Source organism: Malania oleifera, chromosome 8, assembly GCF_029873635.1.
Source record: "Malania oleifera isolate guangnan ecotype guangnan chromosome 8, ASM2987363v1, whole genome shotgun sequence".
Taxonomy (NCBI): Eukaryota; Viridiplantae; Streptophyta; class Magnoliopsida; order Santalales; family Ximeniaceae; genus Malania; species Malania oleifera.
This window is the reverse complement of record NC_080424.1, coordinates 3,880,416-4,024,594: the sequence shown is the minus strand read 5'-3', so window position 1 is coordinate 4,024,594 and position 144,179 is coordinate 3,880,416. Positions and strand designations below refer to the sequence as shown.

The following is a 144,179-nucleotide window of genomic DNA, read 5'->3' as shown; positions in this document are numbered from 1 at the left end:
ATTAAGCACTCATTTTAATATTTTATTGATGGTATTAAAAATATTTGAATGATTATCAGTTTGGAATATGAATTGTTAAGAAAATGAACATAACGAGTTGAGTACATTGAATATTTTGTTGTGGATATTATGTTTATTGGAAATTGAGCATCTTATTGTTGCAATTAAGTTTAAATGTATATTCTTTTGTAAAAATTGATCATATTGAACATCTTGCTGTGTCTTGAGAAAATTAAAAATATTTTTGGATGGATTTAATTTTGATACCTCTTCCCTTCAAATGAGTTCTTCATGCTCTATTTCTAAGAATGATGCTCAGCTCCTCTATATAAGTTTTTATGCATGCATTTTCAATTTAGGATGAAGATCAATTCTCCCCTTTAATGTATGCACTTTATGACCATTTTATCATATTTTCTTTTTGGAAAAATCAACTAAAATTTCGGTAACATGCCGTCTGAAAATAAAGAATTTTTTCATAACAAAACATACATACAAGCCTGAAACAATTCAATATACTCAATATTTTAGTAATAATCCATTCAATACAAACAGTTTAGTATACTAATTATTTGGCAATGTTTCATTCAACACAAGCAGTTCAGTATGATTAGTCCAAACATTTCACACAAACAATCAAGTTAAGTAGGTCCTTGCAAGCATAAGTTAAGCATAACTGTTTTTCATTACAAAGTTAAAATAAATAAAAAGTACAAGATGATTTTCATCAATACACCAAAATAGATGCAAATAGTCAGTAACATCCTTAAGAGAAGCAATGAAAAAACTTTCTTGACTTCCAAAAACATTATCAGTTCAAGAACAAAAAATGAACACCATCCTCATTACCATTCACTTCTTCCCCTTTGCCATAATAAAAAACAGGGGGTTGTCACTGCTAATGATCTAAGAATTGTGCTTAACTCCTCTATATATGTTCTTATGCATGTGTTTTCAATTTAGGATGAAGATCAATCTTCATTTAACAATCACTCATCATTTCAATAACAAGTTAAGCATATAGAAACCTGAACCCAGAAAATAAGAAAATAAATAAAGAAAAGGAAAAATGGAAAATATTCAAGGCAAGCACTAGTTCATCGATCAATCCCCTAGTTTCGTCGACGAATTCTCTTCAGTGGTTCGTTGATGAAGTTTAGGCATCATCGACGAGGAATACCAAGAGGAATTTCAGGCTTAGGGTTCGTTGATGAACTCTTTTTTTCGTCGACGAACATCCTTCTGTAATTCGTTGACGAAGGCTCCATTTCGTCAACAAATGTGACCGGGTCAACGACCTATAAATAAATTTTTTTCATTACTTCTTCATTAAGAAATCTAAAAACCTCTCTCTCTCTCTCTAAACCACACCCCATCCTTTCTCTCTCTATGATATCTCGCCGTTCGTCTCCCAAATCGACAATTGGAAGTTACCACGACGATCTAGGGGAGTTTCTCTACAAGTCTAACGGAGTGAATTTTTGAACGAGGTCTTTCCAGACATCACCCAAATGTTAAGGTAAGGGTAGAAATGAGCTATTTGGCTTGCATTTAACTATTTAAATGTGGATATATGGGCTTGGGGGTGTTTAATGATTATTATTATGGGGTGTAGTGGGTTGAACTGGATAAATGTGTTTTCAGGGTTTTGGGCTCCATATTGCTGTGGGGTGGGTTTTAGGAGCATCGTAAGAACTCTCTTAGTAAACAAGTAAGGGGATTAAGTTAAGTCAGGATTTTATTAAATAAGAACTAATTAAACTGCTATATATTTATTTATTTATGTGTTCAAAGATTATTTTGAAAACCAACCGTTCAACATGGATTTTACAAACTGAGAATATATGGTTTGAATAATATGAACGGTGGAAAATATGATTTATCTTACGAACTAAAAATACAGTATTTTCTTGGTTGTCTCTTGGATCGTGTTTGAATATTGAAATTGTGTGACAGGTGAATAAATTTATATGGTTTATCGTATAACTGAATTTGGGAATGATTGTGAAATATACTGCAACTGTTGGTGAAACATACTGGAATTGCATGTGAATAATACAAGGATTTGATATGACGACTGTGAGTTGGGTTTTATATGATGGTCGGGGGCTAGGTTTTATTTTCCGGCTGTGAGCTGGGTTTATTTAACGATCGGGGGCCGGGTTTTTATTTAATGGCAGTTTGAAACGAAATGATTTAAACTATAGTTTTTCATTACTTAAATTGCATGATATGTTTTAGGAACCCTATGGACCAGTTGTTTTGTGAGTAAGGTACCATTGCAAGTGATTGATTATTAGACCATGTGCGCCCACACTGTTCTGAATAGAAGTGTAGGGTGGTCTCAACCAATAGCTGGCGTGAGGATGAACTAAGGGCATCGGGCTTGCAGCTTGGCTATGGATGCTTGTAGACAGACTTACAGAGGGATATTTTGACTTTGTTTTGGGCTAATCACCCATGTTTAATCTAGCATTCGGGCTGCACAACCCATACCATTAGGGAAGTAAATGGTATTAGTCACAAGGAGTGTCTTTTATGCATATCTGTTGATTTATGTAAATGATATTACTTATTTACTAAACTATTTATATTACGGAAACAAGACAAATATTTTCAAATGTGTAAAGTGAGTACAGTGTAAGATAGCTATTTTCAATTAAATGGGAAACTGATTATTTTATGTGTACACTAAAATTCATGCTAGCCACACACCGATTTTAACTTAGTCTTCCTTATTGAGAAGTGTCTCACCCCAATATACAAATTATCTTTTTAGAAAGCACCAGGAATCATGTTTAGCAGGGCTAGAGGGGTCGAGCTAGTCGTAAAGTCTATGTATGTAGTGTGTATGGACTGAGTTTTCTTTTTGTACAATATTATGGGTTGTAATATGCATATTTGGAGACATTTATGTATAATAGTAATTAGAACTCTGGTAATGTATTTGGAGAATGTATCACTTATTTTCACTGCATTTATATTGAATATGGTATCAGAAACACAAATATCACTTAAGTAGCACCCCGGGCCCCATGTGGCGGGTCAGGGTGTTATAGGTGGTATCAAAGCCTAGGTTTGTTAGGTTCTATAGATTTTGATGGTTGATAATTATCAGAGTATTGGTTGAGATAGGATAAGGATGAGAGTGGGTAGATTAGGTTGGGTTTTGGTCTGGAAGCTTAAGGGCAGAGTTCCTTTGACGATTTTCTGTGTTTTTCTTAGAATGACAATTTCAGGAAAACCATGGTAAATCCATCAATGGTTTCATTTTTGAGTTGAGAGATTGGAGCTCAGAAATTTAGGTTGGGACGTTAGGGCGGTCGAGTACGTGTGTGGAGTCAATGTTATGTTGGAGACTGATATCTTGTCGGTTTTGTGACGGAACTAGGGGAATGAATCTTTAAATTGAGAATTCATACGTATTTGTAGTTTCTTCATTTCATACTTGCTTCAATTATGATAACTGAAGAGTTTCTAAGTTTGTTTCTATCCTATCTTCAGGATGGATCCCAGGGGAAAGGATGTCATGGCTAGAGGGGATAATCATATGGATATCTCCAATGAGGAGGATGCTGATGCCTCGACAGTGCTGTGAAGTATAGCATGGCAAGTTAGGAAGGAAACCTGGAGGGATTCCTGGGAGTAGATCGGCTATCGGTTGATAGGGGTTGCACGTTCCAGTAGTTTACCTGGGTGAGTCCACCGGAATTTTCAAGAGGAAGGAACCTAATTGCACCTAAAGATTAGGTTTAAGAGATAAAGAAGCTATTGGGTGTGCTGGAATGCACAGAGGAACAGAAGGTGCAATTTTCCACCTTTAAACTGGTGGGGGAAGCAAAGAGGTGGTGATAATAAGAAAAACTGGTGGAGGAACAGTGCCTAAGGCATGCATCTGTTATCTAGAGCCATTTTAGGGAGGTTTTCTTCGACATATACTTCATTGTATCCACTTGAGAGGCTAAGGCAGAGGAGTTCCTGCATCCGACCCAGGGGCCCATGACTGTACAACAGTATGCAGTTAGGTTTGTGAAGCTATCCCGTTTCGCTCTGCACATAATCTCGGATGAGCCAAAGAAGAGTTAGATGTTTGAGAAAGGTTTGAGGCAGGGAATATGCACTCAGGTGGTGGCATTGTTGACTCAGAGTTTCTTTGAGCTGGTGGATAAGGCCATGACAGTTAAGGCTAGTATTCAGGAGGGGGAGAGAGCAGCAAACCAAAAGAAGAGGCCTTTGCCTCAGGGGTTTCAAACCAGCACTAAATAGGGCTCATGGAAGCGGCCTGGTAATTTCTCGAGCCAGCGACTGGAGATGGGGTACCGAGGCCATTATAGGGATTTGCAGCGTCCTATTTGTTCCGGATGCCATCAAAGGCTTTGGGGTGAGTATTGGGGAGGACTAGCTGTCTACTACCGGTGCGGTGGGGCAGAACATCTGGCATGGGACTGCCGCGCGACGTTGAACTACACACCTCCACAACCTTAGTATTGGGGAGGAAACCAGGCATTGCGAAGTGGTTACCAGAGAGGCGCTGCCCAGGTGCGGGTGTATTCTATGACTCCGGGTGATGCCAAGAACGTAGAAAATGTGGTTACAGGTAACATTATGTGCTTTCAAATAAAGTTTTTGTACTCTTTGATTCAGGTGTGACACACTCTTTTGTGTCTCAAAGATTTATTAAACTATATGGGGTCGAAACACAACCGTTAGATGCTGAGTTAGCTATGACCACACGGATAGGGTCAGTGGTGGTGTGTAACAAGGTGATCAGGGAGCACCCAGTGGAGATTCAAGGGAGAAGGTTGCCTGTTAGTCTAATCGTAATTGATATGCATGGATTCGACATTATTCTGGAGATGGATTGACTAGCATCCAACTATGTGAGCATAGATTGCCATAGGAAGGAAGTGGTGTTCAGACCTCCAGGGGGGGAAAGAATTTAAATTCGTCTGGTCGTGTGTGCGCTTTGCACCATAGATCCTTTTAACGATGTAGGTGAGGAGACTAGTTCTGGAGGTTTGCTGGGGATACCTTGCATTTGTAAAAGAAGCACCAAAGGAAGGACTGAAGCTAGAGGATATCCCAGCGCTAAGGGAGTTCTCAGATGTGTTTCCTAAGGACTTACCAAGATTGCCTCCGGATCGTGAGGTGGAATTTGCCGTTGAGTTAACTCTAGGGACAGCGCCAATTTCGAAGGCTCCATACCGAATGACTTCGGTTGAACTAAAAGAGCTAAAAGAGTAGCAACAAGAACTTATGGACGTGGGTTTTATAGGACCGAGCATATCACCCTGAGAGTGCCTGTGTTGTTCGTGAAGAAGTCGATGAGGATGTGTATCGACTACTAGGAAATTAATAAGGTGATAGTGAAAAATAAGTACTCGTTACTAATTCACTCCTGGGTCCCATTACTGGGTTCGGGACGTGACAGAACCACTAAAAAACATTTGCATGTCTCTTTTTGCGATCTTTTTAAATTGCTTTAAGGTCCGTTTTGATCAAAGATTTTAGTGGGAAAAGTAAAGGGAATGGAAATAAGAAAGAAACACCTTTTTATTGTATTTTTTTGTTTATATCAAATGCTACTAAATATAAAAGTTTGTCGTAATATAATTAAAAATTAAAGAAAATTAAACGTAAATGATAGATAAAACCAAAATTTTGTTTATTGATTCAATATATTTTTGTTTTCTTTTTTAATTTTCTTGATAATCAAGAGAAATTAAATTTTTATATACATTTTTTTCCTTATCTTTTCTAAGTTTCAAACAGAGCCTTAATGTTGTATAATTCATTTGATTTGTTTAATTTATTTTATATTAAATATTTAATTTTCATTAAACCAAATTTACTCTCATTGTTGGATTCCTCCTTAGGCTAACAAATATATATATATATATATATATATATATATGTGCGCACGCGCGTGTAGGTGGGAGAGAGAGAGAGAGAGAGAGAGAGAGTGCGTGGGTGCGGGTGGGTCGGGGGGGGGGAGAGAGAGAGAGAGAGAGAGTGCGTGGGTGCGGGGGGTCGGGGGTGGGGGGCGAGGGGTGGGGGAGAGATGATTGGGGTCATCTAAAATTAGTTCAAGTGACGGTTGGAATACTGGTGGGCAGTGACATGATATTACGTGGAGCTGTGTCCTAGCCAGTTAAAAGACACGCTTTTATGTCACCCCCTACGTGTCTTCCAAGTTCAGATTTGCTATACCACTTTCACTTGAAGATAGAAAATAGAAAGTAAAAAAATTGACAGCGCGGTCAATTTTCAAATGATGAGGTAAATAAATATTTTTTTTTATTACTTATTTTTAAAAAATTCTTAATTTATTACCCACCAACAAAAATTATACTTTTTATACATATACAATCAATTTAATAAAAAAATAAACTTAAAATATTTTAAAAAAACTAATTATTTTTATAAACATTATTATCATTTACATAATTTTTTTTTAAAAATATATCATAAAAAACACATGAATCAATTATTATGTCTAACAAATACTTCAAGTGAACGATCGACTGATATGTAAGAGAAAAAATTAAAATTTGAAACAAAGCTAAATTTATTCGAGAAAATGAATCACATAAAAAATGAATGAAGTAATTCTGAAGTCATAATATGAAACATGTTTAATTCCTTTCAGATTTTTTAATAAATAGTTTTAAAAATATAAATTCAGGTCAAATTATAAGATTATAAAGATCATGGTATGTGTGTGTATATATTAATGTATAAATTTTATTAACTATAATTTTCCGAATGTACTTTCAAAAATATTATGGCCCAACTTATTTTTTAATTTTCCAAAATTAAATAAAAAGTTTAAATCTTGAATGAACTTAAATTTATTTTTATTATTTTTTAAAATTTCACATATAAATTTTAAAGTTAAAAAATAAAATAATATTTTTAAAATTTTTAAAATTGTCAATAAAGCCGAAAATTATTTTGAGCAATTAAATAAATTTTTAATGCATTACAAAGTGATGGATCCATTTATGGTCAAACCATTCTCTCATTTTTTTTTAAAAAAAAAAAACTGCAAATGTTGACATATTTTTAATTATTTCTATTATATAATTGCATTGAGCACACATTAATTCTCGCGATATAAACCAAAACCCAAACTCCAAAATTATATAAAAAAAAAAAATCAGAAAAAAAAGAGAGCTAGGGATTGGATTGGCTACATGTATTACACGCATGCTAGTAGGGTTGAACCCCAGCCGTACACGTGTGTCCATATAGATCAATTGATGCCGAGCTAGACATAATCTGGGCCGTTGGATGAGTACTGCTTCTGGGGATCTTGGCGGGCCCCATTTGCATAGCCCATCTCCACAGATGACACGTCAGCAGAACCCGATTTCTTCTGGGGCCCGGCTGCACCCGCTTCGCGTTTCACGTCGCGGTAGATCGCGTACAGGATCAGCTGCACTGCCCCGAGCCCGCACCCGAACCCGTTTGGCACCTGCGTTTATTAATATTGATAAAATTATTATTGTTCTCATTATTCAATTTGAAAAGCTCTAATCACTAGCAGAAAATACTCTTGCATTATTTGCTATAGAAGTGAAAATAGACTTACAGCGATAAAAGGGTCGCGGCCAAGGAGGCCAAAGACGAACCAGGAAGTGCCGCACAAGAACACAAACAGCGACAGGAAAAATGGCATGAACTCTACACTCTTTGTCTTAATCACTGTCCTCTGCACGGTTTGAATAATAATCATAAATTGCAAACTATAATAACCATTCCACACACTTATGGGGAGGACTCGTGGTGATTTGTAAAGGACAGAGTAAAGAAAGAAAGAGAGCAGAGAATTGAGGCAAATGGGGGAGAGCTTACAATGATTGAAAGGGGCGAAGCGTACATGATGATGGAGCAGATGGTGGCAGCGAGACCGCAGAAGAGCTTCCTGCCGCTGCCATGGAGGGCAAACAGGGAAACCAGGACGACCGCCGCGAAGACGGCCACAATGAACGTGAGGAGTCCCGCAATCTTAACCTTCTCCTTCTTCGGTGCATATATCAGGAAAATCAACACATATGTGGACTCAATCACTGCCCCTGTCCCGTTAACCGTCGACACGAGCAGGTTGTGAGGCGACACGAATGGAAGCCCATACCTGCGTTTCCATCAATTTGTGCGATTAGTTAATTTTTTTGACACGAACGGATTCAGCGAAAATGAAGATAAACCCATCAATGGAGGAATTGAAGAGCTTACCAGGCCGAAAGGAGGTTATTGAGCAAAGTCATAACGTATGGAATGCCTGAGAATTGCTCTGTTGATTTCCCTTTTATTATCCTCTTGAATGTTATTCTACAATTTTTTGCAGAACACAGATATGCATAATATAGATATGGGAAAACTCTGTCTGGATCAAGCAGAGGGTCCAAATATGTTTCAGAAGCTAAAAGATGAAAAAATTTTGTAACCCAGAGAGAGAGAGTTATATTGATTTTAATTCATGAATTTCTTTCTTATATTAGTGAACAGTAACCATTTTGAATGTAAAAGAAAATCAGACAGAGTACTTACATTGGTGCCAAGAAGAGGAACAGAGCAGTGGCATTTCCTGTTTCAAGACAAAGAGCACAGAAGAATTACCATCACATATTGGGAAAAAGAAAAAAAAAACCTAATAATATAAATGTGCCCAGAAAATTAAAACAGAAGAATTGTTCATCTGTGAACAAGAAGAGCAAGAAAATTAATGGAAAGAGGAAGAAACCCATGTCCATGGACGTGAAAACTCACCAAAAATTCCAAACAAGAAATGCAAAATATCCATCTCTGCAATCTTCTATCAACAAAATCAGAAGAAAAAGGGGAAAACCAGATGAGATCAGACAAGGTGAGGGAGGGTGAATAACGATCTCCAAGAAGATCACCGACTAACACCGAGGACAAAACAAGTTGTTTTGTTTTTCCGAATGGAAGTGAGAAGTGAGAGTGCGAATGGAACGAAGGACGAGTGGGGCTTTTATAGACAAATTTTTTTTCCTTTTTATGAATCGAAACTAATTGCAGGAGGTAGAGTACATATCCCAGTCAGAAAAAAGATAAAAAATAAAAAAACTGCTGGCTGTAAATACTGATAATTTTGTCCTTATCCGTCCTTTCCTTGGCTTCTCTGTTTTCTCTGACTCTGTTCGCTGCGGTATCTTGTATCTTCCCTTTCCCAAGAAATGAAATAATTGCGAAATGGATCACAATGAAAAATGAAATGGTTTGATTTTGATGGGAAATAGGCAGCATGAGGTTGAAATGGGATTGTCAGTGTCTTCGGTGGGGAGCTGATGATATTGGTAATCATACTTTCTTCATGCGTTTTTTGCAGGTAAAAATAAGGTCAAGAACGATTAAATTGTTTCCTCTGTTTCTGTTCTTCTTGAATCTATTTCCACATTGGACCCTCCTTTTTGGATTTAACCCCTAAATTGTCCCGCAGATTAGGTGACATCGACAGTTCAGTTTCACATGATCCCTCTGTTACCCTCATTCAGAAGAATCTCCTCTGTTTAGGACCTAGGGACCCCTGCCCTGTTCTTGGGAAGGACCATGTGGCTGGCTTCAGCATGAACAAATTTGGGGAAACCAATTTAAATGGTTTGATCCACCACTTGAAATTAATTCATGAAGTGGGTAGGAGGGGGATGAGATCAGAAATCTCTTTTGGCGACCTGAAATTAATTCAATCAGAGGGGACGAAAAGTAATTAAGTTGCAGGATCCAAAATGCTCTGTTTGGTGGGGAAGAAAATTAGGATGAAATAGAAAAAAAGTTTCAGAGATTGAAAGTAAAATAAAGTTTACTTGAATGAAGATAAATAAGAGGAAAGAAAATAAAGGATTAATTTTAAATGAGAGTGTTATTTTCGTCCAAAAAAAAAAAAAAATTTACTCGTATTTTTAATTTCTAATTATGACTCTTTCAACCCTTTTCGCGGAACAAATGGAGCTCAATGTATTTTAAAAAAAATTATATATAAAAAATATAATGTAGGCATGCATATGACCATCCATTTCACAACTCTATTTTACTTAATTAAATTGTATTTCTCAAGAGTTGGTTGATGATTTGGTGTTTGGATTAATAGTTTAATTAGGGTAACGAAAATATAATTCTACCACCTTCATTTTGGTTCCTATGTAAGTAAAAAGATTATTGCACAAAATAGCCTCCCGGTTGCTAGTTGGATATGTAAAAAGCATGCACTCAATAACATTTTCTTCAATTTCCCTTTCACCTTGTATAATAGATCCAAGATATCTAAATCTATCAGTATTATTAGTCTCTTGATTATCCAGTGTAATCTTCTCTCTATTGCTACTCCGTACGTTACTGAAATTACATTTCATATATTTAATTTTATTCCTACTTATCCTAAACCTTTTAGAATCTAATGTGACTCTAAAGTTCTAGCTTAAATTTCACTTCGCTCCTACTATCATCAGTCAACACGATATCATTTGCAAACAACATACATCAAGGGATCTCATTTCAGATATTCTTAGTAATTTCATTAATTACTAAAGTAAAAAGATAAGAACTCAAAGTAGAACCTTGATGAACACATATTGAGATTGGAAACTCTTTAGACTTTCATCTTAGGGTCCTGGTGCTAGTCACTACTTCATCATGTATATCCTTAATGACCTTCATATATCTATTGCAAACTCCTTTCTTTTCTAATACCCACCAAAACACTTTCCTAGATTCTCTATCATATGCTTTCCCTAGATTAATAAAAACCATATGCAAGCCCTTATTCTCTTTCCTAAACTTTTTCATTAAACTTCTTAAAAGATAAATAAATTCTATTGTTGATCTCTCAAGTATAAAACCAAATTGATTTTCTGAAATCTTCATTTCTAATCTTATACTCATAATCTTAATTCCGTGATAGTTATTGCAGTTTTAAATTTCGCATTTATTTTTATACAGAGGTACCAACGTACTTTTCCTTCATTCTTCTAACATTTTCTTTGTTTTTATAGTATTATTGAATAAATTAATTAACCAAATAATTCATTTATCCCCTAAATATTTTCAAACTTCAATTGGTATTTTATCTAGTCATATAGATTTTCTACTTTTCATCTTTTTTAATGTCATTTTAACTTCAAGGACTCTAATTTTACAAATAAATCTCTTATTTTTAATCTTTTCTTCATTTGTCACTTTCAAGTTCAATCTTTCATTGATTTTCAATGAACAACTTATCAAAATATCTCCGCTACCTTACTTTTATGCTTTCTTCTCTAATTAAAAAATTATCATTTTCACCCTTTGTACATTTTACAGAACCTAAATCTTTACATTTTCTTTCTCTAACCCTAGCAAGTCTATAAATATTTTTTTCTCCTTTTTTTGTATCTAATTTAGTATATAAAGTATCATAAGTTCTATATTTAGCTTCATTGATAATCTTTTTTGTATTTTTTTTTCTCACTTTTTATATTTTCAAGATTTTCCATATTTCTACAATTTTGTCATATCTTATATCAATTTCTTTTTGTCTTAACGGTTTTTTGGACTTTTTGATCCCACCACCTACTTTCTTTACTACCCAAATATCTTCCTCTGGACTTACCCAAAACCTCTTTTGTTATCCTTACAATAGAATCCACCATTTTATTCCAAATAATATTTTCATCAACCTTGTCACCTATTGTCCAATCACACTCTTTATTCATTTTATCCTTGAATTTTACTATATTATCTCCCTTCAAGTTTCACCATCTAGTCCTCTTGTGTTTATTTATGCTACTTTTTCTCTTCCATTCTTTAATATGTATATATAATAACACTCTATGTTGTGTAGCCAAACTTTTGCTTGGGATAACTTTACAATCCTTATAAGATAGACGGTCCTTGTTCTTAGTTAAAAAGATCTCTATTTGGCTTTTATTATATTCACACTTGAAAGTTATTAAGTGTTTTTCTCTTTTTATAAATCAAGTATTCAATATAACCAAACTGTAAGACATGCCAAAATCTAAGATTGTATCACCAGACTCATTTTTATCTCCATATCCATGTTCTCCATATATCCTCTTATATCCTATATTATCATTCCCAATGTGACTATTCAAATTAGCTCTTATGAATATCTTTTTAGACGTTGGAATCCCTTTTAAAATACTATCCATATCTTCCCAAAAGTATCTTTTTAGATTTTCTACTAAGCCTATTTGGGGAGTATATGCACTAATGGCGTTCACTATCTCTAGGCCTAAAACTAACTTGATTGTAATGATCATATCTCCTATTCTTTTAACATTTACTACATTATCTTTTATGTTTCTATCTACAATAATACTCACTTGTTTTAATGTTTCTCTTTGTTAATGTACCAAAATTTAAATCCTGATTTTTTAATTTTCCCGACTTTCTCTCCTATCTATTTCATTTAATTGATTGATAATTATATTTGCAGTTGTCATTGAAAACCATCTTACAAATTTTCTTATTGTATAGATCTTTAAGTTATCATTATCCAAATTAATAGCAATAAACATATAATAGTTAAGAAATAATACTATATGTGGCATGCATCATCTATTGCAGGAGAGTTTACAAAGAACATTACATATATTTAGTTGCAAGGTATGTAAATCTTATTCTTTGGTTGGAATAAATGTCATAGAAGCTTAAAGTAGATTCTTCGTTATTTAAAGTTTATTCAAGCATATATAGAATAGATGTAACATAAAGTCGGCAAACTTATTGAGAGAAAGAGAATGAATTTTTGATGTCAAAAAAGTAGAAATCTTATGTGTATTTTAGAAAAGAAATAATTTGTGTTCATTTCAAAAGTTGTCTTGTGGATCATGTGAGATATTATTTGCTTTAACTCATGGGCATCATGATTGTCCTTAAAAATTCTGACACTAGTTAATTATCCTTTCTTTTCTCGTCGATCCCTAGTTACGTGTTTTCAGACACCAAACTTTTGTCCTTTTCACAATTATTGATATATAGTGTGTGTTGATGCCCTCCTAACTAATAGGGGTTCTTATCCCATAACTATGGTTAGGTTATTTCAATCTTATAGTTGTCTGAGGTATGAGTCCATCCTCCTCCAAGTGATCTCTCTCATTATTGGGAAGGTTCGATGATCCCTAAAACAAAATTTTTCTCTTGATTACAAATTCTTCATTTGGGTGAGATGAATCCTTCTAATATTGTATGGATTAATCAATATGGATTAAAATTCTCGATCAATATCACTTTTTCAGTATGTAAAACAGTAGGCACATAAACATCAAAATATTAGATACACCAGATATAATATGATTTTTCCATATGTACAAAAAATTACCCACTTTAGTAGAAATACACCACATCGAAATCATATTAGATCCGATGCATACACTCGACATATTTAATAATTTTTTCCATGCTGGATCATCAACATGATAATATTCATACTTAACACTATTGAAATTGTTTCAAGAAATTAAATCCTATGCATAATTAAGAGAAATGGGAAAAGTTAAGAACCAAAATAATGAAAAAAATGCAAATTAATCTATAGAAAAAAAAAATATTCAAAGACACCTAAATTAACTCTTGGGTTAATCAAGAGAGGTAGACTGCCCACCAAATACACACACACACATATAAAAATGTTAGTTATGAAAAGCTAGAAATATATATATTAATGGTAAGGCTAGGGAGATCTTTACATGAAATGGGAAAAGGCAAAGAGTTCGCATTCTACAAGAATGAATGATTAACATGCATATATGCATAAGCAGCCCAAAGCTAAGCACTAGGCTGGATAGCTGGCCTAGCCATTACTTGTGACAATAATATATATATTCATGTGAGTTGGTAATGCGCGTGTTCCCTCCTTCAATTCCCTCTGCCAGCTTAGTTCCCCTACGTACCACGCTGCATGCATGTGGAGAAAGGGCAAGCAGGACACTAGGACTCTCCTCCAATGTCCATGCATGCACCTCAGCCATCCAAACTCCTTTCCCCTGGAAACTACTATTCCAATCTCTTTCCACGTTTCTGTTGAGTGTTTGGAGGAATATCCACATGATCAGGAATTGATTTTCCTGCTCATCCAAACATTCCTATTCTCAGACAATGCTTTCTCCTTTCCATTGTTTGGAAATGTCTTTCCAATCATTTATATATATATAATGTGCCATATTGCTTTTTGCTAAAGTATTTGTATATGTGGTCAGTGTATAGTGTGTAGTTTGTACACATGTTCGTGTCCTAAGCCAAAAGCCACCCCAAGCTAGCTTTTGCTATGGTACTTTGCCCCTTTCCATTTTTTTTTTTCTTTCTATAGTACATATTCTCTAGCTCTAATTAGTTAGCTTGGCAGCCAAATGACACTTGGTGTGTTGTTGCTTTATGTTTTGATTCCGTCTTTAATTATTCAATGGATAGTCTCATGTGGGTCATATTTTGATCAGCCTAGCTAGATAGTTAGGTGCTAATCGATTGAGGAATATACGGAGTCGGGTTGATCACATGTGTATTTTGACAGTACATAACAAAGTTATTGAGTCGGCAATGTTTATGGTAGTTTCATTAACGTTCATTTAGAACTTGAAAAATATTGAATAAAGGAAAGAAAAGTAGGAAGGATTTCACTTATTTATGTTTAGTTATGAAGGAAAGTGAGAAAGAAAATAAAAAAATATACCAAATCAATGAACAAAATTTTGATTTTATGTACATGTCCTTAACAATTGGGTTTTCTTAATTTTTAATCATGTTAGAATACTTTTTTATTTTTTAAGGTATTTGATATAGAAAAAATATAGTGAAAAATGAATTTTCTTCTTTTTTTCCCCTTCCTTTCTTTCCTGCAACAAAATCCTTGATCCAAATTAGCTATAAGAGTCTGTTTGGATTCAGAATCTTGCTTGCAAAAAGAAAAAAAAAAAAATGAAAACTCATTTTTCACTATATTATCTCTCTTTTAATAATATTAAAAATGAAAATTTACTATAATATGATTAATTTTTTTTAAAAATAAATGTTAATGATGTTTAAAGTCAACTTTTCACACAAAGGATGAGTGGTCAATATAAGTTTGACCCCTAATCGATTGATGTTTACTCTTTCATTTATGAAAATGTATAAGCTCATATAAAAAGAGGAAAACGAAAAAATTGAGGGTTGAATGTAGAAAATGTGGAGAGTAGCATTTGCCAAAGGAATCTCTAAAACAAGAATCTTATTTAAAATATGTTATCAATAACTCTCTTATTTGATTAAAGAATTAACAAACATGAAAAGGCTTTGCAAAAGAAGTGTGGTTCCCTTATTTTTGAACCACTAGTAGGTTTATTTCATTTAAAGTCTATTCTATGCACATAAAAGCCTTCTTAGTTGGTAGATGGCTTCGACTTTAATTTCTGTCCATGCCACCATCTCAATTAATTGAGTTTGAATGATCCAAAGCCTTGTGTTTAAGTTAACACTTTTGCTAACTTTTAAATAATGAGGGGTTGGTGAGAAGTAAGGTGTACTCCTAGGAGAGAAAGGGGAGGGGGGGGGGGGGTGAATTGAGTTTTTAAAATTTCTTTGGAAACTTTAATCTAGTATAACCCTTTTCAAAATAAATTAATTACAATCACACTCTCCAATTAACAACACAATTAAACTTATCAGCAACTTCACAAGTACAGTTGATTTGCAATGACCAAAACTCAATCCAATCAATAAGGTAAGCTTGATTTCTCAATATGAAATAGAATAGAAATTTTAGCAAGCTTCCAAAATTCAAATTTTGATATCAAACAAGTTACTTGAGTTTTATTAATGAACTTTTATATTTATCAACTTACTTCCTTTAATTAAGATTTTCGCAATCAACGTACTTCCTTTAATCAAGGTTCCAGCAATTCTCAATAACTATTTAATTTCCAGCAATTAAGTAAACATCCACGCAATTTATATGTGCAGAAAATTAAAGAGAGTAGGGAAGAGAGAGAGACACTGAGATTTTACGAGGTTCGGCTATACCCGCCTACGTCCTCGCCTTAGGCAAACCATCCAACGATTTTACTATACCGCTTACACACTCCTTCAAGTAGAATGGAGCCCTCCTCTCCAAGCGATACCCCACGCTTGGTAGTCCAACAATTCAACAATCCTGAACCGTCAAAAACAACAAGAGAAACAAGAGCCTTGTTGTACAAGTAATACTCTCAACAAGAGAAGATTAGTGCAAGTTAATATCACAATATACTTCAATCAAAATCAATATAGAAAGATTAAGCTCAAGAATTTATCACCGGAGTTCTTTCATAGATTAAGAAACTCAGTAGAAATGAAAAGAACCGTAGGTTTTAATCAACAAATTCTCAGTAGGCACTTCAGCAAGTACATTAGCAAGAAAGCTTTTGAAGAGTAGAAAATATTAAGCTTGAATGCTGATTGTATGTATTGGTTGGTGTCTTTAATTCTTTGATTTAACATGTATTTTGTTGGAATTGGTGTAATCCCAAGAGGGGGGTGAATTGGGTATTAAAAAATTTCTCCTAAGTTGAAATCAATTCGCAATCAGTATTTTACAACCTAGGGTCTATCTAAGCATTCCCAATTAATCAAGTATACAAATATTTAAGTCAAATAATATATTCTCAATAAATTAAATATTTGCATACAATAATCACATCATATCCCATTTAATCTTCAAAGTGTGTATGTGAAAATGATTAAGCCATGAAAGTAAACATACATGTAAGACGCATATCTCATTTAAATAAAGGGCATGTAGGCAAAAGTAATGATAGTAATAAATAAACAAGCATATATGTGCGGAAATTAAAGTGTGCAAATTTAAACGAGATAGAGAGAGAAACACACGATATTTGTTATCGAGGTCCGGTCAAACTAGCTTATATCCCCGCCTTGGGCATACACCCCAAGGATTACACTAGCCTTACTCACTTAAACGGGCGGAGCAAAAGCCATTACAACCTTATTGACCTTATGAGTCATATCATGTTTTGATTATGACAAATACTCAGGTATTTAATGTCTGCCGAGTTGATGTGCAGGTTTATCTTGGCAATATCATATGATGGCACTCGGAGACCCGGAGGAAAATGAAGACCCTAGTTGAATATTCATTGTTGTAATTTATATTAATTTTAATTTGGGTCTATAATTTTTAAGTACGAATGATCTGTAATAATTGGTGCATATCATGCATGTATAACTACAAAGCTCAAAGACCATAGAATGACTCTAGGTCCCTACACATCACTTGAAAAGCAAATGACCATAGATGGACCTTAGGGAATACCCTTCGGTCGACCGACATCAGATTTTTTCGGTGTCCTAAAGAAGACCTAGAATGACCCTAGGACACTCATACACGCATATATATATATATATGACTAAATGGAATGAGTGATTACGTAAGTGAAAAGAACCGAAATGCACTTAATTTGCATGTTTGGTTGACCGTACTGCTCAAGTACAAATTCCCTCGGTCAAACGAATCGGTGCCGAGTCAACAGTTTGACGACGGCCTGGTCGACCGAACTTGCCATTTCATTCTCACTCGGTCGATCGAACTCCCTAAGAGTCAACACATTGACCATCTGGTTGGCCGAACCCAAAATGCATAACAACGCTCTGGTCGACTAAGTTACCATGTGTGAGAATTCAACGGTCTGGTCGACCGAACTAGTTAGTTCAAAAGGTCCCCGATCGACCGAAACACGCTAAATAGGAAAATCGCCCTGGAACCTCCATGTTTGGTCGACCAAACCTGTAGTTCAATTTATGCCCGATCGATCGAACTCAGCACATCTCGGTCAACCGAACCTGCTTCGGTTGATCGGTGCTCTCGGGTTGCCCCATTATTTTTACCGTAGTTAATATTTTTAAACGGGGTTAACTTGGTTAAATTATATTAAAACTTTTATAATAAATCCATATGGGTTCTGAACGGTTATATTTTTGGGGAAGTCTATATATACCCCCTCATTTGGAATAATTAGCACGAGATTAGCAAAACAATTAGCAAATATCCTCTGAATCTCAAAAAGCCTATTTTGCAAAATACTATCCCAAATACTCCTCTACTTCATTCTCTTTGATCATCCAAGCCTAGAGAGAGTGTCTAGAATTTAGTGCTTCATTCTAAATAGCTCTATACTCTAATTGATATTTGTATTGTTTGATTTTTGTTGAGAGTTTGGTTAGGGTTCTTCCCACGGATTTAACTTGATAAATTTTGTGCTGGGAAAACTCTTTAGCTTGAGGATCTTTGCATTATCATTGCAAGATTCCTTAAGTAATTATTTTTGTGTGCAAAATATTTTATAAAGTTTGTTTTCAAACAACTCTTGTGCTTAATACAATTTGAGAAAATATTTTTGAGTTCGTTTGAATAATATTGCTAGCATCTTTGAAACACTAATTTGATATTGAGATTTCATATACTTTGTTTTCAAAGATTAGTTTGTTTGAACACTATTGTGCTTGACTGAGCATAATCATTATATTGAGTGTAGATTGCACATATACATCACTGAGCTTACAGTTCTTACATGATTGGTGTGGATTGATTATTACTTGCGCATATTGTACTACATATCCGCGTAGTGTGAGAAGCATATTTCTGTGTACACAAAAAATGTATTACACATCTGGTTGTATTCTAGGCACGGGCCTAAGGAGGGAGATTAGCCATATTGAATAGTCTCAGACTGACTTAGACTCGGTTAAGAAAGCTAGGTGCGCCATCCTGGTAAGACGTGTTGGTTGATGTCAGCCCCTTGAATTGACCTAGTTGTAACACATGTTGCTCCACCCCGTCAAGTGAGCCTTTAGTGGAATTCTCGAGCTTGCAAGCTAGAGGCGGGTCGTAGGTACAGTTGGCCAAACCCCGATAACATATTGTGTGTCTGTTTATATTTCCACACTTTATATTTACCGCATGTGTATGTTATGGCGTGAATGATGCGCATGATTTAAATTTTTGCATGTTATATTTATCGGCGTGTTTTGAACTGTATAAACAGACCCTATGTTGCGAATATATTGCTGTTAGATTAGCTAAACCTGAGAATAAATTTTAAAGTTCCAATTCACCTCCCCTCTTGAGAATACATCAAAGCTAACAAACCTCTCTTTATAGGGCGAGGTAAACCCTAGCTCAATTCCAAAGCTGAGCCCAACTTGTCTCCCTTACGGGGTAGAGACTTCCTAGTTCAATTTCTCAGGCTAAACCCAACCGGTCTCACTTACGAGACTGAGACTCTCCAGTTCAATTAACGGGTTGAACCCAACCGGTCTATTAAAATATTTTTGTGCATAAAACATGCTTTTGAAATACAAGCAGAGATGTATACATTAAAGCTCAATTACACACACTCTAATATGATATGAGTTATGCTCAGTAGAGAAAAGGTGTTTTTCAAAACAAATATTCCAATCTTTGAAGAAAGATATATATGATAAAATGCTTCAAATATTTGAGCCCTTAATAAAATATTCTCCTAAAAATATTTTTCAAATGCGAACCGAAGAACCTAGGGTTTTTGGTCTTAATGATATTTTTGCAAAAATGAAGATGTGTGACCTTTGATGTTGAGAACGCTTCAAAGATCAAAATAAAATAAGTATTTCTCCAACAAAAATTAGCAATAAAAAGTATTTGGAGAAATTAAGATTTATGTTCAAAAATTGTTTTTACAATAAACACAATCAAAATAAATTCCCAAACAAAATACTCTCTTAAAAAAATTTTCAAGGAAAGAATCAAAAAAAGTTTGGAGAGTATAAACATTTACCCCAAAAATGATATTGTAATAAAAATATAAGTGGGGGAACTTTGATTAAGAAAATGATTTAAGAGGTTTTTGAAAATAATCAAATTTGCTTATTAAGCAAATGAAAGGGGTATATATAGATTCTAAGAATTTTATGATCGTTGGGGACATGCTTGGTATTTTTTAGATTGTTTAATGAAAAATTAAGTTTAATTAGCATTGAAAAATAACTCAACCCGAGAGGTTCAGTCGACCAAGGAAAAGGTTCGGTCAACTAGGGCAAATTTGAACTAAGGATATGGTCGATCGTCTCATGGCGAATCAATGTTGAAAGTACTTATGTAGCATGAATCAAAGTCTGATAGCATGGATCAAAGTCTGAAGACCATAAGAGCATGATGATTGAAGAAGATTAACATGAGAGCTCAAAGTCTGAATCAATGAAGAAATATTAAGAGGGTTTAAAGAGATGAAAGCTCAGATAATTCTGAGAGATCAGAGACTAGCAACAAAGAAAGTTCAGAGCAAAGAAGAATTTTTAAATACTTAGGAAAAGTTTTTGTAAGTACTTTAAGTTTATTTAAATATGAAGTTTTCATTTTGAAGCTTATTAAGCAAAGAGACTTAGGGACCTTAAGATAAAACTTGGAATATGTTTTTAAAGTTAAAACAAATTTATATTCCAAGTAATAATGAGAGAGAAATCAAAAATTGACTAGAAAAGAAAAACATTAAGTGGACAGACAACTGTCTGTAAACAGACAGATGAATGGACAAATTAATGAGGCTTAAAACTTAAACATAGAAGCCTGACATACGACTGCCAGTGAAAAATGAGAAGACTGTGAAGGTTTTACCAGATGACTGTCCACCTTCTATGTTATTGAAAGGCTTAAAATTACACATGGACAGACGATTATCACCATATGGACAGACGACTGCCACCTCATATTCTGGTGACAGACGACTGCCACCTTTCTGCCTATGTTTTTATAGTTATATTAAATGGACAGACGACTGCCAGGACTTCACAGTCGTCTGTCTCGCGACATTTTTCTGTTTTTCAACGGATATAATTTTTGAAATTCAAATATTTGGAAACTCAAATAAGTTTAATATAAGGAAACAACTCTGAGTATTCTTGGGGAATAAGCAAGAAGGTTTTTTACATCTATAAATACCCCTAAGACACATTGATTTTTATTCATTAAGAAATCATATTCTGCTTTCATACTCTTTCATTCTGAATTTCTGAAAGTGTTTCAAATTGCTCTCATCCTTGCTCGAAATTAAGAGAAGTTTTTCTGAATCTCTCACTGTGTTTGATTATTGAGTTGTTGATTCTTTCATTGAAAGATACTTCGGTGATAAGTTTTTAAGAGCTTCATTCTAAAATTCATATTCTGAATTTACTGAAGTGCATAAGTGTTTCAAATTTGTACTAATCAGCTCTTTGAGGAGCAAGTTCTTGTACGTCTTGTTTTCTATCTTTGTAACAGGATTTGTTGACGGTTTGAGTATTGAATCGTTGGACCAAACAAGGGGATATTGTTTGGAGAAGGCGGGCTCTAGCCTTACCCAAGGAGTGGTTGTGACTGGTTTTGTTCCTGGCTGATAAAGGAACAGTATTAGTGAATCCTTTGGCGGTTTTGCAAGAGCGAGAACGTAGGCTATGTTGAAGCTGAATCTTATAAAAATCCCTATGTTCTTCTTTCTCTACTTTACTCTTTATTTTTTAAGGATATAATCTGCGTGGTTGCTTTAAATTTCAATTCTAAATGTTTGGTCATTAAATAGACCGGAAGGTAATTCATTTTGGATAAATCAACATTGATTGGGAAACCGAAAGGGACTACGTTGGTTGATTATCCTTGAACTATTAATCTGAAAGTTTATTTAAAAACTGAACATTGGGAAGAAGAATAATTGTGATATAGGGCTTATACTGAGTGCAACAAATTTTCACATATATTGTTACATAAATTGAGTGTTTGATCTTGCTGTGTTGATTGTGATTGCTTCTAAGTTTTACAACTTAAAAGAACTAAACCTAAAGGGACTAATTTTTTTTTTTGAATCCAATTCATCCCCCCTCTTGGGAAGCTATTCTTAATTTCAATTTCATACATACTGATATGAATCAATGTACTGTTTATCATGTATTCTGAAATCATAATTTACTGTATTATCATGTTATTCCTGTAAATAACTGCAAATATGCTTTTTCTGTAAATCTGACTTAACATATTATAACATGTGTAAAATAATATTCATGCCACACAAACTGAATAAAATCATAAATTCAGTTATGAAATCACGTTTCTTGACATTTCATACTAAAATACATATTTCTGTGTAACAGCAGTATTTTCCCAAATATATATATATTTTCAAAAATATTCTTTTATGTAATACATACTTTCTAAACATAAACCTGTTATCAAATAATAATAATTTTCTTGAAAAATTACTGCTTTAGTTTACTCCCTTACCTGACTATTGAAAAGCCCATAAAACCACTAGTCCAACACCCATAGGGTTCCCTGTTCAACACCCTAAAAACAACATTATCCCGAACAAAGCTTCAGCATTTATTTGAGTGCTACATTTTCTACAACTATAGAAAAGCCAAATACTAAATAAAAATCCTTACCCTATACTTGGGATGGTGTCCAAGTTAGCCTCACTAATGATCTACTCTAGCAGACTTGAAGAGAACTTCCCCAGGAGTAGCATGACAGTTTTGGATCGTCGATCCGGCGAAGAATGGACCCAAAATCCTAAAGGGAAGGAGAGGAAACTAAAAAGGAGAGAGAGAGAGAGAGAGAGAGAGAGAGAGAGAGAGAGAGAGAGAGAGAGAGAGAGAGAGAGAGAGAGAGAGAGGTTTCACGTGAAAATTCTGCGCTGAAAACCGAGTTTGAGCTATTTATACACCTGCACTCGTCGACGAGCCACGTAACTTCATCGACAAGGCCAAGAAGGAAGTTCGTCGATGAACGCTTATTTCTCGTCAACGAAATTCAGAGCTGAAAAAAATAGACTCTTGGTATCTTCTTGTCGACGAGACATGTGTCCCCGTTGACGATCCCAATAAGCCACTTCGTCGACGAGGGCTTGCTGTGACCTCCTTTACAATTTCCTTTTCCTCCCTCTTTATTATTTAATCATTATAATTTCTTCGGGTCTCTATAACTGTACTTCATTGTTTTTGACTTAACTGATTTCCTCAACCATTTATCCTAGTTTCTTAAAAAAAAAAAAAAACTTCTTCATTATGCAATAAGCTCATTTTATTTTTCATATGGATTTACCAATCTTCAAATATCTTTCCAAATTGTCTGTTGAAGCACATAATTCTTTAAATTTACTTCTTTTGAAGCCTTGTATAATTCATCCTTTTTATTGTGGACAACAATATCATTCTTATGTTTTTGTTGTAATATAATAATCAACAATAAGCTTAGAAACTTATTCTTGAGATTTTCATAATCCATTTCAATTTGTTCAATAGCCTTGTGTTTATTGGGATTAAGTGATTTTCCACAGATAGAACAATGATAAATTTTCTACTTGGAATTTGTGAATTCTCTGGATTTCTTAGTAGTAGCTTCTCATACGATCATTGAGTGAAGGCTTTTATATATCCAACTTAATAATTTTAGAAGACTACTTAGAGCAGTTTTCTTTTTGAAAAATCAATTCTATTTTTCATGCACTAAAGATGAATATCTTATTGACTTATTAAATACTGAACTAGCTAAACTATAGATTTTCACTTTGAAATTCTTTCAGTGTTTGATCACTTTACTAAATCTCTTTTAATTGGATCTTATGGATCTCAAGTTTATGCAAAGAACAACATAATGTACCTTAAGAGTTTTTAACCTTAAGAGTTTATAATCTTTCTTTAACAATTTCAACTAAGGTTAAGCTATATCATCCCTATAATGAATTGTTTACCATGATATGCACAGTTAAGGTAGACTTTGAATTTATGTATTAGATTTCTTATTTTTACTCAGTTTCTCAAGGTCTCTACTATAGTAGAGATGTTTACATTTTAAGCATTTATCAACTATTAGGACACATTTATAGTTATCACTAAATTTCTTTGAATTGACTACTTTAAATCCTGTAGACTATGGAGGCAACCCTTTTCACTTTAGTATAGATTTAGCTTTCTTAATTCCTAAAAAGGGAATGACTATTCGATGGGGTCCTTGGTTTGTGAACTAGGCTTTTTATCTACTTACCCATACTTTCTTGGGTCCGGATGGTTTAACAAGAGATGTTTCTTTTACTTTCCAAACTTGTTTAGTTTTCATACCCTTTCTCTTTAATGGACATTCAAACTTTATGTGTCATTTTTTCTTACATAGGAAGCATGTGGTGTGAGCGTAAGCATTTGAGGAGGTGTTGACATAGTCTTTAGAGGCTTTTACAAAGTACCCCATGTAGAGGTTCTTTTTCCTTGTGTTCTCAACTCTATTGAATCCTATGTCTTCTTTATCCAAAGACATTCTTTGTGATCCAATTATTTTATCAAGGTTTTCCTTTCTTCTAGTGAAATTATAGATGATTTTGGCTTGATCCTCAATTTTACTTTTAAGATCACAAATTTTGGCTTGATTTTAGCCTCTCTTACACACTTGAATGTCGTTGTGCATCACCTTTTTACTATTTGCGAAAGTATGAGTTTATTTTGAAAAATATGTGTAAGTTACGATGCATGTTTGGTGCCCGATTAGTTGTTTGTTTCATGGCCTAAAAAATTCATTTTTTTTTTAAATATTGGATGACTCCTTTCGAAACCTTTTAATCTCTTAATTAATTCATTCATAAAGAACATATATAATCCTAGCTAGCTAGCTAGAGAAAAAGAAGTTGTGATGTGGTAATTTAACTTCAATTAATTATGGGATTTGAGGAAGACCTAAGAACATGCTCTAAGCATTGAAAGTAATATCTTACACTATATGATCTTAGTTATGACAAATTAAGACTATTGTATTGACTAGAAGTAGACATGGGAGCCAGTTGACAAGACATGTCTCTCTGTGGCCTTCCCTTAAAACGCAAAATGAAAATGCTAGCAAGTAGAATTTATAATTTTCCTCTTTTGTGGGGGAAAAAAAGTAAAATAAACAAATGAAGAAAAGATAGCAAAACTTCCTTTTTTTTTTTTTTTTTTTCTTTTGTTGTGTTGTAGTGATAATTACAAAGATGGATGGCTGGATTTGAAGCGAGTAATAGTTTATGCATGTCATGATTAAAAGGGAATGAGAGTTCAAAAAATAAAAAACTCTTCTTCCATTATTCAACATATAGTCCAAGGCAACAATAACGTTAATATAAATTATTAAAGTTAGCCCATCATATCTTTGTGGGTTCAATGTGGATCAATAGTTAATATTCCAAAGTCAAAAAATGCCATTATGCAATTAAGCTTTGTGGAAGTATGCATAGGAAAGCAAAATGCATGGAGATAATTCATAGTACCAAGATTATAAGAAGATTTCTATTTGGGACCCAATAATTATTTATTTTTCCTCTTTTTGTTACTAGTTGGCCTAGGATGAGAATCTAAGTATGACAGAGAATTAGCCGGCGCCGACCTTAGTTGATTAGTTTTGGTTGTCGTTATAAGACCTATTTGGTATGATTTAGTTCTGATATTTAAGAATTGATTTTTACATGTTTAAAGGGGTTTTAAGACTCATATAGCTTAACCTGCATTAATAGATTTATTGTTACATACATGACAAAATCTTACGATGTAAAAGTTCAATGTTATGTATGTATGGGTGCATAAACTCTTGACTAAAACCCTCTCTATCATAGGGTCAATTTTCAAAAATTGGAATCTATTCCTTCACGGGCAAGTAGGTAGTGGGTGATACAACATTTTCCTGGTGGATACTAGGGATGCGTCAACAGGCAGGCAGACAATAATGTTTTCATTTTCTTTTTGATTTGATGTCATCTAGGTAGGTTTGTAGGGCTGTCCAAGTAGTGTTAACAATGCATCACAACTCGACACACTCAATGAGAGTAATACCGTCGATGGTTACATCGACGGTTTCAAACAAAAAGCAATTGCGAAGCAAAACCGTCGACGATTGTATTTGTCTGCTGCAGATTTAAATGACATAGATTCGAAGTAAATAATCTCAATAAAGACTAAGGAGCGTCAAAGATTCAAAGTCAATTGTGCGAAAATCATATATGCTAACAAATCAACGCCTATTAATTCAAAAGGAGGATATATGGCAATAAAACAGATCTTATCTTAGATTTCATGGGATTTATAATATATCATTTATTGTCTCATATATCATGTAACCGTGTATAAATACCCCTTCTTGTATCTTCCGTAAGCATGTAGTGTTCACGGTTCAGTTATTACGATAAAATATTATTGGTTGTTCATGTTTCAATTTTTCTTTAAGTAAGAGTTACGGGTCATTAAAAAAGAAAAAGAAATAGAGATACTATTGTGGGTTTGAAGGGTTGATGCAAGTCCTTACTTTACTTTATCTAAATAGAATTGCTGATAAAAGTTGGTGGGAGTACCCAATTACATTTCCTTAATGGGATTCTTCATGCAGGTTTATGTTAATTCACAGCCTAATCCAAGAGGCTATTTGCCAAATGCAACCCCATCCAAAATCTTTCAATACAAAGCCACCGAAGAGTTCTCAATGCACAGGGATTGACAACATGCAAGCACAAAAACGACGTCGGCTGAACCCTGACATGCATAATAGTCCACAAGCACTTGAAAACAGAAAAGAAAAGAAAAGAAAAGACAAAATGCTGTGGAGTGAGTGATGCCAGTACTGCTCCACTTAAAACTAACAATTTGATCCATTCATGGCTCTTGTTCGGTTAGGGCTGACGAAAAGGATAAATACCCAACTCATTTGCAGATTTGCTAAAGTTTTCTATGTAAAAAATCTGGTTAGTCCAAAGTTCAAACTCAATTCGATAAAATATGATGGTTAAAACAAGTTCGGATAAGTTATACGACCATTGAATTACAGTTTTATAAATATTTCCTTGTTATAAAACGACGAGCATATTAATTAAAAGTTTCATGATTTTACTTAAATAAATTAAAATATTAAAAAATAAATTTATTATATTTTTTTGTCGAGTACCTACTTACAACTCATTAATTACTTAGATGATTTATCGTTTTATTAATTTGTCACTTCAAAATCGAATTCATTTGACTAATGGTGTAGTAACCTGACCTAAAAATAAATAAATAAAATAAATAAATAAATAAAAAGATATTTTGGAGAAGATATTTTGAAAGGAAATATTTTGAGATATTTATATATATATATATATATATATATATATATATATATATATCTTGGAGAAGATATTTATTTAGATTTACTTAAAGGCTAAGTTAGGTTTATTCTATAAACTCTCTCACACTCTCTCTTTCTCTCTCTAGGATTTCGCGCCATCCGTTGCCGGAATCCACAATCTATCGTTACCACATGGATCAAGAGGAGAATCTCTATGTTTATTGTAGAACAGATCTTCGTTTGTGGAATTTCGGGATTTTTCCTAAAATCGAGGTAAGTGTCTGAATTCGATTTTGGTTCGGTAGATCGGCAATATAGGAAATTATATTGAAGTATTGTTCTTCAATTTTTAGGTTTTGGGGACCCTGAGCCGTTGTTTTCGATCGGTTCGTTCGTGTTTCGATTTCAGGTTTAAGGTAAGGGGAAATTAAATACAACAATTATTTCGTAAAACTAAACAGTTAAAAAGATAGTTTACATTCATATGATTAATTTGACTGTTATTTTACTAAATTTCACCAAGTTGAAATGTCGGGTTTCGTGATTTTACGATTTTGGTAAAAATACGGGTTTTGGCATATGGTCTCCAAATGTTTTAAAACTTCTTTATTTGTATTATTATGTATGTAGAAGATGCCTGAATCTCTTATTTTTATTTAAATAGTGTTTGTTGTATTATATACTATATAACGGATTTTCGTTTAAATTAGTGTGACATGTGGATGAAAATGAACTTGTGAACATTTGATATTATTGATATAGATTATGGGAACGGAGTTCCAAATTATTATACTAGAAAATGTTGAAAAACAAGTGCCGGTTATATACCGTGCTATTTATGCAAAAAGGGTAAACCGAGAGGGTGTGTGCCAGACAGGTTCTTTTGTTTTTGGTTTTTAAAAATATTTTGGTTCTTATTCAAATAATGAAACTGAATTAAGAGCTGTGTTGGAGGGAATAAATATTTGCAAACATTTGGACCATACTAATATTGATATTGAATGTGATTCGAATATTGTAATAAATTGGATAAGATCTAGTAAGTGTTCCTTATGGTATTTGTGAGATTTTTGGGAGCAGCTTATTGGTTTATTGGAGGGAGTAGACTTTTCGATAAATCATTGGTATAGAGAAGAGAACAAAGTGGCAGATGCCTTGGCGGTAAGGTGTGATGGGGAGGAATAGTTTGTTTACCAATAGTAGTCAACTCCCTAGAGTTATTAATGGTTTGTATAAACTGGAGAAGATGGGTATGACGTATATGAGGTATGTTTAACTGATTTCCAGTTGGTTTTTGTTTATGCTTTATGTTGTTTATCTTTTGTTTGTTTTGTTGCGTGAAGTTTGTTTTGTAGGTCCTTGTTTTATTTTGTTTTATTTGGACTTGTAACTTGTTGGTGTTGTTTTTTGGGAGGCCTTTTTAAAGTTTTGTCTTTTGTTTCTCCCATTGATTGTCTTGTAACCATGGTATTCCTTCGCCAAAAGTGAGAGTTTATTAATAAATAAACGGAGGTGCCGCCCTTCTTAAAAAAGAAAAAAAAGGAAAAAAAAGAGGGTGTGTGTCGATTTATACCAGATATGGATATATGAGTTTGTGAAAATATTGGAATTGCACAAGTTATCATGTTTTGTTATAAATTGTATATATGATAAGTGGAACCACAACTTGCAACTATTGTAGTTGAAAGATACTACCACCTAAGGGGTTGAAAGATATTACCAACTAAGGAGTTGAAAGATACTACCGAACTGGAGTTGAAATACTTCAGGGTAAAGGGGTTTATAATCCTGATACCAAGAGGCTTGGATTCGGTTGCCAGTGAGTACAATGCAAACACACACGCTAAGCGGTGTGGGTACAGAGATGGTCGGCTTGCAGGAGTTTGGAATCACTGGTGAATAATGGACCAGGGGAGGCAGTCGGACTATATATGAGATACATGACAGTTCCTACACTAACAGGGCATTGTTAGAGATATCAGTGCACAACCCGTGCTACGGGGTAAAATAAGCATTATTTGTGATCCCAAGTTGTTGGTCGTTCTATATTCATATATATGATTTAAAAGCTGATATGGAAAAAAAGTGTTGTTTATATTGATATATATGTTGTGCTTTAGTATTGAAAACCTTTGTTTTATATATATGGATATATGTTTTAAATTAAAATACTTACATGTGGTCACACACTGATTGTAATATTTTCTTTCTTACTGAGAAGTGTCTCACTCCGTTATATAACTTCTATTTTCAGGTCCTTCAGGACGTCGGTCTTAGTTGCTAGAGCGACTGGGAGGGTAGTTTTTGGTTTAGTTGTGTAAGTATTCAGTTATGTTATAAACTTAGTTAGAAGCATCTTTTTGGAGGTTGTAAACATTGATTTATGTATTAAGTTGGATGTTTGGGAATTTAAGAATATAGTTGATAGACTCTGGTATATACCTAATATAAATCCCGAAGGATATTTATGTTTTTTCGCGACATTTATATCCCAGTTTTGTATGATTTACACCCGTATGTCCCTGTTTAGGGCGGGTTGTTCATGTATGTCTATCAGGTACAAGTTATTATATAAGTAGGTTGGCAACCTGGGTCCGTTTAAAGGGTCGGGTCATTACAAATTGAGTTTGATTTATTGATTGACCCATTTTAACTTGACCCATGCTGCAGTTGACAGTTGGGGCTAATGAATTTGTTTCCATAGACACAATGCCCTGAGGGAAGATCCTAGGATTTATGAAATTACCTTACGAGTATCAGTTAAGAAGGAGAGCACGACTTGTAGGTCCGAAATTTAAATTTATGTTGATTTAGAAAAAATTCATTACGATCCATATTTCATTTCATTAAAACCCACATCAATTCGAATTCAATATTCCAACTTAAGTTCTCAAAAGTAAAACAACCCCATATTTAGGAAAGGTCTTAGATTTGGGTTTACAGGGATTTGGGCATAATATAATATCAAATCAAACTAAATTTTATTCAAAGTCAAATTCGAGACTTGAAATCTGTACTTCGAAAGACAGTATAAAAGTTGTTTTCCCGTAATTTTAAGATTTATTTTTTGGATCACTCTAATGCAGTGTCCACTGTGGTACTGTCCTATGAGCTAGGTCAATTAATTAGTGGAGATGAAATTGAGTATTTTTTGATTGTTCACAATTAATAATGCAGCATGCTTGGAGAACATCAATGTCAAGCTACAGTGCAAAGGAACCCTACCAGCCCATTTTTTTTTCTTCAATTTTTTTTAATAAAATTTGGATTTTTCTCATAATGTTCTTAGCTCTGTCTGCCTCCTTGTATGTAATGCTCTAAGCAATGTTTGTATTTTTGTCATAATGGTGTTCTAATTAAGTGCTACGATTTGAATTATTAATAATATGCCTAATGATCTAAGTTTGATTCCTTTCAAATGCATCTCATGCGTGTGGTAATGGAAATGCAGAAGGCCATTGAGTGCACAATTGAGTAACTCAAGGTTTATCTTTATGCTACAATAATAATATTAAATATGCCTAGCAAAATTATTTATATATTTTATATAATATATGCATAAGTATTTGCATACACAACGTCTACACATTTGGGATAATTTTTAATTTAATCTTATATAATTTTTAAATTAATTTTATAATTTTATATAATATATGCGTAAGTAATGCAAAACTAATATTTTTTAGGGTTATAAGCTGTGGAATGATGTTTCAAATCTAATTTTGCACGATGCTTTCAATAAAGCTGTTTAGTTCGTGAAATAGAGCATTATTAAAATAAAATAGTTAGTATATGTAATTGCATCGTTTTACAAAAACAAATGTCATTTTAAAGAAAATGATCACATATGTACTTTTTTTCGAACTTTTAGTTTTTGCCTTTAAAAAAAAAAAAATTCTTTCACTAATTATCCTTAAATTATTTAATGAGGAAATCATTAACTTCCCAAATTTGAGTTTCGGAAAGTGTCTTGAGCTCTAATAGTGTGGATTCTGTGTTTGGATGCAGCGTCATCCCTGCGAGTGATCGAAACACTGTTCAATATCACAAATTCAAAAAGTCTAGCACAACCTTTAATTTAACATCGCTAAAAAAAAGAAGACGACTCTTTTTTTGTGGGCAAGACAAAAGAGAAGTAATTTAATTCTTCATACCTAACTCTATTATCTCCTAGCCTCCACGCTAAACTGAGATTCCTCACGAGTTCTTGTACCACAAGCTTCACATAGCCTGTTTGGCCCTAACCAACTCCACTTTGGACAACTTCATAGAATTGCTTGCTTGATTATTATTTTTTAAATAATACATATTTTTTTTCTCTCTCTCTCGAACCATTCATTCATTGTAGTTATAATACTAAATTATCTTTTATATCTTGAATTTAATCTATATCATAAGTTACAAATCTCACGCAACGCCCGGGTTACAATCTAGTTTCGACAAATTCTCTTGTCAGAAATAACCCTACCTTAGACCTTGCATTGACATTCCTTCTTTAGTAACTCAACGTTAGGAACAAGGACCATGAAGAGGAGGAGAAGGAAAAGAATTATAGCGATGTATGTGTGAACCTAACATGATTGAAGTGACTTCAACAAGAACAGAACACAACAGCATGAGAAAGCTTGAGATCACACTCTGCCAACTCCTTGTACCTACAAACCCTACTGTGCCATTTTCAAGCTTCATCAGTCCTCCCACCGAAAGTTGCCTTGCAGATAGAGTGGCATATTTCCTCATTAACACAATCCTTATTTAACATCATACATACTAATGCTTTTTTCCATGCTTGCTACCCATTACCATGGATAAGCTTATATGTAGACCTAGCTTTATTCAGTTGTGTTGTTCCATCAGTTCAAGCAACTAGGACAGCGTGAAGAAGAAGAGTCCTCACCCATCCTGGGACAAGGAGTGAAATTGTGATTTTTTTTATATGAGTGTAGAGATAATCAAACCTCCTAAGTTGAAAATGCAACGCCTAATGAGACATTTCTATAAAATTTGTACCATATGTGGAACTACCGTTATTTTTGGAGTGTGGAGACGAATGGTTCAAGAGGCATCAAGCCCGTGACGAGGAAAAGAAGAAACACCCAATAGGACAAAAAATGTTTTACTTTTTCTCATAGAAATGAATAGGCAAGTACAAGGTGTGTATTGAATTTCCTCCACTTACATCAGCAGTACTGCCATAAAATTGATTGAACAGATTGTTTTTGGGAATTGAGGAAATTAGAATCAAGCGCAAGTTTTGAGTATTATGCTTTTTGGTTCCTTTATCACTACAATATGTTCTTTCTCAAAAAGTCTCTTCAGCATGTCATCAAAAGCAAATAAACCATCGACAGTGACTTCAAAAAACTTCCAAGAAAGAGAAGGAAAAAGGGAAGACAAAGGGGAAGCGTCAGAATAAACTAAAAAGACCCGCAATGTGAATATATGGTAAATGAAAATTTTCTTAGTAACTTGTAGATTTCAAAGTCACTTAAGATGAATACATTTAACCTCTAATTAGGTACTAGGTTGTCCTGCGTAGATGCAAGGAAATCCTACTGAAGTGTTTGAAAGTGGTCATCCTCAAGTATGACAGGCCAAAAACAGAATGAAGAAAAGAAACACTAACTGAAAATCTGCTAGATTAGGGCCCCATTCCTTTGCATGAGTTCTTCCTACCTTGCGCATCTGATCAAAAGAAAGCACATGCCCCGGAGAATCTGTGTGTCCAAAATGAATTCTTCTTTTTATAAAATCAAACAATGACAACTTGTTTTGGTTAGCTTAGAAGTTGGAACATAAAAATCAAGACACAAAAGCCAGCAAGCCGCTCTTGAACAAAGAAAGAACCAACTGCAGAAAGTGGAGACTGTAAAAACATAAGCCTGGTCTCTATAAACCACGATAACCCACAAGGGATCCCAGCGGCCTCTGCTGTCACCCTTTGTTCCCTCCATCAAGTTCCTGAATAATGTTGCTTTTCTCATTCATTACCAACAACAGGCAACCTATGAGTACTCAGGTTAACTGTCAATGTTGATTCTTAGTGATCTATGTTATATTCAGAATGAAAACAAGTTTTGTGCATTAAAAGGGTCTCAATTCAAGAAAGGTAGCCATTGCAACATTAATATAAAAGGGCAGTTTGGTGCACAAAACTCCCGTGTATACGGGGTCTGGGGAAGGGGCGGACCACAATGGGTCTATAGCACGCAGCCTTACCTTGCATTTTTGTAAGAGGCTGTTTTTCACGTCTTGAACCCGTGACCTCCAGATCATACGGTGACAACCTTACCGTTGCGCCTAAGGTCCCCTTCCATTGCAACGTTAATATAACGAAAAAAAAAAATTGAAATACCAAATTTTCTGAAGCAATGCCATACAAAGAGGAAAGTTCTGCCATGTTATCATTGAACTGTTATCTAAATTTTCCTAACAAGCATTGGAAAACTAGAAAACAAAGAAGCATTTCGTAATTATTTTAAAAACTCACAAGTTTAAAAATGAAAAAAAATAAAATTGAATGGCTCTTAAAATTAATATAGGTTGTAGTTGAAGTGTACATCTCAAGTTTCCCAGTTCTATTTTCTTTCATGACTAAGCAATATTGAAATTGTGGTGAAGCTGAATTTATGAAGTTATAAGGGGAAGTAACAAATGCACATGTACATGGATGAAAAGGGAGCTTAGGAAGCCTGGCATCCTCCATTCAGTGAACAGGAGCTTTATTTTATTTTATTTATTGTAAATAAACAATTTATTACCAAAACAGAATAGCTACAGCACTAAAAAGCACAGCGAGCAGAGGCCACATAACTATAACCACCAACCAATTTCCAGGAGCATACACTGTTACGACCTTCCCCCTATGCTCACAAAGTGGGAAGCCTTGTGGCCTGGGGATCCCCTTTTTATTTTATTTTATTTTAAATTTTAACAAGAAGCAACAACACAAGGAAATATATATTCACGGCAAACAATGCACACGAACTCCCTTCCCAGGCAATATTTCCTGAAACCAAACTTCAGGATTCCATTTTGCTATAGCTTCTCTACTTCTATCAGAAACCAAACTCCAAGATTCCATTTAGCAACAGCTTCTCCATTTCTATCTGGATCAACCAGCTGATAATGCACACAAACTTAGATGCACAAAGCTTCTTATTTATTTATTTTTTAGTTCAAAATGGTTGGACACTTCTTAGATGTGTCAGCTTTTTTTTTAATGGACTATGTTGGATATGGCAAATATAAAGTATCCACAGGCATGGCAGAAAATTTTTAAAAGGAAATAATAAAAATCTTGAGGGGGGAAAAAGTTGTAATACTACTAAAATTTCAGAGATTTCTTATATTTTCAAAAGATAATCGTCCTAAATTAAGTGAATTTGTCGATCAATTACTTGAGATAGTTTTTCTATCTTGTCTCATTCATTATTTCTAATCAACTACTGATTGAATGCAATTATCTTTTTTGAAGATAAAAATGAACCATATTCGGAGAAAATTTTGCTATTAACATAATTTCATGTAAATAGATGTTTTTAATCCCTGTGTCTATGCCATGTGTCACAGGCTGAATACTTTACACCTTGTGAATGTTTGAAGTGTTTGGCCTGTGACACCATGTCTCATCCTTTATTTTCTAATATTTGGCATATCAAAATGTTAAGACACGTATCATGTCATCGTGCCAGACATCTGTGTGTGTCCATGCTTCATAGGTTATGCAATCTTCCTATAAAGGCACTGAAGAGGGCGAATAGTCTTACAAAAATCCCATAATTCCTTTCTGGAAACATCCAATGCCATGCTCCTGGTGCAAGTCAGAAATCACGTGACAAAACCTCCTGTTTCAACTGTCAGGGTTTAAAAAGGATTGATTCCTGGTACCAAAGCAAGGTATTCAAACAGAAAATGAATTGAAATCCAACTGCCACCATATTAATTTAAACATATTCCTAATTCCAGGGGCTATAATATAAACCATGCATGGGTAAATGATGAAATAGGAAGGATGCAGTGCTCTGCACAGAGGCAAGGTTATCATGAAATAGAAAGATGGGTGACAGATGCATTAAAATTACTCAAACTAGTATAAGCCAATACAATATTTCACCTATATGAACCATAAATTAATAGTTCTAAAAAATATTCAAGTTAAAATAAAATAATATAGTGAGGGATATGGTGAATTCTTAGTGAAGTGGGATATTATAAAACTTTTGCAGTTTTCCCACCAATTCCAGACTAAGAGGGCAGATTACTATCATTCACGCAATTGCAGCTTCTCAAATCTCTACCCAAATACCATGGTTCTTGAAAAGCGCTGCACTAACCAAATGGCAGGTACCTTTGACCTATCACCCAAAAGACATAATAGTTGCAACCAAAAAATCTTGGTGGTTCAGGTATCACCTCCCTTGGGGTTTCAAACATCCCACAGACCTAAAAAATCCCATAGACCTCCCTTGATATTTGATTTTTAGGATACTTATACCCCTCAAAAGGGTTGTCTTTTGCCAAATATAAGGGAGGTTTGTGTCTTTTTTGGCAAATCTCATGGGAGGTTTGTGGAATTTTTGAAACCTCTGAAGAGGTCTCTGTGGGATTTTTGAAACCTCAAGGAGGTCCATTTCTTTTTGCCAAACCTCAGGGGAGGTTAGTATCTTTTGCCCAAAAAGAAAAACTGGGTGCCTTTCTGTACCTCGATTTCCCAAGTGGAACTTGGTACTGCATGCATACTTTGGCAACTTCAATATCCACAGGAGTTGGGTGTCACTCTGAAGTGGCCAGAAGGTCTGCCCAGAAGGCCTAAGTAAATAGCTTGCCTTCCAACATCTAAAAGAGACTAATTCTCGAGCCACAATGGAACTTGGGGGGGGGGGGGGGGGGGGGTGTTGGTGTGGTGGGGTGGGGGTGGGAGGGTCTAAACATCTTGAATGCTTAACCTTGGATTTTTAATAAAATTCAATCTTCTGGTTATTTGGCAGCAACTGCTCAATATTTAATAACCATTTCACTTTATTTTTCTAGTGACCTTATTGTAGACCATGGATTTTCACCTAGAAAGGCATGGATACAAAAAGGACCTGGGTATTATCCGTACCCATCTCTTTTCTTGTGGTCTCTTCACTAAACAAGCTATGTTTAACAAATGATAGGATCAACACACCGTTTTGGGCTGAGTTGCTAAAAGATACTACAAGAGTCTCCCAATTATCTGACAGAGAACTTAATAGCAACAAAACTTGTAGTTTATCATCTAAAATTATCTTCACGCTGGTTAACTGGTTTACCAATTCTGGAAATTGCTCAAATGCTCAGCAACAGATTTTCCTTCTCTAAGTTTCAAATTTACAAGCTTTCTAATTGCAAAAGCTTTGTTGTGAGCAGTCTTTCTCTCATAAAGACTCTCCAACTTCTTCCAAAGCATTTGGGCATTTGTCTCTTGAGTTACATGATGAAAAACACTATTATCCATCCACTGTCTGATTATGCCAACTGTTTTCCTATGCATTTTCTTCTAGTCAGCTTCAGTTTGTTTTTCCGGCCTATTGCTACCCAATTCAATTGGGTCAAATAAATCCTTACAATAAAGAATATCCTCCATCTTTAGTTTCCAAATTGAATAATTTGAAACTACGATCTTGCACATAGTACCTACGTTCTCTTCCATATTTTATATGAACCTGACTTTTTGATACCACTTGTTGGGAAAGTAACAAGACAACTAGCATAGCGGATAAATCTTTTCCAAAAATTAAATCCGTGACGAGCAAAAATAGCCAACCAACAATAATAATAAGTCACACACCACAATAGGAACACTATTTTTAACGTGGAAAACCCCTCAAATGTGAAGGGTATAAATCACAGGACCTATGAGACCCAATAAAATTTTTACTATAATAAAGACAAAAATTATAGCAGTACAGTTACCAAAAATGCTCACAAACTTAGAGTAAAAAAGATTCCCAAAAAATTGCTATAAAATAAGAATGAGTGGAAAAAAGGTCACCCTAACGCAGTTACGGTCAGTACTATAAAATCAGGTCCTCTAAAGCTCTGAAACAGATTTCCACCGTTCAGATCGAATGTCGACAAATCTTGAACATGTTCTCCAAATTTTAGGAAAATCGGATCACAAATGACCTACCGATAGTTGAGTTGATGAAGATGGCCGCGAGTGTTCACCCCCACCCCCCCCCCCCCCCCCTCCCACAACACACACACACACAGAGCAGCAACAGCTGCTGCCCCTTCCATTTTGTCTGTTGTGGCGCAGCACTCCAAAGGAGAACACACGGCTGCGGCGCTGCCTCCTTTAATTTGCCCTTATGAGCTTCCACTCACATGGGCATTTTTTTTTTTTTTAATGTGGGCTGGACCCAATAGTTGGCAGATTCAAGGAATCACCGTTATATTTGGCATCTGATTAAAAATATACTCCGCAGCCTTGACGTTGGTCATCCTCACATGCCCAGATATCATGTAAAGCCAGGAGATCTCTCTCTGTTTTTTTTTCCCTGGCATCTGTTCAAAGATTGAATGTGTGAATTCCATTTGCCAAGTACTGGAGAGCCCATAAATTATAGAATTCCATGTTACAATGTTCAAACAAGCCAATTGCAAGTTTCATCTTACCATGAGCTGTGTCAGCATAGATCATTGAATTCCAAAGAACAATATCTCTATCAGGCATTCCCTCGAACAGACAACAAGCAGATTAATCTAAATGGGTATTTGGAGAAACACACCAGAATGAATCCCATTGGAGTGTTGTAGATAATAACGTTTGGTGGCTGGGAATTTTGAAATACTGAAGCTGCGTCATACAGAAAATGGAGTGTTAGGGCAGGGTGACGAGGTTGGATAGAACAAAATTGCTGAAGAGGGGTTTTCTTCAATCGTCTGATAAGACAGACTCCTACCAAAAAAAAAAAAAAAAACAGAAAGGTGCATTTTCCTCTCCATTGCCATAATTGGTCATAAGAGCTCAAGAAAACGGATTTTCTCGTTGGTTCGTGGGAAAAGCCGGTAGTAGACTGGCATTTCCATTATTAAGTTGGAACTTGTCCATTTGTTTTCGCAAAGTGGAGAACCTTGTGATTGCAAAGACTCTTTCAACAACAACAACAACAACAACAATAACAAAATCAAGCGTAACTCTCACTAAGTGTCCAAGGTGATTGATTATATGAATCATTTTTTCGTCAATTAATGCGATTGTGGACCATTTCTTTTGATAGATTCAAGAATATTAAATTCTTACTCATTATCTCTTCCTAAATCCTTATCTCTTCTACTACCCCCATAATAATTAAGTCACTCTTCCTTCATAGGTGCGCTATCTGGCCTTTGTTGCAAGTGTCAACCATCTGAATCATCTCTCTCTTATCTTACCTTTTATAAGAGTTACACCTAACTTACTATAACTATATTCATTCATGTTATACCATTCATCCATCTAAGCATTCTCTCTCGACAAATTTTATTTAAATAATTTATTCAAATTTTAAACTTTATTTATCAATTCACACAGTCCATGTGAATTGTACTCCGTCTAATAAATTTTATAAAGGTCAAATACTTTTAACTAGTTTTGATTAATTTTGATTGAAAATATATTTATTTCACAAATTTATATACAAACATAAGTATTGTAATACTAACGTAGTACTCAATAATATTTATTGAGGCGAACAAGTTTATAATGTCTCTTAATAGCACTATTCAACACAGAGAGTTTGGATTAAATCTGCAAGTTAGAAAATTTTGAGATTAAACATTCAAATTAAAAAAAAGTCAAATTAAGTGAATATAAATAGACATTTTTATTGCCACTATTGCTTCAACCTTTCAATTAATATACTAAAAAACTTTCAAAAAAAATTGCCACAACGATTTTTACAAATCTATAAATATGATTGTTTCACGGCCCCAAATGAGCTTTAGAAACAGATTTAAACTTGACGTTTCTTTGTTTATGCAAATAAATAAAATCAACGAACACTTGCCGAACTAAATTATCGAGTTGTTAATGTTTTTCCTTTCTTTTCTTTGTGGGTCGAGGCAATCTGCGTTGAACATGGAGTGGAGAACATACAATTCAGTGTGGTGAGTCATACATTATCGTTTTCTCTCCTCTTTCAAACTGGTTTTCTCCCTGTTCAAATAAAAGTTGGAACCGCGAAATCTAGAGCGCATACGATGATAATGAGAAGTTCCTGCCGAAACGCACAAGGAATCACACACTACCCTCAACCAGAAACACTAAATTCACATCAATTTGGCCAAAACCAAAACCCCTTAAACCCAAAACCCCCCAAAGCAAGCTCCGATTCCCTCTGCTCCATAAATTGGCATGGTCTTGTAAGGAATTACATCTCTCGAGGAGAACCAAGAGAAGCCCTCCTTTTATACACCCGAAATCGCTCCAAAGGAATATACATTTTAGGCGTAGCCCCTTTGCTTCTCAAGGCTTGTGCTTCTCTTTCTATGCTACACCATGGGAAAGCTTTGCACGCCGAGTCCAAGAAGACAGGAGCGGATTCTGATGTAATGGTGGGAACCTCATTGGTGGGCATGTACGGAAAGTGTGGTGATATTGTCAATGCTCGTAAAGTGTTTGATTATATGCCCGAGAGAAACGCGGTGACGTGGAATGCAATTATAGGAGGGTACTTGAAGCATGGAGACACAAAATCCGCTTCTTTCTTGTTTGACCAGATGCCAATGCCTCGAAATTCCGTGACTTGGATTGAAATGATCGATGGGTTTGCAAGGAGGGGAGATACTACAGCTGCCAGGTGTTTTTTTGACCGGGTTCCGCCAGAGTTGAGGACTGTGGTGACATGGACCGTGATGGTTGAAGGGTATGCGAGAAATGGGGAGATGGAGGCTGCAAGGGAAGTTTTTGAGGAGATGCCACTGAGGGATTTTTTTGTTTGGTCATCAATGATTTCTGGGTATTTCAGGAAGGGTGACATTCATGAGGCGAGAGCCATTTTTGATCAGATTCCTGTTCGGAATTTAGTGAATTGGAATGCGTTAATTTCTGGCTATGCACAAAATGGGTTTTGTGAGGAAGCTTTGGAAGCATTTGACAGATTGCGAGGTGAGGGATTTGAGCCAGATGAAGTTACAACAGCAAGTGTTTTATCAGCTTGTGCTCAATTGAGTCTCTTGGATGCTGGGAAGGAAATCCATCATATGATAAATCATAAGGGGATAAAGCTGAACCTGTTTGTCAGCAATGCTTTAATTGACATGTATGTAAAATGTGGAGACTTGACCAATGCTAGGTTAATATTTGAAGGGATGCCCCAAAGGTACAATGCCTGTTGGAATGCTATGATCTCTGGTTTTGCCATGCATGGACAAATCAATGAGGCTCTTGAATTTTTTGGCAGAATGGAGGATTCAAGTGAGAAACCTGACGAAATAACCTTTCTCTCTGTGCTTTCAGCTTGTGCACATGGGGGATTTCTGAAGGAAGGTTTAGAAATTTACTCTAATATGGAGAAATATGGCGTGTTGCCAAGCATCAAACACTATGGCTGTTTGGTAGACCTTCTGGGACGAGCAGGAAGATTACAGGAGGCTTATGACTTGATCAAGGGAATGCCAGTAAGACCGAATGGTACAGTTTGGGGAGCTCTGCTTGGAGCTTGCAGGATTCATATGGACACGGAGATCACAAAGCAGGTGGTGGAAGAGTTTGGAACACCTGCTGCACCAGATTGTAACACTACAGGTTCTGGAGATGACTCACAGTTTGTGCTGCTTTCTAATATTTATGCTGCTTCTGATAGATGGGAAAAGGCTGAAAGGACAAGGATGGTGATGGTGAATAAGGGATTTCAGAAGACACCCGGGTGTAGTTCAATATCGCTCACTAGCATAACACACCAATTTGATCCAATACCTAATAAATCATTAGCTGTGTAGCAGAGTCCAGCCTCTCCCCCGCCCAGATGAGCGGACTCATACAACTCAAAAACATGCTCTGGATTTTCTAGTACTCATTAAACTACTAATTGATGGTATGACGTGAGATTATGACTAATTGTAAAAGTTGTGTGTGCATCTGTGGATGTATATATATATGTATATATATATAATAAGCACAATTGTACAATAAAAAAAGAACATATTTTATCTTTAACACTTTATGATGTGGTAAGTAATATTTCCATGCTTCTTAATTCAAAAAATTCTCCAACTAGACAACACGGAAAGAGTCGGAAATTCTCTTCAAATCCTTGTAGTGCCTCTTCCATTGAAGTCCTACAAAAAGTGTAAATTTTAGTTGAAGCTAATGATTCATGTTCTATGATATGAAGCAGGTTACGGTGAGTTTCTATACCACTTGCAGTAACGTTGAACAGATACAGGCGGTTTCCGGCTGCAGTTGCAGTGATAAAAACATGAGGAGGCTCCAGTTCATACTGGTAGTAAGTTCTCCCGAAGTGTTCTGATACTTCCATGCTTAAAACTTTTCCTTCTACATTATCTCCAATCACTTCAGGTCCAAATGCATTAATTACTCTATCTGGAGGTCCAATTCTTTCTATTGTAGCATTTGTACCAAGATCTATACATCATAACACCACCACAACAAATACTTGAAGTATGAGCTTATCAGACAATGTTTTTAGAGCAAGCAATAATTGAAATGTGTAGTTCAAGAACATAGTTTCAATGGTAATTTAAGATAGAATTATGTAGCTCAAGAACTAAGTTATCAAGTGATTAATTTTGATTAGGGTTAAAGACATCTTCCAATTGCATGAACAGATTGGGAACAAGAACACCAGGAAACTCACTGTCTGCAAATCTGAGAACAGGAGCAACGACAACAGACAGGCGTCCTTCCTTAGAACTAGCAAATCTCAAATCAATCTCTGTGCCACCTAGATCAGCAATTGATACTGGAACCTGAACACAGATAAACCGAATGATTTAGAAAAAAGTTGAGGGGGAAATTTTCATAAGAGGGGAAGCAACTGGATCCAGCATGGAACATCTGGTTCAACACTTTTTTTAGTCTTTAATCAAGTTCTAATAGAAACAGAAGGATACTTTGAAACAACCGCACAATACAAGACAAGCTATGTAAGTTCAAAAATATGGAGTTAATTGGAGTAGACTATACCTCTTCCCAATCTTGAGGGACTGAAAACTCGTAAGGGATAATGGGACTCCATCCAACCCCATGCCCTCCAGATTTCTCATCCGGTCGGCAGTATGTTCTCCAACCTGTCTGAGCATTTTCTTCCCTAATGAATGTGACCATCCACTTCAAAGCCAAAATTGGTAAATGAAAAAAACTTAATGCAATTGCATCAATTTTTTAAGCTAAACTTCCACATTGTTGGATTTTTATTTGTATTTTCTAACAGCTGAGAAGGGAAAACGTACTGTTGAAAATTAGGAACTTTGGATCATTGATGTTTGTTTCTTTGGAGTTGTAATTAATTCACATATATGGGAAAAAGAATTCTGCTCTTCAATCAATTAAGCCAGGTATGCCATGAAACAGAGTATGAATGAGTATCATGTAAGAGTATAAAACCTTGTTCATCTGGATCAGACAGGCCAGGTATTCTCCCTGCTAGAAGACCCTGTTTCACAGCTGCCAGTCCCTCTCTTGGAAAATCCAAAACTGCAGAAGAAACTAAAGAGATCCCAGAAAGAACAGCTGATCTTCTATTCAAAAGCTCACAGGACTTCTCACTTTCTTCATGATCAACACAGCCCCTTTCCCTTCGATATACCATGCCTTTTGCTTTTAGAGAGCCCCTTTCTGATGAGCACCGAGCAGGCAGATGGCGAGAAGGAAAAATCTGCTGGTGACTCCTCCAGGAAAAGCAACAGCAGTTGAATATTGCAGTTCCCATCTTCTCACACAGCAAACTCTTTGTTTTCCTCTTCTCTATGCAGGTTCCCTAAAATGTGAAGTATTGCAGTAAAGATAAGTTGTTCTTTGGTGGGAGGAATTGTGCAGAAGTTGAGTATGAGGATGCCTTTGGGTTAGGAGATTTTGTGGGCTGGGTGGCACAGCCTGAAACACTCAGAATCATAATTGAGTTATTACCAATCCTGGCCTGACACGTGCCATCCGTTGACACTAGGCACTGCTGTGTGGGCTTTAGGGGCGAGCATTTGGTTATGAAAAATTTCAGTTAAAAAATCTTGTTAATCAAATCAAATGGAACTAAAAATATATTAACTGAATTCAAAACGAATTGAACCAAATTTTGATTAAATTGGTTAACCAATTTTAATCGATCTAATATATATATACATATATATATATATATATATATATAAATTATATGTATAAAATTTTAGTATATGTATGGTCTATAAAATATACATACAATTTTAGTATATATAATACATAACATTATGAATTATATTAAACACTAAAAATCAAATCAAAAATTGAAAATTGAAACTCAAAATTTTGTAAAATAAAAACCGAATTCAGACTAAATAAATTTTTTATCAAACAGAACCGATTGAATTTATTTAGTTAATTTGGTTTTGTTTGAATAATGTTCCCTATCTGTGGGAGATGGGAAGGCATATGATGGGTGGAGAGACCAAAAGGGACCCCAATTTTATTCTCCATTTTTATTGTTGTACACGGGCTTGTGATGGTTACAAACCCATGATAAATAGTCTTGCTTTAAAAAAATCAAACCATTCACAAGTAGTTCGGAAGTTTGACTCAATAAGAGCTCATTTAAAGTGGACATTATCGATTCTTAAATCAATTTTGAGATTTATTCAATAATTAAGTTGACTTCAAATTTGGCCCATTTTGCCTCATGGGCAGCTTGCTAAATGCTTAATTGAACTCGTTTAAAAAGCTCAAATTACGTAATTAGGCTAAAAGCAAGGGTTATCTAGGTGTAGACTTATTTAGTTTAACTCCATAACCTAAATTCAATGATAGGATCAAGGTCATAGGTTGGTTTGGCAGGGAAAAAGAACTTCTAAGGTAATATTAGTAAGCACCCCCTTTTGCCTAAAACACTCTAGAGCCTCTAATTTGAGGTTGCCGAAAAGCTAAACCGTTCAAGAGCAATTCACCTGCACGACTTAGTAAGGACTCATTCATTTGCATGAATGAACAAACTGAACATGTATATTCAAAGCTTAGCTTGAACTCCACTCAAATTCAAAGTTAGTTAAAAATGATTATAAATAAATTTGAGTATGGTAAAATTTGAGCCAATTCGCTTGTTTGCAGCCTTACAAATAACATCATTCATGGGAGATGTTAGGAATGATTTCCTTGAGCATACCAATTTAAGGCCACCATATAATGGGATAGATTCACATAAAGTGTTAAAGGTTACAGCTGCAACAATTTCATGGGCTAGACTTGACTATGAACTTTTAACCTATGTTTGCTCCAAGCCATGCATCACAATTGTAGCATAGGCCATATAAGAGAGGTTAAAGTATAAAAACTTAAAAAATACAAATGCATCTCAAAGAACCTATAAAGTTTCATTAGGGTAAGTGGATAGCTATCTTTTTTAAGTTCTGTAGTCATTAATCCATCTCTTAGTTTTAAGTTCACTCAAGGCCTAGCAATACGACCATGCATAGAAAATAAAGCCAAATCTCTCACTTTACCATGCCTACACTATAATTACTTGTTAATTATGTGTAAATAAATAAATAAATATTCAAGTTGTTGTGCTAATTATATTTTTGAGCAACTCAATAAGCATGGCTAAAATTTAACAGAAGGTAACCATTGATGCAAATTTCAAAAAAATTGGAATTGACTATAAAGAAGGGATAATTTCACAAGCGAGAACATTTAAGGCAATGGCATCGGAGGCTTCCAGTTATGGAATTCAACCAAGTTTCTATTTACAATTGATGCATTGTGCAGCCAGAATGTTTCAGTCGACTGGTGGAATTGCCTCACTTTTCTCTGTAGTTCCCACATAATTCCAAGCATTGCAGAACAAGGCTCCGATTCTGAACCATAAACCCACATACACCTTACCTGTTTGCCCCGGGATATCATCCCATTTATGTCTTCATCTGAGAAGCAAAATCAAAGTTGTGAGTGACAAACACTACGGCTTATGATGAGCAAAGTGCATAATGTAAATGAAGGGTTTAATTTTGACCTGGTATTGATTCCAAGTACTCCAGTAGCTGGGGGCCTATGCGACTCCAAGGCCATTTGATTGATATCTGACTGTAGTCAACGACATTTTGGAAAGGCAATTCCACTTGATCCGACAATATCACCGGCACACACTCCTGCACAGGGAAATAGTTGCTTTATATATCAATTGGTTCATTCTGTCAAGAGAGAGCGTGTGTTTGTGTGCATGTGTTGCATGAGAGGAGGGAGAGAGACCACAAAATATGATTCATAGAAGCGAAGAGTCCATGATGACTCCCCGCGTGGTGCTAGGCAGAACTTGGCATTGCGCAGATGCTTAAAGTATTCCATCCTTCCCAACTTGTCGGGGCCACTGAACTTCAACTCTGGAGATTCCAACTGTTGATAATATCAGGATGCATATTCTTCAAATGGACATTTAATGAACATGAATATAAATTTTTTTTTTTAACAAAAAAAAAAAAATCATAATTGGATGATTGGAAATACTGCAGGTCACAGTTTGAGGGAATGTCATGCACATAAACCAAATGAATGATCAATCCAAAACCTAGGAAAGAAATAAAATGAAATCAGAATGAATAATTTCTGTATTTCTTGAATAACTTGTACAAGGTCAATACACAATATTTAAAATACACTAGGGAATTCTAAATATGGAAACAATCTCCTAAAAGAATTTCTCTCAATAATATACAATCCTCCACATAAATACCTTCCTAAATTCCTCCAAGAGACTTGAGATTTCTACACTCCCCCTCAAGTTGGAGTATAGATATTGATCATATCCAACTTGCAGATGAAATCATTAAAGCTTTGTCTGGCTAACCCTTTGGTAAAGATGTCTGCTATTTGTTCCTTAGTAGGTACATAAGTCATACAGATGGTTCCTTCTTCAACCTTCTCTTTGATAAAGTGTTGATCCACTTCTACATGCTTAGTCCTGTCATGTTGAACTAGATTGAGAGAAATACTGATGGCTGCTTTGTTGTCACACTAGAGTTTGATAGGGATTTCATCGGGATCTGTAATTCTTCCAAGAGCTTCTGTAACCATAGTCCTTCACATATCCCTTGTGCAAATGCCTTGAATTCAGCTTTAGCACTACTTCGAGCCACTACATTCTATTTTTTACTCCTCCAAGTCACCAAAATTCGCAATACAAAGGTGCAATAACTAGCTGTAGACCTTATGTCTTCTGCTGATCCTGCCCAATCTGCATCTGTGAAAATTTCTACTTCCTTGCTTTCACATTTCTTGAAGAAGAGTCCTTTGCTCAGAGAGCCCTTGAGGTACCTGAGGATTTTGTACACAACATCTAGGTAAGTCTTGTGAATGCATGTATTGGCTTACCACACTTACACCAAATGCAATGTCGGGTTTGGTATGAGATAGGTAGATTAGTTTACCAACCAATCTTTCCTACCTCTCCTTTCCAACTGGTATTCCGCAGTCTTCAACCCTTTTTATTGCTTCAATTGGAGTTTCACTAGGTTTGCATTTAAGGATGCCAATTTCTGTTAAGAGATCAAGGATATACTTTCGCTGAGAAACACTGATACCCTTTTTTGATCTAGCATTCCATTCCCAAGAAGTACCGCATTTGTCCTAAGTCTTTAACTTCAAACTCAGCAGTTAGGACTTTCTTCAATACTGTATCATCTCCAATTAAAATTATATCATCAAAATACACAATCAGAATTGTTTTCATACCACTTTTAGAATGTTGAGAATATAGTGTGATATGATTGCCCTTGTCGATGTCTTTAGTTCTTTATCACCTTCACAAATCTGTCGAACCAAGCTCTAGGAGATTGCTTAAGGCCACACAAGGACTTCTTCAGTTTACAAACTCCGTTTTCTTCACTTTTTTTTTACTGAAACCTGGTGGTATCGTCATGTAGATTTCTTCTTCTAACTCGCCATTTAAAAATGCATTCTTAATGTCGAGTTGCTATAATGGCCAATCTAAGTTGGCTACCAAGGACAAGAGGACCCGAACCGTATTCAATTTTATCACTGGTGCAAATGTCTCCGTGTAGTCAATGCCATTGGTTTGTGTAAACCCTTTTGCAACAAGTCTGACTTTATATCATTCAATTGTCCCATCAGCTTTATATTTCACTATGAAGACCCATTTGCAGCCTACTGGCTTCTTCCCTTTCGGCAAATTCATAGCGTCCCAAGTTCCATTTTTTTTTTTCAGGGCCCACATATCCTCCACTTCCCTCCATTCAGGAATCTCCAGGGCTTCGTGGATATTCTTTGGAATTTTTATCTTGTCAAGGTTAGAGGTAAAAGCACGATACCCTGTAGACAGAGTTTTATAAGACATGTATTTTGACCAGGGATATAAAGTACATGACCTAGTTTGTTTTCTGACTATAATGGGTAAATTGATGTCATCAGGTGCAGACTTATCAGAAGGAAGCTCACGGCCATCTATTACCTGATCGGGATTGGGCATGGACTCATGGTTTCTTGGAGCTATCACCGGTTCCAACTCTCTTGGTGCCTTAGGTATGAGATTCTCCCTGTTCTTTGTTTTTTGGTTTCTTGAGTAAACAAGTATTTCCTTGTTATTTTGTTTTTCTGCATCACCCCCCGAGTTTAAGTGATCTTTTGCACATGACAGTTCAGGAAATGATGTAATGGGAGACTCAGTATATGACACAAATTCAACAAAGAGAAATCAAAGAACCGATCTTCACTCCACTTCTCACCCTGAAGAGAGGGCTTTTGGAAGTAAGGAGTGGTTTCAAAGAATGTGACATCAAGGGTAACAAACAATTTTTTTGTGACAGGATCATAACATTTGTAGCCTTTCTGAGTGGGAGAGTAACCAATAAAAACACACTTAATGGCATAAGGATCCAATTTATCCTGATTGTGAGCATGAACATGTACAAATGTAGTACACCCAAAAATTTTCAGAGAGAATGGAGTGGAGCCGAGAGTTGGAAAAACATTCTTGCAATTTCTCGAAAGGAGTGGCAAAAGAAAAAAATTTGACTAGGCATTTGATTAATGAGATATGTAGCTATTAAAAATGGCATCGCCTCGAAAATATTTTTTTATATTTGAAGTGAACATCAATGTCTGAACTACTTCAAGAATATGCTTATTTTTGCGTTCGGCAATCCCATTTTGTTGAGGGGCATCCAAACGGGAACTTTGATGAATAATTCCATTTTCTTGAAGATAATATCCCAAGATATTATTGAAATATACTGTACCATTGTCAGTACGTAAAATTTGAATGTGAGTTTGGAATTGTGTTTGAATCATAAAGTGAAAACTGACAAAGATAGAACAGACTTCAGCTTTATCTTTCAACAAGTTGACCCAACAAATACAAGTATGATCATCAATAAAAGTAACAAACCATTTCGTGTAAGTATGATTAAGAGAGTGTGATGGCACCCATAAATCACTGTGAATTGTAGTAAGAAGTCTAGATGGTTTGTATGTGGACTTTGGAAAGGAGTTACGTTGGTGTTTTGCAAATTCACAAGTCTCACACTGAAATTTAGAAGACGTTTTATTTGAACAAATGGAAGGAAATAAACGTCTTAAGTATTGAAAATTTGGATGACTCATCCTAAAATGCCATAACAAAATTTCACTATCCCTAATAACATATGCTGAGTCACAAATAGCAATTTGACATTGTTCACTCACATTAGCCTCCTCAAAGTAGTACAGTCTCTCATACTCATACTCCTTAGCACTGCCATCGTCTTTCCCGATGATATGTCCCGAAAAACATAATGAGAGGGAAGAAATTTAGTAGAACAATTGAAATTCTTAGTTAACTGGCTAATGGATAATCAGTTGTAGGATAAATTAGGAACATGAAGAACAGACTCTAGTGTGATGGAGTCACAGAGTAAGATATTCCCTTTACTTGCGACAGACGAGAGTGATCCATCTGCAATTTTAGCTTTCAAATTTCCAGCACAAGGTGAATATGATGAGAAAATGTGATAGACATTGGTCATGTGGTAAGAAGCATCAGAATCAATAATCCAAGGAGTTTTGGATCTAGAGGTTATATTCAAGGCTTGCAAAAAATTACCTCTTTGGGCTAAAGACCCCGAAGAAATATTTGTGGAAGACGAAGCTTTGTAATAACTAAACGAGGTCTGGTCCGCCAACTGCCTCAACATTTTCTCATCAATCCCAATTTTGCCACGCAACACGGATCGATGGTTAGCGTTATCGGGAGAAAGCTTGCGTCGGATGTCAATGAGGCGGCGAAGGACCTGGTCGACACTACGCTTGTGAATGTAGAAGGCGGATGGTGTAGATCTGGGAGGTGTGGCCTTCGCCCTTTATGCGGATGCACATGTCGAGGCCGTTGAAGCGGTGGCGGCCGAGCAAGAGGATGGGTTCCAACGCCTTGTAGCGGTAGGACTTCTGGACCTTGACGTGAGCACTATGACCACCGAACTTCTTGGGCTCGCACTGCCGGGGATCGACAATGAGGAGGGTCCGGTTGTAGCGGACCAAGATGTCCTTGATCTCCTTCTTGGATTGCTTGTTGACGTATTTTTGGTAGAGGGCGACAAGGGCCTTGGCAATGCTCTGGCTGAGGCACTGGTCAAGACAGAGATGGCCAGATGTAGTGACAACGCCGGTGACAAAGAGGAATCCATGGAGTTCTCGAACCTTGTGGAACTCTGTTGGAGGACCTTGTGAGATTCAGAGGTCATCGAACCTCTACTTTGGCTGGCAGTTTCTGCCATTGATAGCTAGGTTTAATCTCCTAGCTCAGATACCATGAAATCATAATGAATAATTTCTGTATTTCTTGAATAATTTGTACAAGCCCAATACACAATATTTATAATACACTTGGGAATTCTAAATATGGAAACAATCTCCTACGACAATCTCTCTCAATAATATACAATCCTCTACATAAGTACCTTCCTAAATTCCTCCAAGATACTCGGGATTTCTACATGAAACTACATAAATATGCCAAGTCAAAGCAAATAAATCATTGGTTGAGTATAATTCCAATAAACGTCTACTTAGTTAGTTGGACCGCCGAACTAAAATGCAGTCAAATGCACCAATCCAGCCAAGGTAATTCAGCTTGAGGTTTGGTAATGCTGGCATTGCATTTTTAATTTTGATCACAAATAACAGAACCAGGACAAAATGAAAATACTTTACCTATTAGGTATAATTCCTATTTAACAGCCAACTTTGATACAATGTTTGTTAAAACCACTTTACCTAAAAGCTTAGTCCGTTAAGCTCTAGGCCAACAACGCATATCAAGCTTTAACATTCCCCAGCATGTGCAGCTCTATTGCATGTGGAAAGACAAATAAATGGGAAACAACAGCCATTTACTGGGAATAAGATAATTTTTAAACACCACAATAAGCATGGGCAACAAGACTGAAACCCAGATCCTCATGACAACCATAGCTTTGATATCATGTTGGATTATGACTTTATGAAAAAGCTTAAGCTGTTGGGTTTAGGGCCAACAACATATATCAAGCTTCAACAGTTTTTAATAGAAAAAGAAGGTTCGTTAAAGAGAGAAGAGAAAAGAGGACAAGATATCCTCCAACAATACAAGACAAAAACGAGTATGCTCTCCAAAGAATCAAAAAATAAAAATAATTACACCAGAGCGGCTCTCAAATCGTGCTGCAAATCACCCAGTGACATACCCCTAAAAACACCAAAAGGAAAAACTGATACATTTCACATAATCCTTCAAAAATAATTAGTAATAAATTCTATTCTCAGTGAGAGGTTGAAGCATCTGATATACATGTTTAGGATAGCATTTTCATAAAATTCCTCTTATTATATTTACAAAGTTACAACCACCTAATTTTTCACTAGTTCAAAAATAATATACATATAAATTTAATGTTAGCTTACTTGAATTAATGTCAATTTCAAATATCTAATTGTTCAACCGTCAACAATGTGAATTGTCGGCATATAATTGATTGATATGCCAAAATATAAGTTTTATACATTTGAATCAAATTACTAAATACTAAGGTGAAAATCATTTTATGCATAATATTATAATTAAAATTACATTATTCTCTTATACCTTTTATTACAATCATATCCAGAAGTTTGTTCAATATTTTTGCAATTTATTTTAATTTTTTTTTAAAATAGGTTTTAAATTCCACACAATTGCATATTACACAAGCCACTTATTAGTGTTCTTCAAGAACCAAAAAAGAGGTTAAAACTGAAAATTTTTTTTGTGGCTTTCACTTGCCATTGGTGCAATTAATGCTTCATAAGTAGTGCACCACAAAGAACATCTCTGAGTCTGGAAAACTATAATAAATTATAACCAAATCCTGCATATATGCTAAAACAGTAGAATTGGATGTCGAACCTTATAGTTATAGATGCATAGAAGCCAAAACTAATTGACATTCTACCAATGATAACCTCCATTTAGAGAAATATGATATCATAGAATAAGACATACCTTATCTGGAAATTGCTTTGCAAGCTCCACCAATTGAAGACGGCCAACCTTCCCTTGTGCTCGACCTAAGAAGTTTGCCAAGTACTTCCTCTTTGAAATAGGCAAGGGCTGGACAAGTGTCGAACCAGATCTAGTCATCCCATCATCAACATTTCCAGGGATGATGATATCTTTCCATGTATTAAATGCACTTGTGTCCCGCTTATCAGTACGATCCCCCTACACAAACATATGCAGAACATTCTGTCATACAATGAGCTTACAGGAAATTCAATTTGCAAGCAACACACTACTACAATGGTAATAATTTCCCTGAAGAGGAACTTTTAAGGCATGTCATACAAAACAAGAAGGGAAAGCAGGGCAACACCACTCTTCAGTAATTGGGAAATGCTAGGGACTTGGGTATTAATTTATATTAGCAGAATGCTACAATAACAATATGAATAGTTCTCTGGTAAAACATCTCAGGATAGTTCTTCTCATTGTGAGGTAATAAAATAACTAGTTCATACTCAGCACAAAAACAGTATTCAAGCTGCCATTACATTGGTGAAACCTTTCAACACATTTAATGCATATTCCAAACCCAAGACACCCAATCCATGGGCTACCAACCACTTCAATGCTGGTTTACCGAAATTGTCCTCACATATAACAGAAAATTCTAACTATTAACGACTACTGAGAGTTTGTTCCATAATATTCTCTCCATCAAGATCAGGGGCAATATTTATCTTTTATCCACTTTTTTTGGCTTTTGTACAATTTTATGATTCCCTTAATCCCTTGTGATTAAATCCAAATGTTTGTGAATACCATACATTATAGTGCATCATGGAGAAGGATGAAAAGCTTCACCACTGCTTTTTTGTACTTTAAAACTAGTGTTAAGATCAAGCCCATGGTATCAAATTCTGTGACATAAGGGGAATTCTGTCAGTATAATTATTTTGTACTTTTCTGTTAGTGGGATCAAACTTAAATGATCTGAGAGCAACATCAATCATGTTCCAAAACAAAAGCATGTAATGTCTGTTATTATGTAAGCATGGTGGTACCTCGGGAGTAAGAATTATGGAACGATTCAGGTATGTGGCCCATGACTTAAACAAGTGAGCTCCGGCACCACTGCAATTGAGAGGAAGAAAGCAACATATGCATCAAATAACAAGAAAGGCATATTAAAGTTCCATAAAACCCACAGAAAAAAATATTCTAGAAGCAATTATATTCATACAAATACACCTACACTCTCCCCCAGTAACAAGCATTGCAAATAAATTTTTAATAAAAGAGTGACACAAGTCTTTATGCTATCATTATACGGCACAGATCCTTCTATAATTCTGACATGTCCATGTTATCTTTGTGTCAGACATATACCGGCACTCCTCGGAAACTCCACCAACACGCAGCTGGTGCTTCATAAATGCGTCCACAATTTCAATATGTGTTTTTAATTTTAGACATTGTCAGGACACTTTCATAAACTAATTGAACACTCTTATAATACTTCCCCAACATAATTTAGACATAATAATACACAATCATATGGCTTTCTTTTATTCATTTTTGAAAATCATAAGGAGAGAGAAAAAAACCACCAAAATGCCAATTTTTTCAAAATATTAATATAAACTTGACAAAAATTTACAATTGAATAAGAGATAGATTGAAACTTTATAATAAGTTAAAAAGGAGGATGAAGATGCATATGTAATTATACAGGATTATATACAAGTTAATATGAATGTTAAAAACCTAATATCTTATCTTGTTATATTCTAATAACATTATTTAATTAGCATGCCGCTGCCATATTGCGCCATATGTTTTTAGGTGTTGTTGCATTGCCATTGTCCTTCATGTTTCATAGTGCAGTCATGATAGTCTCTTCTTCTTACTTGATAAAGTAATTGTGGATCTAAAAAAGGTGACCTAGCGATGTAGGAGAAGAAAGCTGAATGTTAAGAGACTAATTTAGAAGACCTGGATCAAGAGTTGTTCTGTTTAATCAATTAGTGATTATGGCTATTTTGGGGCTGGTTTGTAATATATGTGTATTTTAGGGGTTCTTGTAATTTCATGTATCTTTAGGGGTATATGTGCAATATCTTGTTATGGGCGTTCTTATAAATAGGGCATGGAATCATGCAAGGGTTAGGCTTTTGAACAATTTGCATTGAATTGATCACGTGACTCCACCCCCCCCCCCCTCCACCCATCTCCCTCTCTTCTTTCTTCTTCTTCCCCTTCTACCCTCTCTCTTTCCCAAATAATGTGTCGGTTATAATTCCATGATGCTGTCTGACATCATTTGGTATCATAGCCCAACCATGATCACACCATTCTTCCATTTTCAATTCTTCTCTTCTTCATTCTCTCTATCTATCTCTCTCTCTCTCTCTCTCTCTCTCTCTCTCTCTCTCTCTCCCTGTTTCTGCTCTGACTTCTGTTCTCTCTCTCTCTCTTCTCCACTCTGTTCAATTCTCAGCGCTGTTCTGCAATTCTTTTTTCCTCTCCCTTATTCTTCCTCCTTGTCTTCTTCCATCTCCTTCTCTTCCTTACTTCTTTCTCTCTTATTCTCTGATCTTCTGTTAACTTTCAGCCCCTTATTCTCCATATGCGGTATTGAAATTTCGGCAGAATCCTCAAACTTCTCTTCTCCATCTCTGAACCGTCTTTTCTATTCTAAGCCTCTACTCAGTCTTGCTGTGTTCTCCTCTTCTCCTTTCTTCTTCTTCTTCTATTCCCATTCTACATCAATTACCAGTCCAAGATTGCAACAAGAAAAAAAAAAAAAAAAAAGCAAATTCCAACCAAAACTGCAGTTGTGCCACTCATTTTTTGAACACCACTTTCTGGAAGAATTCCATGACACCACCTGCACCATCGAAAACAGAAACTGCTGAAAGCCCTGCCTGCAAAATTTCATCATCGTTCGAGCACGTGTGTGGTCCCACGCTCTCCCAGAAGAACTCCCAGCCATCAACCTTCCAAAATCCCTAGCTTCCTGTTTTTTTCAAATCATCCTGCCACTACCAAACCATTGAACTTGGCACCCTCTGATCTACCTTCATGCCAAACTCATAACCGGGAAGTCACCGCTGGTGAGTCACGCGCCAGTGACATGCACGTGGGGAAAATTTCCCCTGCTCTGCAACTTCCTAATGCTTCACACTTTAGTTTGGTTTTTCCTGAAAAAATAAAATAATTTTTTTTTGAAGAATTTCAAGAGACTTGATCATCAAGTTTGGTACTAATTTTGAGGGATCCATCAGTGCTGCCAGCATCAAACTCAGGCCAAATTGTTGTCATTTGTAGAAGGTTGTTGCATCAATCAAGCAAGGGCTTTCGAAGAGTCCAAGTTCATTGCTTTTTATGTGTGATCATCCAATTTTTCAAAATTCAAGGCTGAATTTTTTTCCAAATGTACGAAATTTGATGCAGAAGCCAAACCACGGGTAGACCCTTGTTGGAGATTAATTCAAAAGAAATGGATCAAGGGTTGTTCTGTTTAATTAATTGGTTTATTATGCGTCTTTAGTTAATTTAGTAGTAGGATTATGGGTATTGGGTGTTTATTATATTTAGGAGTTCTTTTGTGATTTCATATATCTTTAGGGGTATACATGTAATATCCTGTAATAGGCTTTCCCATAAATAGGGTGTGAAAGCCATGTAAAAATTAGGTTTATAATGAATTTGAATAGAAGTGAACGTGAGATTTTCGCCACTTGTATCTCCTTTCTCTTCTTCCTTCTTCCCTTCTCCTCTCCTCTCTCTCTCCCCCCGAAATTATGTGTTGGCTGTAATTCCATGATGCTGTCCTGCATCACCTAGCAATTGTAAATTGTAATCATTCCATGACCTTGACATTTATAGGTGAAAGAGATGCCCAAAGTGTGCACAGCATGTGTGCATGAGAGAGAGAGAGAGACAATTATTTTACTCGGACATCGTGATAATATATTCAATGTTGACCACTAAAATTTCCAAGTCAAATTGCATTTGACAAGAAGCTATAACAATCAGTAGTTTTGGCCGAAAATTCAACATGCGCCAAATAACTAGCAGCCAAAAACACTGAGAATATCAGACGCTCGGCATCCATGATATTAAGTATCCAAATCAAGTCAGATAAGCCCAATGACAAAAATTACATGCTCAACGACCAGAAGTTTTCAGCACTACAAATTCTTATTTTCCAGTGTGATCAGCACTACAAATGCAGTTTAAAGATTTTACAACCTAGTTCTCTGTTCAATCAAACACTACCTTAGCTAGGATACAAAATCTCAGTCAATTTTTTCCCTACAGCTTAGCATGGTATCAACGCTTTGGTTTTCAAGAGGTCTTCAGTTCGAACCTCAGCACCCCCATCTTTTTTCTGCTATTTTCTGTCATCTGTTTAGCTATGTTCCCACATGCAATAGGCTTGCACATCAGAGGGACCATTGTTCGATATATAGTTTGTCCATCCCATGACAGATTCAACTTTTGGAGTAAAATGCTAACTTAACAAGTATGATAAACTTTCCTTTTTGTTTTTGTATAGGTAAAGAAAATTGCATCACTAAGTGTTACGGTCCGACTATTTTCACACCATTGTGAAGGGCCGTGCAGCGCTAGCTAAAACACTCTTGCTTAACTAGCCAGCCTATCGTTTACCAATATTCATCCACGAAACACTTTCAATAACATTCATTCAAATAGCAGCGGAAACAGTAATCAATTCATGAAAGCCGTGGCAAGCAAGCAGTATACATTGAAACAAACGTAATTCATTAACAACACCTCCGTTGACATCGTGTGTTTAGCGGGGGAGGCAAGTAAGCTAAACACATTGACAATAGCTAGTGAGTTTTACAATGACTGATGAACACTCACCCTCCCCCTAAAGAGGTTTTTATGTAATTATCATCCAGGCATTAGGAAACATCAAAGTGACCGAGGAGTCATACTGCCTTATTTGGCATACAAAGACACTACTAGCAGAAAATAACCCTACACTAGTATTTACATGATGGAAACTCATCCCAAGCACACGCGATAAGCGGTCACGGGCAAGCATAATGCTCTGAACAAGCTTAGCTCGTGACATTCTTCCCCACTTATGCGGTCGACGTCCTCGTAGACTTTGGTGGTAGGTACACTTCAAGTTTGTCCACGAACGGTTGAATATCTTCCGCAGAAATTCAGTTGATTTCTTTGTCATCAAGGCATTTCCACTTCACTAGGAACTTCTACCACTTCTTCCTTGAGGATATGAACTTTCTGTCTGCAAGGATCACTTCAACGTCATGTCTGCCAGGTTGCACTGTCTTCAACTCTGCTCTGTTGGACTGACTTCGCTCAGGTCATTGGTGTTGGCATTGAACGGCTTAAGGCAGCTGACATGAAACTGCGGTCTTCTCCCCTGATCTGCCCACTTCTTCATCTGCTTAGAAGCTTTCTCCAGATTGGCTCGAGCAAACTCTGCATTTTGTCTCCATTCTCTGGTGAAGATGTGTGCCTTGGGACTCTTTTGTTTGTATGGCTAGCCCACTGTGTGAGGTAACAGCGGCAGCTGGCCTATAACAAGCTCAAAAGTGCTCTTGTTGGTTGTTGAGCTCCTTTGGACATTGCCACAGAATGGAGCCACATCAAGTAATTGCACGCCATTCTTCTGGTTGCCGTTGAAAAAATGGCACAAGTACTCTTTCAGTAGCTCTCTGAATCTCTTCATCTGTCTGTCTGTGAAAACTCGAAGAGATGTCAAGATGTGACCTGAATATTCTGAAAAACTCTATCAAGAAGTTGTCAGTGAACATTAAATCTCGGTCACAAATAATAACTTGGGGAACACCCCAATGTTTCACAACAGTCACAAAGAACAATAGTGTCGTCTCCTCTGTCGAACAGTACTTTGGTGCGGCCCTGAAAGTATCATACTTCTTCTGCTCCCCCTTGTCTTGTTGGCAAGTGAGACAAGTTTTGGTATAATCAACCACATCATCCCGCATGTGCGGCCAATAATACCTTCCCAGTAGTCCTATCATTGTACTCATTCTCTGCGAATACCCCTCAAAGAACTTCCTGCGGTATCTAGTAAGGCCAAGAAAGGAACGCAACTCTTTCACAGTCGTGGGGATCTTTCGTTCTTGAATCATCCTTACCTTCTCCATACCCCTCCGCATACAACCTTGTTCAACCACATGACCAAAGAATTTGTTGCTCCACTGAGCGAAAGAACACTTCTCTTTCTTCACATCCAGACTGTTTCCCCTTAGCCTGTCGAACACCTTCCGTAGATGCTCTTCATGTTTCCTCTGAAACAACACCGATGCTCCCAACGGTGTTTTGGAAGGGCGAACACATTCTGCTTCCAATTCATCAAGTTGTTTCCCCAACTCTACTATCTCTTGAGGCGCAATCCGACATGGCCCTTTAGCAGGTGGTTTCACTCTTGATAACAACTTGATTTCATGCTCCACAGTCTGTCGTGAAGGCAAATTGTGAGGTAGCTTATCCGGCAACACCTCCTTATCCTCATCCAACACCGCTTGGATGGTCGTGGGCACCAGCTCTTGGCCTACTTCTTTGTCTATCATCATCGTGGCTAGACGTGTTTGCTCACCCTGACCCAATCCCTCATTGAGTTGTATGGCTGAAAGGGACTTCCCGTCGTCTCCTTTCGTTGCAACGACTTGCACCGTGCACGAGTGATCTCCCATCAGACACAGGGAACCAACCGAACGCATCAGCATTGCCCTCGTCCCCTTAGGAACTTCATTCCTAGAATGACTGGAAAGTTATCCAATGACACCATTTTGAAATTCGCATGACCTTCCCACTGTCCAAGCTTTACAGCCACTTGCTTGGCTACTCCCAGAGTAGGCTAGGCTACAGAGTTAACTGCTTTCATGCGTCTTGTATCCTTCTCTAAGGATAAGTTGAGTCTCCATGCTTCCAACTGCGAAACAAAATTATGAGTAGCCCCATATTCACCATAGCGCGGCTACTCTTCCCATTTATCTTCAAGTCCACAAACATTAACCCTTTTGCTCGTGTAACTTTCGGTGCTTTTGCCTGCTTTTTCAATGCACTCGCCAGCCGCACTGAACCCACCCTCAGGGCATGATTCTCTTCCTCCTCGCTTTCCACCCGTTTTCCCGAAGTAGAAGCTTGTAAGGCTTTGAGTAATCCCTTGTGTTGACACTCACTCACTCTATGAGGTCCTCCACACAAGTAGCACGACATTTAACTCTTCCCCTTTCCATTGGGTGTGTTGAACCCTTGAGATGACGAAGCTTCCTTTGAGGTTGATGATTTAGTGTCAGCTCCCCCACTCTTGGGTTTGCCTTTCTTGAAAAACTTTCCACTATTTCCCTCTTTGCCAAACCGTTTAGATGAAGCGGTATCATCACCAGCGTAGTCAGTCAAGCGTTCTGCAGCAGCTTGTGCAGTTGACAAGTCTTGAACCCTTGGCCTATGAAGTTCTGTTCTTGCCCACGGTTTTATCCCCTCAAAAAAATAGTACAACTTGTCCTTCTTCGACATATCCCGAATATCTGACACTAAAGCAGAAAATTGTTTCACATATTCCCTGTTCGATCCCGTATGCTTGAGATCTCTTAGTTTTCTCCTTGCATTATACTCAACATTCTCAGGAAAGAATTGGTCCTTGAGCTCTCTCTTCAAGTCTGCCCAACTATCAATTACACAGCTTCCATTTTCAATTTCTCTATACTTGGTACGCAACCATAGTTTGGCATCACCAACCAAGTATATGGTTGCAGTATTCACCTTTGCTTGTTCTGAGGCCATCCTCACAGCGCGAAAGTACTGCTCCACATCAAACAAAAAGTTCTCTAACTCCTTGGCATCCCGAGCACCCCCATATGTCCTGGGTTCTGGTACCTTGGTCTTGCTAACTCCCTGAGTGTTGGAGTTCCCCATAGCAAGAACCATCAGATTCACCTTTGCATCCAGATCAGCCATCCGCGACTGAAGAGAGTCACATGTGTAGCATTTTAACTTATAAAATTCCTTGATAATCAATACAATATCCATAGAATAGGACAGATAAAAAATCTGCTATAATCCAAAAACTTGCACAGTGCAAGTCTTAGTAACATGTAAACTCAGCTAATATATGACGCAAGCAAATATCAAGTCAATCTTTGTTCTAATGTCGCCAATGACGTTGACTAGCCACTAAGCTCCCTTATGCTAAACAATTACTAAATGCCTAAAAAGTTTGTTCACTCTTAGATATTGTATTGGTCCCAACTTTGTCATGCCTCAGGGAAGAAGAACACAAGAATGCACTTGTAGGGGCTAATCACAATCAAAACTCTCTTGTTCGCTGCTCACAAGATCCAAAGGTTCATAATGTAATAAGTCTCCCTCGACTCTATCTCTTTCACTATATGAAAGGATTTCCTTTTAGGGCATTGCTAAGATACATGACCCTTTTCACCTTTTCCCCACCCCCCGTAGCATTCTATATAGGGCTTTTTTGGTTGGCGGGCTTCCACATGCTTTGGGAGACTCGAGATAGATGTAGCTTTCCGATCACTATGTTATGTCACTTTTTCCAACTATCCTTTATAAAGATGAATTCCTTTTCTACATCATTGGCATAGGACCAGATTTGAGATGGTTCTAGCTTTCAGATCCCCATGATTTGTCACTTTTTCCAACTACCTTTCATATAAAAACAATTTCTTTTCTACATCCTTGGCAAAGGACTGGATTCAAAGTGTCAGTAGTTGAGCTTGATTTCCTCCTATGGACCTGATGACCTCCTTTCATCACTCATCAAATTGACATCAAGCAAGGTGGTAGTGATATTCTCGTGAACACATGTCAACGTCATTGCCATGTTGAGTCAATGAACACTAGGAGTGACTTCTCAAGCATAGTTGATCGGGCATAAACTTCTTAACCAACATCTCTTTCATTTGGATCCACTAGGTTATAGGACCCTCAACTCAATTCCAGTGCTCTAACTCAATATAATACCACCAAGTGTTGGCATAACCCTTTTAATAAGTTATGGTGAGGTTAATTTTATCCTAAACTTGAACACCGTAGTAAACCAAGATGTTCTTCAACTGGATAAATCAATCATAGAGTTCATCTAGCTCACCATCCTCATTGAAGTTGGACAATATGACATTGATTCCTAAGTCACAACATAGATTATGATGATTAAAGTTACCTATGTGTAAGTCTAAGGTCATGGGCGCCCATCTTTCAAATCAACCACATCTCGTTCAACACCATGGTTTTACAGGTACAACCTAGGCTAGCTCACAGCTAGTCTTGTGGTTAACGAAGGACAATCATATTTTCTAATTTCTGTGGTTTTTTTTTTTGGGGGCTTGGGGTTGGGGTTTCTTAGGGTGGAAATAGAACATGTTAAGCTTGTAGTGGGTTGTGTTAGATCATAAGTGGTTAATAACAATCTAGGCTTAAATTGGAAGGGCCAAATGGGTTGGGATTGGCCTAATGAAGGGAAGAGAGGATTAGGTAACCAAGATGGGGTCAAAATACCTAAGTATTTTGTGTGAGGATCTCACAATTAAGGGAGAGAAGAAGACTTTCTCACGATCTGAATTAGAGGCAACAAAATTTGGGCTCGACTCATAATGGGTTGGGTTAGATAGAAGGGGGTCAATAAAAATTTGGGTTTTAACTCTTTGATGGGATCGATCAAATGGATTGGACAAACAAAGAAGAAAAGCAATTGAAGAAACAAGGCAACCACAATAGGCTTCAAAGCAAAACAATCAATTACAAATAATTCCATTGGCATTTCTATTATAAAAATAAAAGGATAAACGACATTAATTAATATGTGACATAAATCCTAATGACCTACCCACTCATCAAACACATGGTGTTAAGCAAAACCCACATTGTATGACACCACCAGCAAGAACTGTGCATTGGCATTTCCCTTTCAACATTTCCAATAATCGACACCCTCAAAGGCTCTTGCATTTATTTCTCTGCAAACAATCCAAAACACAGCAAGATCAATGCATCTTGCATGTCCTTATCTTTTCTTCTGCGTTTGGAATCTGGCCAAGCTTGCAATTTGACTCCCACTTTTGCATTGTTTCCCAACTGAAGCACAAAGAGATGGACCAAACAGCAGTCTTCTCAGCTCTCATCAAGTTGCAGTGCAAAAGAAGGTGGTTAACTATCTCTTCCCATATCTTACAAAAGAAACATCTATTGATTATAGAGAGACCTTTCTCCATCAAGTAATCAACAGTGAGAATTCTTCCCCAATCTGCTTCCCAAGTGAAAAAGGCCACCTTTACAGGGATCTTAATTTTCCAAATAGCTCTCTAAGGGAATTTTGCACCTATTTCCCCCCTTCCTTCTACTTGATTCAAGAAAATAGGTGCAGAAAATTTTCTACATTTCAAATCACTGATCTGACTTTACCTCAAAGGTTAGGCATTCCCCTATCTCAGCTTCTCTAAAATTTCTTTTGAAAAACACAAGTTCCACTGAGGCCGGTCCCCTTTCCTCATTAAAATGCTGCTGATCAGAGCACTACTTTAATTTCTCAAAAACTAGATCCACTCTTGGGTTTTTAAATTTGGCACCAAGAGGCAAACACAATTATCAAGAAAGAGATCCCATCCTGCACCTCAAGATCCCAGCCAAAGCCTGGCAATTGTAAAAATGGTGTCCTAAGTTCATCTTTGAATCTTAAACAGCTTCAAAGGTCAGCAAGATATATTTAGGATTCAGAACATGCTCCTCTGCATCACAGACAAATTTTAATGTCGTCCACAGATAAAAATTATTAGATTCTGGCCTCTTCTCCCCTCTAATTAACCACTTTAAACTACAATCATTCCTCTTCAGCTTTCCTTAGGGTTTTACTAAGCATCTCCATCACCAAAATAAACAATAATAGGAAAGGAGATCCAGTTGCTTCAACCCCCTGCTTGAGGAGAAGAAAATTGGACTTCATTCACCAACACTAACTTCATACTTGCTATGCACCTCCACATCTAGGATCCTTATTCTCCCCATACACCATTCCTCAAAGAACGTAGAGAATAAACTCCCAGTTAACATGGTCATAGGCTTTTGTTCTATGTCAAGTTTGCAATTCACCCCTCGAACACCTTCTTTAATTCTTGGCATCTACCATTTCATGAGCAATTAGAGCCACATTAAAAGAATTTGCATGGCCTCTGCAAAGGCATACTGACTGCTGTCCACAAGCTTCCCAATGATCATGCCAACATGTTATCAAACATGTTGGCTAACAATTTGTATACATGCCTTATTAGACAGTAATATTTAAGCACTTGGGCTATACATTTCTTCAGGATTAATGCTATGAAACTTTAAATAGTTCACAAACTCCCAAGAATGATATTACCAGAAGAAAGCTACCATCTCCCCTTAATAACCTCTTACTGATGTCAAAGGAAAGCTAAAGTTAACCCATCAAGCAGATCTGGATCTTTGTCTCCAGTTAATAATCTAAAGTATCAAACATTTTATTTTTTTCAAATATAAGACATTTACCCTTCTTCATCAATGTCATAGTATCAATTTTCTCTAATACAGCCATCAAAATTTCAATAGCTCTCCCCCCTCCCCCCCAAACCACAGCTTTTCTTCAAGTGAGAAAAAAGCATTGACTTAGAGCAAATGGAGTACAAGAAAAATCTTCAACTATTCTTTTGAGGTGAGGCCAAGGCAACTATAACTTACTGGAGGGAGAAAAACAAAAGGATAATCATTAAAAATAAAAAGATACTGCATTTCTTAGTAGAAAGAACCACATATTTGACCAAAGTGTAGGAGGAGGTGGACTAAATGGCCTAACCTTATTTGAATGTGTGCTTCGCAGTTCTTGATTATGGACAGGATATTTTGGTAGTTACAAGCAGTGACAAAAAATAAGGAAAACATGTATTTGCGCATTTATTTATAGAATTTCCAAATTACTAATTTGTCCATCATGCAAAAACTTTATTTTAATTATGAATCAATGAAAGAAGAGGTACTTTCCTTGAATAATAGGGGAAGAAAAGGCAGAAGATGGAAAATAGCATCAGGTTCCTTTTTATTAACAATAGAAGTAAGTCATCATCCTAATCTTTTGAAGATGCATGGTTCAAAGTTGTTATTCCATGTTAATATCATATAACTTTCATTTTACAATGATATTACAATTGATTATAAGCATTTCTATATCGACATAATACTGGTCGCACAAGATATAAATAATTGAAATCAAATAAACAAACCTTGGGAATACAAATATATGGTTGCGACCACCAGACAGCCTGAAATATGGCATTTGGCTTAAAACCTGAAAGCAGAAGATAATGTGATCATATTGGACCAACTTACGATACATTTATGGAGAAAACTAGAATTCTGAACTAAAGCAATCAAATATGTCCTCCATAAGGTTGAAATCTGTAGCCCATTCTTGGGGTTCCTTTTTTTTTTTTTCTCTTTTGAACAATTTGACATGTGTAAATACTAAGAATGCTCTCCAGAGTCCCAAGTCCCAAAATTCTTTTTTTTTTCTTCCACCCCCCCCCCCCTTTATACTGTTAAACTCAACCATAAAAATTAACAAACACCAGTCTTCATGCTTCTCCAGTACATGGGCACACTCAAGAACCAACCAAACACAAACCGGATGTATCTAAAAGGCCAAATAACTGATACATTCCTGTTGAAAATACCACATAAAAATTTTATAACACATCTTAAATTACTGATCAGCTCATGTAACGAAAAATAGCAAGTTCTGAGCATTTCAGTAAATGGAATACAAAGATCCATCGATAGAAGAAACTCTTACCTTCACGAAGGACTGGTTAATCTCTTTATCATTCAGACCTCCCATCATCCGAACACACTTCACATACGTCGGCACAAAGAACATATCCGCTTCCTCTTTCTTTGTCGTCCGAAATCTTGATTTTAGAAGTAGCTTGTGAATTTTAACCTGCAATTGACAACAACATGAAAAATTAAAACAAAATCAATCAAATTTGACATCTAGAAAGCATAAAAAAGCGCACACGTGATCGGCACTGCCAAGAAAATGCAAAGAAAGAAACAACAATTTGAATGTGCATTAATACTTAGAAATCTCATAGAATGCAATCATCTAACCTGAGTACCCCACTGGCCTTTGACGCAGGAGTGGGGGGAGATGGTGCCGTCTCTGCCGTACAACAAGGGCTTCAAGCCATCGATCTCGTGCTCATCGTAGACGTAGATTTTAAGGGAGAGGTGAGTTCCATATCCTCGGTGGGGCCAGGAGACGGATCCGCCTCCGTCAGCGAACCGCAAGCGGTTGTGTTGGCCGGCGGAGGGGGAGGAGGAGCAGGGAGAGAAGGCATGGTCGAAGAGCCTGGTGAGAAAGAAGGTGGCGGCGACCAAGGCTAGGGCTCCGATCTGGTGGGTTCTGGTGCAGGAAGGCTGGTGGTGGAAACCCCTGTTTTTGTTGTTTACGCTTCCCGTCATCATCTCTATTTTCCACTCCCACCACTGCTCTGGTTGTGCTTGGTGTGGGAGTGGTACCCGCGGGGAAAATGGAGGGAGGGAAAACGTAGTTCGCCCGCGTCGTTTTACTAACAACGACACCGTTTATATTCTCAGTGAAATATAGATGTGACTTTCGTATTTTTCGTCCTTAAATTTAAAATTATATTAGATTTATATTAAATATAATATAAAATTTATCTCAAATTCATCTAAATTTAAATTCAATATCTGAAATTCATATTTTTAGTATAAAATTTATTTTTAATTCTTATCAATTTAAACAAAATATAAGACTATTTATGTGTTTAAATTTACATAAAATTAAATTTAAAATCAATTTAAATAAAATTAATTTAATTTAAAATATTTTTAAAAAATATTCATTTTAGAAATATTTTAAAATGAGCTAATAAAAAATTATTATTTATTCTATACAATAAAATTGTTATATTTAATTTACAAAGTTGTAATTCTTAAAAAAATAATTATAATCAATTATATAAGAAATTATATGAGAAAATAAATAATAATATAAAATTTTTATAAATTCATAACAAAAAGTAAATAAAACAAATAATTATTCTCATACTTTATCATTAAAAATATTTATTTATTTTAATCATATATTAATTAAAATAAAGAAATGTCATAAATTATTTTTTATTTTATTTTTAAAAATAATTATTTCATTAACTAAAAAGTCAAAATATTTTTTTAAAAATATTTTTTGAAAATCCTTCTTCAAAATAAAAAAATAAATAACACTTCTCAATCACAAATTGTGACTGCTTAAAAATTCGAAGAGCCCAGGAGAGGTCAGAATCCCACACTTAACCCTTTTCCCCTCTCCATTCCCGCGCCCCCAAAACCCAAGGGAGCTCCCTTGTTGCAGCACCAAATTTGCAGGCGCTTGAGCCGCCGTGACAAGGACGCTGCTGCCTATCATCAACAGCTCTCCCTTGGTTCTCATAGGTAGGCCAGTCTCCACCTTTCTCTCTCTCTCTCTCTCTCTCTCTCTCTCTCTGTGAATTCGCTGCCATGGCAGCTGCGGAGAGGAGCTGCAATCGGCGGCTGTCGCATGCAGTGATTCTTTATTGTAAGCGAAGAGCGCGTCTTCTGCTTCCGCATCTGGATCGTCAGCACCGCATTTGCGCCATTAATCCTTCTAATCCGGCTGTTGAGTACGATCTGGATGCGGCACCCTATTGGAGGCGGTACTGCGGTGGGTGACTGGGTGGTGCAGAGAGGAAGAGCGGTTGGGGAGGATCAGGGGGCGTTGGAGGTTGCAGCCGGGGGTGAAGAGGAAAGGGAAGAAGATAGTGGTGATTGTGAGGGTGGTAGAGAGACTTGAAATACAGTCGCAGTCGCAACCCCCCCCCAAAAAAAAAAAAGGAAAAAATGAAAATGAGGCCCCATGTGTGATACCGAAAGCGGCGCACGGTTTATATGGACGGCTATGGTAATTTGAATATAATTTCTTTCCTTGTTTTTTATTTTTTTATTTTTTATTTTCCAGATGACTTCTTCCGGGGAAGAGTCCTTGTCCGATACTTTTGGATTTATGGAACTTGCCATACAGCAGGTAATGCTTGTACCCTTTGTTTTTCCCCACATAATTCATGCTGGGCAAGGATATAAACCTTAATCTATACTGCATGTAAAAGTGCCAATAAGTGAAACTTTTTGTGAAAAAAATATCCCTATCATTTAAAAATAAGAGAAATAATCTTACAGAGAAATATATGCTATAAAAAATCCTATAAAGAAGCATTTTTAATCATGACCAGAAGCACATTTTTAGTCTTTTCCCAGACATTCTTAACCCTTGTTCAGCCAGCTGATTATGATCCAAGCAGCTAAGTTTATTGAACTATATTGCATTTAGTGTGTGTTGGGGAAAAAAGTTGTCAGGACTCAAGAGGAAGCTCTAGGTTGGCCCAACTACTTTAATCAACCATTCCCCAAATTTCCTTGACTAATCATAACTCAATGATCTTGAATATTAGCATCCTACCATCAACAAAGATGGCACTTTGTGTGTACTGTTCACCCCATGTTGTTTTCCCTTACATGCTCATGTTTTATTCAATGGTCATGGTGATATAAACTTTACTTTGGACAAAACTTTGTTTATTGAATATAATCTGATGGTGTGAAGCCATTGCTTCCTTGTGTACCCTGACCCCTTCTTCGCACTTCCTTTGTTTCTTTTTCATTGTTAACTGTAGTTTGATTTGATGCTTTCCAATTATATGTTCACCGCTCTGTCTTGTGTCACAAGAACATTACCTCAAAATTTTATTTTCACTTAAAAAATTTAAATCAGATGACTTGGGAAAAAAAAATTGAGTGCAAACATCTCTCTAAAGAATTGTGTGCCTCATTTAAAGAGATATTGATACAAAAGGGTTAATATTGCTCCTATTGTAAATTTAAAATTTAAATAAAAACTTAAAATTTGATTTTATGCATGTCTAATTAATTGTCAAAACTTTATTTAATTCACATTGAACATATTAAACAAATAAAAAAACAATAATGGCTTAGTTTTAAGAAAACTCGATCTTATTATTTTCTAGTAAATTTTGTGAGATCCCTTTTGGGGTTTTGGTATGTCCTTACATAAGAATATGTACGTCAATTTAACTCACTCATTTAATATTTAATTTTTTAATGTGTTGAAATTTTATGTATAGCTTACGCGCATTCTGTAAAATCAAATGTAATTACAAAGTCTTAATGAAAATACAGATCAGTTAAATGATTATTTGTTTAAAATATTAAGTTAGCCAGTAATATATTGACCATCTCAAAATAACCTACATGCTTTTCACGAACAATCCTATTACACACACCTTTCAAAATATTGTATCTATACATGGCTGTCACTCAGTTGTTTAATATTAATTTTACTCAACCTTTTCCATGTTTATAGAACCATTCATATGACCTTTTGGTATATACTACACTAGCCTTATGGCATCCACTATATTGGCATGAGGAGAAAATGGTGGGTGAGGGAAGAAAATTTTGGTTGTGGATGGTTGGAGTAAGTTTATTTGAAAACGGATTTATTTATCTATACCACATTTTATATATATTTTGTAAGTTACAAATCTAATTATGCTAAGGGGTGGTTGATAAAATCAAGTGTTTAGTACTAATGTAGTTATAAATTTTTGAACCAGGTAGTCTTTGAATCTGAATTTTAGTTTGTTTAATCATTTGACAACTAATCTCTAAATAAGTGCATTAATTAGGTTTGGGGGATAAGGAGGGCTATGTCTTGGAAGAGATGGAGCATTTTGAAATTTGCATGTTTTACTGCAAAATATCCAGTGGAGACTCTAAATGGATCTTTTAGCAAATGGGCAGTTGGAAGATCTGGACCGATCAGCATCAGTTCAGTATGAACTAAAAGGTTTACCAAATAAGGTTGGTGATGTGGTACAGGGAAGAAACAGAAATAAATAGAGACTTGAGGGAGAAAAAAAGAGAGAAAAGAAGAGGAAGAATTAAGAAGGGAGAAAACCGAGGAAGATGCTGCCTGCAGAAGAGACTTTTAGGCAGATATTAGGGACAGAACAGAAAAATAAGGGCAGATAGAGAGAGAAACTGGACAGATCAGATCAGATCAGAGAAAGAACAAAAGGAGGAGGGAAGACGTAGGGAGAAGGAAAAGGAGGAGAGGAGAGGAGAGGAGAGGTGAGCGAAAGGCTGCTGTGCAGGACAGAACGGAGGATATAAGCAGAACAGAGAGAGAGTGGAGGAGGAGGAAGAAGAAGAAGAATGGAATTGGTGAAGTGAAGACAGAGAACATGTATGAGAGAGAGAGAGAGAGAGAGAGAGGGAGGACAAGCAGTCTGGAATCCAAATATGTTAACTTACTAATACAATCATGGTTTTAAATAAAGGCTGCGACCGTTACATAATGGTTTTTTGGGTTATTGATACCGTTACACACTGCAAAATCAGTGGGAAGAAAAATCACGGCTGTAGCAGCTGTTTCGGACCGCAACCGTTACGCAGAGGCCGCTACGGCCGTTATGTAACCGCTATAGGACTGTTACATCAAAAATTTATTTTATTTTTTATTTTTTCTTATCACTTTTTCCCTCTCATTCATAATTCATTCTCAATATGCCATATGTCGAGAGGGAGAAAAGATTATAATGAGGATGACAATGATACAAAATTTACTCTTTCTTTAAATACTCACAAGAGATGCATTAATTAACAATTTGAAAAATACTAACTTAGGAAAATATTTTATTTTGACAATATTAGTAATGTGATATTTATGTTCTATACTTTTCAACTTCAACCTTCTTTCTTTTCTAGCTATTTTATATTTGTATTATTCGTATGTCTTTTGTGTCTAACAGATTAATGGAGTGTATAATGTATCGTGTTTTATTAATTAATTTGGCACACATAAGAATTTATCACAGATAAGACCAATGAGAAGTATAAATACGTATACACGTGTAATTTTTCTATCAATGGTGGTTTAAACAAATGTAAACTTGTTGCCCTTACCAAAAAACTTAGTTACTTGAACTAAAGGATCCAAAATACACTAAAACTCTTTCTAAGAAGGGCTAAAAGCTCAAAACATGCAAGTACACTAAGGTTGTGTGTGCTTCAAAAAATTCACGGCTGTTACACCCGCTTCCCGTTATGTAACATCTGCTATTTCCGCTGCCCGTTACACTCGTTACCATTACGTTACGCTACCCGCTACCGCGATTTAAAACCATGAATACAATACAGATTACGAACTAAGTATTTACACACCCAACAATACAGTTGAAACAAATAATTACAAAACAACCCGAACTAAAATAATTACTAATAACCTCAAGTACTTAAAATACACAAATAACCCTAATTTAACTAATCTTCTAAAACATTTAAGACTTACTAATAGGGCTGCAAATGAACCAAGCTACTTATGAGCCGCTTGGGAGCTCGGCTTTGTAAGAGCTTGTTCGGGCTCGTTTATTATCTAACCAAGTGATTTCCAAACTCAATTTTCAAGCTTGTTTGATAAACGATTTGAGCCTAAACACATACGGGCTCGGCTCGTTCAGCTCGTGAACACGCTTGATTTAAGTTTCAATATTTTAAAAATATTTTGTTATTAAAGTTGCTAATTTAGCTATTACTTTCCTATACAAATTAGAAAAATGGTAGATAATACTATTACTTTCCTATAATGATAATAATAATAATAATATGGGATATGGGATCTGGAAAATGAAAACTGAGTTGAAGACTTAAAAGTGGGGAAGAGAGAGAGAGTTGCATTCTCGTGGACTAATACTTGTCCCACATTAAAAATGCAATAGAGAGTTAGGCTCTTTATTGCTTATAAAATCCAGCCTGCAACGTATGTTCATTCACTGATTGCAGGGCTTCCACTCCCTCTCTTGTGGTCCTACTTCCATGCTGGCCTACTGGACAGTTTGGACTTAAATCCTTAAGCCCATTGGTTGGCTTTAGTTTAGTTATTAACTTTATATTTAACTTTAAAACTGATTTGAACTTAGGTTTAATTTGGTTTGGCCTTCGGTTTACTTTAAAACCAAGCCAATCTCGAGTTGAGCCGAGCCAATAATTTGAATGTCAAGCTGAGCTTGAGCTGGATTTTTTGAGCTTGAACCAACCCGAGCCCAAGCCTAAGCATGTCTTTTTATTTTTATTTTTATTTTTATTTTTTGTCGAGTTGAGCCCTGCCATGCTGAAGCTCAGCTCAGCTCGGCTCTGCTTGTTTGCCGCCCCAGTTACTAATTTAATCAAAATCCTTAATTTCTAAATCTTCAAACAAAATATGGTCATTATGATTTATGTACAAGTGATCCTCCATTAAACTCCCTTATTAGAGAAAACTTGACCTCGACTTTGCAATGCCACAACAAGAGCGGAGAAAATGTCCATGAGCCATTCAGCTTGCAATCTACATTATCCATTCTTAATTGACATGCAAATATCAATAACAAATTACTGTAGTTCTCCTCAAGGTTCCTAATCCCAATAAAGCTGATAGGTGGAGATTGGAGAATTATCACACTTTGGAAGATGATTCAAGGCTTGGGGCCTATATTTCACAAACTTATCACAATTCAACAATTCATCCTCGAAAAAATCTTGCTTTGAATTGAATTCTCAACATTGGATTTTGCTGCCTGCTCCTCCATCTATTCTACAACTTGAACAATTGGTTCCATTACATTTGCTCGGTCTTCAAGGGTGGCATCATGTGGTCAACCATCTACACAACCAATGGAGCTTTTGTTTCCAGTTTGATAACCCAAGGCAACAATAAAGAAATTTCCTTATTTTTGTGTTCATAGGTGTAGTCCATGACAATAATAATTTCTATTTCATTGTTGATAGGTTGTTTTGACAATTTAATTTCTCTTGCAATTTCCTCTATTCTATGATCATATGCAGGGTCTATAGCAACTTTTGTTTCATCCTTGATTGGCTGTTTTGAGATTGGAAGCTCATATGTCCCAAAAAAATATTTCTTTCTTTCTTAAGATTAAAGAAGATCTCATTATAATAGGGGAAGAATTCTTATATGAACTAACTTTCATTCTAAACCAAAGAAGATTTGAATTTTACCTTGTTGTCTTCGGTAGTGTTGTGTTTCATCCCACTACTCAGCTTGCATAACCCACAAGCTTCTAAGATGCAAATATTGTCCTCCTTTTTTTCTGGTATTCCATTGTATTCAAAATAAAGATCAGGACAAAACAGCCAATCTATTACCTCTCTTTTAGAAATATGAAAATTGAAACAAGGAATATCCCGAAGCCAAGGCATGGAAACCCATGTATTGTCTCCCAAATTCACATTTTTCAAGAATTAATAGTACTGTCCCCAATTCAAAGTTTTCCAAGTATGAAGCAGTATTTCTTGTGGAATGACGACTAGCAGTGTGAACGACGGCCACCTACCATGGTAGGTGAGCCATCGCCACCTGCCATGTGATCTTACCACAAGCTAGAGGCTTTAAATTGGTAGGTGGCCGTCGCCACCTGCCATGTGATCTTACCACAAGCTAGAGGCTTTAAATTGAGGCCCCCCACCGAAGCTAAACTACACACATCTCAACTGCAAGTTGTGTCCTCTTTTGTTTTTCCATATTTTATTCTCTGTGTACATGTTAAATAGGGACTTGAGTATGTAAAGAATACACAATTGAATATACAATTGATTCATTCTCATCCTCTACATGGTATTAGAGCTCGGATTACTCTAAAACCCTAAGCAATCCATGGCTGCCCAAAAAGGAGACAGCCATGAGTCCAGCCAGTCAGCAACCCAGGAAGGAGAGTCAGAGATAACCTCCTCCATGGGCTCGGCTAGTGTATTCGAGAATTCCCCATTCCATCTTACTGTTGAAAAATTCAATGGTAAGAATTATAGAGAATGGGCACAGTCAATCAAGCTCGTTATCGACAGTAAGGGAAAGCTTGGCTTTCTTACCGGCGAGACTCAGCGACCACCTCCTACCGATGCAGTGACATCCCATAAATGGTGGTCTGAGAACTCCTTGATAACGTCATGCTTGATAAACTCTATGAAGCCAGCCATTGGCAAAATGTACCTGTTTCTCCCGATGGCAAAGGACGTGTGGAATGCAGTGCGTGAGACATACTCCGATGCTGAAAATGCTTCCTAGATTTTCGACTGAAAGCCACGACAAGGCAACAAAAATCGGGGCTACCAAGCCACGATTGATAATCAAGACGAGAGACCTCAAGGGGAGAAAAGCAATAATAGTTCCAATTCAAACGGTGCATTTAACTCTGAGCAGTTGGAACAACTCTACAAGATGTTCTCTACCTTTTTGACTTCAGGTCAGTCTTCCACAAATATTTCTTCGGGTTCTTTAGCCCAAAGAGGTAATTTTTTGCAAGCCTTGAGTATAACCTCTAGATCCAAAACTCCTTGGATTATTGATTCTGGTGCCTCTGACCACATGACCGATGCCTATCATCTTTTCTCATCATATTCACCCTGTGTTGGAAATTTGAAAGTTAAAATTGCAGATGGATCACTCTCGTCTGTCGCAAGCAAAGGAAATATCTGACTTTCTGACTCCATCACTCTGGAGTCCGTTCTTTATGTTCCTAATTTATCTTGCAACTTACTAAGTATCCATTAGCCAGTTAATTAAGAATTCCAATTGTTCTGCTAAATTTCTTCCCTCTCATTGTGTTTTTCAGGACCTATCATTAGAGAAGACGATTGGCAATGCTAAGGAGTGTGAGGGACCCTACTACTTTGGGGAGGCTAATGTGAGTGAACAACGTCAAATTGCTATCTGTGATTCTGCATCTGTTTCTAAGGATAGTGATATTTTGTTATGGCATTTTAGAATGGGTCATCCCAATTTCCAGTATTTGAGACAATTATTTCCTTCCATTTGTTCGAATAACACATCATTTGATTTTCAATGTGAGATTCGTGAAATTGCAAAAGACCAATGTACTTCTTTCCCTAAGCCCAAATACAAACCAACCTCACCGTTTACTATGATTCACAGTGATGTATGAGGCCCGTCTGGCAGTCTCAATCGTACCCACACAAATTGGTTTGTTACTTTTATTGATGACCACACTCGTATTTGTTGGGTATACTTGTTGAAAGACTAAACTGAAGTGTGTTTTGTGTTTATCAATTTTCATTGCATGATTCAAACACAATTTCACACGAAAATTCAAATTATGCGTATAGATAATGGCACAGAATATTTTAGTCTTATTCTGGGAAATTATCTCCAAGAACATGGAATAATTCATCAAAGTTCCTGTGTTGACACCCCCTAACAAAATGGGGTTGCTGAACGAAAAAACAGACATATCCTTGAAGTAGCTCGTGCATTGTTGTTTACTACCAATATGCCAAAAATGTTTTGGGGTGATACCATTCTCACAACTACATATCTCATTAATAGAATGCTCAGTTGAGTTCTCTCTTTTGCCTCACCTCTTCAAAAATTCCAAGCATTTTTTCCAAACTCTCGTCTCAGCTCAAATCTCTCTCTCAAAGTGTTTGGTTGTACTGCTTTTGTCCATATACGTCATCGACATAAACTGGATCCATTTGCCCTCAAGTGTGTCTTTCTTGGCTATTTTCCTACCTAAAAAGGGTACAAATGTTATGATCTTGAAACAAAAAGGGTATTTGTTAGTCTTGATGTTACTTTCTTTGAAACTACTCCTTACTTCCAAAAGCCCTTGCTTCAGGGGGAGACTTTGAGTTGTAAAGAAGCTCAAGTTTTGGACTTCAATACCTTTATTACTGAACCTGAGCATGTCCCAAACACTGAACCTGTCCCAAACATTGAGCCTGTCTTGAAAAGTGCTTCTAATCTGCCAAATACAGAAGAAAACTTGAATTTAGGGGGTGATGCAGGAAAACAATATAACAAGGAGATACTTGTCTACTCATGAAAGAGCCAAAATTAAAGGACATGGAGAATCTCATACCTGAGGCACCAAAAGAGTCAGAACTGGTGATGGATCCAAGTAACCATGACTCCTTATCCACTCCTGATCAGGTAATGTCTTCAAGTAATCTTGAGTCCTCCTTTGATAAACCTACACAGCCTGATCTCAATTTACCCATTGCTCTCAGAAAAAAAACTCGGTCATGTACTCTCCATCCTATTTCCAAATTCATGTCTTACAATACTTTGTCTACAGGGTGTCGTACTTTTACCTCTAATATTGACAAGATAAAACTTCCAAAGAATATTTAGGAAGCCCTTGAGATCCCTGAATGGAGAGAGGCAATTATGGAGGAAATGCGGGTCTTGGAAAAAAATGGAATGTGGGATGTGATGAATCTACCTAGAGGGAAGAAACCAATGGGCTGCAAATGGGTGTTCACTGTGAAATACAAAGCTGATGAGACAGTGGAACGGTACAAAGCCCACCTTGTTGCAAAAGGGTTTACTCAAACCTATGGCATTGACTACACAGAGACTTTTGCACCCATGGCAAAACTAAATACCGTCCGAGTTCTCCTAGCCTTGGCAGCCAACCTGGATTGACCACTCTAGCAACTTGACATCAAGAATGCTTTTCTGAATGGCGAACTAGAATAAGAAGTCTTCATGACAATACCACCAGACTTTTGTAAAAGGGGTGAAGAAAACAAAGTATGCAAACTCAAAAAGTCCTTGTATGGACTCAAACAGTTTCCAAAAGCCTAGTTCGATAGATTTACAAAGGTGATTAGGAGCTAAGGATATCGGCAAGGACAATCAGACCATACTATGTTCTTCTGGCAGTCTAAAGATGGGAAGAATACAATTCTGATTGTATATGTTGATGACATCATCCTAATTGGAGGCAACATAGCAGAGATGGACAGGTTGAAGAAAGTCTTGGCCACTGAGTTTGAGGTAAAAGATTTGGTATGCGGTATTTTTTGGGGATGGAAGTTGCTTGATCAAAGAAGGGAATTAGTGTTTCTCAGAGGAAGTATGTCGTAGACCTCCTAACTAAAATTGGCATCCTTGGGTGCAAACCAAGCGATACCCCCATTGAAGTAGGAAAAAGAAGAGAAGACATTGGAAAACCTATTGAACAAGAAAGGTGTCAGAGATTAATTGGCAAACTAATTTACTTATCACACACTAGACCCGACATCGCATTTGTAGTAAGTGTGGTCAACACATGCATTCACCAAGGGAAAGTCACCTAGAAGTAGTGTACTGGATTCTTAGATATCTCAAGGGATCTCCAGGCAAAGGACTATTCTTCAAAAAATGTGAAAGCAAAGAAATAGAAGTCTTCACAGATGTTGATTGGGCAGGATCAGCAGAAGATAGAAGGTCCACTTCCAGGTGCTGCACCTTGTATGGGGAAACTTGATGACTTGGAGAAGCAAAAAACAGAATGTTGTGGCCAGAAGTAGTGTTGAAGCAGAGTTTAGAGCAGTGGCGCAAGGGATATGTGAAGGAATGTGTTTACGGAAACTCTTGGAGGAGTTACATGACATGGTAAAGTTCCCTACCAAACTGTATTGCGATAATAAAGCAACCATTAACATCTCTCTCAATCTAGACAAGACCAAAGATGTAGAAGTGGACAGACACTTTATCAAGGAAAAGGTTGAAGGAACCATTTGCATGACTTATGTTCTTACCAAAGAACAAACAGCCAACATCTTCACCAAAGGACTACCTCGACAAAGTTTTGATTATTTCACATACAAGTTGGATATGGTCAATTTATATGATCCAACTTGAGGGGGAGTGTGGAATGATGGCCAACAGTGTGAACGACGGCCACGGCTAGTGAAGGACGGCCACCTACCATGGTAGGTGAGCCACTGCCACCTACCATGGTGAGTGAGCCACCAGCACCTGCTATGAGATCTTGCCACAAGCCAAAGGCCATAAATTGAGACCCCCACCGAAGCTAAACTACACACATCTCAACTGCAAGTTGTGTCCTCTTCTATTTTTCTATATTTTATTCTTTGTGACCTGTGTACATGTTAAATAGGGACCCGAGTATGTAAAGAATACACAATTGAATATACAATTGATTCATTCTCATTCTCTACATTTCTATTACTGAATTTCTACTAAAAAAATGTGTGTGTATATAGTATATATTTATATCATACACTATCAGTTGAGTTTCTTCAGATCATTCTCCAAATCTCACAAAGGAAAACCAATATAGCTCCATAAATCTCAAAATATCACAGCTGAGTCTTAATCTGAATGCTGGTAGATCAATTCATCTGACAAAAACACTGAAAATAGCTATCACAATCACAGTCCCAAGATAGAAGAGATGGAAGATTCTAGTTACCCCACTGATGACTCTAAGCACAACTTGGAATGAGTCTCAGCTTAGTCATGCAAATTGCTCAAGCTAACTCCACTTCCTCAAATCCTCACGAAACAACCCACGATTAGCATGCCTGAGTCCGATGCTAGCACAAAAAAATGTAGCCTAATCCTTGATGCTGCAGTGACAATTGACTCTCCAGGATGGTGATGGTGCACTGACAATCCAACTGCTAGCAATTTCGATCAAAATATTGCTTATAGCTGCAAAATATCATTTGCTGGAATAAAAAATATCATGCTGCAGATTAAAATTTCATGTTCTGAAAGTTGCACAAAAGTTTGGCAGCTTCATTTTATCCTTCAAATCATGTAACATACTCTAGGACTTCAATTTCCTCACTTCAGCATCAAGATCTTGGGAAGAAAACACAGCTGGAAAGTTATATCTTGTGCGTCTGGACTCTGGAGGCTGCAGCAGGTTCTGGTTCTGTGTCTTACACCCATGTCACTGGCACATGGGGTGCATGTTCCTATGGCAATGGTTTTCTGGTGGCAGTGGATTGAGGGATGGTGGGTTTATTGGTAGTGGTGTTAGTGTCAAAGTTACTCTGGCAAAAGTGGGATTTTGAAAGGGTTTGGCGGGAAAAACTTCAGTCAGCAAGTGGGGCCTCTCTAGTGATCAGATGATGATGAATCTCTAGTGATGGTTCTTTCAGGATGTTCTTCTTTTAACAGTGAGGGAGGTGTCCTAAAATGATGGCTTGAAATTTAGGTTCGAATTTGAGGGGCACGAGCCACACAACTGTAATTTTTGGATAAGCTGCAGATGGACAGTGCTCAAAATTATTTTCTGCGAATTCTGTGAGAACTTTTTTGTTGCAGCAGTTCAAGCCGATGGAAGTGTATTGTGATGGTTTGGTGGGTGTGGTTCGAGTTTTGGATGATTCTTTGAGGGAGGAGATTGTTGAAGGAATCAGAAATGTGATGGAGGATCAGTTACAGAGAGGAAGACTATGGATGTATCAAAATTTGCTCTGATACCAAATTGATGTAGGATAGATAAGAAACAGAAATAAAGAGAGAACTGAGGGAGATAAACAGAGGAGGAGAGGAAGAAGCTAATGGAATGAAGATGCTGCAGGTAGAAGAGGCAGCTGGACAAGTATTAGGCACATAACATAGAGTTAACTAAGGACAGAAAGAGAGAGAAACTGGACAGAACAGAACATAGAAAAAAAAGAAGGGAAGAAAAGGAAGGAGGAGAGGAGAGGAAGTGGCTGCTGTGCTGAGGACAGAACAGAGGATATAAGCAGAACAGAGAGAGAGATAAAGAAAGAGAGAAAGGAGGAGGAGGAAGAAAAAGATGGAAGGAGCAGGACAGTCAACAGTTTTTGAACTTCTTGGGCCTTATCCCCCTCGGGGGAAATTATTTACCTGCTTCAGAAATTTGTGATCTTTTCTTTCTGCAGGCCCATTTACTCCCAGCTTTCCTGATTTTTGTTTTGGGTTACCTTCCAGCTGGATCTCCTTCTTGTAGCCTCCTTCCAAATCTGAGGCCTTCTCCTCTTTCCCTTATTATGGCCCATGCAGAGACCATGCGCCTAAACCTCTGTTTGGAGCCCCAATCCCTTGTTTTGACCATCCTTCACCTAGGACTTCTGTTTTGGTCAAAATCAGTAAAGTGTGAAGTCTTTGCTGCCCGGGAGTAAGGTGGACAATCTGGCTTTAATCCCTATTGAAGAACCTAATCCTTTGAATGCTGCAAATTCCAGCCACTCTTTTCCCTTAACTGATCTAAATAAATTTGATTTTGGCAGCCTCACCTTCAAGTTGAAGGTTTCACACTGGGTTTTCAGCAAAATGAATGTAGTGAGCAAGGCGACTGGTGGTGTGTTTCCTATGAAGGTTTTGAGAAAAGAGCTTTGTGCCTCTTTGAGGAAATTTTAAAAAATAGAAGATATGAAAGGTTGGTTGGTGAGAAAAAAAACATTAGGGCAGCAGCCACAAGAAAGGCACAAAGAGAGAACTGAAAAGATTGGAATTTTCCGTTAACTATGATAAATCTGATAGAGGTTCAGGCATGGGTGTTGCTAGTAGCAATGGGACTGTTGTGAACGTATGTTAAGGAAAATAATCTCTTGGAATGTAAGGGGCTAAATGAGAAGGCCAAAAGAGCAGTTAGTAGATCAGTTAGTACTTAGTAGATCTTTTCTCAATGGTTAGGAGGGGATGTCATATGCTTTCAAGAATGAGAAGGTTGAAACTCTAAACAGCTAGTTGGTAAGTAGCCTATGGGTTCAAAAAGCTGTAGATGGTTGCATTAAAAAGCTGCAGGCAAATCATGAGGGATTCTCATCATATGGAATGATTTGGTGGTGGAGTTAATATGTCATTTCATTAGTTCCTTCTTGGTGTCTTGCCTGTTCTAGAACTTGGATGACAACGTCTTGTGGACTTACATTGGGATGGCAAAGGCCCTTCTTGGCATCTCTTTTGGAATGAGCTTATGGAACTTAGAAATAAAGGGGTAGTCCCCTGCGTTAGAGTTTAATGACTTGATTTTGGCTTCATTGATCTCCCTTTCATTGAAGGCTCTTTCATGTGGTCTAACTGTAGAGAGTTCCTCTCTTACTCAAGGATTGATATATTCCTTATCTCGTTTGAATGGGAGGAACACTTTCTGAAAGTGACACAATCCTTCCTCCTTCGATCCATTTTGGATCTCTTTCCAATCTTACTTTACACGTGAGGAACTAGGTGGGGCCAAACTCCTTCCGTTTTGAGAACATGTGGCTTAAAGACGAAGGTTTTGGCGACTTGATTAAAAATTGGTGGACTAACATGCGGTTTGAAGGGATAGCAACAAAGGTGGTTGTATCAAAATTAAATTGCTGAAACAAAAGCTGAAGTGGTGGAATAAAAAATATTTTTGGCGACATCACTCTAAGGAGAAATGAGATCATAAAAGGCATTAAGGAGCTTGACATACAGCAGCTTAGTGGAAGCCTTAATACCAAAGATAGAACCATTAGAGAGTGCTCTCGAAAAAGCCCTTGTTGGGATCATTAACTCAGAGGAGATAGCTTGGAGACAAAAATCTAGGATCCTTTGGTCGAAGGTAGGAAACAGGAACACAAGCTTTTTCCATGGCAGCTAATGCACATTCAAGATTCAATTTTCTGAAAGTTAAAGTGGAAGGTAAGCTCTTTGGGAAGGAGGGAGATATTAAAAAGGGGAATTTGCAATGACTACAAAAATCTTTATATTGAGAAGGAATCTTGGAGACCAACTGTCAACGACAATTTTTTTTTTCAATTTAAAAAAAAAAAACCTGAATTCCTCCACAGCTCGGTGGCTCAAGAGACCGTTTGAGGAAGCGGAAATCTTTTTAGCTGTCAAGAGCTGCAATGGAGACAAGGCCCCAGGACCTGATGGTTTTAACGTGGTATTCTTTGAAAAAAAGACTTGGGACTACCTCAAACAAGACATTATTGGATTTTTTAAGGAGTTACACAGCTCAGGCAAATTTGCAACTAGCATCAATTCAACCTGTCTCTCTAGTCCCTAAAAGAGTAGGGGCTTTAAGCATCAAAGATTTGCATCCTATCAGCCTGGTTGGTAACCTGTATAAGCTCCTATTCTAGTAGCTAGGCTCAAAATGGCAAATATCAAAAGTGGTTGGGATGCACCAACATGCATTTGTGATTGGTAGATAGATCATGGATGCTGTCCTCAGTGTGAATGAGTATTTAAAGGGAGGAAAAATAGGATTGGTTTGTAAATTGGATAATGGAAAAGGCCTTTGACCATGTGAACTAGACTTGTCTGCTTTATATCCTCAAAATGATGGGTTTTGGAGAAATTTGGTGTAGTTGGAACTGTTGGATCAATCATTGTGTTTCGACCCGTTCATTCTTTGTGTTGATTAATGGCTGCCCTACAAATTTTCTTAAATCTTTGCGTGGTTTGAGGCAAAGTGATCCTCTCTCCCCCCATTTATTTATCTTGATTGTGAAGATTTTGAGTCATATGATATCCAAGGCAAACGAAGGCGACCTGCTTAAGGGGCTTAACATCAAAAGGAGCAGCAATAATTTTGTAGCCTCTCATCCTTTTTGCTGATGACACAATTATCTTCTGAGGGGACGGTTCTTAACCTCATATGCGTTCTTCTTGGGTTTGGAGTGGTCATGGGTTTGAAGGTGAACTTGGGGAAGAGTGTTATCATTCCGATAGGGCCTCGTGATTGTGGCCCCTTCCTTACAAACATCCTAGGTTGCAACCTTGACAACTCCTATTTCTTACCTTGGCCTCCTTCTGGTAGCCAAGTTCAAAGGCAAGGGTGTTTGGGATCCTATAATTGGAAAATTTGAAAAGATAACTAATTGGGAAAGGAATTACCTTTCCAAGGGTGGTAGACTCTTATTAGAAGCATCTTAGTAAATCTCCTAGTTTAATTTTATGTCTATGTTTCCCATTCCTAGTGTAATGGCCAATCGATTGGAGGGCATCCAAATAAAGATTCCTTTTATGGAACACAAGAAAGGAATTCAATATCATCTTTTGACGTGGGGGATTGTCAAACAACCCATGCATAAGGGAGGGCTTGACTTAAGATCCCTTCTTACTTTTAAGTTTTAACAAGGCACTCTTGGAAAAATGGCTTTGGAAATTCATGTTTGAGGAAAAAAAAAATAAAAATAGCAGGAAGTTGTTGCTAGTAAATATGGCCTTGGCCTCTAGGGAGGTGACCAATGGTTATGGTACAAGTGTCTAGAAATTGATCAGAATAGGGTTGGAGAACTTCTCTAACATTCATTTTAGCGTTGGAAATGGGGTAGATGTTTTTTTTTTTATTTTTTGGCATGACATCTAATGTGGTGCCTCTCAGCTTAGTGCATGGTTTTAAATAACGTAACGGCCGATATGTAATGAAAATCGAAGGCTCCGAAACCAATACTGGCCGATAATGCGGTTCGGAAAAAATTCACAGCCCCGTAACGGCCTGTAACGGTCGCTACCCCAACGTTACACTTTGTAATGGTCCGTTACATGGTCGACAGCTTGCAGAAATTTGAATCCCTAAAGGCTTTCTATCGCAGCGCTGCTTTCCCCCTCTCCCAACCACCCATCTGCCATTTAATCTAACTATCTAAGTCTAACATTCAAAGAGCAAACTGGAAAGTAAAAAACTTACCTTGAAATTTTGTTGGCCGAAGCAATAAGAAGACTTCACTTCTTCGAAGCCTGAGAGTAAGTAGATCTACTCATCTTCACAACCTTCCAGGACTCAGGAATTGCAGACTTGCAGTTACTTGGCGAGTCACTGGCGACAGGTCTGCAGCAGCTTCGCCGCCTCTGCGAGTCGCCGATAGCCTGTCGGCAGCTTCCTCCGCCAGTCGTCGCACTCGCCACTAGCCAGCCCTTCGATTTCGGCTTCGAAGCATGGAGTCATCGCTTATCGGCCGTTCGTGCTCCGCAGCCTTTGCTCCTTCGAGGTTTCAAGGCTCCATTGAGTCCCCTCCCCTCTTTCGGTCTCACTTAGACTCCCCAGCGTATGACATAAGTTTTAAAAATTCACTCAACACTCAACACCCACAACACTTAAGTCTTAAACTTTTCATTATGTTTTTTTTTTTTTTTTGTCTTTAAATTATATTTTGTTGTAAATTATGTTTGTTAAATTGAATTAAAAAAAAGAGAGTAATTTAATAGAGTAAAAAATTAGAAATCAATATTAATTATGTAAAATAAAATTTTCTTAATTTATAAATATTTTAATTGTCTTATATTTTTTGAAAGGTAATTATGAAAATCTAGTTCCATCGCATATTTCCTATTTATTAATATTTATTAAGTTTTAAAACATCATTTTGACCTTAAATTTAAAATTAGGTAAAATAAATCTTTACATGATCTATTTTTTGTTTTTAGTTATCAAATAAAGTAAAAATTGATAACAGTATAAAAAATTTTTTAACCTAATAGTTAATACATTAATAATTTTGATTTTTACTAAGTACTATTAGAATTTGTAGAAAAATTTTATTTTAATCCATATACTGAGAAAATGCTTAAAAATTAAATAGTCAATTTGTACTGTATGAATCTCTATTAGTGATGCTGTGACGTATATGAAAGTAGAGCAAAAGTATTTTTCACCTTTAAAATTACAATGTTAATTTCTTATAGTTATAAATGAAAATAAAATTAAGTTATAAAAAATAATGAAAATATCTTTTTAAAGATAAAAGGAATATATTTTTTTTTAATAAAATATCTAATATTTTATAATTTTGTTAATTTAAATATAAAAATAATAAACATTACTTATTATTTTTAATCAAATATTATTTTTTATTTTTACGTAATAAGTATTTAAAATTAGAAGGACTATTTAGTACTTATTATTTAATATTTACTAAATTACTAATTATATTATTCCAGTCATTTTTGTAGAAAGGTTGTAACTTTGTATTTTCTCTATGTTTTGTGTAGAGATTATCAAATTAAGTCTATCAATATGTCACGTGATAGAAGAAATGAGAACTTACCTAGTGAGGATGTTGGATGACTTTTTGGTATTGCGGTGGACGGTAATACACATGTTATTATGTGTAAGTTATGTGGGATGATAATTAAACGGGGCATTACACGCTTGAAACAACACTTGGCACATAAAAAGGGTAAAGTAGCTAGATGCTCAAATGTGACCACACAAGTAAGAGAACAAATGATGAAACATCTACAACAGTATGCTGAGAAGAAAAGAGATAAACAAAAAAGGCAAGAAGAAGCAGAATCCCAAATTAGAAGAGATTTTGAGAATTTGAGCGATGAAGAAGACTTAGAAGAAGAAAGTATGAGATTTGCTCAACAAGAAAGCATACGATCACAGCAACAATGGGAAGAGAGACAAAGATTTCGAACAAGATCAACTGGAGGGGGTAATATTTATGAAGAGAAAGGTGGCTCTAGCAGTTGTGCTACCAGTGGTTTCAATAAAGTAGGAGCTCGATTTTATAGTGGTTGAGAAAGATGGAGGTAGTTGACGACAATGGATCAATCTTGATGCCCCTGAAGTTAGACTAAAGGCAATGGATCATATTTTAGAAAGAAACAAGAGTACGAAACAATCAAATATCAACACTAAGTTACTGAAAGGTTTAAGAAGTAAATTAGGAAAAGCAGTTGGAAAATTTTTTATTTATAATCGGGTTTCAGCAAATGTAACTGTCTCTCCATTTATGCAGCCTATGCTAGATATTGCTGTAGAAGTTGGAAAGGTCCATCACCCTATGAGATATCTGAAATTTATTTGGAGCAAGAGTATCAATAAATGAAAAATTATATCGCTTCGTTTGCTGGAATTTGGAAGGAGAGATGTGTAACCCTTATGTGTGATGGTTGGTCAAGACCAAGTAGAAAACACATTATAAACTTTTTAGTTTATTGCAATAGAGGCACCGTGTTTCATAAATCAGTTGATGCCTCTAATGTGGCAAGCAGAACAACTGAATATTATTTCAGGTAACTTTCTAATTTTAATTGTATATGCAAATAGTATTATGAACTTGCATATTTTTAATTAAATAGTAGTAATTATTGAATCTATAATTTCATTTTAGATTAATGGACGAGGTGGTTGAAGAAATTGGAGAGGAGAATGTTGTCCAAGTTGTGACTGATAATGAAGCTGCAATGAAGGCAGGAGGAAAATTATTAATGCAGAAGAGGTCCAATCTCTATTGGACAGCATGTGCAGCTCATTGCATAGACCTTATTCTTGAAGATATTGATAAGAAAAGTAATTTGAAAAAGGTCTTAGAAGATGCAAGAACAGTAACCTTATTTATTTACAACCACACATGGATAGTGAATTTCATGAAGAAATTCACAAATAATAGATAGTTACTTCGCCCTGCCATCACTCGATTTGCCACAAACTTCAATACTTTGGTGACTATTGTCAGGCATAAACAAGCATTAAGGGAAATGTTTACATCTGATGCTTGGAAAAACTCAAGGTTTTGGATGGCAAAATCAGGCTCAGCATATGATTCGAAGAAAATTATCTTAGGCAAAGAGTTTTGGCAAAAGACCTCTAATATAATTAAAGTGCAAGAACCCTTAGTGAGAGTTCTTAAATTGGTTGATGGTGATGAAAAACCAACCTTGGGCTTCATATACGAGGCAATTGATAGGGCGAAGTTGGCCATTCAAAAAGATTACCGATTTTACAAAGACTATTAGAAAATTATTGACAACCGGTGGAGTTTTCAGTTGCACCAAGATTTGCAAGTTGCTGGTAAGTGTAAATCAAATGCAATTTCTTATTATTTTAAATTTAAAATTATGCATAGTTGCATTACAAAATTATTGATTAATATATTTCTAAATTTGATTGTACGATATTTTTTGAACTCATAATTTCTTTATGGTGCCCCACCATCTCCTGAAGTTGCTATAGAAGTCATGGATGGGGTTAAAAAAGTGATAACCAAATTGGTACCCGATATGGATACTCAAATTCGGGCTATTAATCAAGTATTGATTCCATTAAATTGAATAATGAATTGTTCTAGTGTTCTGTAATACTTTCAAAAATAATTATTAATACATCTAATTAATTAATTATATTTCACAATTATCCTTTTTTAGTTGTTATATCGAGATAGGCAGGCAAGAGACTTTTGGAACCTCGTTGGCTCAAAGGGCAATGAAACAAACCAATCCTGGTAAATATGGGCTATATAGTTAAATAATGGATGAATCACTCTATTTTCTCTCTTTATGTTCAAATTTGACTTTTGAAATATGTGCTATACTGACATAAAACTCTTTTTAATTATTCATGCAGATGAATAGTGGATTCATTATGGCTAGTGTGCTCCAAAAAATAGCAATCAGAGTTCTTAGCCAGATCACATCGGCTTCGAACTGTGAGCGTAATTGGAGTACCTTTAGCCCCATCCATACGAAAATAAGAAATAGATGTACATGAGACTACAAAAACTTGTTTTCGTACATTACAACATGAGGTTAAAGTTAATACATACAATGAGAAGAAGCCAACCAGAAATTGAAGAGAGTTTCAATCCTAACAATTTGGACTACATTTTCAAAGAAGATGATCCTTTAAGTCAATGGTTAGAGGAGAGAAAGAGACACCACTACTCGACGGTCAAAATAATTCAAATTGGTTAAATGAAGAAGTTGGTGCTACTATAGAAGGAGGTGATCAACCACCAATAAACGCGCATGATGATTCATGTTCAAACCTTGAACGTACACAAAGTGATGACAATCTTGATTTGAGTCCACCAAATGATGATAATGGTAATAGTGGCGCTGGAGCTGGGGTTGGGGGGCGGGGTGGTATTGGTGGTGGTGGAGGCGGCGGTGTAGAATATAATTATTGATATGACACAGGGACATCATTTATAAGGGATATACATCCTTCTGATCGTTATGGACTACATGACATTCCGGAAAATTATGACTTGAGTATTCCTCCAGGGAACCAAGCTTCACAACCCAGGAGAAGGAGTGCTCGTGGTGGCCTTAGTGATTTTGCTGAAGATTCATATGGTGTAGTTCATAGTTATGGCGACTTTGGCTTAGACAGTTCATCATCACAATCATATGGATCTCATCTAGCATATCCACATTATGCATCTCGTGACTCACATTTTTATCCTAGTGGATTAGGAATCTCAGGATCTAGTGAGTCTTCTTCTACACACTACCCAGAGCCAGCCCCAGCCCCAACTTATGGACATTATTCAGGATATGGTCAAAGAGGAGATTATGCACCTCCTATATCAGTTGGATTTTCACCACCAGTACATTTTCAAGAGCAACAACGAAATGACGCAAACTTGGGTTTATTCAGCTATGTATTTCCACAAAGAGGGGGAGATAATTTCCAATCCCAATCTCAAGATACAGATACAAATTATGAAGACCCTCCACGTCATTCTTTTTGGTGGTGACATGTGTTATATTATAAATTTGTAATATTGTATTCATGTATTTTCAACTATTTATTGATATTTGATATTAATCACTTTTTAAATTCATGTATGTGTGACGTATATATTGAGTATTGAGTCTATTGATTCATTTTTAGTAATTATGACTTTAATTAATTAATTCTTACATTTCTACATCTTTTTACTCATTAAAGTAATGTAAACTATAAAAAAATATGTTTTTTTTTTTGTAAATAGCGCACTAAAATTAATATAAAAATCATAATGCCTATTGAAAAACATTTCTAGATTAAATGAAAGCCTTCAAAATTCATTAAAAATCATGTATTAATGGATTTCATGCTTATTTTTCGATTTTGGCATTTTTGTGCATGTGTGAAAAAAATTCATGATCGTTACGCCCGCTTCGCCTTACGTAACACCCACGTCTCCCGCGACCTGTGACCGTTACGCGACGTTACCCGCGACCGCTATTTCGAACCATGGTTTAATGCCTCATTTACATCTATTTATAGACTAGCCCATGTTAAAAATGCCCTCATTTGCCATCACCAATGACACTCAATCCATGGGACCATTAGGAACGTTCCCTTGATTAGGAATGATTTTGATTAGGAGATTGATACTCATTAATTCTTATAGTTGCCTTTAAAATGTTCGGAGCTAGGACTCCTCTAATAAACCCATATGGTCCTTGAACTAGCTTCATAGTCAAATCTTGTCATAACCACCTTAGCTACCTATGGAGTGTATCTGTTATTTTCCCTTGAAAACCATTTGGAAAACAGCAGCCCCTTCAAAGGTTACTTTTTTTTCACCTAGAAGACTCTAGGGAAGACTCACTCTTGACAACCTCCCGAACAAAGGGCTTCTCTTTGGTGAAGATGTGTTTCCTGTGCATTAGGGAAGTGGAATCTATGGATCACATCCACCTTCATTGCCCCTTGACCAAGAACCTAGAGCTTTTTATTTCCATGCTTAATCAGAATTGGGTCACTATAGCTTTGGTTAAATGTGAGATTTAGGCTTGGAAAGGGATCTACTCCAACAAGTTCAAAAGGAGAGCTCTTCCCTTTATTCCCCTTCATATGTTGGGATGAAGGCTTTTGATGGGATGACCTCTTCTTTGCGAGCTTTCAAGGATTACTAGATTTCTATGATCTCTAGTTGGCATTGTGGGACATTTGAGAGGGACTTCTTTATAATTCTGGATTTTCTCAATTTACTTCAACGATTGGTGTTTTGTTTTTTGTTGATTCATTCCCTCAAATACCATAAATTTCAATTTTTCATTAATTTTTTCTTGACTCCTTAGTTTTTTTCTATTATTTATTTATTTATTTAAAGAAAGCGTACACATGCCTTTTTTATTGTTAAACATGTAAACCATGGTTCGAAATTGCGGTCGCGGATAACATCGCGTAACGGTCGCAAGTGTCACGGGTCGCGGGAGAAGCAGGTGTTACGTATCGGGAAGCGGGCGTAATGGTCGTGAATTTTTTTCACGCATGCACAACCATGCCAAAATCGAAAAATAAGCATGAAATCCATTAATACATGATTTTTAATGAATTTTGAAGGCTTTCATTCAACTTACAAATGTTTTTTAATAGGCATTATGATTTTTATATTAATTTTAGTGTGCTGTTTATAAAAAAAAAAAACATATTTTTTTATAGTTTACATTCCTTTAATAAGTAAAAAAGATGTAGAAATGTAAGAATCAATTAATTAAAGTCATAAAGTTATTAAAAATGAATCAATAGACTCAATACTTAATATACACGTTATACATACATGAATTTAAAAAGTGATTAATATCAAATATCAATAAATAGTTGAAAATACATGAATACAATATTACAAATTTATAACATAACACATGTTACCATAAAAAAAAATGACGTGGAGGGTCTTCATAATTTGTATTTGTATTTTGAGATACAAATTAGAAATTATCTCCCCATCTTTGTGGAAATACATAGCTGAATAAACCCAAGTTTGCGTCATTTCGTTGTTGCTCATGAAAATGTACTGGTGGTGAAAATCCAACTGATATAGGGGGTGCATAATCTTCTCTTTGACCATATCCTAAATAATGTCCATAAGTTAGGGCTGGAGCTGGCTCTGGGTAGTGTGTAGAAGAAGACTCACTAGATCCTGAGATTCCTGATCCACTAGGATAAAAATGTGGGTCACAAGATGCATAATGTGGATACATTGGATAAGATCCATATAATTGTGATGATGAACCATCTAAACCAAAGTCACCAAAACTACGAACCACACCACAGGAATCTTTAGCAGAATCACTAGGGTCACCACGAGCACTCCTTCTCCTTGGTTATGAAGATTGGTTCCTTGGAGGAATACCCAAGTCATAATTTTCAGGTATGTCATGTAGTTCATAATGATAAGAATGATGTATATCCCTTACAAATGATGTGCTTGTGTCATATCCATAATTATATTCTACACCGCCGCCTCCACCACCACCACTACCACCCCCCCCACCCCGAACCCCATCTCCAGCGCAACTATTACCATCATCATCATTTGGTGGGCTCAAACTAAGATTGTCATCACTTTGTGTACGTTGAGGGCTTGAACTTGAATCATCATGCGTGTTTATTGGTGGTTGATCACCTCCTTCTATAGTACCACCAACTTCTTCATTTAACCAATTTGAATTGTCTTGACCGTCGAGGAGTGATGTCTCTCTCTTCTCTAATCATTAACTTAAAGGATCATCTTCTTTAAAAATATAGTCCAAATTGATAAGATTGAAACTCTCTTCAATTTTTGGTTGACTTCTTCTCATTGTACGTTTTAACTTTAACCTCCTGTTGTAAAGTACGAAAATAAGTTTTTGTAGTCTCATGTACTTTAATCTATTTCTTGTTTTCGTATGGATGGGGCTAAAGGTGCTCCAATTACTCTCACAATTCGAAGCTGATGTGGTCTGGCTAAGAACTCTGATAGCTATTCTTTGGAGCTCGGGAGCACACAAGCCATAATGAATCCACCATTCGTCTGCATGAATAATTAAAAAGAGTTTTATGTCAGTATAACGTATATTTCAAAAGTCAAATTTGAACATAAAGAGAGAAAATAGAGTCATTCATCCATTATTTAACTATATAGCCTATATTTACCAGGATTGGTTTGTTTCACTGCCCTTTGAGCCAACGGGGTTCCAAAAGTCTCCTGCCTATCTCGATATAGTAACAACTAAAAAAGAATAACTGTGAAATATAATTAATTAATTAGATGTATTAATAATTATTCTTGAAAGTATTACAGAATACTAGAACAATTCATTATTCAATTTAATGGAACCAATACTTGATTAATAGCCTGAATTTGAGTATCTATATCGGGTACCAACTTGGTTATCACTTTTTTAACCCCATCCATGACTTCTATAGCAACTTCAGGAGACGGTGGGGCACTATAAAAAAATTGTGAGTTCAAAAAATATCATACAATTAAATTTAGAAATATATTAATCAATAGTTTTGTAATGTAACTATGCATAATTTTAAATTTAAAATAATAGGAAATTGCATTTGATTTACACTTACCAACAACTTGCAAATCTTGGTGCAATTGAAAACTCCACCGGTTGTCAATAATTTTCCAATAGTCTTTGTAAAACCGGCAATCTTTTTGAATGGCCAACACTACCCAATCAATTGCCTCGTATATGAAGCCCAAGGTTGGTTTTTCATCACCATCAACCAATTTAAGAACTCTCACTAAGGGTTCTTGCACTTTAATTATATTAGAGGCCTTTTGCCAAAACTCTTTGCCTAAGATAATTTTCTTCGAATCATATGTTGGGCCTGATTTTACCATCCCAAACCTTGAGTTTTTCCAAGCATCAGATGTAAACATTTTCTTTAATGCTTGTTTATGCCTGACAATAGTCTCCAAAGCAATGAAGTTTGTGGCAAATTGAGTGATGGCAGGACGAAGTAAAACTCTTTATTTGTGAATTTCTTCATGAAATTCACTATTTATGTGTAGTTGTAAATAAATAAATGAAGTTATTGTTCTTGCATCTTCTAAGACCTTCTTCACGTTACTTTTCTTATCAATATCTTCAAGAATAAGGTCTATGCAATGAGCTGCATATGCTGTCCAATAGAGATTGGGCCTCTTTTGCATTAATAATTTTCCTCTTGCCTTCATTGTAGCTTCATTATCAGTCACAACTTGGACAACATTCTCCTCTCCAATTTCTTCAACCACCTCGTCCATTAATCTGAAATGAAATTATAGATTTAATAATTACTACTATTTAACTAAAAATATGCAAGTTCATAATATTATTTGTATATACAATTAAAATTAGAAAATTACTTGAAATAATATTCAGTTATGTTGTTTGGCACATCAGAGGCTTCAATTGATTTATGAAACACGGTGCTTCTGTCGAAATAAACTAAAAAGTTTATAATGTGTTTTCTAGTTGGTCTTGACCAACCATCACACATAAGGGTTACACATCTCTCCTTCCAAATTCCAGCAAACGAAGCGATATAATTTTTCATTTCTTGATACTCTTGCTCCAAATAAATTTCAGATATCTCATAGGGTGATGGATCTTTCACCCCTTTCCAACCTCTACAGCAATATCTAGCATAGGCTGTATAAATGGAGAGTCAGTTACATTTGCTGAAATCCGATTATAAATTAGGAATTTTCCAACTACTTTTCCTAATTTACTTCTTAAACCTTTCAGTAACTTAGTGTTGATTTTTGGTTGTTTCACACTCTTGCTTTTTTCTAAAATATGATCCATTGCCTTTAGTCTAGCTTCAGGGGTATCAGAATTGATCCATTGTCGTCCACTACTTCCAGCTTCTCGACCACTATAAGATCGTGCTCCTGCTTTATTGAAACCACTGGTAGCACCACTGCCAGATCCACCTCCCTCTTCATAAATATTACCCCCTCCAATTGTTTTTGCTCAAAATCTTTGTCTCTCTTCCCATTGTTGCTGTGATCGTATGCTTTCTTGTCGAGCAAATCTCATACTTTCTTCTTCCAAGTCTTCTTCATCGCTCAAATTCTCAAAATCTCCTCTAATTTGGGTTTTTGCTTCTTCTTGCCTTTTTGCTTATCTCTTTTCTTCTTAGCATACTATTGTAAATGTTTCATCATTTGTTCTCTTACTTGTGTGGTCACATTTAAGCATCTAGCTACTTGACCCTTTTTATGTGTCAAGTGTTGTTTCAAGCATGTAATGCCCCCTTTAATTATCTTCCCACATAACTTACACATAATAACATGTGTATTATCGTCCACCGCAATACCAAAAAGTCATCCAACATCCTCACTAGGTAAGTTCTCATTTCTTCTATCACGTGACATATTGATAGACTTAATTTTATGATCTCTACACAAAACATAGAGAAAATACAGAGTTACAACCTTTCTACAAAAATGACTTGAATAATATAATTAGTAATTTAGTAAATATTAAATAATAAGTACTAAATAGTCCTTCTAATTTTAAATACTTATTACGTATAAATAAAATATAATATTTGATTAAAAATAATAAGTAATGTTTATTATTTTTATATTTAAATTAACAAAATTATAAAATATTAGATATTTTATTACAAAAAAAATATATTCCTTTATCTTTAAAAAGATATTTTCATTATTTTTTATAACTTGATTTTATTTTCATTTATAACTATAAGAAATTAACATTGTAATTTTAAAGGTGAAAAAGACTTTTGCTCTATTTTCATATACATCACAGCATCACTAATAGAGATCCATACAGTACAAATTGACTATTTAACTTTTTAAGCATTTTCTCAGTATATGGATTAAAATAAAAATTTTCTACAAATTCCTGTAGTAATTAGTAAAAATCAGAATTATTAATGTATTAACTATTAGGTTAAATTTTTTTTTATATTGTTATTAATTTTTACTTTATTTGATAACTAAAAACAAAAAATAGATCATGTAAAGATTTATTTTACCTAATTTTAAATTTAAGGTCAAAATGATGTTTTAAAACTTAAAAAATATTAATAAACAGGAAATATGTGATGGAACTAGATTTTCATAATTACCTTTCAAAAAATATAAGACAATTAAAATATTTATATATTAAGAAAATTTTATTTTACATAATTATTATTGATTTATAATTTTTTACTCTATTAAATTACTCTTTTTTTTTTTAATTCAATTTAACAAACATAATTTACAACAAAATTTAATTTAAAGACAAAAAAAAAAAAAAAACATAATGAAAAGTTTAAGACTTAAGTGCTGTGGCTGTTGAGTGTTGAGTGAATTTTTAAAGCTTATCTCATACGCTAGGGAGTCTGAGTGAGACTGAGAGAGGGGAGGAGCCTCGAAGGAGTGAAGGCTGCGAAGCACGAACGGCCGATGAGTGATGACTCCAAGCTCTAAAGTCGAAATCGAAGGGCTGGCTGGTAGCAAGTGCGACGACTGGCAAAGGAAGCTGCCGACGGGCTATTGGCGACTCGCAGAGGCGGCGGAGTTGCTGCAGACCTGTAGCCGGTGACTCGCCAAGCTGCTACAACTACAAGTCTGCAATTCACGAGTCTTGGAAGGCTGTGAAGATGAGTAGATCTGCTCACTCTTAGGCTTCGAAGAAATGAAGCCTTCTTATTACTTCAGCCAACAAAATTTCAAGGTAAGTTTTTTACTTTCTAGTTTGCTCTTTGAATGTTAGACTTAGATAGTTAGATTGAATGATAGATGGGTGGTTGGGAGAGGGGGAAAGCAGCGCTGCAGTAGAATTCCTTTAGGGATTCAGATTTCTGCAAGCTGTCAGCCATGTAATGGACGGTTACGAAGTGTAACGTTGGGGTAACGGCCGTTACGGGCCATTACATCTGTGAATTTTTTCCGAACCACATTATCGGCCCGTATTGGTTTCGGAGCCTTCGATTTCTGTTACGTATTGGCTGTTATGCTATGTAATGGTCGTTATTTAAAACCATGATGTAAGCTTAAAAAAAAATAATGGTGGGTCCTTATCTTTTTTTTTTTTTACTGTATCTTGAACTTTTGGACCTAGTGCTTTAGCTTTGAGTCACAAACATAACATATATGCATTGTGGTTTCATAGAAACCAACTTCATACTTGATACTTGATAGAGGTCGAATGGTTAGATCATGGTATATCTTGTTTATATGGCAAGCTTTCCCTTTTATATCAATATATGTTTGGGTTAAATGAATCATGATAGGATTTAGACCCGCTAAACTTGCTTCTAAGGCGAGCGCTGTTCCAATTATCTGCATGGTTGATTGATATTTGTTGAAATTTCAGTGTGTTTTACTATTTTATTTGTTGTTCATATTTCATATATGCATGGTATGGAATTGATTTTTCAAATTTTGAGTCGAATCTTATGATTCGATTCAATTCTTAATTCATGAAATTGGGAGTTCAATTCATGATTCAAGTCTTGATTTGGATTTTGGACCCACTGCCCAAAATTATGAAAATATACGTAAGTATAAGATGGACAAAAGAAATGAGAAAGTTTTGACCCTTTACTCTCATTCTAATCCCAAATCATGCCAAACAATATTTGTTGTAGGATTTGCTTCACCTCTTTTGATATTTCCCGAATCTTCCCAAGGTGTAATTTTAATGACTACATTAAAGTTTCTCCTCTTTTTTTGGGGATCTTTTTAAGTTAGGTACTTTGGCGTGTTGATAACTGGAGCCTATGTTGCCATTATGTGAACCATTAAAAATTGTGTGGTTTACTTGTGGAAACCCTTGTAGCATTAACTTGCACATGTGCCCTAGTGTCTGTTATAAGCAAGTAGTGTGTATTAGTGACCTGATACATGTGTCATGTGTGTGATAGTGGTTGCTCCTTCCTAGCTATGGGAATGCTATTATGATACACAGAAACCTGTAAATTTATTCAAATCAGCATGCTTGTACTAATTTTGGGCTTTATTTTTCGTAGTATAATTTCTTCTTAATGTTTTTGTCTTGCTTCAAATGCACTTTTTTTTTTACTTCTAAAGCTTGTTGCTTTCTCATCTGCAGGCGAAGCTTGCATTGAACAGCCTTGAAGTGCCTGTTGGGTAAACTCTGTTAATTTGTGTATTCTACTATGGTGCAACTTTATGAATCTTCTGAGGGTTTTCTAAATTTTTGGAATTTCATATCCAAATATATTACATTCTTGCATCTTTTACCACATTTTATTGCAATCTATTGGAAAATTTGCTCATTCACTTCCCTATGCATTTTTCCAGGACAAAATTCATTTTCTTTCCCTTTCTTATTTGGCATTTCCGTACTTAAAGTGTTGAAAATTGAAGACAGTATCAGTTGATTTAGTTCATAAATCATAACAATGCAGACTGCAAAATTAAGAGGGATTTGGATTGTTTTGGAGGGATTTGGGTGAAGACTGTAGACTGATTCAAGTATTTAGGGGGTTCAAAGCTTTTTCTGTAATGAAATTTCAGTTTTAGCAATCAGCACCTCAGAAACTAGAGTTGCTGTGGTTGTAGAAAATTGTGGAACTTAAGGCATTTGATAAAATCTACTTTTTAAAATTAACAAAGTTCATTTTCATTTGAAGTTTGGAAATGTCTGCCTAAAAATTAATTGTAACTGGATTGTACTTGCACATGAAATTAGGAGTTTAGGAATGTCTGCTGATGATAAGATTTTCCTTTAAATACCATAAGCTTTACTAATCAACTCCACTTTAGATAGAGATTGGATCTTAACATGAAGGAAGAGTTAACATAGTGGCTGGTTAATGAAAGATGCATTGACAAGCTTTTTTCACTTATTGTTTATTTTGGTCAATAATCGTGGTTACCAGAAATTATAATTTGTTGTTGCAGGGAAAGTGGGCTGGGTTCAGTCTCAGCAGTACCTAAATTAGGGTGCTACTAAGCATATTTCTTTTTTCTTGTTGAGCGGTTGAGCCTAGTTTAGCTCGCAGTAGTCTTGAATTATACTGCATGGGCTTATTATGTTACTATTCTACTTTATAATTATACCTTGGTATGACATTTTTGTGCATTGGATAATATTTCTTAAATGTTAAAACGCACTCTATGGACTTTGAGTTACATTTCAATTCAATGAATACTTTTGCTAGCATGTAAAAGAAATCAAGCCAAGCTTTGCCTTAAAATTTTTTATTCTTTGCAGAGCTTAGTTGAGCCAAATCTGGCTTATTCCCTGACTTGTGCTTGAGCATAATTGAATTTTAGGAAGCTTGGTTGAGCTTGGCTTGAGTCTATTATACCCTTCTAGGAAGGTATTTTTGCATTGTCTTCATGTTATCTGTGTCTTGCAGTTCATTACTCAATTAGATGATTGATTGATATTGGCAACACATATTTCTGGAGAATTGGCTTCTTTTGCTTTGGAGTACAGTTAGTTAAAGTGGCATTATTATTCCCTAATCATGAGATGTTTTTCAATTGTCTAGTTGTGTTATTGTTGAGGATGGGAAGGTGATTGCCTCGGGAAGGAATCGGACAACGGAAACACGAAATGTACTCTCAATGAATATTTCTCCTCATTGCATACCTTGTTTAGTTTCTATTCACCATATTTGCTTCCTTTGCTACGCTTAGCACCATTGCACCATAAACTTTATTATATGCTCTAATTTTAGTTTTTCTGACGTTTTTATTTTTGTATCTTTTCTTGGCTCTCTTCTTTTAAAATTTTATCTATTTCTACATTTTTGTCATGTTTTCTACCACTTTTTTTTTGGTTTAACTGCTTTTTGAGCGTCCTCGACTGATCATTGACTTTGTTTACTTGTATCACTTCCATTAGATTCACTTAGAACTTGTAGTTTTTAAAAAATATTAGTTATTTATTTTCAACTTCGTAGAAAAAGATGGATGATAGAAATTCTTATCGCTGATGAAATTTCAATCAAAAGATAGATTTGGATGAATATTCAAAACAAGATCTACAATTGTGAAATATCCTCGTTTTTGGTTTCTAATGGTGAAATTTTTCTTGAAATCTCCACAATCGAAAAAATGTGAATGATAGGTAAGTTGGGGAGCTCTTCGCATGCAACTTAATTTGTTGGATTCTTTTCAACCTTCTTCTAGGAACAACAATTGAATTATAGCTTAGGAAGTCTGTGGGGGTTTGTGTGTGTGGGTTTTTTAAAATAAAGCACTCTCCTTCATTTCAACCTTCTTCAAGAAACAATTGTTGGATTTGGGCTTATGGTGTTTGTGGGTTGTGTGTGGGCTTGTTTTTTTATTTTCAAAAAATTATAATTTTAATAGAGAAAGAATCTATATTAAGAAAATAATGTACTAAAATGTACTAAAAGGATCGGGAATCCTCCAAATAGAAGCAAAAAATCTTTCTATGTCATTGTAGGACTCCCTAATGAGCAAGAATTGCTTAGTTAATTGCATTGAGGCATTATCCTACTCAAAGAATAAGCGATTTCCTAGGACGCCAAGTTAGAGTAACTTGGTTAATAGAGCTTTCTTGGTCAGTTTTATAACTATTCTAGCAATTTCCTGAACATCAACTGATAGATGAGATGAAATTTTTAAAGGAATCAACTTGATGAGTTATTGGAAGTAGGTTATATATGCCCCTCTATAGCACAGTTTGGAGCACCAATGCTGTTTTAAAGGAAACATGATGGGAGCATGTACATGTGTGTGAACTATTGTGTACTTAACATTGTGCGCACCAAGTATTCCTTTCCATTGATTGTTGATTTGTTTGATCAACTAAGTCATGCTAACTACTTTTCACCGAACTCGACTTGCGACTAGGCTACTATTAGGCGAGGATAGCAGATAGTGATTAGCCTAAGGCAACTTGTGTAACGTGATATGGGGCATATAAATTCTTGGTGATGCCCTTCAGGTTGATGAATGTGCATGTGACATTCTGCACATTCATGATTCAAGTGATGTTTCATGACACCTTTACAAGTTTGTCATGGTGTACCTTGACATCAAGTCATCTATAGTTCTACTCTAGAAGAACATTAAGAGCATTTATAGAAGGTGTTCAATGGGTTGAAAGAGAACAACCCTTATATGAAGAAAGAGAAGTGGTCTTTTGCTCAGAGGATCATCAAATTCCTTGGTCATGTGGATGAGCAATGTCGTATCTGAATGGATATGGAGAAGGTGAGAGCTATACAAGATTGGAAGATCCTAATGTCAGTGAAGGAGCTATGTTACTTTCTTGGTCTCGTCAACTATTATCGAAAGTTCATGGATGGATAGTCAAGGAGAACTGCCTTGTTGATAGAACTACTAAAGAAGGGTCATAGTAGGAACTGGATAGAGAAGTGCTAGAGATACTTTGACAACTTGAAGGAATCCATGATGTGAGATTTGATACTTGCTCTTTCAAACATCATGAAGCCCTTTGAGGTACAAACATATGCATCGGACTATGCTGTTGATGGATTCTTGTTACAAGATGGGCATCCTGTTGAGTACGATAGCTGTAAGCTTAGTGAAGCTGAGCAAGAATTACACCACTCAAGAGATTCTAGTGGTGACGCATTGCCTTTGAGTGCGGCGGCATTACCTACTTAGGTCAAAGTTCATGGTGAAAATAGATAACTTGGTTGTCAATCATTTCTTTACACAACCTAAGTTATCTCCTAGGCATACCCGTTGGCAAGAATTCTTCCTGGAGGAGTTTGATTTCTCATTTGATGAACCAAGTCACAAATGCATTGAGCAAGGAGCCCTAGCTTGTTGATAACACACTTGATAGTAAGGGTACCACAACAATGTGGGGGCGTATTAAAGAGAATTTTGTCAAAGATAAAACTGCCCTAAACCTCATGAAGTTGGTGGAAGAGGGCAATGCACGTTAGTTTTTGGATAGCTATTGACACATGGTAACTAGTTCTCTGTGCGCGTCAGTTTTGGATAGCTATTGACACATGGTAATTGGTTCTCTGTGCCTCAATTTGGTGACCTTAGGAAAACATGGTTGGGAGAATGTCATGACACCATATGGGTAGGCCTCCTAAGATGACATCACAATTTGGCATTGTTGAAGCAGAGGTACTACTGGCCACACATAAGTAATAAGGTGGTTGTGTACAACCGAACTTGTCTCACCTACCAGCAAGACAAGGTTAAGGTTGTTAAGCAAAAGAAGATTGCAGGGCTATTGGAGCCCTTTTTAAGTACCAATGAGACTGTGGGAGAGTGTCTCACTAGACTTCATCACAACCTTCCCAGAGTCAGGGATGCAGGGTTTATACTCATGGTTACAAACATGTTCTCGAAGCACGGTACTTTAATACTTGCGTTGATCACTATTCATTCAATAAAGGAAACAACCCGCTTGTTTTTCAAACATATGGTGAAGTATTGGGGCATTTCCAACACATCGTCAATGACTAAAACACAAAATTAATAGAGAACTTCTGAACAGAACTTTTAGAATCGTCAATTCACGACTTGACATCTCTTTGAGCCACCATTCGTAGACAAATGGACAGATAAAGAGATTTACTGGCTTTAAGAGGAATATTTGCACCCGAAACAACTCAAAAAATCTATAATAGTCATTTTGAACTTATATTAGTCTAGCAACCGCTATTACCTCACACAATGACAAACTGTACAGAAGGGAAAGTTTGAAAGCATACATCTTCACAAATGAATGGAGATAAAATTCGTAAATAGCCCGAGCTTACTTGGAGAAAGCTTCCAAGCAAATGAAGAAGTGGGCAGTTCAAGGGAGTAAAATGTTGCACTTCAACATTAGTAACATGGTGCTTGTTAAGCTCCATACATAATGGATCAAGTAATTATGAAGTCGTGATAGGATACTTCTTCGCAAATATAAAGGACCAGTCCCCATTTTGGTTGAAGTCAAAAAGGCCTTTTACATGGTTGATCCTCTGGTTTGGATATAGGTGCCTATGTTCCAAATGAGTTGCCTCAAACCATTCACCTCTAACACTAAAGAACCAAGTGGTAGTCCGTGAAACTAGAGCACCACTGAAGACATCGCCACTGATGGAAGAGAAGTTGTTCAAATCATAAAGGAAGAAGCGCTGCAAGTTCTTAAGGAAGTGGAAAAGCTTTGGAGATGAAGGCATCAATTGGATGTCAGTGGAAGACATGAAACCAAATTTGGACAAAGTTGAGGAGTACCTAGGTCAATGTCTACGAGGATGTTGACCGCATAAGTGCGGGAGAATGTCATGAGCTAAGCTTGTTTAGGGCATTATGCTTTCTTGTGAGTGCTTGTCTTGTGTATATGGAATGGTTAACCATCATGTAAATAGTAGTTTCAGTTTTATTCTTTGGGTCAGATAATTCCTTAGTATAAAATGGGAATATGACTCCTTGGTTAGTTTGATGTTTTCATAGTGTTAGCTAGAATAATGTAGAAAGCTCTTTAGGGGAGGGAGACTGTTCATCGATCATTGTAAAACTCACTAGCTTTTGTGAACGTGTTTAGCCTAATAGCCTCCCTCGCTACACACACGTTGCCTACTCAGTTTTAGTAATGAATTGTGTTGCTTTACTGTATACCATGTGGCTCTAGTCTACTTTCATGCTTGTTAACTGCTTCCATTGAACATTGTATGTGATGGTTAAGGATTTGTTCATGTGATGAAACTGCATTACTTTCGATTGACTAGTTAATCAAGACTGCTATAACTAGTGTCACACAACTCTTCACAAGGTGTAAAGTGTTTGGCCTATGACAGTTGCAATTGTCTATTATGAGATACTTGACAACAGAAACTAGAGAAGTAAACAATGAATCAACTCTTAAACCCCTATCGGTTGCTATAAAAAATTATATTAGACATGAGAAAACAAGAACATTTTGCCCTTAACTAGAATTTGGATTTGCTTTGATACCACATCACAAATCTTAAACCTAAGGATTAAAAACAAAAAGAAAGAAAAGAAAGAAGAACAGGAGAGCAGATGACAGAGTTCCTACTGATTCTAGGTTACTTATCTGATTTCACCATCCTTTATGTATGAATCTGATTACAGAGTCATGAATGCCGTTGCAACACTTCATATACCACGTATACCTGCATCACTGCTTAATGATACTTTTTTAATTTTAGTTTATTGGTTATGCATGCAGGCAACCAGACATGCAGAGATGGAAGCTATTGATATTCTTCTTGAGCAGTGGAAAAAAAATGGATTTATGGAGTCAGAAGTTGCTAATAAGTTTTCAAAATGTAAGCTTTATGTGACATGTGAACCATGTATAATGTGTGCAGCAGCCCTATCTATTCTTGGTATGCTCATTAACCTTGCTACATAATGAATGTTGGTTCTTCTATGCCTTTATTTTTCTTTATTTGGAAAAACCTGGTCAATGAGTGGTTACACTCCCAATATTTTAGGTATAAAGGAAGTATATTATGGCTGTGCAAATGATAAATTTGGCGGATGTGGTTCAATATTGTCATTGCATTCAAGTAATCCTGAGCCAGCCATGAGGTTTGTTTCTAAGTCAATTGTAGTCACTCTGTAACATGCTCAGTTGGAAGCTCTATGAAGGCATTTTATTTATTTATTTCATGTGAGTATTTTTTTTCTTGAATCATGGATGTGAATAGGAAAGCTTTGAATTATGAAGAAAAAAATGAGAAGCATTTGTAATGGCAGCCATCATACTTATTGATTCCCCACTAGTTACCTTTTCATGTATATCTTTCTAATTTGTAAGCATGGCAAATAAATTGGAACTGATTGGCTTTAATTGTCCTCATTTTGTGACAGCGCTGGAGTACCACAACAGAAAGGTTTCAAATGTACTGGAGGAATCATGGCATCAGAAGCTGTCTTTCTGTTTCGAAATTTTTATGAGCAAGGGAACCCCAATGGTATGTAATTTTTCCTGTTTTCCCAGGTGTTGCTTAATAGCCTTTTGAAATTGCTAAAAAAACAATCACAACCAACACACCAGAAAAGTGTTCACCTGATAGTTAGTGAAATGACCACAATTTCAACTGCACAAATGCTAATGCAAGTATGCAACGATATTACCACAAGTGCCACATTGTCATGGCATTACTTTTGCTGCCACAGCTGCTGCTGTCTATTGCCTCTATCACTTCCACATCTCTAGCAGTGATAATAACTTGGCAGTATGACCCTCATAACCTCAACCATGAATGCCATTGTGCTCGCAAACAGCATGTTGGCTTAGAAATCCAACCACCATGTATTTCTGGCCTGCACCATTCCACTACACATGTCACTGGCAGCATCATTTATCTATGATCATCACCATGACCTATGGCACCTGATTATTGCTGTCAAGCTGGGGTATCATTGCAGTCTCACTATTTTCAGTATAAAAACAGTAAGAGGTGGTATAAGGTTTTTTTTTTTCTTTCCTCTGTTCTACAATCACTCTCCTCTCTCTCTCTCTCTCTCTCTCTCTCTCTCTCTCTCTCTCTCTCTCATATTGGCTACACTCAACATGGTATCAAAGATTCAAAGGAGCAGCATCCCTAGCAGGGTTTCTTTCTTCTCCCCTCTATTTTCTTCCCTTTTTCCTTTTCTTTTCCTTTTCCAATTTCTTATGACATATTCATGATTAGACCAGTCAAGGACCCAAGGTTTGAGGCAAACTAGAATCAGCTTGTCTATGCCAACAACCACTAGTGTTAACACCAATGCTATAGGTACGAAGCATAGTGGTCTGCTCCAGTGTGGGTTGTCTTCTCTTGCTAAGTGTGGGTATGCTGCTGTTTCCAGGGTTTGAAGCCCAAGTTAGACAATAAAGCATTTTTCACTAGGTAGGTTTTGAGGGGCCTGTTTTTAAACTGCGTCTTTTTCAGCTGTCTTTGCTGGTGTTTGGATTGCTGGTTGTTGCACCTGGGTCCAGCTTGATGTGATAAAGTTTTATGCACCTCTACGCCTAGCCTTTGCTACTAGTTCAACATTCCTGCACCTTCTTTTGCCTGTCCTGCTGCAGCGTCTCCTCTTTGAATGTATTGTCTTGGTGATCCTTCATTGGATAGTCTAAAGACACTTGTTCCTAATTTGATTTAGTTCTCATTATTGGGATTGTTAGTCATCTTCATTGGAAAGCATAGTCCTATTTTAGTTCATTCTGATGTTTGGGGTCCTGGTTCTATTATTTCAGAAAAATTGTGGGTTATTCTGTGACTTTTGTGGATGTTGATGATGATTATGCTGGGGTTACCTGGCTTTATTTAATTAATGATCAGTCTGAGTTGTTTTCCTCTTCTCTGTCTTTTTGTCTCTGAAGTTAAGACTCAATTTAATTTGCATGTTCTCATGCTTTGTATGATATAATTTTATTCCTTTCAGTGCATTTATGACCAATGCAAACATTCTCCATCAATTGTCTTGCACTCATGCCAGCAGAATGGAGTTGGTGGGAGGAAAAAAAATAGACATGCTATTTGAAGTGACTAGAATCCTTTGATTCTTATGAATGTTCCTGAACATTTTTGGGCTGCACTGCTTTGTTGTTTGATTAACCATTTCTCTTCTTTTGCTGTTGGGGGATGGACACCATGTTCAGTTCTCTTAGCATGTGATCCTCCATTTCTGTTGCATCCTTATAGCTTTGGCTGTTATTATTTTGTTCATCAGTTTACCCTAAGGATTAATAAATTGGATATTTGTTCCATCCTATGCGTTTTTTTTTTGGTTTTTTTGTTTTTTTTTGGTTTTTTTTTTATTATTTGTGCAATCAAAAGTGGTACAGTCGTCACTTGCTTTGAATTTGATTCTACATTTGTGCAGATGTTACCTTATTTGAATCTACTAATTATTTTCAGTCCCGCTCGATCACTATAACTGGATAGGTCCTTTCCTTTTCAGTCTTCACAACCATCCTTCCACTCTTTTCAATTGAGCCTTCACCATCTTCCATTCCTTCTGTTCTATCATTTGGACTGTTTGAAGCTTTCTACATGATGTTGAAGGTTCACATCCACCAGATTCTGCCACAAAACCAATTGTTCGCTTGCTATCAGTTTCTTCCCTGCTTGATCTGCCTTCTTCAGCACCCCCTTCTAACTTAGATTTTCACATACTACACAAAAAGGTATGCATACAATTACTTATACAATCATAGATCACTTTTCTCCGTTCCATAAGGCATTTGTTGCCTATTTGTCTTCTATCTTGGTTCCTAATTCGGTTTCAGAAACTTTTGGCCCAAAGCAGCTGTAGAGGCAGACATGCTTGCATTGTGCCATTATGACACTTGAGACCTTGTAGGTCTTCCTTTTGAAATGTCTGTTATTGGTTACTAATGGGTATACACCATCAAAGTTCATGCTGATGATGTGGTTGATTAGCTGAAGTCTGCTGAAGTTTTATGTTGTTGCAATGAGGTTCAACTTTCATTTTGTGTAAAACCTACATAATCTTACTGGGTTTGTTTCAACCAACATCTGTATAATAACTTATTAGCTATTTGTAAGTCGGCTATTGTTACTTAATCCTATTACTAAGTATTTAGTGCAATACAACAGTTTGAAAAGCTTGTATAAATAAAATGCAACATGTTATGTAGTGAAAGCAATGAATATGCAACAGACTCTTTTGTTTAATACTTAGAAAAAGAAATTTCATGAAGGAAGAAAAGAGATACAAACTGGGAGATAAGATATCCTCTTAAATCATCGAGTGTGGAAAGATACAGAAGAGAAAAAAACTAGAAGAAGAAAAAATATCAAGTCAACAGTGCCTGCCAATATCTCTAAAAAAATCTAGAAAACTAATCCCTTTGAAGCAACTAGAGGAGAAAGCCCATGGTGAAGAAGGAATCCAAATCTATCTCAAAGCAGCAAAATTAAGTGACCATTCATTAAAAATGCAGACATTTCTTTTCAACTGTATGCCCCAAAAGACCGCAAAACAACACAATCCCACAATTTGTTATCATCATTACCACTCTTGAACCCTCCAAAAGAAGCAAGCAGAAAAGCCTCCGATGAATCTAGGCATACCCAACACCCACCAACAAAGTCCAAGCTGCCAAGCAGTGCAAGAAAAATGAGTGTGTTTTTGCACTATCAAAATAGTGCGCAAACACTTGAGGATGAAGCCTTATTGGCCCTCATACTTTGTAGTAGATTGTTAGTGTTAATTCTGTTAAAGATTAATAATGCAATTAATATGTTGACCTTGGAACGAACCTTTGTTCTTCAATGGTTAACGTGTGGAGAAGACATAGAGGAACAATTCAAACGATTAAAAAAAAAATACAATAAAAAAAATCTGTTGAAATTGGTGTATTCCCAAGAGGGGGGGGGGGGGAGGGTGAATTGGGTATTTTAAAATTTATTCTTTGGTTCAATTCAAATCCACAATGAGTATAGTTCAACCTAAGGTCTGTCTAAACAATTCCAAAACCAACAATAATTTAACTGAGCATAAATTTAAGTAGTGAGAACAATCTCATTATTTCCCAATCAATCGCAATAATTAAACATGCACACATTCATAACTGATTTCAATATAAACATATGTGTATAGGAATTTAGGTGCAGACAATTTAAAGTGCAACAATAAAAATCAGACACCAGATATAATATCGGGGTTCGGCCAATACTGCCTACGTCCTCTCCTCAAGCTCACAAGTAAAAAGATTCCATTAGTTGCTCACTTACGGGTGGAGCACACCGATTACAACCTCCACTCCTTACTGGGTGAGGAATACCCCTAGTCAAATTTATAGGGCTGACCCCAACCTTTACAACTACATCTAACGATGCAACAGGTCTTCCTAACCGGGTCTGAACTATCCGGTGTTCTCCTAACTGAGTCTGAGCAATTCGAGACTTTTCACTGGGCAAGTCTCCCTCTTCCAACCACCGTCAGGAATACAATAGATAATTGAATAATTTTTGCATACAACACAAGTGCTTCTTACACAAGCAGATATGTACCACAATACAGCCAATAAGCACAATGCACTCACGTATGATATGAAATTAAACTCAGTGTGAGTATGTATATTTTTTAAAAATATTTTGAAATCTTTGAATGAGATATTTATGATTAGCACTTCAAAGATTTAAACCCAACTAAATTTCTCCAAAAATATTTTCAATAAAAGGTGTAGGAGAACCTAGGGTTTTGCTTTCAAGCAATTTTTGTAAGATAAAGATATATCAATAAAAGTTCAAATGCAAGAAGACTAATCCGAGCACAAACTATATGAATGTAAAATACGTGCTTAAGTTTTTCAAGAATCAATAAATTTTTTTTCAAAGTTATATTTATCAAGAAAATGTGTGGAGAAACTCTAGATTTACTCTCCAAGAATGATTTGTAAAATGAGAGTAAATGTAAAACTAAATTTTATGCCCAAGGAAATAATCCTCCAACAATCTTCAAATGCAATAGATTTGCAAGTGAAGAAAGTGAGTAAAATCAATGCTCTCTTTCAACAAAAATTTTTCTAAAGATTTGTCAAGAGAATAATGAAAAGAGAGTAAAGAATATGAATAAAACACAAAAATATTTTGGGAGGATTTTTCTCTCTAATTTCATGCTTAAAAATGAGTAATGGGGGGGTATATATAGACCTTGGAAAAGATATGACCGTTTGGGACATAGTAGGAATTTTTGAAATTGTTTAATGAAAAATTAACCCGGTTTAGCGCAGTAAAAATGGTCTGACTCGAGAGGTTCGGTCGACCTAAGCACGGTTCGGTTGACCGAACCAAAGGTGACATAGAACCCTTTGTTGGTTCGGTCGACCGTGACAAAAGGCTAGTTGGCCACTCATAAGATTCGAACGACCGTGGTCATTTTGAACTAAAAGACTGGTCGGTCGAGGGCAGTGGAAAGGTCAATTTTAAAGGACCGATCGACCGTGGAAGCCACGTTCAAACTAGGTCGATTGACTAAGCCTTGGTCAACAAATTGACTTCAAACAAACAGTGCTTTGGTCGATCGTTGGATTATAACACAAGAATGGTCGGTCGACCAAGGGCATTGAAATTTACTATTTTGCCCTTAATTTGACCTAAAGAAAACCAATGTCTGTCGACCGTCTTTCTATCATTCATCTTAGCCCTAATCTTTGACCCTAATCAATTAGTTATTAAAATTTTTTTTTTGTGAAAAGTGCTAGTCTTCAGGGTCTATCTACGGTCATCCTGAGCTTGGCATTCACATCATGCATGCTATGCACTATTACAGACCAATATAGAAAACAAAAATGCATTACAAAATAAATCAATAAATGTCTTCTTCTTTTGCTCTTTGATCTTCCCATGGAACACGCCGGATGATATGATTTTTATGTTCCGCCTAGCTTCCATCTCTTCCTTATGTGTGCCCTAAAATGTTAAGTCTGCTCAAGTATTGAATACACACATAAGTAACTTGCGGTTTGTCATTGTCAAAACTAGGGATTGGACTCAAAAAAGTCAACAAAATCCTAAAACCATTTAAGGTCCAGACCTTAGAATACCTCCTGCATGAAGATCAAAGAGCATTGAGCAAATTGAGCAATAAAGAAGGCTCACCTGCCTCCCAATGAATAAGATTCTTTCAAAAATTATATATTCAAGAACAGAATCCCCTCCAAATCATAGAGAAGAAATGGGCGCATCATGTAGCTCAATGTGCTGAAAAAGATGAGGGATGTTGACAGAAAAATAAGCATCCTACGTCTGCTTGCCCTCCTAAAAATGGATACAAGAGCGATCAACCACTTCATAATTGAAGAAAGAACAAGCAAGAAATCTACAAAGAATCTCCATGGACTCCTGTGTAGCTCTAATACCAATGTTAGCATCATGGTCTTAAATTTCCGTTAAAATTTTCGATTTCCGTCACCCTCGAAATCGAAATGGCAATCAATTTCTGTATTGCATAATTTCCGTTGAAATCTCAACGAATCATCTGAAATTTATCGAAATCTTGAAATTTTAGCGAAACTTGTCGAAATTTTAACTATACATTGAAATTTTGTCAAAATTCAAAAGAGAAATTTAGGAGTGAATTGAAATTTCTATCTTAATTTATTTTATTTATTTTATCGAAACAAAAGATTATTACAAGTGTCGTTGAAATTATATGAAAAAATAAACTTACGATAACATTGTATTTAACCATTCATGTCAAAATTATCATTATTTGTATAATAAATAATATTTAAATGATTTATGAATTTCATTTGTATTAACTGAATATGTTTAATGTATATTATCTTATAAATTTGTTTAATACACATACTATTTTACAACTTTTCCACCTCATACAAAACATATATGTATTTAATTTGTAATATATTAGTCCTAAAACTTATATTATTATGTTTGTTAACCATTTCTAAAGTTTCACAAAGAATTCCATGCTTCACTACTAATTTCCATTATTTTTTCAAATCGAAATCGAAATTGACATCGAAATTGAAATTTCCGTCAAAATTTCCGTTCTTTTGGAGCTTCGAAATTTGAGTCAAAATCGAAATTTAATACCTTGGTTAGCATTCTAACCATTCTCTTGTAAGCCAAATTTCTTTTAATCATCGTATGCCAAATGGAATTAAATTTTTATGAAAACCACTGTGATCAGTTATCCGCTAGAGCAATGTTTTCAGACGACAAATCACCAAGACCTAGACCCCTTCGCCTTAGATCTAAGAACAACCACCCAATATTAAGTAATCCCTCCTCACACCTACCCTCCACTAAATAAAATCCCTCATAATACTCTCGTAAACTGCCACCCTAGCTGGAATCTTAAATAAGGACCGAAAAAAAAAAAAAAGAGACAGAAAAGCAACCCTAACTCAAGTTGATACATCCACCCAAAGAAATCACTGCACCATTCAATCCATCAAGACACCTAGACACTTTAGCAACTAGTAGATCCCACAAACCCAAGGCCAATCATTACCCACTCAGAGAAACCCCTAAATAAGTCAAAAGGCCAGTGCAAATTGCCACAAACTGCTATAAAAGCAATATCTGAAATACTAATTGAGCTCAAATTAATAGCAGTGGTGCCATTTATTCAATTCCAAAACTCTCGTAGAAACATGAGCTTAAGAATATTACAAAAGAATTCCCTATCATCTCGTATAATCGGCAAACTGCAAATGAGACAGCAATCTCCTCACTATCCACAGCAAACCCTTGCAAAAAAAGCATCTATCTACATGTCCTTCTATCAACCTACTTAAAACATTTGCTAGTAACAAATAAAGAAGGGGCCAAAAGGCCAACTTGCTGTTGTTCCCTCAAAGCAGAAAGCTGGTCTTAGATTCCCAATAAAAATGACAAGAAAAAGAGCAGAACTGTAAAAGCATCCCTTATACAACTCCACCTAGATCCAAAGCTCCTTTTTTTTTTTCACCGCAACTTTATTGGAAAAACTCAAACTGACTCAAGAATGCAGTTTTTCTAAAAATAACCCTCTTACCTTTCGTCCTATGCACCTCCTCAATTACCTTATTCATCACCAAATCGGAACACAATTTACCTATCACCAACTTATGTGCTCATAGAATGCAAAACTCAACCTATCAATAAAAACATTTGCAATAATCTTGCACACGCTTGTCACAAACTAATAGGCCTGAAATCCTTCACCTTAATTGAACAATTCTTCTTGGGTGGCAAATAACAGCATAGTACAAGTTCAATTAGTGCTCTTACTAATTACTCTATTAGCATAAGACTATTGGAAAACCCATCAAATTGCTTTCCATAAAGTCACAAGCTAATATGATTATTAATGTTTTTTATTTCAGCTCCAAAGCCCCACAGACCACTGGTTCAGCAGGTATCAAATTAAATATGCATGCGCGCACATCTTTCAGGTTTGTTCTTATGCACTCATTTTTTAAGAATATTAAGCAATAAAGTTTATTTGATTTTTACTTGGATTCTGTTTTTGGATTTTCCTTAACTTACAATAGCTTATTTTCCTATGTTGATGAAAAGGGATACTCTATCATTTGTTTGTGATGTATGTTGCTGCGAATATAGAATGCCAAAGTAAATATGTGCAATCAATGAATAAATTTCCTTGAATCTGGTACGGTAGAGCATAAAGAACAAATTGGAGCTTGCTGCACCCATTAACATTTGACAACTCATTGAACTTGGTTCATAACTAGGAGGCACTTTGCCATTGTTGTCTAAGCACCAGTTTGGCAATGCCCATTAAGTGCACCACTTGGGTGTGTGTTAGAACCAAGACATTGGGCAAAGTCCCCAAGTAAAATGTGCTTATTATGCATGAATTTTTACTTGCCTTACTTTCTGTCTAATGCTTTGCAGTCTTGGAATGTCGTGATTTTCATTAATCATGATGTACTCCACTAGGAAAAGAAGTCAAGATCGCCGAGAGAATGTCAGTGTTAACGACTCAGCTCAACAATATAGTTAAAGAAATTTTTTAGGCTTGGGAAATTTTGGGAAATCATTAGGTGATATTGATTTATACCTTAAATTGCAAAGTAGTGCTGTATCAACTTTTGATGTCTATGATGATGCCTTCATTTTAAGAAGTTGCTATTTTCCAGTGATTATTGTGTAAATTATGTCCTTGCTAGGAAATTTTTATTGGGAACCATGGATTGAGAGTAATTGATTCAATTTTTCATTTCATTTAGTGATGCAAATCTTATTGCTTTTCTTCCAGTTTCTAGTTACTAAGCTAAAAAGAAAGAAAAAGGAAACAAAGAATGCTATGTGGATCACTGGATCCCTTCCTTTTGTTTATCCAATGCTTGCTTTGCTTGTTCCGCCAATTCCATATCTGAGTTTAGAACTAGAAAGGACAAGCCATGGCAAATGTGCAACAGTGAGGAATCAAGTTTTACCAGGGTGGCTCACGGAGATCCTCACTATGCTTACCAAATTCACTTGGGGGTTTTGGACTGGCAGCTGGACTGGGTTTTGCCAGCTAAGAAATATGCCCCATCGACCTCCACAAGGGTGCATTCTGCCTTGTGCATTGCATTTATGGCAGGACATGTGTGGATCTAGGATGTAATAACTGATTAGACCTCTAAGGAGTTGACAGGAACTGGCAGTGCTTGTGTCACTGTAGTTATATGCTTCACTGTCACAAGGCCACTTTTTACCTGCTGCCTCTGATTTACTGTGGTTGCAGCAAGGGGGCTGCAACCACCATCTGATGAGGACCCCTCTGTAAATCCTCAAGGTATTCCAGAAAAGGATTAGAATCCTGGAGAAAGAATGGATCCTGTCTTCTGTAACTAGCCCTGTGAGTACCCATGTGGTGTTGTAGCCCTCCTAGATGCTTCATTATGATGGCATTTTGTATGTGATGCCTGAGCCCTCAAACAAAGAATCTTTAATGAGATGGGACGGAAAAAGTGAGGAAAATGAGGCACAAGGGAGGGGAAAGGTGAGTAGTAAAAGGGAGTTTCTTTTCTGATGCAGCATTTTGTGCAAAAGTTGCTGTGCAGCGGCTCAATATAGAGCTCCAGCAGAAATTATAACAGAAAAGTTGGCTAACGAATCCTGAGGATTCAAGGAACAATAAAGAATGACTTCTATTGTTTGCAACGACAGTGTTGTATGTGGAACCTGATTTCTAGTACATGGAGTATTACATAAGCAATACTCCGGGTGCAACTTTTATCTGTGGCTTTATGGGGGGAGTGAAAGGGTTATAACCCCCCCCCCCCCCCCCCGCCCCGGGGCGCCACCCTTAAGCAGTAGAGTGAAACTGTTGAATACGAGGACAGTGAGAGAAAAGGGTTAGGCCATTCTACTTATTGTTGAGTAGTGAATTCGGTGACCTGATCTGATTCTGAGGTTGTAGGTAACCTCGTAAATCTTGTATTTTGTTTTTTTTTTTTTTTTTTTTTTTTTCATATTTCCTTTTTTTCTTTTGTCTACTGGTTTTGTTGCACTTTTTTGTGACATATAAAAGATTCAAATCTGATTTTTTTTGTGAATGAACTGTGAAAAAAATTGCTACAAGACCCTATAAAAGGGCATTCTAGGTGTCATGGGCAAAGCTTGTTCAGGGCATTATGCTTGCCTATAACCGTTTGCCTTGTATACATGGCATGGGTAACCATCATGTAAATAATAGTATAGGTATTCCTTGAATGTGTTTATGCCTTTTGTAAGATGTGAGTATGACTCAATAAATTTTATGTTTCCTAGTAGCGGAGTTAGAATAGCATTGGAAGCTCTTTAAGGGAGAGTAAGTGTTCCATCAATCATTGTAAAACTCACTAGCATTTGTAAGCGTCTTTAACCTACTTGCCTCCCTCACTAAACACATGTTGCCTACAAAGGTGTTGATAATGAACTGCATAGCTTGAAGAGTTCTTAAACATGTAAAAATCTAAGACTAAATAACCCAATTAAAAAGCAAAAGACATCAAGTCCCAGAATTAGCTGCAGCAGTAGCATGAACAGTACCTCCCGCATTCATCATAAATATTTTAAATGAATACTGCCACAGCATGTGACAGAAAATATTGGGTTATTCAACCTTTATTCTAGACCTGATGTTCCTGCATTGAACTCCCCCCAATTAGAACAAAATACCTACTCACAAGTTCAAATGGATCTTCCTACAATCATATAGTCGTTTGCTCTGATCGATGTAGAGAATTGGACCTCCATCGAAGCTTGTGTACCTGAACTTCGCTGCAAATTTTTCGAATCTTATATTGATGCTGTAGTGAACCACTCCAAGAAAATAGATATCTTGTGCAGACTTATTCTCTGGTCATTCCCAAAGAATTGCACAAATTTCAAGCAATGCTCATTATTTAGCCAAAACACCAAATTTGATAGAAATATTTTATCACAATAGCTTGGATGTATTGAGTTTATTGACTAATTCCAACAAAAATCAATATAAGAATCTAGCAAAAAAAATTCTCAATTGCAAGATCAACAAACTTATACCTACCTCTACAACCTTGATATTCCATGTCTTCAACTATTTGATCATTAGAATCTGGAAGTGGATTGAGTGGTCTCTCGACCAGGTTTTTTCACATGATTTGGGATTATCATGCCTTTATATATTGTGGAATATGGTTGTACGGTGTCAACTTTTTTAACTGCATTGATATCACATTTTTCAGGACATTTGCCAAAAATTCAATCTGCAATAACTTCCTCACAATTACCATATATGGGTAGAGACCAACAAACACAGGAAATGGCTTTGGAAATTCATGAGCGTACGAGGTCACTTTTGGATAAAGAGCATTGTTTCAAAATGTGGTCTTGCCCACAACGGTAGTAAACTATTGTTATTTTGGTACAAAGTCTTGAACCCAAGGGGGAATGTCGTTCTCTCATTCTCACTCCTCTTCCTCTGAAGTACTTGTACCAGGCTGTCCAGTTCTGATTGATGATAGCTACTGATTATCACGAGCAAAGGTGGCTCTCAAAAAACTGTGCAGGTTGAAGGAAAATCCTTCAATCTGAGTTTGAGACTAGGGAAGGATGGTTTTGTTTCTTTGTCTGGGAGAAAGCTAGTTTGTAATCAATGGATTAGGATTTCTTTGGCTACAGTTTGATGGTACACAGGTGGCTAGTCTGCAAATTTTCATGAAGATAGCAAATATGTATTTTTGGCCTACTGAAAAATTTGAAGGTATATTATAGTTTGCATTATGGTGCAATAAGCATCACTTGTTCCTGCTTTACCCTTGCCTTATAAGCAGTTTTTACTGCAGGTTGCTGGGTAGGTAGCGTCAAATGTTAATGCTAGTATATCTAGGTTGAATTCAGCGATCTGTTTGAAGGATGGTGAACAGGCAGACTAAAGGATGCAAAAAGAGGCTGAAATAATTAAACTTATTGAAGAATATCGGATCTTTAGGGACTGGATGTGCTGCTGATAAATCTGGATTTTTACATTTTTGTTTTTTCATTATGACTTCAAAAAGTTGACTAAAATCTACTATAGTATTGAAGTTCAATGTGTTTTTATATGTTTTCTGTTAAATGAAATTTCTTTTCTAGAATTATTGTATTGACATTGAGTGAAGTCTGAACTTGCATGATTCCACTAAGTTGATATTTTAAAATTATAAGTAGTGTTTGAAAGCATGAATTTTAAGATTTAAATTTAGAAAGAACTTAATATAATTTTATTCTATGTTTTGTTCAATTTCATACAAATCTAAAAAATTCAAGTTCTAAACTTTATAATTTCAAACACAAAGTAAGAGTTTGGAGACCTCAAGTTTGGCCAAAATAATGAGTCTTTTGGAGCCAAGCAGTTTTAGGGCTAAGGGCAGGATTATCTCATTCTTAAGGAAAATATAGATCATAATTTTTCAATATAGCAATAGATTGAATAATTTTTTAAGATGGCAGGAAGATGTAGTAGTAATGCTAATGTTTGAGGATAATTATAAGCTTCACCTAATATTCAATAATTGATTTTATGTGTTTTAAAATTAAATGGGTAAAATGATTGATTCATGTTTAAATGGGTAGGGGTTATAACTTGGTTAAATATTTTATATAAATGGGTCATAAATGGGTAAGTGGATCATAAATGATTGAACCCACTTTGACTTTATACATCTTGATCCATACCCACTCATTTAGCATGTTTACTTAAAGCGCTTAAATCCTTACTTTTCTTAAAAAGGAATTTTTGTATGGTGACTTCAATATTTAAGAACACTCATATAATCTGTTTGCCTCTCAGAAGTATGATATGGGAACATCTTAGGTTAGTTTATTCACATTTCAATATTTAAGAACACTCATATAACCTGTTTGCCTCTCGAAGTATGATATGGGAACATCCTAGGTTAGTTTATTTACATTGTAAGTTCAAGTTTGTGAGCACTCGAGTAAAGTAAGTCAACTAACTATCAAAGATGAATTTCATTCTAATGTATAGTTAAAAACTAAGAACAAAATATTTATGATGCGCAAAATTAATTTTTTGTTTAGATTCGTCACAATTTTTTTTTTTTTTCTTTTCATTTTTCTTGAAAACCTAATACAAAAATGAATTGTTGACCTTTCCTTTGCTAAAGTCAAGACAAAGAGACATCATAATATCAATTTCAAAAAAGAAAAAGACAAAAAAAGTGGAGGTTGGGGAAAAGGGGAGGGGCGGAAGAAATACATTTCAAGCCAAATAAACTTACTTCGTGTGACTATAAATGGAGTTCTTTCATATAACATTAGTCATGGCTCTTTGGCTCTTTGTTTTTTTTCCAATGTGATGGAGCCTTCCTACCAAACCATCAATGAAATGTGTCGGGGACCGAGCTTGTTCAGGATATTATGCTTGCCTGTCATATCGATATTTCCTAGTGTCAGAATGAGAATAGCATATAATGCTTTTTAGGGGAGTGTGAGTGTTCATCAACTTGTAAAATTCCCTAGCTATTGTAAACGTTTTTGGCATACTTATCTCTCTTGCAAGGCACACATTGTTAACGGTGGTATTGATAATGAATTATGTTGCTTCAATGTTTGTTGTTTAAGTGTCCTTACTTAAGTTGCATATTGCTTCCGCTCATATTTGCTTGAATGACAAAGAAAGTGTTACGTTGGTGAATTGGGTAGGCACTAGGCTAGCTAATTAAACAAAAGTACTTTAGTTAGCACCATACGACCTTTCACAAGGGTGTGAAGTATTCAGCCCATGACACTTAGAATCAAAGCTCGGTTATTTGTTATGTGAATCTATTTGCCTTTGTTGTGGAATTTTTAAAGCTTTGGTAAATGATCATGTCGACCAATGCATAGAGAATTAATGTGCTAGAAGCACAGGTTGAGACACCAACAATCAATGTGGCCATAGAGATGGTCTGACTTGCGAAATGTGTTGATGAATTGGAGGGATCAAAAAAGCATCAACAAAGTTCGATGGTGGAAATGTTAGAGGACTTTCACCACACTGTGGAGACCTTGCAAGCTTAAATAGCTGATATGACTGCAAAAGTGAATGAGATGGTTCTTGCTATAAGAAACTCTAACACTCCAGCATTTAGCAATATCAAGGTATTAGAACCCAGGACGTATGGGAGTGCCCATGATTCCAAGGAGTTGGAGAACTTCTTGTTTAATATGGAGTAGTACTTTCGTACTTTGAGGACGAACTCATAATAGGTGAAAGAGGATGCTGCGACCATATACTTGGTTAGTGACGTCAAATTGCAATGGCATACCAAGTACAATGAAATTGAGAATGGACATTGTGTAGTTGATTATTGGGCAAACTTGAAGAGAGGGCTCAAGGTCCAATTCTTTCCTGAAAATGTTGAATACAATGTTAAGAGGAAGCTGAGAGACCTCAAGCATAGTGGGTCAATTAGGCAATACAAGAAATAATTTTTTGCTTTGATGTTGTATACCAGGTACATGTTGGAAAAAGGACAAGTTGTTCTATTTTCTTGAAGGGTTGAAATTGTGGGCAAGGATAGAACTTCATAGGCAAAGAATTCAAGACTTGTTTACTGCACAAGTTGTCGCGGAATGCTTAACTGACTAGGCTACTGATAATACCGCTTCATCCAAAGAGAGTGGCGTAGGTGGAAACAAGACAAAGTCTTTCAAGAAGGGCAAACTCAAAAGTAAGGGAGCCAACAGTAAGGCGTCAACTTTAAAATAAGTTTCATCGTCTCGTCGGTTGAACACGCCCAATGGAAAGGGTAAAATTTCATGCTATTTATGTCGAGACCCTTTTAGTGTGTTATGAGGAAAGGGAAGAAAAGAGAAAATTAGTCAACAACTTTTGGAGCAGTAGGTAAAACGACTGGAAAAGGTGGGGGGTAAAACTACATCGTTTTGGTTCAATCGTTGGAGCCACAAGGAAGAAAATTGTATGTAGGCTGGTATGCATATATGTCTATATATATACAAGCATATGTGTATTTTTATATATTTATATTGTATTTATGAATATTAATGTGTATATTAATATATGTATATATGTGTAGGTGTCTGTATTCGTTTGTATTTATATATGTATATATATTTAGTACATATATGTAATTTATGTATATTGGTGAATACATATTTATTTATGTAAATATATTACTACATATGTATGGATATATGTACATGTTCATTTCCAATATGTATGTGTGTGTGTGTGTGCGTGGGCGGGTGTGCGTGCGCGCAGGCGTGCATGCGTGCGTGCAGGCGCGCACGTGCTTGTGCATGCGTGTATGCTCGTGCTCATACGTACATGCGTGTGTGCTCGTGTGTAAAATATATATATATATATATATATATATATATGTATTTTGTGTGTACTAGTATTTTTGTGCGTATTAGTATTTGCTACATTACATTCAATCATTCTTGGTTGTCTAAGGTGCACAAAAATCGTTCCCCTTTTCAAACTATTCTAGGTCGTCCAAGGCGCACGTAAGTCTCGTTCCCTTCCACTTATTCCAGATAGTGCAAGATGCACATAATTCTTGTCCTCTTTCATTTATTCCAAATTGTGCAAGATCAAGAAAGTCTTATCCCTTATCATTTCCAGGCGTGCAGGATGCACTTAAGCCTTATCCCCTTTTCAAAGTATTATAGGTCGTGCAAGATGCATGTTAGTCTTATCTCCTTTTGATCATACAGTGAATGCAATGCATGTAAATTGTGTTTCATTTCAACCAATCCAGGTTATGTGAAATTCATTTAAGTTTTGTCTCTTCTTTCAATCATTCCAGACCATGCAAGATGCCCATAAGCCATATCTCCTTTTGATCATCCAGACAATGCAACGCATGTAAATCTTATTTCCTTTCAACCAATCTAGATTGTACAAAAAGCATCTAAGTCTTGTCTCTTCTTTCAATCATTTCAGGTTGTGTGAAAGGCACCTAAGTCCTATCATTTCTTTCGATCAATTGAAGGTATGCAAGATGCATGTAAATCATATCTCTTTTTAATCATCCAAGCCATGCAAAAGGCACCTAAGTCCTATCTTTTCTTTCAACCATTCGAAGTTGTGCAAGCTCATTTAAGTCCTGTTCATTTGTCAATCAATCCAAATCGTGCAAAAGGTACCTAAATCTTGTCTTTCTTTTAATCAATCTAGGGTGTGTAAGATGCACGTAAGTCTTGTTCATTCAAAAAATAGCTTTCTCCGAGTAATTAATCCTCGTGTCCCTCCTTAAGTGACTTGACTGTTAGGGATATACAACTTCTTAGGTTAAGTACTTTTCTTTTTCCATCAAACTAGTATGAGATGGGTAGTGTCCCCATGGACAATTCTTTGTTCCAAGTGGTTTGACAACATATGAGTCATACAATTCCCCTTGTCAAGTATTTTTTTTTTATCAAACTAATCTGAGATGGATAGTGTCCCCAATGGATAGCTCTTCATTCCAAGTGGCTTGACAACATAAGGGTCTTATAATCCCCCTCATCAAGTGCATTTTCATCAAATTGGTTTGAGATAGGTAGTGTGCCCATAGATAGTTTTCTTTCCAAGTGAATAATAATGTAGGGGTCATACAACGCCCTTCGTCAAGTGATCTTCCTTAAACTGGTCCAAAATAGGTAGTGTCCCCATGGACAATTCTTCATTTCAAGTGACGTGACAGCATAAGGGTTATATAATTCCCCTTGTCAAGCAATTCATCAAACTCGTCCAAGATGGGTAGCGTCCCTATAGACAATTATTTGTTTCAAGTGAATTGACAACATAGGGATCATACGATTCCCTTTGTCAAAATTTTTTCCTTAAACTGATTCAAAATGGGTGGTGTCCCCATGGACAGCTCCTTGTTCCAAGTAAATTGACAACATAGTGGTAATACAATTTTCCTCATCAAGCATTTTTTTCTTCCAACTAGTCCAAGATTGTCTCCAAGGATAGTTCTCTCCCTCTTTATATGGATTATAATGATTTGATAGTTCAGGATCAAAAACTCTTAAGGTCAATCGCTTCACCCAATATTTTTAAATGAGTTTTAGTGACTTGATAATTCAAAATCAACAAATCTCGAGGTCAATCAATTGACCCATTCTTCTTGTTTTCTTTTCCTTAGCATAATCTCAGTTTAACATTCAGTCAAAATAGACATCTCTATCCTTATCCGGCCCTTTTTTCAAAGGTATCAACCAAAGAGGTGCAACTATCAATGGTCATTTTGATTTAATTCCCAAAATGGAGGCTAGTAAGTCTTTGCATTTGCCTACCTTTTATCGTTTGATTTTGCTTTTTTTTTTTCTTTGTGTTTTTGCCATTTTTTTAATGCACCGGGTGATCTGAGGTGGTCCAAAATAATAAGGTGAGGTTTAGCAGTGATTTTGACCTCATACATGCAAATCAAGAAAAAATATCTATCATTTCAAGCATTTTTTCCCGTTTTCTACCAATTCTAATTGCACTGGGTGATTCAAAGCATTTTGAAATAATAAGAAGAGGTATAACAGTTATTTTGACTTTGGGCATGCGAATTAAGGTAAAACACCTTTCATTATGAGCTTTTCTACACTTTTTCTACCAATTTTGACTGTACTAGATGATTTAGAATGGTTTGAAATGGTAAAAAAAAAAAAATTCTAACAATGATTTAACTTTAGGCACGCAAATTGAGACAAAATGTCTATCATTTCAGGCATTTCTACCCTCTTTCTACCAAATTTGACTATATCAGGTGATTTAGACTAGTCAGAAATAGAAAAAAAAATAAATAAATAAAAGGCCTAATAGTGATTTTAATATCGGGCACACAAATCAAGGCAACTCATTATCATTTTTTAACTTTTTTGGTATATTTTTTTTGCCAATTAAATGCCTCAAGTGATTCGAGCAATCCAAATAGTAAGATAGTAACCCTTGGATTCACCCTCCAACACAAAAATTGAGGTGGGATCCTTTTCATTTCTAGCTTTTTGACTCTCTTTTTGCCAAATTTGACTACACCGGGTGATTCAGATCAGTATAAAATGATAGGGAGTGGTCAGATGATAATTTTGAACTTACAAATGAAAATTGAGATGAAATTCTGGATTTTTTTTTTTATACTTTTCTAGTAATTTTTGACATTTTTGAAATTTTTGGTCATTTTTTTGTGGATCCCATATACCTTTTTATTACTTTTTTTAAAATGTTAATTAAATATTATAATATTATAATATTCAAGATTTTAATAAATTGAAAATTAAAATAATATTTCAAAAAAAATTTTAAAAAAAATATAGGCTGGCGCATACCTGCAAACGCCTATAAGTAGTGCACGTTCTAGTCGTCTTCCTCTTGGCTCTGACGGTCGAACCAAAACGATGTAGTTTTTTCCCCCATCTTTTCTAGTTATTTTCCCTATGGCTCCAAAAGTCGTTGACTGATTTTGTAATGACTCGAAAAATAATAGTATTTAAATAATAAAAAGAGAGGGAAATGGAAACAAAAATAGAAGGAGGCAGTAGACTTCATCAACGACATTGCACTTTGGAGATAATAACCCGAAATTCTTACATAGGGCCTCGTCAACGAACACAGGAAATTTGTCGACGAGCGCATAAAGGGACCTCGTCGATGAGCACATGAGGGGACCTCGTCGACAAGAAGATGTCGCAAAGGGTTTTTGGGATAATCTGAAATTCGTCGACAAGGGAGGAAGTTCGTCGACGAAATTAATAAAGGACTCATCGACGAGATGATGTCTCATCAATGAATCCGGCTCTATAAATAGTGGCAACCCAGATTTTTGATGAAATTTCAACGCAGGAAACCTCTCCTCTCTCTCTCTACGTCCCTCTCTCCTTCTCTCTTCTATTTCGGGTCCATTTTACATCGGATCGAGGATCTGAAGTTACCACGACGCTCCTGAAAAAATTCTCTGCAAGTCTGCTGGAGCTTATCGTTGGTGGAGTTGGTTTGGATTTCATCTCAATCTCAGGGTAAGGCATTTTATTCAGTATTTGTCTTTCCCTCAGTTATAAAAAATACTATACACAAAAAAATACTGGTGTTTTGTTCTGAGGGATTTGATTTTCAGGGTGTTGAGTGGAGAACCCTACGGGTATAGGGCTAGAGTACAGTAGGGACTTTTTCAGAGATAAGGTAAGGGAAATATGTTATGCTAGGAGATTTACTTACGTTATTAGAAATTTTATATACGTATGCATGTATACCAAATATTATACAAGATATGAAATTTTTAAAGCATATGTGGCCTGAGTATATGATAATGATATGAAGTTTATGTAGTTTTTCAGTATTTCAAGTTATACAAATATAGTTAGATAATTGCAGCTTTTATACAGACAGAATTTGTATACATGTACAGTTTATTTCAGATGATTATATAGACAGTTACATATATATCAATTTACAAATAATTATTCAGAATAGTATATACAGTGTATATAGAAAGTTATGTTTTCCTAAATGTCATAACACTTAGATTATATAGAAAGGAAGTACAGACAGATTATATAGAAAGAAAGTATAGATAGAGTACACAGTTATAGCATCAAGATGCTACAGACATAACAGTATTTATAGTACAACAATCTAGTATTATGGTTATTTTGGAAATATAATGAAAACATTATAAAGAGTATAGTACGTATATATATATATATATATATATATATATATATATATATATATATAGTATTAGATCCTTGTGGAAAGATTACAAACAAATGCAGTACAGATATAGAATACAGAGCATGGTACCGTTACTAGATACAGATAGAGTGCAACCACATATCTTAGATAGTGTGTGGGTACTGTTAACCGTGCTCAAAGAGTATGCACCTCCCCAGTTCGCTAGGTGGAGGGGGCCAGTTTGACGAGGTAGCAGCCAGTCCCGAGCTTAGGAGTGTATGCAGTTTGGTCGGACTGGAGTAGCATAGAGTATAGTGACTTACCTGGAAGGCCGACCAAGTTAAGTCCCGCCTACGGGCCGCACAACCCTATCATGAGGGGTTAAATCATGTCATACAGAGTCTCAGGGAAAAAGCACAGTTATTTATATATATACAGTTTTACCGCTTTTGTTGTATATAGTATGATATAGCAGTATGAATGATAAAAGTTCAGATGATGCAAATGTTTTAAGCTTATACATGTGTTTTGCAGATTTTCCATTTCATGCAGTTTTATATATTTTAATGTTATAATTTTTATGACTTGGTCGCCACACACTAGTAATAGTATATTTCCACTTACTGAACATCGACTCACCCCATTACTTTAATATTTTTTAGGTGAGCCGGTTAGGCAAGCAGATTAGGCTCGCGAATAGAGATCACTTCGTCACCCTAGATATAGGGTAAGTTTGGTGTAGGGTTTTGTATTTTTTGGGTAGTTGACACTAGAGAGAGAAAGGTATTATGTAGCTATAGTTGAAAATACTGAATTTTGGTATTATATATATATATATATATATATATATATATATGCATATGTGGTTATGTGATTTATGTTTCTTGTTGCATAAAGATGCCCATTATTTTCAGATAATGGAGTAATTTGTTGTTATTTAAAAAAAAATGTTGAGAATTTTGAGGACGTTACAGATTTTCTCCTTTTTCTCTCTTCTTCCTCTTCCTTTTCCTTATAACACACTAAAAGGGTTCACCCCTCAGTTCCTCCTATCTCCCCATCTCCCTCAATCACTCTCTTGGCCACGTTGCCAATGCAACTCCAACGACTACTCAGGAGCCACACTAATCCCTTATATTTCATTTTTTATTTTATTTAATTTTTCTCTCTCTCCTCTTCCTCCCTTCTTTCCTTCTCTATAAAAGCTTAGAGGACTGTGCAGCACTTGGGGGGAGGTCTCTCTCTCTCTCTCTCTCTCTCTCTCTCTCTCTCTCTCTCTCTCTCTCTCTCTCTCTCTCTCTCTCTCTCTCTCTCTTTTCTACTCCTTTGTTTTTCCCCTGCTGCATGTGTGCATATATGTTAATGTTTGTGTGGAAATATGCATGAATGATGGAATTATGTATAGGTATGCATGTTATGCAACATGATATGTTGTATGTATGCATGAATGAATTCATATGCGTGTGTAAGGATGCATGATGAATGATGATGCATATGCATGCCATGATGTATGCATGGATATTCATGTGATGCATGTGGATGGATACATGTAAGTGTGATGACATGATACACGGATGAATTTGTATTAAAATATGTATGGATATGTATGCATGTGACGCATAATAATTCATGTGTGATGTATGCATGATGCATTCATAACGTATGCACGAATGTGTGTGTGTCTATATCTAAATTTATTGTACGTAGTAGGTATATATATTAGTGTGTGTATATTTATATATGAATATATGCGTAGGTGTGTGTATTTTTATGTATGTATGTGTGTATAATATATATACATATATTATATATTACTATGTATATATGGATATATTTATATGCTTATTTCCGATGTGTATATGTAATGGTATATATGTATGTATTTTTATACTAGTAGATATGTACTTATATGAGTGTGTGCGCACATGTATATATATATATATATATATATATGTGTGTGTATGAATGTGTACGTGTGTGTGTAATGTATATGTATTTTTGTGCAGATTAGCATTTACATATATATATATATATATACAAGTACATAGGTATACATTTATATATGTATGTGTGTGTGTGTGTGCGCGCGCGCGTGCGTGCGTGATAAGGATCAACATGCTTTGTCTATCTCCTTTACCGATATGGTGACACGTGGACGACCTCCTGATATCCACTATTACTTATAGTTGTTTTGTAGGTACACATAGAACTATTTGAAGATCATCTACCTTTTGATGGAAGACTTTTGAAGACTTTATTATTTGTGAATGCATTCTTTTCTTTTCTTTTTTTATTACATAGGAACTCCAGCCACCAACGAGTCATTCGAACCCCGTGGTGCAGCACCAAACCTACGAATCAGCGTCCTCTACCCCCAGGTCTCGCTGATCAGAGTAAAGTCCAGATGCGGACACGGCTTTCGTGCATCAGTTTTGTGAATGCATTCTTGAAGATGATACTTTATGTTGGATTTTATATTTTGCATGGACACTTTAATTTGGACTTGAACATTTTATTTCAAGACTTTATGGACCAATGGATTGAAGATTTGAAGACTTAGATATTTATTCTTGAAGACTATTAAGTGTATGAAGACCCAAGTGAAGATGTTGAAGCAAAATCAAGCCCCAAGACCCATGTGGACCCCACACGATTTTATGCTCCATAGGCCACATGGTTTTGGCTTTCCTTTTAGCACATGTTTGAGTCTCAAATTTGAATTGTAATTGTGCAAGACAACTAAGCTTGAGTTGTGTGTCAATGAGTTGGAATTCATTGTTTTTCAGTAAGTATTAATTGTGTTAGGTTATCTTTTAGTATGAGAGTTATTGATAGTGTTTAATGTTTTGCCTCCCATGTTAGTTGTTATAAGCCTTTTTCATTGTAAGAACTCTAATTAGTTTATGTTTGAATATTGAATAAAACTCCATTGTTAAAGCTTGAAGTTTTGTCGAATCTTGTGATTGCGTAGTATGAGGCAACACCGTTTTCGCTGAAAATCAAGTGGTAAAAGACCACTCTATCCAATATCACCATCATACCCTCCTCCCTCTCTCACCTACATGGCCTCCCCTCTAAACACTCCTATGGCCCCCTCTATCTAAACACCCATACCCACCTTCATATTTGTATTTCAAAGCTTGATTGAAGGACTTCCGGCGTGGTCTAAGCTCGTGTTGAACAATGTCAAATCATCCAACGATTCTCTTGGGTAAACTCATTACTTTTTATTGAATCCTTACTAAATTGTGTGAGTCATTACTTGAAGCCTAGAATCCCATATTAAAGGAGTCCACTTTAATCCTTAGATTTCAATATTGTCACTTGCTAATATCAATCGTAAGAATATTAATCTGTTAATTTAGAACTTGCATTCTTGAAATTTTTGAAAATAGCATATTCCGAATAAAAACTTGATTCCTTGATAAAGGACCACTTGGGACTTGATTTTTGGACAAAATCATACACTGTTTTCAAAAATCTTACAACATGTAAATCGTCGCTTAATTTATGATGTTTGTGTTTGGTTGATGAATCAAAGTGTTCACGTGTATGTGCTTTCTTGAGGGTTGACTGTAGGACTAGGCCAATCATACCCATCCTACATCATCTGGTAATTCTTGAATCAAAATGTTCATGTGTATGTGGTTGCTTGTGTGTGTGTGTGTGTGTGTGTGTGTGTGTGTGTGTTAATAATATAAGTCCGACATTTTCAAACCAACTGTTTCCTTCAACCACCATATTCATCATCATGTTTTCATTAAAATTTAGGATTCTAAGACCAACCGCTTTTAGAGCAATACTTTAGGCTTCTCAAAGCCATGTAGAAGTGCTCAGACAGTGATTCAATCACTAAGGGACCAAAAGGAATCTTTTCTACTTCATCATATGCTTCTTTTCTTTTTAAAGGCAACACATGCATTGTAGTAACCCACCCCCGAGAAAAAAATATAATAATAAAATAAATAAATAAATAAATAAAATTAAAATAAATAAATAAATAAATAAATAAAGAGATATTTTGGAGAAGACATTTTGAAAAGAGATATTTTGAGATATTTATATATAAATATCTTGGAGGAGATATTTATTTAGATTACTTAAGGGCTAAGTTATGATTTATTCTATAAATTCTCTTATTCTTTCTCTCTCTCTCTCTCTCTCTCTCTCTTAGATCCTTCGCCGTTCGTCGTCCGTTTCCAAAAACGGAGGGTACTGCGTGGATCAGAAGAAGAAACTCTAGACTTTTAGTGGATTGGATCATCGTTTCGGAGAGTTTCGAGTTTTCCCAAGAATCGAGGTAGGAATCTGATCCTAATTTTGATTGGATATTTGGATAGTAGTAGAAAACATAGTACGGTTATTTTCTGTGGTTTTAGGTTTTTGGGATCTCGGGTTGTCGATTTGGACCATTTTCATACGAACTTTCATTTCGAGTATAAGGTAAGCGAAATTTGATTACAATAGCTATTTTGGAAAACTAAACCGCTAAAAAGCTAGTTTATGTTATTATCTATGATTTAACTGCTTATTTGTGAAATTCTACGGAGCAGAGATACCGGTTTGATGATTTTACGATTTTTGGTAAAAACGAGGTTTTCGACGTGTAATCTCCAAAATTTTACAAACATCATTTATTTGTGTTTATACTATAGTAGAAGAGGCTCGAATCCTTTATTTATTCAGTTAAACTATGTATATTGAATTTCTATCATTTAGCGGGTTTTTGAATTAAACTTATGTGATATATGTTGATATGGGAATGAATGGATTTTCTATACTATTGATATAGAATATGGGAACGAAGTTCCAAATTTGTTATACTGATAATGTGAATAAACAGAGGCTAGTGATACACCGAGCCGCATTAGTAAACAAAGAAGGGTAAACTGAGTGGAAAGACACCGGTTTGAACCCAATGCTATTATGTGAATTTGTGAAAAATACTGGAAATGCGCAGGTTATCATATTTGTATAAATTGAATTTATGATACATGGAACCACAGCTTGAGAGTCCCAGGAGGGTTGAAAAATACTTTCTTTGCAGGGTGAAATGAAACCACTGTTATACGATACGACACAATATCGTAGCTAGATGTACACGTGCAACCACACGTATTAAACGATGTGGGTACCAAGATGGTCGGCTAGCAGGGTGAAACCATTGGCTAATATTGGGCCAATGGGGGCGGTCGGATCGTATGTAGGTACTCGGCAGTGTCTGCACGAACAGGGCATTGGACGAGTACCAGTGCACAACCCGAGCCACACAGTAAAACTGGTTATAGGAATATTTTGCTGTTGGTCATATGATAAATCATTAAATTGTTGAAAGACAGATGTGGGAATTTTGTAATATGAATAATGATATACCTTATGCATTATTGTATTGAAAATATTTGATTTATATTCCAGATGTTGAAGGAAAATATGCATGTATGCAGTCACACACTATTGTAACTCCTTCTTCCTTACTGAGAGGTGTCTCACCCTATCTTACAACCTTTGTTTTCAAGTCCTTCTGTGCGTCGGTCCTAGTAGATAAAGGGACTGGGGAGGTTATTTTGGTTAGCTTACGTAAGCATCTAAATTTTGTACTAAACTTGATGAAAGTCCTTTTTGGAAGGTTGTAATATGACAATTACTCTAAGTCCGAATGTATGTAAATTATGGATGTATTAGTGAACTCTAGTATAAGGCTAGTAATAATCCCAATGGATATTTATGTTTTTCCGCGACATTTACATCATGATTATGTATGATGTATGTCCCTGTTTAGGGCAGGTTGTTTCCATATCTTGAACAGGTATAGGTATTTGATGTATGTGAGTGACACCTGAATCCGTGTAAAGGATCGGGTCATTACATGCATAATTGTAGTAACCTTCTGCAAACGAGCGATGTTAAGGGTGCTAAAAGGATGATCAATGCTAAAAATTATCGGCTAATCATCACCTTTCTTACACACAAATATATTCTTGAGCTTGAAATCCATTTTTCGCGTAACTTTTTCAACGTTTTTCTTTATTTTCCATATATTTTCCAAAAAAAAATAATAATAAGGTTGCGACTCCTTGTTTAACTGTTTTACCTTTTTTCATCAAAACTCTTTCTTTCTTGTTTGGAGACCATGATTCCCTCTTTGTCGGCACTCCAAACAGAATCCAACGTTGACATTTATTTATCACTAAAGCAAAAAACTAAGAACTCAAAGTATAACCTTGATCTATACTTTTTTTTATTGGAATGAAAATCTCTAGATTCCCCTCTTACAATCCTAACGCTAGTCATTACTTTATCATACATATCCTTAATTACCTCAATATATCTAATGCAAACCGCATTCTTTTGTAAGAACTACCAAGGAACTTCCCTAGGTACGTACTCTATCATAAGCTCTCTCTAGCTCAATAAAAACTATATGGAAATCCCTTTTCTTTTCTTTAAACTTTTCCATTAAACTTTTTAAAAGATAAATAGCTTCTGTTGTTAAAGTATATAAAGTATCATAAGTTTTATATTTAGCTTCACAAATAGTCTTTTTTTTTTTTCTTTCACCTCTTTATATTTTTCAAAATTTTATATATTTTTACAATTTTGGCATATTTTATATAAATTTCTTTTTGTCTTAATGATTTTTTGGACTTCTTAATCCCACAACCAACTTTCTTTACTACTTGAGTATCTTCCTTTGAACTCACCTAAAATCTCTTTTGTTATCCTTACGATAGAATTAGTCATTTTATTCTAAACAACATTTGTGTCTACCTTACCTCCTACTATCCATACACACTCTTTGATCATTGTATCTTTAAATTTTTTTACTATATTATTTCCCTTCAAGCTCCATCATCTATTCCTCCTGTGTTGATTTATGTTATTCTTTTTCTTCAATTTTTTAATATGTATATCTAATTCTAGGACTCTATGTCCTAGAATTTTTACAACTTATAAAACATGATATGTATAAAACCTATACTCCTAAAAATACATGTAATGGTGTGAGTAAGGATTGTTCCCACGGAGAGTGTCTAGCCTAGTTTTATGCTCTGTGAATAAGGATTTTGGGGGGGGGGGGGGGGGAAGAGAGAGATTTGGGTATAACGAGAATAATTTTAAGAGAAACAACTAATAAAATTTTCAATTTAAAGTATTAAAATCAATAAGAAGAACAAACCTTGGTCCAAGTCAACATCCACCATCAGAATTTTACAACTGATCATTGATGCAAGTATATATCAATTCACACTTTAAATATTCACTGTCGGAACCATTTTCCTATCTCTCCTTAGTCGTAGTTAATTAGAAAACAAGCGATCTAATTAACCCTAACTACTAAACAACCCAAGACAAGCGCTAAAGGTTTAATCTAGTAACAGCCTTAAGAATTAGAGATATCGATAAAGTTAAACAACACAAGCACAAGCGGTTGCATTTAATTTAGTCAAGTGTTCTTCCTAAGATCAAATCATTAAATCTTAGTTGCTTCACAAATTAGAGGGATCAAACAATTACGGATTTGATATCTAATCTAGCAGTAGATTGCAACGAATAATAAACTAGTAGGCCTCCTAGTAATTAAACAAGACAATCATGAAAATAGGCATAGAAGAACATCTGATACTCAAACCATGAATTGAACAAATAAAAACAAATTATATCTCACAGTTTTATAAATTCCGAGACTTTCGTTTCCTTCGACCAATTATAAAAGTTTAGCCACGCAAGGCCATGATGAAAACTCGAAGGAGAAGTTAGAGAAGAGGGGAGAGAGAGACGTGTGAGAAGAGGTGTGTGAAATTTGATGATTTCTCCCCCTTTTAAACATTCATACCCCTTATTAGAAGCCTAAAAAATATTCTAAAAATATTCTAAATGCTATCCTAAAATAACAATATCCAAATCTAACTAATTAAGGAAAATATTAAAAATAAAATAAAGTCCCAATATAACTAGGAAAATGTTGAATCATCTCAATCGGAGCTCGGATGAGAGAGTTATGCCCACATTACGAAGCAATTTCGAAACTGTCCAAAATCGCCCAATTAGCTTCGTTTTCCACTTTACGCCTCCATTTGCATCCTAAATCAAATTATAAGAATAATGAGTACATTTAGGCACTAAATAAGTATAAAAGACTAAACATTAAGGGAGAAAAATATGACATTTTGCATATTTACAAATTTTAATATGTATATCTAATTCTAGGACTCTATGTAGCCAAACTTTCACCTGAAACAATTTTACAATTTTTACAAAATAAACAATCCTCATTCCTAGTTAAGAAGAAATCTATTTGACTTTTATTATGCTCACTCTTAAAAGTTATGAAGTGATCTTCTCTTTTTACCAAGCAAATATTCAATATAACCAAATCATAAGACATGGCAAAATCTATAATTGTATCATCAATCTCATTTTTATCTCCATATCCATAGCCTCTATTATCTTCTCATAGCGTATATTATCATTTGCAATGTGTCCATTCAAATCAAATTATATGCCTTTTTAGACATTAGTATCCCTTGTAAATTATTATCTATATCTTCCTCCAAAATTATCTTTTAAGATTTTTGGCTAAGCTTATTTGGGAAGCATACACACTAATGGCGTTCACTATTTCCAAGTGTAGAGCTATCTTGATTTTAATAACGTCTCTTGAAGGCATATTAAGTTAATTTTCCTTTAAACATTATTTCTACCATTTCTATACTTTTTCCCGTAAAAATCCTTATATTCTAAGCGGCTAACCTAATCTTAGTTTCTTGTGCTAACTTATTAGCTCTCTCCCTTTTATACCAAGCCAGTCAATTACCTTGACTTAGGTAAATTTGGTAAGAATTCATGATAATAAGATCCAACAAAGTTTTTTGTTAACTGTCAACTACCTAACACAATCCTCTTACTTCATCCAGGCTTGGGACCGGCTATGTGTACAAAGATAATTTGTTTTTATACAGGCAATATACAAGTTTGAGTTTTTCTTTTCTTTTTTTCAATCTTATTTCACATAGACAACTTTCTAAATTACACCCTACGACTAGTAGAAATCACACAAATAATACAATGCATTTAAAAAATCTAAAGCATACAATTTTGAGTGTAAATTCAAGCTAGACTAAAATTTTTTAAATTACTAAAAAAAAAAAAATCTTGCCGCTTCTTGAAAAATTTTGTATACTCTAAGTTTTGCAAATGAAAAACACAAAAATGTATAAATTAAGCTCACAAATCATAAACACAAAATCTCCACTACTAACCACAAACCCCAGGGTGTGGTTCAAGTGGTAGTGCGAGTTGCGGGAGTACCTCTCATGAGGTCAGGTGTTCAAACCCTCCCGGGTTCGTTTCCGTCGCTGGATTCCTAAAATTTACCTCCCTTTGGAGTTGTAGGGTCAGCTTCAAGGGGCGCGAGATTAGTCACGTGGACCGTAAAACGGACACGTGAAAACCCGGTGTGTAATCCAAAAATAATAATAATAATAATAATAATTGACAAGAGAGGAGAAGATCTCATTGGTGACTGAAATTAAAACGTAATGACAAATGATTGAAAATATTAGAGTAAATATCCCTTGGTATCAAAAATTTAATGTTCCTAATGAAAATCAATCAAATAATGTTGAAGCAATGAGAAATTGTAAGAATTATTCAATCTAAATTCAAGATTCAAATTCAAGATTGGAGATGGAATTAAGTAATATATGGTGTCGACATGACCTCTCATTGGACTCACACCCCCTCCCATATAACTTTGTTCAAAGTTGGATGTTCTCTTTTGATACAATCTTGAGCTAAAATGTGCAAACTTGTGTATTTTCAGTTGGAATTCTATTGATTCAATACTTTAAAGGAACTCTAAATTTGGCATTTCTAAAGAGACAAAAATACGTAAGTGCAAAAAAAAATTAAGGATTTGATTTCTTCACTTCCAAAAAAATTAAATTCAAGAAGTGGAGTGTGTATATAACTCAAGATTTCATATTAGACAAGTTGGATGACGAAGAAAAGAATAGAAGAAAGACAAAAATTCTCCAAGATGATAAAGAAACTTGTAAAAGAAACCAACTTGAAGAACACCAAAATGATGGAGAGAAAGGGAAGAGAACAAAGCGAAATCCAAGATGTTAAATTTCTTAGCAACTATGGTGAGCAATGGTCGAACCCAGACAAAAACTTATAAAAGAATATCGATGAAACATCAAGAGAAATTAAGAAACTGGAATCACTGCTAAAAATTTTTCAATTGCAAAAGTTGTTGCACTTGTGGATGTGTTCTTTGAAGAAAAGGGAATGACATTCCCTTCAAAAATATTCCTTTGGGCAGTCTTTAAAATTTAAAATTTCCCTTCTTTAAAATCTACTATGATCCAATGTAAGACAATGACAGAAAAAAAGTGAGAGACTTAGTTCAAAATCTTATCCTAAACATGTTAGGTGGTGTTGGGCCTTCTCAACCCCAAAAGATAGCTTATGGGATGAGGTTCTTCCTCACACTTAATAACTGACCACCAGCCCCTTCTACAACCAATGTGAGATAATCCCAACAATCTCCCCCTCACACATCATATTCCAAATCAATGGCCCCACATACCTGGCATCCATGGGAGAATGTTGAACCTGACTCTGATACCAATGTTAGGTGTCTTGAGCCTTCTCAACCCCAAATGGTAGCTCATGGGATGAGGCTTTCTCTCACATTTAATAACTGTCCATCAGCTCCTCCCACAACCGATGTGGGATAACCCTAACAAATATATATATTTTGATAAACACACTTTCACTTTCACTTTCCTATGTTTAGGAACAATTTAGGTTTTTTTAGGTTTGGATAAAACGTAATACAAAATAATATTGAATTCCTTTTATATATACACAAATTCAAACACCAAAATCTATGTTTTAAAAAGCTATTTTTTAGCAAATTTTTTGTTAGTTTGGATTAATTTGTGTGGTTATGTGATTTTGATACTGTGTAAGTGTGTAACATTTTTTTAGGTCTTTTGATAGATTGAATTTTATTTTCTTAAATTCTTTTGTTTCTTTCTCTGTTCAAATTCTTGTTTGTTTTGCTTATTTATCATACCATTCATCTAATTTGCTTAAATAAATCTTTTTACCATTAAAAAATTTGAGAAAAATGTGTAGATTTTTTTTAATGATATGATTTACCATATAAATAACTAAGTGTCACAGTCCAATATCGAATATGTACTAGTGAAATCTTTGCCTTAAAAGGATGGTTTAGACTCTAATTATGTGAGATATCTTTTATAGAACAAAAAATCATTAGGTCAATGGATTAAAGTGCACAATATCTCAGCAAAGTTGAGTCTAAAATTGCAATATTTGGTATTAGGCCATCTTGAGAGTAATATCGTGAAAGACCCTACACAAAGACACTCTAAGAGGATGTTAAAGATTGGATGGGAGAGAATGTCACAGTTCCACATTGATTGTGTACTAAGAAAATCTTAAATTTATGAAGATGGTTTGGGCTTTAGTTATGTATGGAGCCCTTGTAAGAAGAAATCGTGAGACTAGTGGGTCAAAATGAACATTACATCATTCAAGTTGAGGCCAAAACCATGACATTCATATAGTTTAAAAATCTTTATAACTATTAGGAATATATATATATATATATATATATATATATATATATATATATATATATATATATATACACACACACACACACATTTTTAATCATCTAACTATATCATGTTGAACTAGATTAATAATTGTAATGTCTCCCTTTCTTATTTAACTAGTTTTGGCATGCACTCTACTTCCGTCAAATTTCTTGTTCTTTAGAAAATAAAAATATGGAGATAATTTAAAATTTTAAAATTTAATTTAATTTACAAATTTCCTTTTTTAAAAAAATATATAGAGCTACAAGAATTTGAGAATTCAAATTTGAAATTAGTTTCTCATGTTACCTATGTATCTTTGATTTAAAGATATTACTATTAAATGATAATTTTTGAATGCTAAGAATTTTTGGGAATGTGAAGAAGAAAAAATATGAATGAAAATTATGTTATATTTATTTAATTAACAGTATAGAATCCATAAATTAATTAATTATTATTACTTTTACTATTTTTCTAAGTAAACTACATTGAATACTTTCTATATTTATGATATTTTCCTCTATCTTTTTATCCATTATTAGAAGTTAATAGTCAATAATCAAGTAATAACAAAAAATTTTATTGACTTCTTACATAACCTAAAAGGGACTCTAATATAAAATTTGGCATTAATTTATGTAAGATCAAAAAAATGAAAAAACATCAAGAAATCAATACAAAGGTAGTAATGTCCATTAATTAATGTAAAGGGTTAGCACACCTATCTTTACTCCCTAGTAACATATCCAAAATGTAACCCTTACAATCCATTAGTAGAGAAATCAATAGGGAGGTATCCCAAATGCCTGTAAAAGGGCCCTAAAGAAGGTAAGGTACCTCATCTTATTCTCACTCGCTCCTTTACTATTATGATCATATAATCCTTCCAAATTCCCTGACTTAGGTATTATAGTGATCCCTCGGAGAATATCCCACATCCTTCGAGTAGATTTTTCTTTCATTCTTGGCAAGTGATCTAAGTCTTGATTGTTCCAAATTTTTCCAAACAAATTTTGGCAAAAATAATTGGTGTCATCTGTGGGAAACTTAGATGGATTTCTTTCTAAGACTCAATCATGACTGCTTCATGCAATTCCAAGTTCAAACACATTGTTGGGGATTAATCGCCCTAGTTGGTTGACTTCCCCCTTGTAGCGACCTCAATTTCTTAAATAAGAACTATAACATAATAAATGGAAAAGTCAACCCGAACCTGTGGGTAACGGGGACACCTGTCAAACACAACGGAAATCTACACAGCAGTAAGCATAAAATCCAAACATTCATCCATAAAACATAATACCAGAGCTTTCTATAACATTATAAAATTGTACTTCTATACATCCTCTTATACATCAAAATATCTCTAGGGTCAAACACAAAATAACACTGACCCTATTACAAAATCTTACCCTCCTCACAAGGTAATCTCATTAGCTCAACGGCGGCCTTGACCTACCGATCTCTCAGGGGCTCCTGAAAAATTAATTAAGTTTGGGGGTGAAACACTTCTCAGTAAGGGAAAATAAACTAAATACAGTTGTGTGACAACATGAACATTTAAGGCATTTATACATATACAGTGCATTTCATATTTTCATAAAAATTCACCTTATCACACTAAATATTCACATGCTTTCATATCTTCTAATAAGTCATATCATACATAAAACATCTGTTATAACTGAATAGTATTGAAAATATACCCAGGATGAATAGTTAGCTAGTGTCATGTATGACCCCCCATGAGGGGTTATGCAGCCCAAAGGCGGGACCCGATAATGGCTGGCCGACCACTGCAGAGTCAAATATGTCTGTAAGTACGATGGGCTCGCCACACCCTGGTCCGGACTACCAGGTGGATGTCCACACTCTACTGAAAACCACATCGACTATCCATCTCCCATCCCCTCGTGGGATGGTTAACACTAATCTGACGTAGATATCTGATCTACAATATAGCTACGGTACTGAGCTCCTGAACTGAACTAAACTAACATCCGGATTCTGATAACATATAGTACATAATTTCATAAATATGGCCTCGTGCCAAAAATTTTATAAATACGGCCTTGCCCCGAAATCATGCATACGGCCTCGTGCCGAAATCATAGTAAATACGGCCTCGTGCCGATAACGTAAATATGGCCTCGCGCCAGAATCGTTTCAGATATTTACATTCTGAAAATAACTCATTTATCATATATTCGTCAAACTCAAAATAACATTATACGTCTTTTCAAAATACCTAAAAATATGCTTTACTTGTAAAATCATTCATATCATGATTCACTTCACATAAAAAATAATAATAATAATGTTCATGCCACACATGTGCCGTTAAAGTCATACTTCATGTTCTAAAATCATCATTTATGGCATCTCATACATACATATACATTTTAATCATAATAGCAGTATTTTCTAAACATACATTTCATATGTGATATACAAATGTAGCACATACTTTTCTGAAAATAAATTTACTCATAATTAATAATAATTTGCATGAAAAATAACTATTTTAGTTTATTCTCTTACCTGGCTACTGAGAAAGCCCCTAAAATATCCTAGCCTAACCCTTGTAGGATTTCTTGATAAATACCCTGAAACTGAAATTTTCTAGTATTAAACATCAGTATTTTCATGCGTGCATCATTTCCTATAACTACCATAAAATCTAATTTGGCTTAAAAAGTCTTACCTCAACTTAGGGATGATTTCCAACTAGCTTTCACCAGCGATCCGCTCCGGCAGATTTGGAGGGAACTTCCCCAGGAGCGTCGTGGTGACTTTGGATCGTCAATTCGACGTAAAAATGGCCTAAAAACGGAGAGAGAGAGAGAGAGAGAGAGAGAGAGAGAGAGAGAGAGAGAGAGAGAGAGAGAGAGAGAGCCAAAGGGGAGAGAGAGAGTGGAGAGGAAGCTTAAAAATGAAGTTTAAAAATCGGATTTTTCATATATATAGAGTCAGATTCGTCGACGAGACATGTCATCTCGTCAACGAGTCCTTCATTAAATTTGTCAATGAGACCCTGTATTTGTCGACGAAATTCAGGATGCCTCAGAACCCCTTTCGGTATTTTCTCATCGATGAGGCCTTGTATTCGTCAATGAATTTTCTTTTGTACTCGTCAATGAACCCCTATATTCGTCAACGAACCCAGGCAATCTCTTGAAATCATTTTTATCCCCCAAATGCAATGTCATCAACGAACGCAGAGCGTTCGTCGACGAAGTCTACGGCCTCCTTCTGTTTCCGTTTCTATTTCTCTCCCTTTTAATTATTCAAATTTCATTTTAATCAGGTTGTCACACCACCACTAGACAATTTGCTATAAATTGTGCCTTAGACCAATTTCTAGCCTTCCAAAGGAGGGTTAAAGACATGTTTAACATGATCTTACAAAAGAAAAAAGATTCTATAGAACATGGCCCAAGGTTTGTTCAAGCATAAACAAGCCCTAAGGGTAAGGTGGTGGTATCACATGAAGTTGTCTTGAAAATTTTCAAATTTAACAAAGAAAGTAGAAGGAGCCAACAGTGTTGGCAATTAGCAAGCAACGGTCCTAGGAATTTAAAGAAAAACTTAAGAAAATTGATTAGCTGGAAAACCTAGTAAAAGAAGTTTGAATTCAATCCTTAATAAGAGATATCTTCACTAGATCTTTTAATACCACCTTTACCAAGGAAAAAATGAAAATCCCTCTGCATAGTAAATTCAAGATGTCCAATGTAGAAGGATATGATGAGTAGTTAGATCCCCTAGATCACCTCGACACCTTCATAATGTTGATGCAACTACAAGGTGCACCTGATGTCATTATGTTTCAAGCATTTGTGACAACCATGAAGGAAAATGTTAAAGCATGGTACCAGACATTTAAGCTTGGCTCAGTTGGGTCTTTCTTTAAGATGAGTTTATGGGGTATTTCATCAGCAACAGAAAAATGGTGAAGACTTCAACCCACCTTATAAGTGTTGTTTAAGGAGAGGAAAAGATGTTGAAAAAGTTCATGTGCTGTTTTATCAATGCAACTCTAAAGATTAGAAACCTAGACCACAAAGTAACAGTAGCCACCTTAATAACGACTCTACAACCTTATGACTTCCTAAATTCTGTAAGGAAGAAACCCACGACCGATATGGGAGAGCTAATGGTGCGAACCTAGAAATATATCAATTGGAGGAGGCTATCACCACAAAAATAAGCAAATCAAATTTGAAGAGAAAACATACTAAAGATGCTGATAAAATCGTTGAGGGAGGATTAAGGGAACATACCTCTAGTAAAGACTTCCTCTCTAAGTATGGAGAATAAGAAAAGGGGAGAGGGACTATTTATAGGAGAAAAAGAGGTGGCATGGACCATGAGGCTTCATCAAATGTGAATCATGTTTGGAAAATCTACCCAAAAAATGGGCACTGCTTGAAAAAAAATTAGTCCATCTCATGTAAACTACTCATTAGGCCCAAAGATGCTCATCTAATGAACACCACTTATAAGGTAATAAGAGATGAACCCTACTCAACAAAAAATGGTCTATGTGATGAACACCACTTATGAGGCAATAATAGATGGTGTAAGAACCCGAAACGTAATATATGAATTTAAATAATTAAGAGAAGGGTAAAATTGGAATTTAAGCAGGCTTTGTTGACGAAGCCAGAGTTCATTCCTCGACAAAGGCTTTGTAGTTCTCGGCGATGAATTTCAGGTGCTCGTCAATGAGGAGAAGTCAAGAGGTTTTAGGAAATCGGGAATCTCAGGCTCGTTGACGAGGTCACCGCTTCGTCGACGAGGTGTCTACATAGGCTCGTCGACGAGGACGCCATTCGTTGACGAGGACAACTGAGTTAAAGGTACTATAAATAGATATTTTCATTACTTCTCATCTAAGAAAACTCAAATTCTCTCTCTATCTCTCAAGAAACTCAACGTACTCTCCCTCTCTCTAGAGTTCTGTACTATTGGTTGCAGGAATTGTTGATCTGAAGTCAGGGCAGGATTCTCTACAAGTTTTATGGATTAGATCTTTGTTTCAGGTGTTTTCAAGTTTTGGGGTAAAATCGAGATAAGACTCAGTTTTCATTTCCATTCTAGTAGTTTTGTAGAGAATGGAGTCGTAAGCATATTCTATATTGTGGTATGTAGGTTTTGGAACTCGATTCACTGTTTAGGGGCCTTGGAGTTTGAGATTTGTCATTCGACAAAAGGTAAGGGTATTCAGTTTATATCGGTTATTTTTGAAATCGGAATTGGTGAAACTGTGGTCCACGATCTTGTGTGCGTTTTGCTTACTCATTTGGGGGGGATCTAATGGATAAAACTATGAGTTTTTTATTATTATAATTTTGGGGAAAATAGGGTATTGGGTTGCATCTCTGGTTTTGTTGGAAAAACCGTATGTATATGATGATTTATACTGTGTAATAGAGATGGTTGTGCCTTGACTTTATTTAAACTATATATGTTTGGAAAACCATGATTTTAGATTACCAAATGAGTGTGGTATGTTTGGTTATATGAGCACGCATAGTTGTGTTTTGTGGAATGCAATTGGAACTGGGTTCTGAGTTGTTCCAGGTACTGAGAGTTTCCGGCTCTATATCCTTGGGCATATGAAATTTCTAGGCCATGTTTGGCAAGAGTATCCGGCTTTATATCCGAGGGCGTGAGCCTTACCGGCTGATCACTGAAGGGTGTGGATCCACCAGTTTGTATGGGTATGATGCCATGGGAGTTTGGGACTAGCCATGTGTCGGGGACGTCGTGTATCGTGGGTCGGCTATGGGCTGACATCGGGTATTGCGGGCCGGCTTTGGACCAAAGGGTGTGACGACACCGGGTTGCTTGATCATGTGTGTGTGTGCACTTGTATGCACTACTGTGAAATTAGTACTGGAACTGCATTTAATTGTGTATGTGTTGTGTATCATGATAACACTCAAATGCTACACACTGATATAACATGTATTCTTCCTTACTGAGAGGTGTCTCACCGCTGTTGTACGTACATATTTTCAGGTCTTTCGGGTAACCGGAGCTAGCTTCTTGGTGTAAGGGCGTAGTGGTCGGTGTACCGCGGATAGCGCTTGGGTTAGTGCTAGGACTTGTGTTCTTGGGTTGTCATTTTGGGGTATAGTTGATAACCAGGTTTATGTGTTGTGCTATGGAGCTTGGACTCTTATTGTATAGACTCTGGTATGGTACTGTATGTATATATATATATAGGAAAACCTTTTTTTCGCTGTGTATGTGACTATATATGGATGTGTATTAGGTGCCTGGGAACCCCACGGGGTTGGACCCTCATTCATTGTACTGTATCTTTGGATGATTTGTTGGATACAGGGATAGGTTAGGTTACTTTTTCACCTTTGGGTCCCATTTCCAGGTTCAGGGCATGACAACTTGGTATCAAAGCCATATTGTTAGGTCTTGTAGACTTGGTTAGGATTAGCTATGTGAACATACCAGAATATAGGATGTTGGATGTGGGTAGAGCTGGTTGAGGATTGTTTTGTTGATAGACCGGGACTCATTAGCAGTATTCCGTGTTTTTCCTGAAATGACAATTTTGGTAAAAGCAGGGCAAACCATTGATGACTTTTGTGTCGGTGTGATAGGATAGACCTGAACCTGGTAGGGAGTAGTTAACACGATTAGTTGTAGATATTTGTGTTAAATGTACATGTTGTAGGAGTTTTGATAGAACTTTGTTGTGTTTTTAGAATGGAGCTCAAGGATAATAATCTAGGAAGTGACTCCAAGGAGACAGCGAGTGATGAGTCTCCTTTTGTGCCTCGAGGTTTGATGAGGCAGGTCCTGGGGGAGATCAGGGGGAGTGTGAGGAGACACGAACGTTCTCCTACGCCTGCTGGGTGCACTATTGAGAGATTCACGCACATGCATCCTCCAACGTTTTTAGGAGGATATGACCCGACGATAGCAGAGGACTAGGTCGAGAAGATTGAGAGAATTTTGGAGGTCCTACACTGCACGGACAGGTAAATAGTCCTCTATGCTACCTTCCAGTTGTTAGGGGAGGGAGGGCGATGGTGGACTGCTATGAGTCTGGTGGAGAAGCAGAGGGTTGGTCCTATGGAGATGTCTTGGAGCCGTTTCAAGGAAATGTTCTTTGATAGATACTTCCCAGCTTCTATACGTGACGCTAAGGCGGATGAGTTTTCTGCACTGACTCAGAGTAGTACGATGGTGCAGGGGTATGCTGCTCGGTATATAGAGCTATCTCGGTTTGCGCCGTGTTTGATCTCGAACGAGTATGAGAAGACTCGAAGGTTCGATAAGGACCTGAGGAAGGACATCCGCAGATTAGTGGGTATGCTTCAGATTTGTGAGTTTTCGGTTATGGTGGATAAAGCCACTGTGATTGAGACTGGTATCCGAGAGGATGAGGTGGATCGGGAGCTGAAGAAGAGGCCAGTACCTTTTGGTTTTCAGTCTAGATCTCATCAAGGATCATAGAAGAAGAGAAACAAAGGCTCGGGTTACCAACAGAATACCGAGCATCAGGGTTCTCAGATGAGCCAGGTGGGTGATTGTTGTACCAGGTGCTGTAGATGGCATAGCGGTGAGTGTCAACTATTTTGGGGTAACTTCTACAACTGTGATCAGTCAGGTCACATGGCTCGGGATTGTCACACCAAAGAGGGGTATGCTTTCTTTGAGTCCGAATCGAAGGAGTAATCAGGTATCCCGGGGAACCCACTAGACGAATACAGCTCCAGCGAGGGTGAACTCGCTTACTCCAGCGGATGTTGAGCATGCGGGGAATGTGGTGCGTACTATGATGTTGCCTTTAAATAGAGCTATGATTTTATTTGATTCGGGTGCGACCCACTCCTTTATATCTATTGATTTTGTGAATTTGTGTGGGGTGGAGACCCAAGTCATGGAAGAGGAATTGTCTGTAGCCGCACCATCTGGGAGTATATCACTCTATAAGAGGATGTTGGAGGACTGCCTAGTGGTAATCCAAGGGAAGCTGCTACCAGAAAACCTTGTAGTATACGACATGTCAGGGTTTGATATCGTAGAAAGGTGGTAGTATTCAGACCTCCAGGGGAGCAGGAGTACGATTTTGTAGGTTCTTGTGTGCGTTCGACGCCACAGGTTCTATCAGCATTACAAGCGAGGAGGTTACTCTTGGACAAATGTCAGGGGTACCTAACTTGCATAAAGGAACCACCATGGGATGAGTTGAAGCTCGAGGATATTCGGGTAATTAGCGAGTTCCCAGATATGTTTCCAGATGATTTACCTAGTTTACCTCCGGATCGTGAGGTGGAGTTCACGATAGAGTTGCTTCCTGGTAAGGCACCGATCTCTAAAACTCCATACCGGATGGCTCCAATAGAACTTCAAGAGTTGAAGCATCAGCTGATTACTGCTCCAGTATTAACCATTCCTTCTAGGGATGGCGATTTTTTTATTTATAGTGATGCGTCTCTAAAAGGTTTGGGTTGCGTGCTTATGTAGCAGGGTAAGGTAATAGTTTATGCTTCTTGACAACTGAAAGAATACGAGAAGAATTACCCTACACATGATCTGGAACTGGCTACTATTGTATATGCATTGAAGATCTGGCGACACTATTTATATGGTGTGCAATGTGAGATTTTTACTGATCATAAAAGCCTCAGGTACTTTTTCATGCAGAATGAGCTAAACATGAGGTAGAGACAGTGGCTTGAGTTGATTAAGGACTACGATTGCACCATCAGTTATCACTCGGGAAAAGCTAATGTGGTAGCTGATACATTGAGTCGAAAGTTGGAACATGCTACAGTATCTGCAGTTGTAACTCAGCATCACATCAGACGGGATCTAGAGAGCTCGGGTATAGAGTTGGTGGCCGGTGACCATCAGACTTTTATTGCTAGCTTGGTGATCCAACCGACTTTGGTTGAGCGTATTAAAGTCGTACAGGCTAGTAATGCTGAGTTAGCTGAGATTGTAAAGAAAGTGCAACAGGTGTTGGTTGCGAACCTTAACATTTCTGAGGAAGGTCTGTTGAGGTTTGGGACTAGGCTATGTGTTCCAAACGACAATGGGATAAAAAAAGACAATTCTGGAGGAGGCGCATCGTTCATTGTATATGGTATATCTAGGTAGTACAAAGATGTATTGGGACTTGCGCGAGACCTTCCGGTGGAGTGGTATGAAGAGGCGGATTGCTCAGTTCGTGGAGCAATGTCTAGCGTGTCAGCAGGTGAAAGTTGAACATCAGAGGCCAGAAAAGCCGTTACAGCCCTTAGCTATTCCGAAGTGGAAATGGAAGCATATTTTCATGGACTTTGTGACCGGATTGCCGCCAGCACTTCACGAGCAGAATGCTATTTGAGTGATCGTGGACAGGTTGATAAAATCTGCTCACTTCTTACCGATGAAGGTTAGCTACCCTTTGAGTCGGCTAGCAGACATGTATGTATATGAGATAGTTAGAATGCACGGGGTACCGGCGTCCATTGTATTAGATCGAGACCCAACGTTTACTTTTCGATTCTAGATGAGCTTGCAGGAAGCATTGGGGACGAAACTTACTTTCAGTACAACGTTCCACCCCCAAACTGATAGAAAGTCGGAGAGGACGATATAGATCTTGGAAGATATGTTACGAGCTTGTGTGTTAGATTTCAGTGGTAGCTGGATACAATTTATGCCACTAGTAGAGTTCGCTTATAACAACAACTTCCAGGCTAGTATCAGGATGGCACCGTTCGAGGCTCTGTATAGTCGAAGGTGTCGATCTCCTCTGTATTGAAGTGAGGTTGGTGAACGTCAGGTGTTAGGACCTGAACTTGTGCAGTAGGCATCTAAGAAGGTAGGTTTGATCCAAGAAAGGATTAAATCAGTTTAGAGTCAGCAGAAGAGCTATGCAGATGTTCGCCACCATGAGTTGGAGTTCGAGGTGGGGGGTAAGGAATTTTTGAGGATCACTCCGATGAAAGGGGTGATGAGATTTGGGAAGAAGGGCAAGCTGAGCCTGAGGTACATCGGACCATTCGACGTTCTTGAGCGAGTGGGTCTGGTAGCCTACAGGATTGCACTACCCCCAGCACTCTCGAGGGTCCACGATGTGTTTCACATATCCATGTTGAGGAGGTACGTGTTGAATCATTCACATGTTATTAGCTAAGAGGGTATGGAGATTGGGGATACTATAGCGTATGAGGAGATACATGTTCAGATTCTGGATCATAAAGTTTAGAAGCTACGTACCAAGGACATATCTTTGGTGAAGGTATTGTGACAGAATCACGAGGTTGAGGAAGCTTCTTAGGAATTGAAAATAGAAATATGCTAGAAGTATCCACAATTGTTCCGAGTTATGTACATTACCCTACTTTGTATTGGAATAGGTGGCTGGTTTTGAGGAGTGTGTGTATTTGTGAACTCCTGAGACGATTTATGTTTGTAACCACGATATTCCTTTGCCATAAGTGAGGGTATGTATATATTATGATGGGGCTGCGTTGTAGTAGTCGTCAGCTTTGTTCTAAAGTTGCGTGTTTGTGTTTGAGTTTATGAATGAGAGATAGCAAATTTCGAGGACGAAATTTTTGTATGGAGGGGAGGCTTCATCGACGAAGCTAAAGTTCATCGACAAAGGCTTTGTAGTTCTTGGCGACGAATTTCAGGTGCTCATCGATGAGGAGAAGCCGAGATGTTTCGGGAAATCGGGAATCTCAGGCTCGTCGATGAGGTCACCGCTTTGTAGACGAGGTGTCTACATGGGCTCATCAACGAGGACGCCATTCTTCGACAAGGACAGCTGAGTTCAAATGTGCTATAAATATATATTTTCATTACTTCTCAGCTAAGAAAACTCAAATTCTCTCTCTATCTCTCTAGAAACTCAACGTACTC

General features: G+C 36.2%; 5 protein-coding genes across 12 annotated transcripts; 2 read left to right on the top strand and 3 right to left on the bottom strand.

The window, feature by feature from the left end:
• Window positions 1-7,060: 7,060 nt before the first annotated feature.
• On the bottom strand, window positions 7,061-9,031 carry LOC131162553 (bidirectional sugar transporter SWEET1). 2 transcript variants are annotated; one of them, XM_058119160.1, is made up of 6 exons: window positions 8,773-9,031; window positions 8,554-8,590; window positions 8,239-8,334; window positions 7,858-8,137; window positions 7,595-7,714; window positions 7,061-7,477 (listed from the first exon to the last, which is right to left on the bottom strand). In XM_058119160.1, exons 1-6 carry the CDS (start codon window positions 8,804-8,806, stop codon window positions 7,271-7,273), a joined length of 774 nt encoding a protein of 257 aa, XP_057975143.1. In that variant the 5' UTR covers window positions 8,807-9,031; the 3' UTR covers window positions 7,061-7,270. The 2 variants fall into 2 exon arrangements, with proteins under 2 accessions (XP_057975143.1, XP_057975142.1); XM_058119159.1 differs by having other exon boundaries at window positions 8,239-8,385; window positions 8,773-9,022.
• A 30,027-nt stretch (window positions 9,032-39,058) lies between these two features.
• On the top strand, window positions 39,059-41,275 carry LOC131162551 (pentatricopeptide repeat-containing protein At3g21470). Its single transcript, XM_058119155.1, has one exon. The coding sequence runs from the start codon at window positions 39,317-39,319 to the stop codon at window positions 41,054-41,056; it is 1,740 nt and encodes a 579-aa protein (XP_057975138.1). The 5' UTR covers window positions 39,059-39,316; the 3' UTR covers window positions 41,057-41,275.
• On the bottom strand, window positions 41,239-43,150 carry LOC131162552 (psbP domain-containing protein 4, chloroplastic). Of its 2 annotated transcripts, XM_058119158.1 has the most exons (5): window positions 42,684-43,150; window positions 42,264-42,367; window positions 41,935-42,046; window positions 41,475-41,702; window positions 41,239-41,395 (listed from the first exon to the last, which is right to left on the bottom strand). In XM_058119158.1, exons 1-5 carry the CDS (start codon window positions 43,006-43,008, stop codon window positions 41,331-41,333), a joined length of 834 nt encoding a protein of 277 aa, XP_057975141.1. In that variant the 5' UTR covers window positions 43,009-43,150; the 3' UTR covers window positions 41,239-41,330. The 2 variants fall into 2 exon arrangements, with proteins under 2 accessions (XP_057975141.1, XP_057975139.1); XM_058119156.1 differs by having other exon boundaries at window positions 41,239-41,702; window positions 42,684-43,111.
• A 1,735-nt stretch (window positions 43,151-44,885) lies between these two features.
• On the bottom strand, window positions 44,886-65,389 carry LOC131162550 (probable glucuronosyltransferase GUT1). 2 transcript variants are annotated; one of them, XM_058119153.1, is made up of 8 exons: window positions 64,930-65,389; window positions 64,613-64,759; window positions 64,044-64,108; window positions 52,824-52,893; window positions 51,763-51,981; window positions 45,507-45,650; window positions 45,271-45,406; window positions 44,886-45,181 (listed from the first exon to the last, which is right to left on the bottom strand). In XM_058119153.1, the coding sequence occupies exons 1-8, from the start codon at window positions 65,284-65,286 to the stop codon at window positions 44,952-44,954; spliced, it is 1,368 nt and encodes a 455-aa protein (XP_057975136.1). In that variant the 5' UTR covers window positions 65,287-65,389; the 3' UTR covers window positions 44,886-44,951. The 2 variants fall into 2 exon arrangements, with proteins under 2 accessions (XP_057975136.1, XP_057975137.1); XM_058119154.1 differs by having other exon boundaries at window positions 45,510-45,650; window positions 64,930-65,378.
• Window positions 65,390-66,075: 686 nt separating this feature from the next.
• Window positions 66,076-114,127, top strand: LOC131162549 (tRNA-specific adenosine deaminase TAD2). 5 transcript variants are annotated; one of them, XR_009138855.1, is made up of 10 exons: window positions 66,076-66,276; window positions 66,821-66,886; window positions 95,204-95,241; window positions 96,615-96,681; window positions 101,270-101,429; window positions 101,538-101,634; window positions 101,917-102,020; window positions 109,901-109,969; window positions 113,237-113,754; window positions 113,837-114,127. XR_009138855.1 is itself a non-coding variant. In XM_058119151.1 (9 exons), exons 2-8 carry the CDS (start codon window positions 66,821-66,823, stop codon window positions 109,942-109,944), a joined length of 516 nt encoding a protein of 171 aa, XP_057975134.1. In that variant the 5' UTR covers window positions 66,076-66,276; the 3' UTR covers window positions 109,945-109,969; window positions 113,237-114,127. The 5 variants fall into 5 exon arrangements, 4 of the variants coding, with proteins under 4 accessions (XP_057975134.1, XP_057975132.1, XP_057975133.1 ...); XM_058119151.1 differs by having other exon boundaries at window positions 101,270-101,369; window positions 113,237-114,127; XM_058119149.1 differs by having other exon boundaries at window positions 113,237-114,127.
• Window positions 114,128-144,179: the final 30,052 nt, after the last annotated feature.

Bases quoted from the DNA above. Each gene is read 5' to 3' on its own strand.
- LOC131162553 (XM_058119159.1), bottom strand. From the start codon at position 8,806: ATGGATATTTTGCATTTCTTGTTTGGAATTTTTG. The intron at 8,386-8,553 runs GTAAGTACTCTG...TGATCCAGACAG, and splicing joins TTCCTCTTCTTGGCACCAAT to AGTTTTCCCATATCTATATT. The intron at 7,478-7,594 runs GTAAGTCTATTT...TAATAAACGCAG, and splicing joins GCCGCGACCCTTTTATCGCT to GTGCCAAACGGGTTCGGGTG.
- LOC131162551 (XM_058119155.1), top strand. From the start codon at position 39,317: ATGATAATGAGAAGTTCCTGCCGAAACGCACAAGGAATCACACACTAC.
- LOC131162549 (XM_058119149.1), top strand. From the start codon at position 66,821: ATGACTTCTTCCGGGGAAGAGTCCTTGTCCGATACTTTTGGATTTATG. The intron at 66,887-95,203 runs GTAATGCTTGTA...TCTCATCTGCAG, and splicing joins TGGAACTTGCCATACAGCAG to GCGAAGCTTGCATTGAACAG. The intron at 95,242-96,614 runs GTAAACTCTGTT...TCAATTGTCTAG, and splicing joins AGCCTTGAAGTGCCTGTTGG to TTGTGTTATTGTTGAGGATG.
- LOC131162550 (XM_058119153.1), bottom strand. From the start codon at position 65,286: ATGATGACGGGAAGCGTAAACAACAAAAACAGGGGTTTCCACCACCAG. The intron at 45,651-51,762 runs GTATGTCTTATT...TATTATCAACAG, and splicing joins CAAAGCAATTTCCAGATAAG to TTGGAATCTCCAGAGTTGAA. The intron at 45,182-45,270 runs GTCAAAATTAAA...TTTGCTTCTCAG, and splicing joins GTACTTGGAATCAATACCAG to ATGAAGACATAAATGGGATG.
- LOC131162552 (XM_058119156.1), bottom strand. From the start codon at position 43,008: ATGGGAACTGCAATATTCAACTGCTGTTGCTTTTCCTGGAGGAGTCAC. The intron at 42,368-42,683 runs GTTTTATACTCT...ATGCTCAGACAG, and splicing joins GTCTGATCCAGATGAACAAG to GTTGGAGAACATACTGCCGA. The intron at 41,703-41,934 runs GTGAGTTTCCTG...TATGATGTATAG, and splicing joins TGTTCTCAGATTTGCAGACA to ATCTTGGTACAAATGCTACA.